Here is a 144,179-nt window from a genome sequence, read left to right as displayed (position 1 = left end):
ACAACCGTTGGAGTATAATTACAGTTGGTACAACGAGACGTCTTTAGAAGCGAAGAGGTAAGCTAACCTCTCTTACTACAATCAGCGAACCACAGAGTGCAGACTATTAGGATTCACTAGCGAACATTATGCAACGGAACCTCCATAATCTTAATTATTTGGTTACGCTGGTCATGTTCCGGCAACTTCTTCAAGGGTTCGTAGAACAGCTGAAACTGAATGATATACAGCATTTTATTTGCCACTAGTGATCCTCGAAACCACGAAAAAGAACAGAAAACGTCGCATCAACCTTTTCGCGTCACACAGAAGTCAAACGATACCGATTATCTGGTGAAGAAAAAACGTCGAATTAATGTCCCATATAAATCTACATGGTTACTCCGCAATTCACACTTTAGTGCCTGGCAGAGGGTTTATCGAACCGTTTTCATACTACTTCTCTACCATTCCACTCTAGAATGGCGCGTGGGAAAAAGAAACAGCTAAATCCTTCCGTTCGAGCTCTGATTTCTCTTATTTTATTATGATGAGCATTTCTCCCTACGTAGGTGGGTGTCAACAAAATATTTTCACATTCGAAAGAGAAAATTGGTGATTGAAATTTCGTAAAGAGGTCTCGCCGCAAAGAAAACCGTCTTTGTTTCAGTGACTGCCACCCCAACTCGCGTATCACCAATATGACACTCTCACCCCTATAAAACGAAACGAGCTGCCCGTTTTTGCACATTTTCGATGTCCTCCGCCAATCCTACCTGGTAAGGTTCCCACACCAAGCAACAGTATTCCAGCAGAGGACGGACAAGTGTAATGCAGGCTGTCTCATTAGTGGGTTTGTCGCATCTTCTAAGTGTTCTGCCAAAAAAGCGCAGTCTTTGTTTCACCTTCCCCACAATATTATCTATGTGGTCTTTCCAATTTAAGTTGCTCGTAATTGTAATTCCTAGGTAATTAGTCGAATTGACAGCCCTTATATTTGTGCTATTTATCGTATACCCAAAATTTATCGGATTTCTTTTAGTACCCATGTGGATGACTGCGCTCTTTTCTTTGTTTAGTGCCAATTGCCACTTTTCGCACCATACAGAAATTCTCTCTAGATAATTTTGTAATTGGAATTTTACTAGACGGTAAATTACAGCATCATCTGCAAACAGTCTAAGGGGGCTGCTCAGATTATCACCTAGATCATTTATGTAAATCAGGAACAGCGGAGGGTCTACGTCATTACCTTGCGGAACGCCAGATATCACTTCTGTTCTACTCGGTAATTTACCGTCTATCACTGCGAACTGAGACTGTATTAGCTTCATTTATCACTAATTTTGAGCCCTAAAGTCAAACAATAACATTAGGGTAGCAATTTTGGTCGACTCAAGAGGCTTTTTGCTGTGTAGTCCGAACAAGACACAGCCAGGGCAAAAAGCACCACAGGCGCAAAGATGCGAGCTGGTGCCGGTGCCACAGAGACTCGCCACTTACGCGAGTTCCACCAGCGCCACGGGCGGCGCTGAGGATGAAGATATCGACTTCAACGCGGCCGGCATCCGCCAGTGACCGTACTACAAGGAACAGAAGCCTACTCGGAAGACAGAAGAGCAGCTCTCGCCCACTTGGTTATAGATCATCGTCCAGGGCTGACTTACACAGGGAACGTCGTCTAGTGAACTCTTAGAATCGAACAGACAGTTGTTCTAAATGTGGAGTTAATCTACGTTCATTTACACTTAGCCATTATGGCCTCTTTGTGTTGCAGACTTGATCATTCAACATGTCAAAAAGATAAGCAAACCTTTTTAACTCGTCTGTGTTACTTAGTTACTAATTTGTTGGAGTGTTATTGAACCTTTGTTCTCTTATCATGCTACCTAACACTGAGGCGTAGCTGTTGTAGGGAAGCAGCCTACTCACGCCATATAAGATTAACATCAGTCTTTCTATTGTGTGCCAGCCAGTCCGCTGTAACTAGCTCTGACGTCATAAATGTTGCGCAATACTTTAAAAATCAAGCAAATAACCTAAAACCTTTCTAGCATGTCAGGTGTAATACTAAATTAATATGTGTTGAATATCAGTTCGATAACTTTAGCCATTTTCGAAATTTGGACGTTTTTCTGTAAAAATCATTGGCGCAACAGAAAAGAGCTAGAGACTTCAAAATTTATATTAAATTCATCTTTCATAATAATTTAATAAAAACAGTACTTTGGATTTCACAAATTAAAATTTTAGTGGAAATTCATGATTTTCTGGTTTTCGTCTCAAAACTTAAGGAAGCAAGATAGATTAAGTAGGCTAATAAATAAGGCTAGGATGTTTAGATTTAAATAGGTTGGAGATCCGCTATAACTATGAAGATGTGAAAAGTTTCATTTGAATACCTATAAAATTGTAGCGATAGCGTATCTCCAAAGGGCCAGTTCAGAGCTCGTCTACTGCGTGCAGTGTAATTAAATTAATTCTCTCGCCCAAAATATTTAACTTAGCCACGTCAAAATTTTATTATCAATACTTACCTGCGTGCTGAATGCACATTTAAATTAAGAGCTTCATCGGCCATCAGCAAAAGAAGCTATGATTTATTAGGTAACTTAAAGTGGTGCATTACTAGCCCAGCGGCTAGTCGGGAGAGCCGATTTGATCAGGCGTTCCCTTAGCCGTCCGCACCGCAGCTTTATATATAAGAACGCTGCGCGAGGAAGCAAGGCCCCAGTTCTCTCCAGACGCTGAATAGCACGCCATATGTGTCGGGAGTCGCGTCGCGTCGGTATCACTGCTACAAACAGCCTCGGATGCCGTATTACGTTACTCGAGATGCGCGTAACCAGGAAATCATTTTCAAGTGAAGTGTTAATTCTGGGATGATTCTCATTATCTAGCTTCAGTTTGCGTATTGTCGTATTTTGACGTGCCGTCGCGGGACAGACATTCTACCAATTATTTAGCGTGGCGTTTGATGAAACTAATCATCAAATTATGGCCAGCGTTCTCGCTTCCCACGCCCGGGTTCCCGGGTTCGATTCCCGGCGGGGTCACGGATTTTCTCTGCCTCGTGATGGCTGGGTGTTGTGTGCTGTCCTTAGGTTAGTTAGGTTTAAGTAGTTCTAAGTTCTAGGGGACTTATGACCACAGCAGTTGAGTCCCATAGTGCTCAGAGCCATTTGAACATTTTTGCATCAGCGCATTAGACTCTGAACTGCTCTGTTAGTTAGGTTGTATGGATACTTGTGTTTTTCATCTGTGACTTTCAGAATATACTCAACTATTTTAGAAAATCGTTTTTGATCATAAATCCCGGACAATCTCCATTTTCCTCAGAGCTATAAGCTGCAGCTATAATTGTATTCTCAGATGAAGTGGGCACTAGGAATTCTAATTACAGGCTTCACATTTTGTTAAATCACTTTCTGGTTACTAAAGTGTAATTAGAGAGCCAGTGTTGAGAACGGCGAAAGACAGCATAAATAACATTCTAAATGCCAGGAACTGATTTTACATTCAAACTTTTATACAGCAACCATATTTTCAATAAACTCGCCGCCCCACACTGTGTAATAGTCGCAGGGAGAAATTGTCTTAGCGGTGTATTACATCAGACGCCGTTTCACCAACTCACAAACTCGACCTCCACAGCAGTAGTGACGAGCCTTTATAAAACTGGCGACGAAGGTTTACAAGACTTTTGGATATTCCAAAAACCGCGTTTTTGAGGTACTGACATGAATGGAAATAAATTTTTCCAGAATTTATTGAAACGTATGCAAAAAAAACCAACATAGATTTAAATGGGGAATATTTTACAAAACAATGGAACAATTTGAACGAAAATTGTTTTCCTGTCATTTTGTTAAAACGTAAGTAGCAGCACACGTTTGGTACAATAACGACTGTGTGATTCCATGGAGTATCACGAACATGCAACCGTTTATGATAGAGTATAACAGCTCATCGACAATGAGGTCATCAGTGGCGGAGCGCAAGCTCGGAACAGCCAAGCACAGGGAAGGAAATATCATGTGTCCCATTTGAAAGAATCTTTCTGGCACGAGAACGTCGGGGAAACTACGGAAAACCGAAATCTGGAAAGTCAGACGGGGATTTGAACACAGCTCCTCTTGACTGCGAGGCCAGCGTACTATAATAAACACTGTGCAACATAGCTCGGTCAGAACAAAACAATGTACATGTCAAGTATATCAGAAAGGATGTTGTGCGCAAATTACATAACCAATAACAGACTTAGTGACGTCGGATGAGGAGAAAACAGTATTGAGCCTTCAGAAATTTCAAACCATTTTAGTCTGGCAGATGCTCCAGCGCCTTAGGCTTAGACAACCCATTTGACATCATTTGGGTGCAGTTTGCCTACCTTCAGGCGCTAGAGCCGCCAGCAGTCTGAACTGATGTTGATGTTTCTGACAAGTACACTGCAATGTGCTCAACAAAGTTGCGTCGGATTCAGACTGAGGAGTGTTAGAGGGATCCTTTGCCGTCACATGTTAACGTTTCACTCCCGTGTGATCACGCCAAAGAATGGCGGAAAACAGGAGGCCTGAAAAAGAGTAAGTGGCCTTTGCTGCATCTGATCACGTTCAAATTTCGTCGAATTGTTTTGAACGTTCACTAGTGGTTCCAAACTCTACACGAGAGCAAAAACCGTGGCCACGCTACACTCAATAGTGGTGCGATCACTTTCAATGGAATGCAGCCCCACAATGTCCTTAGAGAAGGGTTGATATGTCCGAGGACGTCAGCAGCATTAAAGGTCGTCAATAACGTCTTCCTTTTGCTTATCGCATTGCGAACTGTCACTGTCGACTGCGTAATAGCTAGGAATGAACACCCCAGGGAAAGGGGTGGTTTCATTGACGCCCTTTATGCCACAGCCTGAGGGCTATTCGAGTCGATTCTTAGCGACGGTGTGTATTAAATGTTTTCCTCGGGCATCCATAAGAAAACCACGTGGTTTCAACGCTGGGTGTCGTGGTTCAGACATCCGACGCAGAGACGTCGAAAGAAGTGGTCGAATGTGGGTGAGAAAGACTGTGACGACCTTCTCTTAGTGTGACACTTCTATGATAGCGTCGGGAGATTGGTAGTCAAACTTAGTGGCAATACACAGCATTAACCTCCCTTACGGCTCACATGAACTTCCGAGCTGCTGCATTTTTTTTTTTCGCATGTGTCGACACCTTGCCGTTTTGCCGTCTGAAGCATCGCCCAGATCTGCGAGTGAAGTCAGAGGGCACCACGCTTTAGCACCAATACAGAGGACGACTGTAGGCACTTTTCAGCAGAATTTCAAACTTCTACGCTGCAGTGGGAGGCAATTACAGGGTGTCGAGAAAGTGATCCGTTAACTTTGTTGCGCATTGTATATAGCTATGTACGGTGCCACCATGATGGGTGCGCTGTCCCTACTCACTTATGGCTGCGCTCACCCAGATCTTTACTGAACAGGACGCGAAGGTGTTATCAAAAATGGTTCAGATGGCTCTGAGCACTATGGGACTTAACATCTGAGGTGATCAGTCCCCTAGAACTTAGAACTACTTAAACCTAACTAACCTAAGGACATCACACACATCCATGCCCGAGGCAGGATTCGAACCTGCGACCGTAGCAATACTGTTGGACGCAGAGTATCGGAAGCAAAGTATTTCTGGAGCGAATTCTTCTGATTCATCTGAAAGGTATTCCATTGTGGCCAGGTCGGGACTCTAGGCAGAACAGTCCAGTTCAGTAATGTTATTTTCCACAAACAATTGTCTCACAGACGCTTTCTTATGGCAGAGTACATTGACTTGGTTGTACAAGCAATCACAGTATTCATTCCATCGCGTCGTTGGCTGACTGTTACAGATGTCGGTCATTTTTATATAAAAAATAAAACGGTCACGGTTGCGAAGTTGTAGAGCCGCTGCCGGCTAGACCCCTCAGCTGTTCCGCATCCAGGCCAACACGTACAGGTGGCTCTGCACTGTGCTCCACATGCTGCTGTAACAGTTCACAGGTTACCACAGTTTCTTTTAGTTATTCTGACGACCGGATATTCATTCAGACGTGGCTGACGCAGAGCTTTGACAGTTTTCAGAATTTGATGATTGCTAACCATGGCTAACGCGTTACTTTGGATAAAAATAATTCTGCAACCGTCACTGTTTTATTTTTAATATAGCAGTCATTGTCTCTGATCTCTTCCTGTACTGTATGCAGTACACAATACTGTAAAAGTGTGTTCATGTCCTCGCGCATTTTGAGTTTTCTTAAGTGCAAAGATATATATAAAAGTCAAGTAAACAAGGGATCTAAAACGCATACCCCTGATCTTCGAGACTGTGAAACAAATCTCTTTTACTGCAGGTTCTTTGCTTTCCATATTTTGGGGAGTGGTAGTAGGGACTAAAACAAGAAAAAAAGTCCAGTAAACATGTGCCATATGACGCATAACTTAAGAGCTATGGGCACTTGTTCATCTCCGCTATTTTGAAAGACAACTCTTCTAATGAACAAGTGCTCATAATTTTTAAGGTATGCATTTTCGATCACATGTTTACTGGACTTCCCAAAATACGGAAAGCAAAGGGCGTGCAGTAGAAGAAATTTGTTTCACAGTATCGAAGATCAACAAATGGTCATAGCTCTTAAGGTATGTGTTTTAGGCCCCATGTTTACTTGACTTTTTAGTTTCGAATGGTCGTTCCTGTTATATCCCTGAAATACCCTGTATATACAAACTCGTTCCGCATCATGACGATTTATCGCGCATAATGATCCATAGAACATGAAAGCAACTAACTGTCACGCCCTAACTACAAAGATCACTCCCATAGCGTAACACCGGCTCCTCCGTACTTCATTGTTGGTACTACACATAACGGCAAATTAAGAAATGAGACACTTACAGCAGTAGATGAGTTTTGCTATTTGGAGAGCAAAATAACTGATGATGGTCGAAGTAGAGAGGATATAAAATGTAGACTGGCAATGGCAAGGAAAGCGTTTCTGAAGAAGAGAAATTTGTTAACATCGAGTATAGATTTAAGTGTCAGGAAGTCGTTTCTGAAAGTATTTGTATGGAGTGTAGCCATGTATGGAAGTGAAACATGGACGATAAATAGTTTAGACAAGAAGAGAATAGAAGCTTTCGACATGTGGTGCTACAGAAGAATGCTGAAGATTAGATGGGTAGATCACGTAACTAATGAGGAGGTATTGAATAGAATTGGGGAGAAGAGAAATTTGTGGCACAACTTGACAAGAAGAAAGGACCGGTTGGTAGGACATTTTCTGAGGCGTCAAGGGATCACCAGTTTAGTATTGGAGGGCAGCGTGGAGGGTAAAAATCATAGAGAGAGACCAAAAGATGGATAAACTAAGCAGATCCAGAAGGATGTAGGTTGCAGTAGGTACTGGGAAATGAAGAAGCTTGCACAGGATAGGGTAGCATGGAGAGCTTCATCAAACCAGTCTCTGGACTGAAGATCACAACAACGACAACAATCGTCACTTAGCACTGACTAAGGAAATATGTTACTTATTAGCAGCTGCTCCACCATTGTAGCCCATTCTTTTTAACTCCCTACACACAGGCGTTGCTCTAGCTGGACTCCTGGTAGCGCTTTGGAGCTCAGTTTGTGCTGACTTCATGCGAATTTTTCAACCACCATCCCTGTCCATCAGCACATGAGGATGGATTTGTTACTCAGGTGACGCTAGAAGTCATTGAACTCTCCTGAACGACCGTTATTCTGCTTTTACTGCCTCTCTACAGACAACATAATACTCCCCACTTCCCTCCGTTTACACCGGTGGGCTTCGCCTCTCGTGACTACTAGTGGTCAAATCTGTATGGAAAGGGGGTTCAAAATGGTTCAAATCGCTCTAAGCACTATGGGACTTAATATCTGAGGTCATCAGTCCCCTAGACATAGAACTACTGAAACCTAACTAACCTACAGACATCACACACATCCATGCCCGAGGCAGGAGTCGAACCTGTGACCGTAGCAGCCGCGAAGTTCCGGACTGAAGCGCCTAGAACCGCTCGGCCACAGTGGCCGGCAGAAAAGGGGGAAGTGATTGTGGTACACACAGAACTCTTCTCTTTCCGAGTATAGAGGTAGACGTAGACAATGAGAGGGTCGTGCAGCTGACAAAGAACAGGCGTTTCTAGAAAGAGTAGTCATGAAGTTGGTCAGACAAATGTAGTTAAAAGAAACAAAAAATGGTTCAAATGGCTCTTAGCACTATGGGACTTAACATTTGAAGTCATCGGTCCCCTAGAACTTAGACCTACTTAAACTTAACTAACCTAAGGACATCACGCACATCCATGCCCGAGGCAGGATTCGAACCTGCGATCGTAGCGGTCGCGCGGTTCCAGACTGAAGCGCCTAGAACCGCTCGGCCACTCTGGCCGGCAAATGAAACATAGCCCGAAGAGGCTTTGGGAACAGAAGAAATACTTCAACTGATCGAAAAGAGAAGCTAATCAAATCTGTTCAGGAAAAGAAAGAACTGCGGCAATGTAGAACACTTAGAGGTTATATCAGTAGAAAGAGGAAGGCAGCTAAAGCGAAATGGCTGCAGGAAAAATGTGGTAAAATCGTAAAGGAAATAATCGCTGGAATGACGGGATTCTGCTTGTAGAGAGTCGAAATAACTTCCGGAGTATTAAAAATCAAATGATCCATTAAGAGTACGAGTGGAATTCAACTGCGAAACATAGAGGGAAAAGCCGAGAGGTGCAAAGCGTAAATTCAAGGCGATTACGAAAGGAGGAAAATTCTGTCAACGCGGTAAAACGCGACTGCGATCTTGATCTGTACGATATGGGAGATCCAGGGCTAAGGACCAGACTTTTAGAGAGATTTGGTAGGCCTGCAGTCAGATAGGCAGAAGCAAAAGGCAACACTTCTTCGAAATTTTTACAATCATTGGGCAATCAAACGATTACTAAAGGTTGCGCGTAGAATCTATGACACTGGAGACATACCTCTGAAATATCGAGAGGATACCATTCACACAATCCCGAGGATATAAAAGACAGACAAACAGTAGAAATTTCGTACAATCATCTTGAGAGCTGTTGCGACTAATCTGCTCAACCGAATTGTGTATGGCAGAATGGAAAGGAAAATTGCGGATCTGTTAGCTCAAACTATTATATTTAAAATCATTGATCGTATTTAATAAAAATTTTGATCAAGTTTTGTGAATAAAAGAGTTTGAATATTCTCCGGATCACTGTCAATTAATGGCGACAATTCCGACGGTATGCCTGATAGAAGCAGTATGAATTCAGTGAAAAAGAAACTAGGATTTGTTCACCCAGAAAGAGCGCGAGATGGTGTAAAGTGGTGGAACATGTTTAAAACATTCAGAAAAATAAGTATACGCTATTAAGGAAAGACGGGAAATAATACGTGCAAGTTATCATCGACTGGTTTTCATGGTGTAAAAGCAGCCGCGTTCGCAGTTTAAGTAGTGGGAATTCAGATCGGCTTATTATGAAAGCAACTGTTTTCATTACTGCTCAGTCTTGTTTCAATACTGCTGAGCCGTCATCATTGGGTGCTCTTATTCAGGTCTGTAAAATGCATACAGGATTTAACTAATAATTATTGTAACGAAAACTAGCTCTAATAATTTTTTCTTTTGTGACTGTCGACTTATTCTCTGGAGGTCTAGAATTTTATGTTCTGTATGACCGTCTTTTACACTCGTATAGCTTGCCATTTGGAACGAAATGATGTTATTGTGAAGTTGGTCGACCAACTTGCAAGTCAGCCTACGTATAATGGTCATTTCGTTACACCAAATATTTCTCAACGTATAGTTCCGGCACTACATTAATTTTGCTTGTAATTTTCTGGTTCATTTAATATCAGACACGCTACGTACATTTACTCGTGCAGATATCTACGAGTGATCCAGGATACACTTACAGTACCTGGTGTCATACTAACATTTACTGGAAAGCAAGAGTAACCGTAGTTCATACTGAATGTGGTTTATGTAGGAGACTGCTTCATTAAAATGTCCGACCTGATCTGATATGAGCTGATTTACACAGGTAGTACCCCATAATTTTGATTACATCAGTTAGCTAAGTGATTGTGGTATTAAACACGTCGCAACGTGTTCAGCTATCTCGGCACAGGCAATCGAATGAACGTAAAAGCTTGCATTTTAATCATCACTCAGTTAATTAGCAGAGCTATATTAAAACAATCATCTCTCAAACATTAAGCGCCATGAAACACTCGATGAACATTAAGCACCAGAAGATTATGCTGATAGAAACTATGTTTGCACAAAAATGCAAATGAGTTGTACGGGGTAGCGAATTATTTTAATTAATTTTCTTCGATCTGGGGGTAGGGAGATATTTTACATTTAAATTGCCTTCTTGTTGAAAAAAATTATTACCATTGTTGAGTACTGATTTTTGATATGCCAGTCAGACGACCATGCATTAAATAAGGTAATTACGAAACAACCGGCGGAATATCACCTGATTAAGAGCGTCTCTGTGAGTTCATCTTTATACAGAAAGTTTGCGGGACCTCGGCTGTCTAATATAAAATGTCAAATCAAAAACACCTTCAGCTGTCTATATTTCCAATTTTATTTTATTTTTGCCATGTTCAGGACTCCTGACCCACGTGTATGAAGAGTTCCACCTCTTGCACACTCGAATTAGGAGCTAGCATACAGTCATTGGAACTCGTAGACTTCTTTTAACAAGACGACCCCTTGGATCATCAACTGTAGTAAAAACAAAATAAAATTGGAAATATATACGGCTGAAGGTGTTTTTCATTTGATGATGGTGAGAGGATATCCGATTTCATGATATGACTGCTTGAAACAGACAAGCTGAGACAGTATGATGATGATGATGATGATGTTTCGTGTTTCAGGGTACGTGATAGGAGCTTTGTTACTGCTTGAGCCTTGCCTATGTGAAACTTTCAGCTCCACTGAGTGTCGGCCGGCCGCCCTGCCATCCTACGGCAATATGTCACTCGGATGTGTTACTGAAAGTGTGGGATCAGCAAACCGTTATTTTTCGGTCATCAGCTTCCCAGACCTTTGAGCCGCCGCTTCTCATTCAAGTAGCTTCTCAGTTAGCATCACGAGTCTGAGTACAGCCCCGTTCCAACCCTCCCACTCTGGCAGTATCGGGGATTGATCCCGGTTTCACCGTATGGCAATCGGACAAGCTGACCACTCAATTACGGTGAATCTAGAATTGCAAGTATACCTTTACTGAGACTGACTTTGGCAGCTCTGCACATGGCAAGGATATCAAATACTGACCTTAAAGTGCGACGGCAATAAGCACACTTAGCTTTGTAATTGGGTCTCGTTTGTGTGTACATGGTTTAACTCAGTCTTCTCGCTACAGAAATGATGATATCCTTAGGTTCTCCAAGCTGCCCCAAGATCTCTATCGTTTGAAATCTTGAGCACTAATTTGTAAGTAAAAATATTCATATGTTTTCTGAAACTATTTTGCAACTCTGTACAAGGCAGACGTGTTGTTGATTCAACAGACACTGGACTCACACACTTCCACACTTTGTACTGCCCCTGACGGCATGGCCTCCACGGCCAAACATATATTAACAATTAACATGTTTCTTAGTATTTTACATACTTGTTTTTCGACAAATTACAATTATGCTTCTGCTAATTTAATCAATTTAGTGGTGAAATAAACACTGACATAAATCAAAGCTTCCCACATGATAATAATTTTACAAAACCATTGCCATACAATATATAGGTATAAGAATACGAATTATTGGGACATTACGGTGAATTAAAGATTAATAACATGTTTTCAGCAATTTTATATCAAATGCGTTTCACTGAGCTACTGGTGTTCACTAAGAGAGGCATTGAAATCTAGATTCTGTAGTCTTAATTTTCTGACAGTGTTTCACAGTTGGATGCTTTGGTGAATATTTTGGCAGTTTAATTACAATATAATTAAGTACAAGTTCCCGAGAGTTTAAATGTCTTTTCTATAACTAGTACATTGAGGTGACAAAAGTCATGGGACACCTCCTAAAATCGTGTCTGACCTCCTTTGCACGGTGTGGTGCAGCACCTCGACATGGCATAGACTCAAAAAGCCGTTGGAAGTTCCCTCCAGAAATACTGATCCATGCTGCCTCTACAGCCGACCGTAATTGCGAAAGTGTCGCCGGTGCAGGATTTTGTAGAGGAACTAACCTGTCGATTATGTCCTATAAATGTTCGATGGGATTCATATCGATTCAGTTGGATCAGAGGACCCGATCCATTCCATGTAAGCACAGCCCACACCATTATGGAGCCACCACCAGCTTGCACAGTAACTTGATGACAACTCGGTTCCATGGCTTTTGGGGTCTGCGCCACGCTAGAACCCTACCATCAGCTCTTACCAGCTGAAATCGAGACTCATCTGACCAGGCGACGGTTTTCCAGTCGTCTAGGGTCCAACCGATAGGGTCACGAGCCCAGGAGGGGCACTGCAGGCGATGTTGTGCTGTTAGCAAAGGCACTCGATCGTCTGATGCTTAGTCCATTAAAGCCAAATTTCACCGCACTTTCCTGATGGATATATTCGTCATACGTCCCATATTGATCCCTGTGGTTATTTTACGCAGTGTTGCTTGTCTGTTAGTTCTGGGAACTCTACACAAACGCCGTTGCTCTCGGTTGTTAAGTGAAGGCCGTCGGGAACTGGATTGAGAGGTAGCGCCCAAAATCTCGTATTCTCGGCACACTTTTCACACTGTGGATCTCAGAATACTGAATTCCCTAACGATTTCCTAAATGGAATGTCCAATGCGTCCAGCTTCAACTACCATTCCTAGTTCAAAATCTGTTAATTCCCGTCCTGAGGCCATAATCATGTCAGAAACTTTTTCACATTAATTACCTGAGTACAAATAACAGCTCTGCCAATGCACTGCCCTTTTGTACCTTGCGTACGCGATACCACTGCCATCTGCATATTGCTACCAAAAGACTTTTACCTCCGCAGTTTGTGTATATACGTACAGCCGAAAGTTGTTTCTTCTGAATAAATACAATATGTAACATGTGTGCCGGCCGCTGTGGCCGACCGGCTCAAGGCGCTTAAGCCCGGAAGATGCCGCTGTTACGGTCGCAGGTTCGAATCCTGTCTCGGGGATGGATATGTGTGATGTCCTTAGGTTAGTTTAGGTTTAAGTAGTTCTAAGTCTAGCGGACTTAGGTTAGCAGTTACTTAGGTTAGTTAGACCTGAGTTTCTCCTGGCGTATACAACTTTCAAATAACTTCCGGGAATTCAGCCAGGTAACACTTTCAGCAACCGCCGATATTTCGGCGGAAGAACGCCCCGCCATTTTCAAGGCAAACTGCAACGGACAGGCGGCGTACATGCAAATTTAATACCTCGGTTCTCCGACAGAAGCAGGAAAGATAACACACACACACACACTGAACACTAGTGCCACCAAAGATGACCAAAGTCAGAGCTATCGATAGTGAGACTATGAATTCGCAGGTGAGGCAGCGTTGACTCTGTTCCTCTGTTTTTTGACAAGTATACTGGTCACCCCATGTTATATAATAACACCGAGATATTGGCATGCACGTCCAGCTATTGGGACAGTGTCATTAGGGAGGTTCAAATGGTTCAAATGGCTCTGAGCACTATGGGACTCAACTGCTGAGGTCATTAGTCCCCTAGTACTTAGAACTAGTTAAACCTAACTAACCTAAGGACATCACAAACATCCATGCCCGAGGCAGGATTCGAACCTGCGACCGTAGCGGTCTTGCGGTTCCAGACTGCAGCGCCTTTAACCGCACGGCCACTTCGGCCGGCCATTAGGGAGGCAGTTGAGATTAAATTAGCGAGCAACCTCGTTAACAGGGATGGAGGTTTCTGTTTAAACTCTGTTTGGAATCCGGCTCTCTCCCTTGTCAAAAAACAGAGGAACAGAGTCAATGCTGCCTCACCTGCGAATTCATAGTCTCACTATCGATAGCTCTGACTTTGGTCATCTTTGGTGGCACTAGTGTTCAGTGTGTGTGTGTGTGTGAGTTACCTTTCCTGCTTCTGTCGGAGAACTGAGGTATTAAATTTGCATGTACGCCGCCTGTCCGTTGCAGTTTGCCTTGAAAATGGCGGGGTGTTCTCCCGCCGAAATATCGGCGGTTGCTGAAAGTGTTACCTGGCTGAATTCCCGGAAGTTATTTGAAAGTAGGTTAGTTAGGTTCAAGTAGTTCTAAGTCTAGGGAACTGATGACCTCAGATGTTAAGTTCCATAGTGCTCAGAGTTCTTTGAACCATTTTTGTAACGTATGTACTGCCAACTGTGGCTGAAAGAGGTATCGATAGATTCGTTTTGTCCGTCCCCATTCTGCTGTTGTATAGATTCGTGAAATCTCGACACCCGATTCTCAGATGCCCGAACGTTGCCCTGACAGTTATATACGCTTCTGTTATAAGTTTGACTGTCACTTCACTATAACACTCGATTAATCTATAGTGATGGAGTCAGCAATCAGATGGCCGCGGTGGCCGAGCGGTTCTAGGCGCTTCAGTCCGGAACCGCGTGACTGCTACGGTCGCAGGTGCGAGTCCTGCCTCGAGCATGGATGTGTGTGATGTCCTTAGGTTAGTTGGGTTTAAGTAGTTCTAGGTTCCAGGGGACTGATGACCTCCGATGTTAAGTCCCATCCGTTGTGCCACTTATTAGGGCGTCTTGGTATGCTGATGATGTATGGAGTCTGAGAGATAGTTTTTTAAACGCCTTAGTGCGTTGGACTGATTTCTACGTGATCCCTACAAGGGCGATAGATAGGAGGTTGCAGTACATTCCTAGATTCCTCACTTGCAGCTGATTCTTGAAACATTGTAAGTCTGCGTCTTTCTTCAAGCGTCTGTCACTTTATTCTTTTCAGCGTCTTAACAACGTTGTCGCGTAGGCGAAACAAACCATTACCTGTTGAATATCCCGTTAGTACTACATATTTGGGATGAGTCCCGCATATTTGAGCGATGTTGTAGGGTGGGTCGCTTGATTGTTTTGTAAACAATCCCATTAGTAGTCTGACTGCGTTTCTCTAATGTCCTCCCGATGGGCCGCACTTTACCGCCTACCTCGCTTAGGACTGAGCCTATATGATGGTTGTTTTTCTTATCCCTACAGATTGCTCCACCGAGGTATTTTTATGAATATGCTGATCGCAGCTGTGACTCATTGATATTGTAGCCACAGGTTATTCGCTCCTGAACATTTAAACCAAGTTCATGGCATTTGCAACACTTTGAAATATTATTCTGGCTAAATAAGTGTGTAGTTTTTATCAGATATCTTAGTTACAGATAACAGCATCATTAGCGAAAAATCTGTGGCTACTATTAATACTTGACCTGGAGGAAAGGAGGGTATGACACGGGCGGCGAAGAGCGCAAATGAAGCTGCGTGTTGTTGTGGCCAAGCGTCTGCTGTTGGCAAGAGTGGCACCTTTGCTCACTGCGGGTTTCGCGGTGACGAGTGTTGGTTGCAGCCCTGAACATTGCTCGTTATAAGCTACTTCGGGAGGACACACAGCATTCGGCGTGTCCTCTGCTGTTGAAGTTGCAAGCAATTTGTGTCCATAGTGGTGCGGGGTTGGAGTCCGGTCTGACCTTTGCAAGTACTGGACGCGGTGGGGCCTGCTGGATGATACCTGTGGGTTTCCGACTGAGAGTAGTCTTCGTTACATTCTTCTCTAGGCGCTCTGTAGGCAAGCGTTTGTCAATGGTCGCTGGATTTTACGAGAAATCACGGCGAACATCCGATTAGTGTTCACGTCACTTGGTGTCGCGTGGTGGCTATTTCGACTCCGCATCCTGGTTGCCCGTTGTTATACATATAAATGTGTTATTTATGGAGGTTTTCCCTGGTACTGCTTGAGTTCAGTTCTGTCAATGTGTGTGGGCTTGTGGCTATCACTATTCCAAAAAGTGATTCAAATGGCTCTAAGCACTATGGGACTTAACATCTGAGGTCATCAGTCCCCTAGACTTAGAACTACTTAAACCTAACTAACCTAAGGACATCACACACATCCATGCTCGAGGCAGGATTCGAACTTGCGACCGTAGCAGCCGCGTGGTTCCGGGCTGAAGCGCCTACAACCGCTGGGCCACAACGTCCGGTCTGTCACTATTCCAAACTGATTTTAGAATGTAAGGGTACAGAGTGGGTAGGGAGTCGGTGTTGAGCGGAAAGGTATAATAAATTTATTAACGCTTCTAAAAACAAATTTATTTTTAAAAAGAATAACATTAACAAATTGCCTCCAGAACTGAAAAGACTATATTTCAATAACACAACTGATACCAGAAACATCAAAACAGCAACAGTATAAAATCACTTCCTCTTAGTAAAGAATACAAAATGAAGTAAAAATCGCCCGCATCTCGCGGTCGTGCGGTAGCGTTCTCGCTTCCCACGCCCGGGTTCCCGGGTTCGATTCCCGGCGGGGTCAGGGATTTTCTCTGCCTCGTGATGGCTGGGTGTTGTGTGCTGTCCTTAGGTTAGTTAGGTTTAAGTAGTTCTAAGTTCTAGGGGACTGATGACCATAGATGTTAAGTCCCATAGTGCTCAGAGCCATTTGAACCATTTTGAAGTAAAAATCATTTACATTACAAACAGCAAAACATACGCTCAAATGAATATGTCACAAATATCAACCATCGGCTATTGCCAGTAATTATCAAAACGCCATTGCCTTCGAAATATCCAAAATGACTGACAAAGTTGGTTCAAATTTATGATCATAGAAGCGGAGGCAGAGGCAATGCCAGTAGCAACAATTCCTCCTTCTCTACTAACAGATGACGGCGGTTGCCGTTACCGCAGTACTAGAAATCATTACAAATTTCAATCATGGTACGAACGCCTCTTTAACTACACCACAGTTAACAAGAGATACAATCACCCATCCTGTAACACAGAGACAACTCGTTCATTACTTTGTAAAAATTAAACATACTACAAACGAATGTTATGCAGGAAACTTTGACTTGACTACTGAGGCATAAAATTTTTCTTTAGTTTATTTATTTATTTATTGTAGATGCAAACAATTTAGTAACCAGCTCGAGCTCGTGATACCAGCCAACAGGTAACTATAGACATGCCTCAGACATAAGGTAGATAAATTAAAGAATTTTCACAGACTATAAAGTACAATTCGTAATTCAGAACAATTTCATTTGCATTCTATACCCTTACATTCTAAAATTACTTTGGAATAGTGACAGCCACAAGCCCACACACATTGACAGAACTGAACTCAATTAGCACCGCGAGAAACCTCCACACACACACACACACACACACACACACACACACACACACACACACACACACACACACACATATATATATATATATATATATATATATATATATATATATATAACAACGGGCAACCAGGATACGGAGTCAAAATAGCCACCACGTGACACCAAGTGACGTGCACACCAATCGGACGCTCACAGTGATTTCTCGTAAAATCCAGCGCCCATTGACAAACGCTTGCTTAGAGAGCGAAGAGAGAAGGATGTAACGAAGATTACTCGCAGTCGGAAACCCACGGATATCATCCAGCAGACCCCAACGCGTCCAGTACTTACAAAGGTCAGACCAGACTCCAACCCGGCACCACAATGGACACAAACTACTTGCAACTTCAATAGCTGAGTACACGCCGAACACTGTGCGTCCTGCAGAAGTAACTTTTAACGAGGAATGTTCAGGGCTGCAACCAACACTCGGCACCGCGAAACCCTTTGTTTTATGGGTTTACTAATACACAGCGTCACCGGTTCAGATCCGGTCCAACTGTCTCGGTGGACAAGTGAGAGGAGACTGAAAGCAACGGCTGAATAGCAGCCGAGCATAGCACATTGAAGGTGTGGCGGTGGAATTTTAAGTTCCGTGCAACCCTCCGACGGTGGAAGTACAGAGAAGGGGTGCAGTAATCATTTTCTCCAGGTCGCCGCAGCTCTTAACTACCTTCTCCTCCGATCTGCCCTCTACCGGCGACAGTAACGCTCCATGTGCTCTTGCGGCCAAAGGGATTCTAAATCCGCGGGAAGTACGCGAAATTAAACACGAGCACACGACACAATACTCTCTGCAAGGTTCTAATGGGACCGGTTGGTGGGACATGTTCTGAGGCATCAAGGGATCACAAATTTAGAATTGGAGGGCAGCGTGGAGGGTAAAAATCGTAGAGGGAGCCCAAGAGATGAATACACTAAGCAGATTCAGAAGGATGTAGGTTGCAGTAGGTACTGGGAGATGAAGAAGCTTGCACAGGATAGGGTGGCATGGAGAGCTGCATCAAACCAGTCTCAGGACTGAAGACCACAACAACAACAACAACAGGTTATAAATATAAAACTTGAACAACGGATGTCCTAACACTCCTTTCTGCGGTACGCCTTACGTTATTTCTATGTGAGTCAGTGACTCTCGATGCAGGATTACACGCTGCGTCTTGTCTAGCAAAAACTCCTCAATCCAGTCAAAAATTTCACTAGACAGCCCATAGTATCGAATTTCCGATTGAAGCGTACCTGTCACAATCAGCACTGTAACTGAACCTACCAGGTGCTCAGGTGTTGCGTGGCTCTGATGGAGGACTCGCACTGGGATTGAAATTTTCGTTGGATCAAAAAAATTTAGTTTTTTCCGCTATTTCTTTAAACTGTTCTTGGCCAATTCAGGGATAGTGCCTGAGGAACAAACAGTGGCCGTTTTGGCTCCCTATTCTTCAGCAGCTGACCTCATGTAAATAGCGAATTGAAATGTGGAATTCCTGCCATGTTAGGAATGACACTCTCTACATGAACATCTGCGTGGCGGAGCGGACAGCTACTCGTATAGGAAACGCAGAAGGTCAGCAACTAAGCGGCTGCTGCAAACCAGTTCAGCCTCACCTCTAAAAAAAATGAGAACGTCATGATGACTCTGCATCGTCCATTCTGCAGAAGCCTAAAGCAATTCATCATCCCTTCCTACCACTCATATATTGTGCTATGTTAGTTCCATGGTTAACAAATGTTAGACATTGAGCGTATCTTTCCGCTCGGATTCTCTGACCAGTCAGCCACGAGGTGTCACCGTCATACTTCAATACTCTCTTACGGTTGTACATGTCTATACTCTGTGTAACTGTGCTTTTAGATCACCAGGTCTTATGCCTACAATTATAAATATTTTACGTATAAATATTTTTTTCCATTAATTTATTAATATTATTTTTATTATTTTAAGTCAGGCCAATCAAGCTGTGCATCATGACGTTTAAACACAGAAGCTGCAAAATAAAGGGTGTCCCATATAAAACCGGTACGCCTGACGTACTGGTTGCTTGTGAAGTGGCAACACTGCCGCAAAAGGGTACTACACCGCACTCTCAGCCTCTCTTACAAACAGGTAAATATGTGGTTTCTACCGTTACTACACTACTGGCCATTAAAATTGCTACACCAAGAAGAAATGCAGATGATAAACGGGTATTCATTGGACAAATATATTATACTAGAACTGACATGTGATTACATTTTCACGCAATTTGGGTGCACAGAACCTGAGAAATCAATACCCAGAACAACCACCTCTGGCCGTAATAACGGACTTGATACGCCTGGGCATTGAGTCGAAACAGAGCTTAGATGGCGTGTACAGGTACAGCTGCCCATGCAGCTTCAACACGATATCACAGTTCATCAAGAGTAGTGACTGGCGTATTGTGACGAGCCAGTTGCTCGGCCACCATTGACCAGACGTTTTCAATTGGTGCGAGATCTGAAGATTGTGCTGGCCACGGCAGCAGTCGAACATTTTCTGTATCCAGAAAGGCCCCTACAGGACCTGCAACATGCGGTCGTGCATTATCCTGCTGAAATGTAGGGTTTCGCAGGGATCGAATGAAGGATAGAGCCACGGGTCGTAACAGATCTGAAATGTAACGTCCACTGTTCAAAGTGCCCTCAATGCGAACAAGAGGTGACCGAGAAGTGTAACCAATGGCACCCCATACCATCACGCCGGGTGATACGCCAGTATGGCGATCACGAATACACGCTTGCAATGTGCGTTCACTGCGATGTCGCCAAACACGGATACGACCATCATGATGCTGTAAACAGAACTTGATTTCACCCGAAAAAATGACTTTTTACCATTCGTGCACCCAGGTTCGTCGTTGAGTACCCATCGCAGGCGCTCCTGTCTGTGATGCAGCGTCAAGGGTAACCGCAGCCATGGTCTCCGAACTGATAGTCCATGCTGCTACAAACGTCGTCGAACTGTTCGTGCAGATGGTTGTTGTCTTGCAAACGTCCCCATCTGTTGACTCAGGGATCGAGACGTGGCTGCACGATCCGTTACAGCCATGCGGATGCCTGTCATCTCGACTGCTAGTGATACGAGGCCGTTGGGATCCAGCACGGCGTTCCGTATTACCCTCCTGAACCCACCGATTCCATATTCTGCTAACAGTGATTGGATCTCAACCAAGGCGAGCAGCAATGTCGCGATACGATAAATCGCAATCGCGATAGGCTACAATCCGACCTTTATCAAAGTCGGAAACGTGATGGTACGCATTTCTTCTCCTTACACGAGGCAACACAACAACGTTTCACCTGGCAACGCCGGTCAACTGCTGTTTTGTATGAAAGATCGGTTGGAAACTTTCCTCACGTTAGCACGTTGTAGGTGTCGCCACCGGCGCCAACCTCGTGTGAATGCTCTGAAGAGCTAACCATTTGCATATCACAGCATATTCTTCCTGTCGGTTAAATTTCGCGTCTGTAGCACTTTATCTTCGTGGTGTAGCAATTTTAATGGCCAGTAGTGTATTATCTATTCTTTTTCAGTTAGTTCATTGTTACTTGAATTTCTGAGGTGAGGCGTGCCGATTTTATGCGAGGGAGTCACAGCAACCGTGCGAGTGCAGGACGTGGGCACATGGTGACTTTGGGAGGTTTGGGTCTACCTGGAGGGCATGCTCGCGTAGCAGGAGCTGTTGAGACGACCGCTAGCGTAAAGCGCGAAATCCAGGTTCCAGCCCCGTCCAGGCACCAACTTTCATATTCGTTAATAAACTGTACAGCTGAAACCTAACCATACTCGCAATGGCGAATACATTTCTTCTATTTCGTACATATGTAGTCCATAGCAGTGTCAGTTCCTTCAGACACGCATGCCTGTCCGAAGGACATTCCATGGTACACCTTGAAAACATACAAATTGCAAAATAGGAACACAACTACTGTTTTTCAGCATACATTAGGAGAACCGAAGCTTTTTCTGTATTCTCAAATGAGCTAATGTAACTCACCAGCAACATGTCCTTGCACAATGGCACTCGTAAGGACATGCATTAAATCGATCATTTCGTTTGTGATTCGTTAATGTTGTAGTCTGGGCTAATTTAAGGCATTTTCGTATTGGTTCCGATTTCCTGAGAGCCCAGCTCACAAGAGGTGTCGAGAAACGTCGACGAAGATATCGGATAATGATCACGGAAGTAAAAACAGATTTTATGCCTTATACACTGAAATACGAGTATAAATATTTTTTTCTTGACGCAAATCATCTGCAGGTTGTAACGGGAAGCGTGAAGTGAGTTGCTACAGGTCACAGTACCGTGTCTTGCAGATTACTAACTAGTTTAAGATGCAGATGTTCTATCTCCACCACAGTTTCAGTTAAAAAATTCAGTCATGTCCAGATAAACACGGCATAAAAAAGGGCGTTTAAATACAAATACTGGATGTATCAAACAGAATCATCCGATTTGACACTTCTATGTTGCTGAAACTGATAAACATATACAATGAATTTTGGTCTTGAACGGAAAACTCAAAAAGTTTTCTTCGTACCTTTTCATCGGTGTTCAGTATGCCTCCCTTGAGATTCACGGCGTTTGTCAATGCGGTATTCAAATTGTGTCCACATTGCAGCGAGCATGGCTTGAGTTACAGCTTCCACAGCTGCTGTTACGCGATGCCTCAGTTCATTCATTATTGTTGGTAACGGAGGCACATAAACACAGTCTTTTATAAACCCCCACAAGAAATAATTACATACAGTCTGTCCGGTGACCTTGGATACCAGTAATGTAAGGTTGAATCAGTAATCGGCCGGCCGCGGTGGTCTCGCGGTTCTAGGCGCGCAGTCCGGAACCGTGCGACTGCTACGGTCGCAGGTTCGAATCCTGCCTCGGGCATGGCTGTGTGTGATGTCCTTAGGTTAGTTAGGTTTAAGTAGTTCTAAGTTCTAGGGGACTGATGACCACAGCAGTTGAGTCCCATAGTGCTCAGAGCCATTTTTTTTGAATCAGTAATCGTTTGATTTATAAATTCCCGCATTTCCAGATGCCAGTGTGGCAGGGCCGCATCCTGTTGGTAAATGAAGTCGTTCGAATCAGTCTCCAACTGTGGGAAAAGAAAGTTCTAAAGCATATCGAGATATGTGCTTTCTGTAACAGTGTTCTCGGCAAAGAAAAATGGACCATACACCTTTCCCCGTGTGAAACTGCACAAAACACGTTAAATTACGGAGAGTCCCTCTCATGTTGTACAACTTCATGTGGTTGTTCCGCACCGCATCTTCTCACATTACTACGGTTCACCTTTCCATTTCAACGGAATGTTGCCTCGTTACTAAACATAAAGCGTGGAAGAAAACTGTTATCCTCCATCCCGCCAACGAAATAGCGGAACTCCACACGCTGTTGTTTGTTACCTTCACGAAGAGCTTGCAGTAGCACAATTTGTATGGTTTTATGTGTAAATGTCGACGCAACACACGCCAGACGGACGTCGGGCGCATGTTAAGCTGTCGAGCTGCACGGCAGATTTCTGTGGACTCCTTGTGAAACTACGGCGCATGCGTTCGACGTCTGTGTCAGACACTCGGGGACGGCCCGGCGATTTGTCTTTACAAAAACAACCTGTTGCTCGGAGTTCTTTATGCAATCGTCTAATGCTCTGTGCTGTTGGTGGGTCCACACCATACCTAGTACGAAAAGTCACGCTGAACAGTTATTACTGACCCGCACTGCGCAAAACGTGGAACACAAAACGTTTTTGTTGTGCCGACACCATTTTTACTATAACTGAAGTAGGCGCACAGTGCTGCTACCTTACGGGAACCACGTAAAGCTCGGGAGTTTGGCCTACCCAACAGTACGTTGTTACCGCACATATCTCAAATAACGTAATAGTTATGATTCTATTAAATCTGCTGATTTTTTTTTATATAAGCTGTATATTCCACCAAACCCTTCGTGGGAAATAGTGGATTAAAAGGCAAAGCATCAGTACATTCTCCAGCAATGAGCCCTTGCGTAAAAATACCCTCGCTGTTACGAGTAAAGAAATCAAACAACCACGAACGTGTTTAAAAACTTAGATTTTTATATTGAGGTATTGGACAGACCGACAGACAGATTTTTTGTAGTATGCTTAAAGAAAATATGGTGGCAACAGGGAACTAAAAGCTGTACACAATATGCTATAAAATCTGAACATACAGTAAACAATAAACGAAACCAAGGACGAATCAGAAAAAAAGAATTGAAGTTGAGAGAGAAGCTTTATAACTTTAAGGTTTGGCGATGGCATTGTAAATTTGTCAGAAACGGCAAAGATCTTGGAAGATGAGATGAACGGAATTGGCTGTAAAACAGATATAACTGTGGGCATCCACGTTAAATCATGTAATGGTGAGAGAATTGGATAAGGAAATGATACACTGAAAGTAGTAGACCAGTTCTCCTATTTGGGAGCAAAATGACTAACGATAACCGAATAAAGAAGATACAAAATACAGGCTAGAAGTAGCAAGAAAGAGAGAAATTTTGTTACAACCGAATATAAGGAGAATTTTGCCTGTTTGTGTAGAGAGTACCGTTACATGGTTTTCAAACGTGAATGATCAACGGTACATACAAAAAGAAACTTTTTCAAAGTAGTGTGACGGAAGAATTCTGAAGATTGTACGGGAACATCAACTAATGACGAAGATGTACTAAAGTGAACTGTGGCGTATAGATTATTGGAAACATCCCAAACGTATTCTATGGGATTCAGGTCAGGATTCTGTACAGGCCAGTCCATTACAGGGATGCTATTCTCGTGTAACCACTCCGCCACAGTCCCGTGCCTTATGAACAGGTGCTCGATCGTGTTGAAAGATGCAATCGCCATCCCCGAATTGCTCTTCAACAGTGGGAAGCAAGAAGGTGCTTAAAACATCAATATAGGCCTGTGCTGTGATAGTGCCACGCAAAACAACAAGGGGTGCAAGTCCCCTGCCGGCCGAAGTGGCCGTGCGGTTAAAGGCGCTACAGTCTGGAACCGCAAGACCGCTACGGTCGCAGGTTCGAATCCTGCCTCGGGCATGGATGTTTGTGATGTCCTTAGGTTAGTTAGGTTTAACTAGTTCTAAGTTCTAGGGGACTAATGACCTCAGCAGTTGAGTCCCATAGTGCTCAGAGCCATTTTTTTTTGCAAGTCCCCTCCTTGAAAAACACAACCACACCATAACACCATCGCCTCCGAATTTTAGTGTTGGCACTACACAAACTGGCAGATGACGTTCACCGGGCATTCGCCATACCCACACCCTGCCATCGGATCGCCAACTTGTGTATCGTGATTCGTCACTCCACACAATGTGTTTTCACTGTTCAATCGTCCACTGTTTACGCTTCTCTCAACAAGCGAGGCGTCGTTTGGCATTTACCGGCGTGATTTGTGGCTGAGCAGCCGCTCGACTATGAAATCCAAGTTGTCTCACCTCCCGCCTAATTGTCATAGTACTTTCAGTGGATACTGATGCAGTTTGGAATTCCTGTGTGATGGTCTGGATAGATGTGTGCCTATTACACATTACGACCCTCTTCAACCGTCGGCAGTCAACAGACGAGGTCAGCCTGTACGGTTGTGTGCTGTACGTGTCCCTTCACGTTTCCAGTTCACTATCACATCGGAAACAGTGGACCTAGCGACGTTTAGGAGTGTAGAAAACCCGTGTACAGGCGTATGACACAAGCGACACCCAATCACCTGACCACGTTCGAAGTCCGTAAGTCACAATGTCTAATGACTACTGAGGTCGCTGATATGGAGTACCTGGCAGTAGGTGGCAGCACAATGCACCTAATATGAAAAACGTATGTTTTGTGGGTGTCCGGATAGTTTTGATTACATGCTGTATCTTTCACAAGTGCACAGAAGAAGCTACTTCGCATCAATTATCCATTTTATGTCCTATACAACCGCGTATTAGAGAGGGGAATATTGCAGTTTATAAGCCTCCTAAGGGCCCTAATCTCTTTTATCTCATTCAACGCTCAGTCTTCCTCGAATGCAGGCTCCCTAAATTTAGCTGACGGGCTTTCGCGATAGCTACGTCATCATACTTCTGAGGATTCCTCTTTAAGTTCCACGAGCATTTTTCTTATATTTCTGTGTTGTCTGTATCGATCTCATACAATATTAACAACGCATCTCTGATTTCCTTCTATGTCTATTGACATTCCTACTTGTTAGAGTTTCCAAATACATGACCAGCAGATTACCCTCATTACCGTTATGTTTGAAATCTGCTCTTCCATTTGGTTTACCTAATGCTGCGTTTACATAGTCGTTACATTTCGTACCACTTCTTGGTATTACAAAAAGTACTTACTACATACGTGTTCAAGTTTTTCTTTCTTTTTTTATTTTTGTTTTGTTTTGTTTGTGGACGGCCATACAGGGTGCTTACCACTAATCTCCTGACGGGATGATGTCAGGTTATCTCCCTTCTTTACCGGCATTATCTTTGATTTATCCATATTGAGACAGCTGTCATTCTATCCGCCAAGTGGAAAGTGTGTCGAAGTCTTTCTGTATTTCCTTATGATCGCCCAACGATAATACTTTTCCTGCATCAACGACATAGTCAGCGGAGGGTCTGATAACGGTGATAATCCTACCTGAGAAACTGTTTACGTATACTGAGTAAGTTAGAGGTCCTAATACGCTTCACTGAGGTACACAAAATGCTGCTTTCGAGTCTGTAGAACATTATCCATTCACTACAGTTCTATTGAGCAAAGATTCATCGAGGCGATTCCATATAGAAGTGAAGATACTCCGTATGACTTTTTCCTCTTTTTTTGCTAGGGATTAATACAAGTTTATAAACAAAAGAATAAACAGCAGGGATCGCCCGTGCAAACACCATCTCCAGAAGTTCCTAAATGCACAAGGAAAATACTTGGTTTTCTCAAGTCATCGATGTTGCTGGCACTATATCTGTAACTTTCTTACGTGCTGAACTCGGAACTCCGCAACTCGCCCTAAACTGCCCTTATCGCCAGCACGTAAGTTCTGCAACTAGCAGCAGACCTGAGATTTTCTCTTGGCCTCAGTAAGCCATATAGTAGAAGCGTAGCAATATTAAATTAAGCGTACTATTACTTTTATAATACAAAATGAAGAAAAAGGTAAATTGTTTTCATGAATAGCCTAACTGAAACGGAGTGATGAAACAGTGTTTGAAGAAAAGAAACGTAGTAACGAGCCTAAGTTGCAAGTACTTCTGATCCGAAGATGTTCGTAAGCGAACGACAAAATCTGTTGTATCAAACACACTTCAGATAGAGCAGTCTGTGTATTTCAACATTTTTACATGGCACGGTTCTGTTCTGGATGAATACTTCACTTCCTCTTCACGTCAGTTTTTGGTACAGAATCAGAGTCGAGCCACGCAGAGTGGCCGCGCGGTCTTGGGTGTCATGTCACGGATTGCGTGGCTTCTCCCGCCGGAGGTTCGATTCCTCCTTCGGGCATGGGTGTGTGTATTGTGCTTAGCATAAGTTAGTATAAGTAGTGTGAAAGTCTAGGGACCGATGACCTCAGTAGTTTGGTCGCTTAGGACTTCACACACACTTGAACATTTTGAGCCGGCCGTAGTGGCCGAGCGGTTCTAGGCGTTGCCCTCGGGAACCGCGCGACCGCTACGGTCGCAGGTTCGAATCCTGCTTCGGGCATGGATGTGTGTGACGTCCTTAGGTTAGTTAGGTTTAAGTAGTTCTAAGTTCTAGGGGACTGATGACCTCAGCTGTTAAGTCCCATAGTGCTCTGAACCATTTGAACATTTTGAACCGGAGTCGACACAATTTAGCTGAATGTAATGGTCTGTTGGTATTCTTCTCTAGTTACAGAGACATAAATGTTAGCCTATTAAACAAAAAGTTACAAGAAGAATTTGTCGTTCCCCGAAGTGCAGAGGTTCAAGTGGTTCAAATGGCTCTAAGCACTATGGGACTTACCATCTGACGTAACTTAGAACTACTTAAACCTAACTAACCTAAGGACATCACACACATTCATGCCAGAGGCAGGATTCGAACCTGCGACCGTAGCGGTCGCACGGTGCCAGACTGTAGTGCCTAGAACCGCTCGGTCACACACCAATAACTGTTAGTGTACCTTTTCTCGATCTATTATGGAATGCAAAATTCGGGGAGAAGGGTTGTTCGGCCCTTCATCGAACCTTCTTCAACCTTTACCGAATTGCGGAATTCTGACGTGTGTGTGTGTGTGTGTGTGTGTTGGGGGGGTGGAGGGGGAGGGCGGACAGGGGTCGGCGGTAGGGGGTTTGTGGACCCTTCTCCGATCTTTTATGAACTGCAGAATTCGGGTAAGAGGACTGTTGGACCCTTCATCGAACTTTCCTCCACCTTTATTGAACTGGGGAATTTGGGAACAGCTGTTGTTAGACTGTTATTCAACCTTTCCTGAGTTGCGGATCTGTGCCCGTACGCGAAGAGGGAGCATACTGTTGTATACAAACGCGCCGGCCGGTGTGGCCGTGCGGTTCTAGGCGCTACAGTCTGGAACCGCGTGACCGCTATCGTCGCAGGTTCGAATCCTGCCTCGGGCTTGGATGTGTGTGATGTCTTTAGGTTAGTTAGGTTTAAGTGGTTCTAAGTTCTAGGGGACTGATGACCACAGATGTTAAGTCCCATAGTGCTCAGAGCCATTTGAACCATACAAACGCAGTGGAGCTTTCCCGCCATCGGTTTCTGCAGTAAGCGAGTAGCGTTTCCAGAAACCGTGACAGTGTTTCGCGGACAGTAACTGATGTCACGTGTTATGTTTACTGAGGTGCAGACGGCGCAGCTGTAGCGAACGGATCACAACAGTCTGCGGCGGCTAGAGCAAAAAGATGAGGGGGTGGTTGGGGGAGGGGGGAGGATTGGAGGAAAAGGATGCCCGCAGCTGGCTTCGAAGCGCGGCCAACCAGACGGGGCGTAGCGCGAGTTTCCTGGTAAGGCGCCAGCCAATCGCGCGGCCGGAGCAGGTAAATCAGACGATCATCCGGGGGCAGTGCTCCTCGGAACCGGTTCCGCGTCCGACTTAGCCTCGAGGACACTCGCCGCCGCTGTTGTGATGGCGTAACACACTTTCGCCTCGACGCACGATTCTGCACTAGGCTTCCTTTCAGGAGTCCCTCCGCCGCTCGGGTTCTAGAAACTGCACTTGGCGCATACATTCAGACAGTCAAATTTCCACCCACCAATACTCGAATGGGACACAAAATCAATAATATTGGCATGAGTACCCTGTATATAGAGTAGTGCGTAGTATACACCCTAGATTTAGATGTAGGAGAAGCAAATTTCACAAGGAGTGCCGTAACATTTCGGATTCCGTGTTAAACTGTAGGCCTCCTCTCACCGGTTGGATAATTCGGGTAGGTTATGGGCACGCAAGACGCCGAAGTGGCGCCCAAATGAAAGACTTGCACCAGGCCAGTAAGCCACAAACCGCAGCACTATTGGTAATCCACATTCTTACACAGCATGAAATAGCAGTCAACACGCGCCCAGCATTGTACGAGTTTGGTGTCCTGCGTGTTGTCATATTTTACGTACATGTTGGAACGTCCTACAGGTCTTGAACTACATACAGTATTGGTGTTATTCGAGAGTTAGTCGATACAGCATTTTTCACTTTCTACTTTACTTTCATTTCCTCAGACGCAGATCCCAAACGGGGTGTGGGGGCACGTCATGGAGATCATGTTTTCTCCTCCAAAGAACATTTTACTACAGGTGTTTGTATTTTCATACAAGTAAATTTCCAAATCTTTCAGCTAACTGTAAAGTAGCACAGAAACTATGGCACATCAAAACGGCAACAAGTGCAGGAAAATTACAACCTGTGTACATCACCGAATATGGGGCGTTCCAAAACGATCGTTACAACTTTGATCATGTATATCACATGACTAAAATCTTGAGTAACAGAAGAAATACTTCAGCCGATACACGAAAGAAGGAAGAACAAAAATGTTCACGAAAATTCAGGAATACAATTCACTTAGGAGTGAAGTAAACAGGAAGCGCCCGGGAAGTGAAACGGCCGCATGTAAAACGTGAAGAAACATAAAAAGAAATAGTTGTCGGAAGGACTGACTCAGCATACAGAAAAGTCAAAACAACCTCCGGCAACATTAAAAGCAAGGGCAGTAACATAAGGAGGGCAATGGGAAATCCACTGTCAAATGCAGAGGAGAGAGCGGATTGGTGGAAAGTGTACATTGAAGGCCTCTGTGATGGGCAGGACTTGTCGACGTGTAGCAGAAGAAACAGGAATCGACGGGGAAGAAATAGGGGATCCAGAATTGGAATTTAAAAAGGCTTGCGAAAACTTAAGACCAAATAAGGCAGAATGGAAAGACAACATTTCATCGGAGTTTCTAAAATCATTGTGGGAAGTCGCAATAAAACGACTACTAATATTGGTGTGCAGCATCTATCAGACTGGCGAAAACCATCATACTTTCGGAGAAACATAATTCACACAGTTCTGAAGACTTCAAGAGCCGACAAGTGCGAGAATTATCGCACAATCAGCTTCAACAGCTCGTGAATCCAAGTTGCTGGTAAGAATAATATACAGAAGAACGGAAAAGAAAATTGAGGATCTGTTATATTACGATCAGTTTGGCTTGGGAAAGGGATAGGCACTAGAAAAGGAGTTCTGGCGTTGCGGTTGATAATGGAAGCAAGACTGAAGAAAATCAATACATGATCATGGAATTTCTCAACCTTGGAAAAGCTTTTGTCCCTACCGTTCAAAATATACATCGTAGAAGCAATGACAGAAAAAAGGAAGATTCAAGGGTGAGAGTAACATAACAGCGAAAGGGTATCAATGATAAGATTTGCTGATGCCATTACTATCCTGAGTCAAAGTGAAAAAGAATTACATGATCTGTTGAATAGAATGAACAGTCTAATGAATACAGAATATGGACTGAGAGTAAATCGAAAAAAGACGAAAGTAATGAGAAGCAGCAGACACGAGAACAGCGAGAAACTTAACATAAAAATTGGTGATCACGAAGTAGATGAAGTTAAGGAATTCTGCTACCTAGGCGGAAAAACAACCGTGATGGACGGAGCAAGGAGGATATGAAGAACATACTAGCACAGGCAAAAAGGGCATTCCTGACAAAGAAAAGTCTGTTAGTAGCAAACGTGGGCCTTTGTTTGAGGAAGAAATTTCCAAAAACTTACGTTTGGAGCACAGCGTCGTATGGCAGCGAAACATGGACTGTGAGAAAACCGAAACGGAAGAAAGTCGAAGCATTTGAGTGTGGCGCTACAGAATAAAGACGAAAATTAGGTGTAGTGATGAGGTAAGGAATGAGGAGATTCAGTGCAGAATCAGAGAGGAAAGAAATATATGGAAAACACTGATAAAAAGAAGAGACAGCATAATAGGACGTGTGTTGTAACATCATGGAATAACTTCGATGGTACTAGATGAAGCTGTAGAGGGTATAAATTGTAGAGGAAGACAGAGGCTGGGATATATCCAGAAAATAAGAGAGGGCGTAGGTTGCAACTGCAACTCTGAGATGAAAAGGGTGGCACAGGAGAGGAATTCGTGTCGGGCCGCATGAAACAGTCAGAACACTGTTGACCCAGTTCCTGCCATCATCAGATGTCAAAAAGCTTAAAACTTATAAAACAAAACTGTGCTTCAGTACTAAAACCTATGCCTAATATTTACAACCATCGCGGACACATACACCGAATTATTTTCCTTTATTTGCAATTCGATTGCCTAAATTCCGAAAACAAGGATAGGCAGAAAGGTGCAGTTTGCAGCGTAATGTACACACACACACACACACACACACACATACGTACATACTCACATGTATTTTTTCAGTGACGTAAACTACAAACCGCCGTTTTTCGACATGTGTTATTCTAGAATGAGATTTTCACTCTGCAGCGGAGTGTGCGCTGATATGAAACTTCCTGGCAGATTAAAACTGTGTGCCCGACTGAGACTCGAACTCTGGACCTTTGCCTTTCGCGGGCAAGTGCTCTACCATTTTTTTTTTACCTCGATGGGGACAGCTAACATGTGTGCCCCAACCGGGACTCGAACCCGGGGTCTCCTGCTTACATGGCAGACGCTCTATCCATCTTCTTCTTTTTTTTGTTTATGGCAAGTGCTCTACCAATTTTATTGTTTTTTTTTGGGGAGTGAGGGGTTTTTATTTATTTTATATGAAGGAAGGTAGGAGAAACAGAAACCTTTATTATTCACAAAATAAACATAGTACATCCTGACAAATGATAACTGTCCGGGAAGGAACCTCGCTGCCGTCCTACCATGCAGCATGAAATAACAACAAAATCAAAGTGGGGCCACCTCCGGCACCCTAAAGAAAAGTATTTATGGATATGAAAACAAAATTTGAAGTACATCCATTTGCTAACTGTTCAAGCCTGTGTTTTTCGAAGGTCGCATACTCGCATAGTGTTCTTAGTCGTTCATATTACTTGGTCGGTTTCACAACGAAAGCACCGCCGCTCATCTTTGCGCACCCGACACACCCCAAGTATATGGCGGGTCCGCAAAAACCGTTACTAGGAAATTGGCATACCAATCCTTGTACTTTTGTAGCCGTAATAGTTTTGTGTGTCCATCTTGCAAGTATTGCCAGTAATCCAGGACGTTCAGTAAGTTCGTACGTGTGTCTCTATAGATGTAATGGACCGTCATACCTGTGATCCACGCCACTGCGTTCGTCTTATGACGCGGAAAATACGTTTCCTCTGGAAAAAAAGACTATGTCAGAACAGACTGCTGTGTAGATAGTGCGCCGCATGAACGCTATTATCTTTCTTGCGAGAGTCCAGACAGCCAATGCCTCGCCGCAGACCAGTCGATGGTCGTCCGTATCCAGCACGCCGCATTGTTGACACAAGGGCGAATCCGCCAAATTTATTGCGTACTTTTTATCATTTGTAGGGTATTTTCGGTTCACGACAATGTACCATGTGGATCTGACTAATGTAGGTAGGTGGGGGTGGTGGACCGTGCGCCACACCACGTGCCAATTAACAGCTGGATGTTTGCGTTCCACCCTATTCCGGGCGATCTGTCGAAGAAGCAGATGGTACACGTCCTTCGATGTCGACTGTCGGGTCGTCGGTAAACGCTCTCGAACGTAACTGTGTTCCACGATGAACGTGCGCACATACGTTAAAGGAGGCGATATATGGCCGACACTGACTGGAGGAAGATGCGATGTTGGTACGAGTTCTTCGATGATCGTCCCCGTAAGCGAGTGATTCCTGTTGCGCCACCGTTTGAGCATAGTATTAATATACATGGCACGCGCCTTCTCGTGCACGTTCACTAAACCAACGCCCCCCTCTCGCGCTGGGAGGGTAAGCGTGTTGTACTGTACTTTAAAGAGTTGTCCCAGGCACACATAGTACCCACAAGCCGCCTGAATCCTCATAGCCATCGTGCGCGTCAAGGGGAGAAGGTGTGTCAGGTGGCACATCATGGGCGCGAGATAAAGGTTGACGAGTAACACTCGCTGCAGCATATCCATCGACCGTAGGGCGTTTAGTCGTACTCTGAGTAACAGTCTTCGGTAGTTGTCCGCAGCCGTTCTCGCTGTCTCTTTATGAAAGGTGATACCCAAACAGCGGAGGGTTTCCACCGCAGGTAAGGGTCCTTCCGTTCCTGGTTCTAGTCCACGCCCCACATGCATGAATTGTGATTTTCGGTAGTTGACTACACCTCCAGCTGCCATCCCATACGTCTGTAGCCAATCCAGTGCTGTTTGAGTCTCCCTCTCATTCCGTACGAGGAACACAATATCATCCGCGTATGCTTTGCATTTGAATGATAAATGCCGTAGGGAGATCCCGGTAAGACGGCGGCGAAGGCCTGCGAGGCACGGTTCTAAGGCGATCGCATAAAGGAGGATCGACGAGGGGCAACCCTGTCTCACTGATCTTAAGATCTTAAAATACTCAGTTCTCCCTCCGTTGACCACCATCGCTGATCTGGCGCCGTGCAACAGCCGCATCACAGCATTGGTCAATAATGGCGAGACACCCATCCTGTTCATCACCGCCGCGAGGTACACATGATCCACGCGATCAAAAGCATGATCGAAATCTACTGCAACCATCGCCCCCCGGAGGCGGCATGCAGCCGCGAGGGCGACGACGTCACGATAGTCTCCCAAGGCTGTGTGGATATTACTGATGCCGCCAAGACAAGTCTGATCGGCATGTATTCGATTCTCCAGCGACTGTTTGATACGACTTCCCAGGATGCGCATGGAGATCTTGTAGTCACTATTAAGGAGGGTCAAGGGGCGATAATCACAAGGCCGTTTGCCACCACGGGGCTTCGGTATCGGTATCATGAGCCCTTCCGTGAATTGAATGTGAACCGGTACTTCTTGCCGCAGAAGCTCATTAAACATACATAGCCACATCGGTGTCATAATGGTCACAAAGGCACGGTAAAATTCCAACGGGAATCCGTCTGGACCTGGGGACTTGTTGCAAGCACCTCGTGTAATCGCTTCCTCCAGCTCTTCACACGTAATTTCAGATAACCCGTCCGCTTCCCCGTTCACACTCGTCGCGTCTGGGATCTCTTCCAGGACGTTCCCCAGCTCCCTCTGACCCTCCCCGTTGCTCGCATAGAATCTGCTAAAATGATCCGTGAACGCCTGTGCTATGCCCCTTTGTGTTGTAAAACGACGGCCATCGCCGAGATCGATCTCATGTATTAAATTCCTGCGTCTTCTTCGTCTTTCCTTTATCACATAATGGATCGAGGGAGCCTCGTTGGGCAGGAAATCCTGCGACCTCGCGCGTATCAATGTACCTGCCATCCTCTGCGTCGAAAGTTGTACCAGCTTCGCCTTAACTCGGTGGACGGCCGTCTGGCGTTCTGGTGTAGGTGGTTGAGCTAACAGTTCCCGGAGAGCCGTAAAGTAAAACTCAGTGGTCGTGCGCTGCCATTGAGAAACCTCCTTCCCATAACTTATTAACTTCCTCCGTAAAGCTGGCTTCGCGCACTCGATCCACCACTGCAGGACAGAACCGAAAGAATTTCGTCGACGGAGGCAGCCATGCCACGCGTCCTCCACCATGCGTCGGCATTCTGCATCTCGCAGATGGGAGACGTTCATCTTCCAATTACCTCTCCGTCTCCACACCTGCTGTCTATCAAGGTTAACGGTACAAATATATGCCTCGTGGTCTGTAAACGCTGTCGGCCATATATCTGCGTCCACCGTCGACATTGCTAACGTAGATCCGGTCCAAACGGCCCGCGGAGTGGCTAGTAAAAAATGTATATCCTGGTTGGTTGCGATATTTCAGGTCACATGTATCGACTAATTCCATCCCGTTGATCAGCTCCCTAAGTTCTTGGCTAGTTGAATAGTTAGGTTGTTGGTCCTTTCTGTCGAGCACACAATTAAAATCTCCACCGAGTATGCAACCATCGTATCGTCCCTGGAACAACGGTGTAACCTCATGGGCGTAAAAATCTGCTCTGTCCCTTCTCTTATCCGAGCCTGACGGTGCGTATATGTTGATCAAAAGTATTCCACCTATGGTCACGGCCTTACCACGGGCAGAAGGCAAATACTCTACTTCGTCTGCACGTATCCCTTCCTTTAATAGTATAGCTGTGCCAACGCCTCTCTCGTCACACGGGGAACAGTAAATGTCGTAACCGTAAAAGTACGAGGGGGGGAAGTACCCGAACTTCTTGTAATAGTGCTATGTCTAAATCCGCAGCCTTTATCATGTCACTGAGCATCTTGATTTTTACCGGCGTCCCAATGCTATTGTTGTTAACAGACGCTATCCGATAAGCTTGTTGCATGGCGGTCAACGTAGATAGGGTACCGTACGGTCGCTAATTTTGCCGTACATAGGCTGCTGTCGGATTAACGTCCCCCGCCGTCCCCTCATATGCTCTGCCATTATTCCGTGCACTCTGCCGGTCTTACACCGGGAGAGTGCGTGGGGGCAGTTCCTCCGGCATCATCTGTTCCCCACGGGGGTGGCTCTTCTGACCAGTACCCTAGTGTCCCATCGTTATCGTGCGGTGCAGGCGCCGTAGCCTCCTCAGTAGCCTGTTGCCGTCTATCGAGCTCCTTCGCTGTGTCTGGAGCATCGTCAGCGGTAGGTCGTGCCGTCGTCCCGCTGGCCACCGTTGCATCCACGCTAGGCAGTTCTTCTGTATCCATGGTCGTCTGTTCTGTACCCGTAAACTTCTCAGAATTGTCTGCTAGATCAGAGTGGTCGTTCTCCACCGTGAGGCGGCGCTTCTTCCGGCGTTTCGGTGATCGCTGTTTACGTTGCCGGGACTCGGAATCAGAGGTCAGCATGGTCTCCAGTTGTTCGTGGGGGGCGTCGGAATCGTGCGCCATCGTATTATCGACGTCTCCAAGTGCCTTATCGGAAGGGGCCGCAAGCGGAACCGAAGAGAGGGCATCCTGTGACTGCTGCAGGCGGTCCAGCGCAACGTCGTCTTTCTCTGGCTCGCCACGATCCGCCTCTGTCTGTGTGTTCTGGTACGCGTCTGTCTCGCGGCCCACGTCATCGCGTAATGCGGCGACGTAAGTCATGGGGAGCACAGTCGGATGCGGCGTGAGGGGTGGATCATCCCGTGGCAGCTGTAATAACCTTCGTTGAGCACACTCAGAACGTGTGTGTCCCTCCTTCCCACATCCAGAGCACGTCCTTGGTTGTCCGTCGTAAATGACAATCGCCCTACAACCGGCGATGTACAAGTATGACGGGACGTGTTTTCGGAGTTAGATCCGTATTTGTCTGACGCCATTGAGGACAGGATACGTCTTGAAACTCGCCCATTTTTCAGCCACGTGGGATAGGACCGTTCCGTAAGGACGCAGGGCGTCTGTCACCAATTCTTCTGGCATTTCGAATGGAAGCTCAAAGACGCGGATCGTTCGGAGGCCCATGCCGGCGTGTTCAACTGTTACCGCTCCAACATTCCCGTTCGAATGACAGAAACGAAGTCCTTGTCGGTGTCGAAGTAGTAGTTCGTCACAAGCCGCTTCATTGATGAGCAGACCACGCTGCTGACTATAGATAAGTGTATTCCAACTAGAACGTCAGGTTCGATTTTCACCTCGTCCCGTAAATAACGTTCGATCTCGTAAGCCTTCGGTCGAGCATATACGTTAACAAAACTAAATTTCAGTGTCGATTTGCGGAACGACAAGGCCATGATTCGTTCTATGTATAACGCGACACACCGCTACACACTTAACGTAAACACCTTTCGCGCAGACGTGCGGCAGGGACGTAAACGCCGTCCGAACCGCTGCGCCGCCGAAGGCTGACTGAGTCACAGCCTGGGGGATGGCTAAGCCATGTCTCCGCAGTATCCTTTCTTTCAGGAGTGCTAGTTCTGCAAGGTTCGCAGGAGAGCTTCTGTAAAGTTTGGAAGGTAGGAGACGAGATACTGGCAGAAGTAAAGCTGTGAGGACCGGGCGTGAGTCGTGCTTCGGTAGCTCAGATGGCAAGTCGGCATTCAGCCGTGTTACCGTGCGGACGGGCTCGGCGCGCCGGGCAGTGCTCCGCAGGTGTTGTTGTTTACCCGCTAGCTCGCGGTCGCGTCGTTGTATTGCCGTATAGTACCTGTACCGACCCGACATGGCGTTCTCATATCGAAAAGCTACAATCAAACTAACGTTCAAGGCATCGTACACGAGACCGAAGGCCCATGAAATTGGTTTCTACGAGACATCATGCACATCGAACCACAAGAACTGATAGGAATTCATCTATCTATTGTAACCAGCACAGTGTACCTCAAACTGATCGACGAAGCGGCCTGCGACAATTACTCCAACGATCTGCAAACGGCTTTCGCTTCTGTCACGCAGACGGTAACGTGAGCGTGGTAGGAGTTGACCATGCTGGTCTGGGGGTGCGTACCGTGCGCATCTTTGAACTACCGTTCGAAGTTCCTGCCAACCTAGTCGTTGATGCGCTGCGGCCATACGGCACAGTTCTGAGCCACACAGAAATGGAACACATTCGAAACGTACCCTGTCCTTAATTGGGTACGACAAGTGCGCATAGAACTTAAGAAGCACGTTCCATCATATGTTTTCGTTGGTGGCTGCCGCGCAATTGTTATATATGATGGACAACCGAGGACCTGCTCGGGCTGCGGCCAGGAGGGCCATGTTAGAACTGAGTGTCTGCAGCGTCGCCTCGTTCAGGTGCCCCGCTATGACCTCTCTCCCGCTAACATATGTGGAGGAGGCACGACATGATGTGATGGATGATCAAAACCTGCTACCTCCTCAAGCCGCTGCCAGCTCCGTTGGAGAGTCAGCGCCGTCGACGACGCCGCAGCCCAACGGTGCAGAGGTTCCTACAGCCTCTGCCCACCGCAGCGTCGTGGGCACCCAGCCACCGTCACTGTCGGGATCAGACACAGGGGTTCCTAGCGACCGAGACTGTGTCGAGCCGCCCGCATCTCGTGGTCGTGCGGTAGCGTTCTCGCTTCCCACGCCCGGGTTCCCGGGTTCGATTCCCGGCGGGGTCAGGGATTTTCTCTGCCTCGTGATAGCTGGGTGTTGTGTGATGTCCTTAGGTTAGTTAGGTTTAAGTAGTTCTAAGTTCTAGGGGACTGATGACCATAGATGTTAAGTCCCATAGTGCTCAGAGCCATTTTGTGTCGAGCCCCGCCCTGCAGTGGACGTCGAATCTCGGACCCGAAAGCAAAAATCACCCAAGCGACACAAGAATAGGCGATTGTCAGCTGAAGAACAGGACAGGGATGTGAAGCCGGCGGAAGACATCGACTTCGTTGACTCGCCCACAATTGCAACGGACTCCAGTGGCATCATTCACCAGAAGGTGCCTGAAGACAAGGAACACTCTCCTAAATCTGGTGGCCCAGAAAACGAGGCGCACTGCGTCGACTCCCAAAATGTGGGCTCCTGTGAAAGCGACCAGCCCCCAATGACATCACAATCGTCTCTTGGTGATTGGGCAGACGATATGGAGGCAGATGATACACAGCAATCATCGATATCTCCACCAGAGCCCATGGCTGACATTGAGCCCGGAGGGCTCTGCCAGTCAGGGACTCCTACGGCACAGTAATGCACAGCATGCAGATGGATGGCTGTGTTTCTTGTGGTGTGTGAGATCACCGTGGGATTGCACCGGCACACTGCATCCGCCACTTGATATGTCTCAGTCATACCGTGTGGGAACAGTCAATGTAAATGGTGTCCACTCCACTGTCAAGACCCGCATGTTACACGGCATGATCAGAGCGGCAGACTTGGACATTGCCCTTCTCCAGGAGGTCCGTCCCGAGCTGTGTTTAGACCTATATGGCTACACCACGTACAGCCTACCCGTAGGTGATGGCGCAGGAGGAACGGCCATCCTTCTCCGAGATGGCATAGACGCGACGAACGTGACGTACTTGCCGAACGGGCGAGGCATCGCACTCACACTTGGCGCAGTCCGCCTCATTAACGTCTACGCTCCCTCCGGTAATTCGCACCGTGGTGACAGGCATGTCTTCTATTCGGAGGAGGTAGCCCCACTTTTGCAAGGAAATATGGACCATTACATAGTGGGCGGCGATTTTAACAGTGTTCTGCGACCCGAGGACCAGATACCGCATTACGTCCCATGCCCGGCTCTACAAGCATTGATACGTGACCTCGCGCTCCACGACACATGGCTCTTACATCATGGGACCCAGAGTGGATATACGCACTTTACCAGCCATTCTGCCAGTCGTCTGGACCGGATATACGTCTCGCGGGCCCTCCGCACAGCAACCCATGATGCAGAACTCTGGCCGACGGCCTTCACGGACCATCTTGCGTACATCTGCACTGTCACCTTGCCCCGACAACTCACAAGACGCAGCAGGGGCCCGTGGACGCTCGTCTCCCTCCTTCGCGAGGAAGCGTGTCGGCGAGCAGTCACTGACACGTGGCGTCGATGTATCAGGCGCCTGCCTATGTATGCTTCCACGTTGCTGTGGTGGCTGGGATGTGTCAAACCTGCACTCCGAAAGACCTTGATGGCCTACGGCCGTGACAGATCGAACTGGCAAAGGGCAACATCGGAATTTTACTATACAGCGTTACGTGAGCTGACGACGCAACCGCCGTCTCCCGAACGTCAGATGTCCGTACAACGCATCAAAGCTCGTCTACTTCGCATCAGGACAGAGCAGGTAGACGGTGTCCGCATCCGTGCGCGAGTGCAAGACTGTATCCCCAACGAAACAGCGTCAGTGTATCACATTGTGCGCGAGAGGCGCCACCGCAAACGTCAGCTCATTACGGCGGTAAACACGGAGGACGGCGGGCGCGCAGTGACACAAACGGACATCGCGCACACGTTCGCCAGACACTATGGGACCTTGTACATGGAAGATCCGCGAAATGTACGAGCTGTTGCACGATTTTCCCGCCCCTCGGGACGTGGCACCCGATGATAGTCTGCTGTTGCCCATTACACCCGACGAGCTGACATCGGCCTTGGCACGTGGAGCACCGAACAAGTCGCCTGGACCGGACGGTTTACCCCTGGAATTCTACCGCACTTTTTACCACCTTATGGGTGACAAGTGGCTCCAAATGTTTCAAGACCTGATCCGCCCTGATTTCACTGTCCCCACAGAATTCACAGAAGGCATTTTGATACCAGTTCCGAAACCGAATGGTGGTTGTAGGTGGCAGGATTTTCGCCCACTCACACTCCTCAACAACGACTGCAAGATCTTCGCCCGTATCCTCCGCGCGCGTCTCCACACCGCTATCGGGAAAGCCATCCACACCGACCAGACATGTTTAGGGGGTGTCAGCAACATTCATACGGCGTTAGGAGCATACCGCGACGTAATTGCTTTGACGGCGGCCTGCAAAATACGAGGCGCCCTTGTCGCCGTAGATTTTGACCACGCATTCGACCGCGTCGACCAAGGCTTCTTACGCGCAGTTTTGCAACACATGGGCCTCTCTCCGGAGTCTGCACAGGTGGTCCTTCGACTGGTCCACGGAGCGCGCTCCCGCATGATGGTCAACGGTTATCAGTCTGGTCACATTGTTGTTGGACGGTCAGTGCGACAAGGGTGCCCCCTGTCGGGCATATTATTTGCTGCAGCGCTTGAACCAGCTTTACATGGTCTACGGCAGCGATTAACTGGTATCTCCTTGCGGGACGTGACGTTTTGTTGTGGTGCATTCGCCGATGACGTGGGACTTATGACCACAGCAGTTGAGTCCCGTAGTGCTCAGAGCCGATGACGTGGTGTTCCTGGCCAGATCAGAGGATGAAATGCATATGGCGCTACAGTGGCTACGCCAGTACGGGGCGGTCGCTGGGAGCGTCATCAACGTGAAGAAGACAAAATACATGGATGTCGGAGGGGGGATTTCCCACACAACGGCGGTGCCCTTTGACAAGGTGCCCGTACTCAAGTGTTTAGGAGTGCAATTCTATAGCAATGTCCGCCGCACGGCGGCGGCTACGTACCGCCGGCTCCTACACCAGACACGTGCTCTGCTGCAGGACAACAAACTGCGTCGCTTGGATATGCTCCTGAGAACACGTTATATAAACACCTATCTTGTCTCAAAACTGAACTATTTTGCGCATATCCTTCCCTTGACAGCTACGATGGCCGACAGATTTCAAGCAGCATATGGACATTTCGTAAGCACCGGTCTGGTTTTTAAAGTCCGATACGCCACCCTGACACTGCCGCAGCGAGCGGGCGGTATCGGTTTAATTCACGTATATAACCGTGCGCGATCGCTTTATCTCAACACTATGCGTCGCACGTGGACCTCTGCCCACGCCACTCTGACGGGCACCCTGATAGCGGAAGTGGCACCACACTCTCTGCATCCCCCGGTTTCTGTGGGACACATTTCACCGGCACTCACCCACATCAGAGAGTTCTTGATTGACTTCAGCTACTTACGGTCAGAACTTCCGACGACACGGAAGCCCAGCACAAAAGACTATTATCGCCTCTATCAACAGCGGCAACCTGTAAATACGGTCACCCACAGACATCCTGAAGTTACCTGGAACACGGTGTGGCGAGAGGTACACACGCCTTTTCTACCTACGACGGTGCGTTCATTGTGGTACGTGGTTGTGAATGGGAAGTTCGCTACTCGTCAGAGGCTACATTCCATACATCTGACGGACGACCCCTTGTGTTCGACATGCTCAGTCGTTGACTCGGATGCACACCGTCTGACTTGTGCCGCGACCAGCGAGTGCTGGCTACTGACGCAGCGCATGCTGGCGTTACTCTTGCGGCGATTACCGGAGTCTATCTCCCCTGATGACGTATTGCGCCCCGACGGCGTATACTTTCCATCAACCAGAACGAACGCCGTTAACTGGCTAAAAGGCATGGCCGTTTACTACATATATTCCGATGCTCCCAAAGGCACACTCGACTTCTGGTCCCTACTGATGACGACACATGCAGCTTTCAGCCGCCACCCGAAGTACAGAACTCGTTTCGCAAATTATTTAGGTTCATTATTTGCGGATCCTCCTGCTCACTGGGGCGTTCTGGGTATGAGACGCTGAAAATGAAGAAGAATCCTGGAGCATATTGATCCTCTACGGACGGAATAGGGGGGAACCCCTCCCAACAGACGAGAAGACGACTCGGACGCTCGGCTACGGCAGTTGTAGGATCTTTCTTTGTAATGAAACAAAAATAAATCTATAATACAAAAAAATGTTATAAAAATTAAAGAAAAAAAAAGATGGTAGAGCACTTGCCCGCGAAAGGCAAAGGTCCCGAGTTCGCGTCTCGGTCGGGCACACAGTTTTAATCTGCCAGGAAGTTTCATGTGTTATTCTTCTTGCCAGACTGCGATGTGTAAACAGGATGACGCAGCTCCCAGGCGTTTTCGAGAAAATCGAATTTGAAATTTTTAGGCGTACTTTACAATTAATGGTCATTAGCATTCAACGTGTCCGCAGGTTATTTTCATAAACGCAAGGTCTGTGGATAGAATCTACTTGTTGGTACATCTTTATTTCCTTCCCACGTTATTCTAACAACAGATTTATTATGACTGTGTAAATAATTAGTATCTAGCGAATCATTTTTCTTATTTTCATAGTCTCTATCCTAAAAAAGAGACTTTTTTTCGTAGGAAACTTGGAAATAAAAATAGGATACACACGACCATTGAATGAAATCAGTACAGCTATTTTATTTATATTAATCTATGTTCATTTGTGACAAGTATAGCGTGTAACTAATGGAGCACCACACGAATCAGAATGATTCGGATCGTAGAAAATGGAAAACAACAATTACTGCAGCACACAGTACATGTAATGAACTCCAAATTTTTGCATGTGCATGGTTTTTTCAATGTTTCTGTTCCGAAACAAACTTGGTTTATTCATAAACACTACAATTTTGCGCCTTACCACGCATATCCAAGCACATCACCCAATATCTACTGACGGTGGACAATTAATTGAATGTTTTTGAAATCTTATCTACAAACTCTTTCCCTACTCTGATGATGTATGCGCCATTCTGAAGTTTTTTTGTTACGTTCTTCGCATGCCTGTAAAAATAAACATGGCAGAGCTGCACCGGCAGGGTACATTTTGGAGGAATTATTTCAGTACTGCATGTTGGCAGACCACCTCCATCCCCAAACTTTTGTGTGGGAATGGAAAACGCAAGCAATTCTGGCAGCGAGATTCGACGCATAGACCTCGCACTTATGGAACCAAGCGCTCTGCCGCGCGGGATTAGCCGAGCGGTTTGAGGCGCTGCAATCATGGACTGTGCGGCTGGTCCCGGCGGAGGTTCGAGTTCTCCCTTGTGCATGGGTGTGTGTGTTAAGATTTCACACACATTTGAACATTTTTTTGAACTAAGCGCTCAATCTCTTGGCAGTGATCCCCCTGAGTACTAGCGGGCATATATCTCGAAAACGGTTGAGCGTTGCGTCTTCCTGTTTACATGTCGCACCCCAGCAAGAACAATGACACAGCTCAAAAATGCTATATTTTATACATATTTCTTCCCACATAATTTTAACAACATATTTTTTTATAATTGAGCCAATAATTAATATCTAGCCAATAATTTATTATTTTCATAGTCTCTAACCTGAAAATATATATATCCTGAAGACAGACGTTGACTGTGAATATTGTATCACAGACACAGTCCCTTTGACTGTTCAGAGATATCACTAAACCCGCCCAAAGATGTAAGGAACCCTACATGAGCAGCGCCTATTAGACGGAAAGGGTCCGAGAGCCGATCAGTTTCAGTCATTCCGCCACGAAGGAGGTACACGGCTCGTGTTGTCTGTAGTTCAACCACGCCTAGACGGTCAATATCGCGGTTCGAGCGCGTTCGCGTTGTTACTTTGTGCCAGGAAGGGCTCTCATCAAGGGAAGTGTCCAGGCTTATCTGAGTGAACCAAAGCGATGTTGTTCGGATATCGAGGAGCTACAGAGAGACAGGAACTGTCGATGACATGCCTCGCTCAGGCCGCCCAATGGCTACTACTGCAGTGGATGACCACCACCTACGGATTATGGCTCGGAGGATCTCTGACAGCAACGCCACCATGTTGAATAATGATTTTCGTGCAGCCACAGGACGTCGCGTTAAGACTCAAACTGTGAGCAATAGGCTGCACGATGCGCAACTTCACTCTCAACGTAGATGGCGAGGTCCATCTTTGCAACCACGACACCATGCAGCGCGGTACAGATGTTCCCAACAACTTGCCGAAAAGACTCCTCAGGATTGGCATCACGTTCTCTTCACCGATGAGCGTCTCATATGCCTTCAATCTGACAATCGTCGGAGACTTGTTTGGAGACAACCTGGTCAGGCTGAACGCCTTAGACACACCGTCTAGCAAGTGCAGCTAGCTGTAGGTTCCCTGCTGTTTTGGGGTGGCATTATGTGGAAGCGACGTACGTCGCTGGTGGTCATGGAAGGCGCCGTAACGGCTGTACCATACGTGAATGCCAGCCTCCGACCGATAGTGCAACCATATCGGCAACATATTGGTGAGGCATACGTCTTCATAGACGACAATTCGCGCTCCCGTCGTGCACACCTTGTGGAAGACTTCCTTCAGAATAACTACATCTCTCGGCTTGAGTGGCTAGCATGTTCTACAGGCATGAACCCTATCGAAAATGCATGGGATAGATTGAAAAGCGCTGTTTATGGACGACGTAACCCACCAACCACTCAGAGGGATCTACGCCGAATCGCCGTTGAGGAGTGGGACAATCTGGACCAACAGTGCCTTGATGAACTTGTGGTACTGGGTATTAGAGGTACGAGTATGTACAGAAATGTGGACCACCACCTCTGAAGGTCTCGCTGTATGGTGTTACAATATGCAGTCCGCCCCCGGTAGCTGAGTGGTCAGCGCGACAGACTGTCAATCCAAAGGGCCCGGGTTCGATTCCCGGCTGGGTCGGAGATTTTCTCCGCTCAGGGACTGGGTGTTGTGTTGTCCTAATCATCATCATTTCATCCCCATCGACGCGCAAGTCGCCGAAGTGGCGTCAAATCGAAAGACTTGCACCAGGCGAAAGGTCTACCCGACGGGAGGCCCTCGTCACACGACATTTCACATTTCATACAATATGCAATGTGTGGTTTTCATAAGCAATAAAAAGGGCGGAAATGATGTTTATGACTACTAAGACATCCCCACAGTCGAGTCAGCTTACGGAAATCCGTGACAGCGTTTTTGACAGATTTCAACTGTGAAGCGCCGGCCGCTGTGGTTGAGCGGTTTTTTGATGTTTATGTTGATCTCTATTCCAATTTACTGTAAAGGTTCCGGAACTCTCGCACCGAGGTGATGCAAAACTTTTTTCATGTGTGTATATTGTTTTTACAAGTTAGTTAATATCAACAACTGCCACATCCCAACAGATAGCAGAGTGTGTCTAATGATTGATAGAGACCGAATTCCACAACCAGGTGCAGCGGAATTTCCGGACAAGTTACAGAAGCGGACCACCATCACGTCCAATCTTCAAACTGGAACACGATGCTCAGGGAACCCCGAAGTAGCAAGGAGAGGACGAGTTTTGGGCGTGCAAAACACGCTAGGCCCAACATGGCAGAAACTGGATCATCGCTTATAAGGGTATGTACGAACTTCCTCTCACTGATTTGATTCATGCTGATAAGGGCCCGAGTAGGACTTCAACACATCGCACCCCGGCAAGAAAAATGGCACGAGTCAAAAAACGGCATTTTTTTTCGTTGATTTCACTGAAAAGTACGTGTGAAGTGCCTTGACGTGCACGAAAAACCTCACAGCTCTACCTTGCAGTTTGTCCACCTGATAGCAGTGGTGTCACTGCTGTTGAAGGCCATTTCATGATCTGCCACGGCGAGAACAGTGGCACTTCTCCGTTGCTATTGGCAGGTGTGCATGGACCATTCAGGTAGAACGGCATATTCTGAGCTATGACAAGCTGAATGTAATTTTTAATAACATTGATTATTACAACGTCGGTATTTATACAGTTTTTTATATCTTAAATTACAATGTCCACCAGTGATGCATGCATTTTTGAAAGGACAGAGACTGTTACGAAATTTCGTCCGTTGCAGTATACTGGAAAGCAATAGAAATTTCTACTATAAAGGAAGTTCGTATAGAACCCTTCTTCTCGATGAATAGTATTCCTACATTATATACGCTGACTTATGAGTTGATTAAATTTCATGAATTACTATTTTGAAATTTGTATTTTTCTAATACAAAAATTTCAACTTGCCATTCATTTTTTTATTTTAACCTAAGTCATAATTTTGCCTGATGGAAATTCGAAAGCAGTATCATATTACACTAAGTAAAAGAATAAATAGCCAACGGCCTTGTCGCAGTGGTAACACCGGTTTCCCTCGGATCACCGAAGTTAAGCGCTGTCTGCCTGAGCTAGCACTTGAATGTGTAACCATCCGGTCTGCCGAGCGCTGTTGTCAAGCGGGGTGCACTCAGACCTTGTGAGGCAAACTAAGGAGCTACTTGATTTAGAAGTAGCGGCCCCGGTCTCCGAAACTGACATACGGCCGGGAGAGCGGTGTGCTGACCACATGCTCCTCAATATCCGCATCCAGTGACGCCTGTGGGCTGAGGAAGACACGGCGGCCGGTCAATACTGTTGGGCCTTCCAAGGCCTGTGCGGTCGAAGTTTAAAAGAATAAATAATGGAAAAGTGGCAACAATATTAGATGAGGGGTCATAACAAAAACAATTTTTTAAAATAAGAATTAATTAATAACTAATTAATTATTAATTGCTTGATAACACCTCACATTCGATGAGAACAGAACTGAATGTCCGTATTAATGTTGAATGGACTACAATGGATATTTACTGCCAAGAGTAAACATTTGACATTCAAATGAAGCTTATACTATTGCAATATCTACATCTCTACATCTACATCCATACTCCGCAAGCCACCTGACGGTGTGTGGCGGAGGGTACTTTGAGTACCTCTATCGGTTCTCCCTTCTATTCCAGTCTCGTATTGTTCGTAGAAAGAAAGATTGTCGGTATGCCTCTGTGTGGGCTCTAATCGCTCTCATTTTATCCTGATGGTCTCTTCGAGAGATATACGTAGGAGGGAGCAATATACTGCTGGACTCCTCGGTGAAGATATGTTCTCGAAACTTCAACAAAAGCCCGTACCTAGCTACTGAGCGTCTCTCCTGCAGAGTCTTCCACTGGAGTTTATCTGTCATCTCCGTAACGCTTTCGCGATTACTAAATGATTCTGTAACGAAGCGCGCTGCTCTCCGTTGGATCTTCCCTCTCTTCTATCAAACCTATCTGGTACGGATCCCACACTGGTGAGCAATATTCAAGCAGTGGGCGAACAAATGTGCTGTAACCTACTTCCTTTGTTTTCGGATTGCATTTCCTTAGGATTCTTCCAATGAATCTCAGTCTGGCATCTGCTTTACCGACGATTAATTTTATGTGGTCATTCCGTTTCAAATCACTCCTAATGCCTACTCCCAGATAATTTATAGAATTAACTGCTTCCAGTTGCTGACCTGCTATATTGTAGCTAAATGATAAAGGACCTTTCTTTCTATGTATTCGCAGCACATTACACTTGTCTACATCGAGATTCAATTGCCATTCCCTGCACCATGCGTCTATTCGTTGTAGATCCTCCTGCATTTCGGTACAATTTTCCATTGTTACAACCTCTCGATATACCACAGCATCATCCACAAAAAGCCTCAATGAACTTCCGATGTTATCCACAAGGTCATTTATGTATATTGTGAATAGCAACAGTCCTACGACACTCCCCTGCGGCACACCTGAAATCACTCTTACTTCGGAAGACTTCTCTCCATTGAGAATGACATGCTGCGTTCTGTTATCTAGGAGCTCTTCAATCCAATCACACAATTGGTCTGATATTCCGTATGTTCTTACTTTGTTCAAATGGCTCAAATGGCTCTGAGCACTATGGGACTCAACTGCTGTGGTCATAAGTCCCCTAGAACTTAGAACTACGTAAACCTAACTAACCTAAGGACAGCACACAACACCCAGCCATCACGAGGCAGAGAAAATCCCTGACCCCGCCGGGAATCGAACCCGGGAACCCGGGCGTGGGAAGCGAGAACGCTACCGCACGACCACGAGATGCGGGCTCTTACTTTGTTCATTAAACGACTGTGGGGAACCGTATCGAACGCCTTGCGGAAGTCAAGAAGCACGGAGTCCACCTGGGAACCCGTGTCTATGGCCCTCTGAGTATCGTAGACGAATAGCGCGAGCTGTGTTTCACACGATCGTCTTTTTCGAAACTCATGCTGATTCCTACAGAGTAGATTTCTAGTTTCCAGAAAAGTCATTATACTCGAACATAATACGTGTTGGTTCAAATGGCTCTGAGCACTATGGGACTCAACTGCTGTGGTCATCAGTCCCCTAGAACTTAGAACTACTTAAACCTAACTAACCTAAGGACATCACACACACCCATGCCCGAGGCAGGATTCGAACCTGCGACCGTAGCAGCAGCGCGGCTCCGGACTGTAGCGCCTAGAACCGCAAAGCCACCGCGGCCGGCATATAATACGTGTTCCAAAATTCTACAACTGATCGACGTTAGAGATATAGGTCTATAGTTCTGCACATCTGTTCGACGTCCCTTCTTGAAAACGGTGATTATCAGTGCCCTTTTTCAATCCTTTGGAACGCTACGCTCTTCTAGAGACCTACGGTACACCGCTGCAAGAAGGGGGGCAAGTTCCTTCGCGTACTCTGTTGAATAGAATGCTTTTTGGCTTCAGCTGTCAGAGACTGTGGTATGTGTGCGTGAGTTGCGTTCACGTCCGCGCTGTGGCTAAGCATCTCCGCTATGTAGTGAGTAGGTACTATCCTTTTCATAACATTGTATCTCAAGTATAGCATTTTTGAGCTGTGTCACTGTTCTTGCTAGGATACGTAAACAGGAAGACGCAACTCTCAACCGTTTTCGAGAATATCGAGTTTGGAAGTTTTAGGCGTGCTTATATAGTTTGTATGGTCGCTAGCACTCTAGGGGATCACAGCCGAAGGATTAAGCTCTTGGTTCCACAAGCCCGAGGTCTCTGCGTCGAATCTCGCTGCCAGTATTGTTTTCGTTTTCCATTTCCAAGTAAATTTTTGGGGATGAAGGTGGTCTCCCAACATGGAGTATAAAAGTAATTCCTCCAAAATGTACGCTGCTGGTGCAGCCCTGCACGTTTATTTTTTAAAATGTTCAAATGTGTGTGTATTCCTAAGAGACCAAACTATTGAGGTCATCGGTCCGTAGACTTACACACTACTTAAACTAACTTAACGCTAAGTACAACACTCACACCCATGCCCAAGGGAGGACTCGAACCTCCGGCGGGAGGGGCGTTTATTTTTAAAGGCAGGAGAAGAACCTTATAAATAATGTAAAATTTTGCATACATCATCAGAAAGAATAGGGAAATAGTTTCTAGATTAGACTGCACTAAAATTCAATCAACTGGCCACCATCAGAGGACATTGGGTGATAGCTCGATTGGTTCAAATGACTCTGAGCACTATGGGACTTAACATCTGAGGTCATCAGTCCCCTAGAACATAGAACTACTTAAACCTACCTAACCTAAGGACATCACACACATCAATGACCGTACAGGATACGAACCTGTGACCGTAACGGCCGCGCGGTTCCAGACTGAAGCGCCCTGAACCGCTCGGCCACACCTGCCGGCTGATAGCTCGTATATGCGTAGTATGCCGCGAAAGTGTTTATGAAACATTTAAACAACCACGCACATGAAAAAATTCGGCATTCGTTGTCTGTGCTGTATGTAGCAGTAATTTTCGTTTTCCGTGTTTCTACGATCAGTATCATCGTGATTCATGTGGTGCTCTATGGGTTACACATTATACTTGTCACAAATGCAGATAGATTAATATAGATAAAATAACTGTGCTCATTTATTGGATGTTCTTGTGTATCCTATTTTTACTTCGAAGCTTTCTACGAAAAAAATTCTCTTTTCTCATGATAGAGACTATGAAAATAATAAATGATTCACTAGATGTTAATTATTTGCACAGTCATAATAAATCTGTTGCTAGAATAAAGTGGGAATGAAAAAAAGATGTTGCAGCATGGAGATTATATCCATAGCCCTCGCGTTTATGAAACTAGACGCGTATTCGCCCGACTGCGGAATTCTTGAATACTGACGACCATGAAGTGTATATAAATAAGCCTACAGTTTTCAGATTCGATTATCTCGGCAATGGCTGGGAGTTGCATCATGCTGTTTACACATTGCACTCGGGCAAGAAAAAAAACAGAAGTCGAAAATGGGGAATTTTTAGTTAATGTCACAGAATAAATACGGGCGAAGACCCCAACGTGTACGATAAACGTCACATCACTATCTCGCAATTTGTCCACTTGACGATAGTTGTGTCATTTTGTTGTAGGCTACTTCACGATTCTTCGCGGCAAGGATAGTGTCACTGGAACGTTTCTTCTGCCACGTGTGCGTCGGTCGTTCAAGGAGAACGGCACATTCAGAGTTGTTACGCGTTTCATATTTAAATAAGTTGAATGTAATGTAATTGAATGTAATATCATTGATTATTACAATGTGCTCATACAGTGTCTGTATCTTACATTACAATTTCCCTCAGATATGCATTCGTGTCTGTAGGTAACCTAAAAACACAGAAGTTGCAGTGCGAGATGGAGCAGTAGTTAGCGCACTGGACTCGCATTCGAGAGGACGGCGGTTCAATCCCGCGTCCGACCATCCTGATTCAGGTTTTCCGTGATTTCCCTAAATCGCTCCAGGAAAATGCCGGGATGTTTCCTTTGAAAGGGCACGGTCGCCTTCCTTCCCCGACCTTCCCTAATCCGATGAGACCGATGACCTCACCGTTTTGTCTCTTCCCCCAAACAACCCAACCCAACACAGACGTTGTAATAATCAATGATACTGATGCCTCAATGGTCTAAAACGGCGACAGTAATAAAACGTTTGTCCCTAGTAGAGCCGTGTAGCGCGCTGCATTTACCATCCCTGTTCTACCTGCGGCCGACCGCTGCATTCCGCTACCCGGACCGCGGGCAGCCGAGCTCAGCTGTACCGGGAACAGGGGCGCGAGCCGCGAAGCGCCGTCGAGGCCCGCGACTCGTTAGGGTATCCCGGGTGTCAACAGGGCTCGGAGCAACCGGGAAACAGGCAGTGCTGGGATGGCGGCAATGACGGGTCACACGCCAGCGGAATAGCTGTCTGGATCGTTTGAACACCTCTGATAATCGTGGAGGTTTGATGTGCTATGAATAGGCTGTTCTTGAACCACTGTAAAGAAAAAAAAATTCTTAATGTGCACTGAAGAGCCAAGGAAACTGGCACACCTGCCTAATATCAAGTAGGGACCCGCGAGCACGCAGAAGTGCCGCCTGGCATGGACTCGATCATGTCTGAACTAGTGCTGGAGGGAACTGTACCATGAATTCTGCACGGCTGTCCGTAAGTCCGTAACAGTACGAGGGGGTGGAGATCTCTTCTGAACAGCACGTTGCAAGACATCCCAGGTTTGCTCAATAATGTTCATGTCTGGGGAGTTTGGTGGCCAACGTAACTATTCAAAGACAGGAGAGTGTTCCTGGAGCCACTCTGTAGCAATTCTGGACGTGTGGGCTGTCGCATTGTCCTGCTGGAATTGCCCAAGTCCATCGGAATGCACAATAGGCATGAATGGATGCAAGTGATCAGACAGGGTGCTTGCGTAGGTGTTACCTGTCAGAGTCGTATCCTGAAGTACCAGGGGTTCTATGTCACTCCAACTGCACACGCCCCATACCATTAAAGAATCTCCAGAATGAGATTTTCTCTCTGCAGCGGAGTGTGTGCTGATATGAAACTTCCTGGCAGATTAAAACTGTGTGCCGGACCGAGACTCGAACTCGGGACCTTTGCCTTTCGCGGGCAAGTGCTCTACCGTCTGAGGTACCCAAGTACTTGCCCGCGAAAGGAAAAGGTCCCGAGTTCGAGTATCTGTCCGGCACACAGTTTTAATCTGCCAGGAAGTTTCATTAAAGAGTCTCCACTCGCTTGAACAGTCCCCTGCTGAGATGCAGCGTCCATGTATTCATGAGGTTGTCTCCATAACCGTACACGTTCATCCGCTCGGCACAATTTGAAACGAGACTCGTGCGAGCAGGCATAATGTTTTCAGTCATCAACAGCCCAGTGTCAGTGTTGACAGGCCAGGTGAGGCTTAAAGCTTTGTGTCGTGGTCATCAAGGGTACACGAGTGGGCCTTAGGCTCCGAAAGCCAATATCGATGATTTTTCGTTGCATGGTTCGCACGCTGACAGTTGTTGGGCCCAGCATTGAAATTTTCAGCACTTTGCGGAAGGGTTGCACTTCTGTCACGTTGTACGATTCTATTTAGTGTTCGTTGGTCCCCTTTCTTTCAGGATCTTTTCCCAGCAGCAGCGATGTCGGAGATCTGATGTTTTATCGGATTTCTGATATTCACGGTACATTCGTGAAGTGATCGTACGGGAAAATCCCCACTTCATCGCCACCTCGGAGACGCTGTGTTCCATCCCTCTTGCGCCGACCATGACAGCATGTCCAAACCCACTTCAATCGTGATAACCTGCCATTGTAGCAGCAGTAACCGATTAGACAACTACGCCAGATAGCGCCGTATTCTGCCTGTTTACAGATGTCTGTATTTGAATACCCATGCTTATACTATCTTCTTTGGCGCTTCAGTGTAAAATAATGAATGCAACACAGTAATGCGTAATACAACAACAAATATAGTACATGTGGTGTCACCGCCAGACACCACACTTGCTAGGTGGTAGCCTTTAAATCGGCCGCGGTCCGTTAGTATACGTCGGACCCGCGTGTCGCCACTATCAGTGATCGCAGACCGAGCGCCGCCACACGGCAGGTCTAGAGAGACTCCCTAGCAGTCGGCCCAGTTGTACAGCTGACTTTGCTAGCGATGGTTCACTGACAAATTACGCTCTCATTTGCCGAGACGATAGTTAGCATAGCCTTCAGCTACGTTATTTGCTACGACCTAGCAAGGCGCCATTACCAGTCACTATTGATTAGATTAGATTAGATTAGATTTACTTTCATTCCAATTGATCCGTAGTGAGGAGGTCCTCCAGGATGTGGAACATGTCAGAAAAACAACAATACATGACAAATATTTACAATTAAAACAAATAAGCTAATGTACCATTCCACAGGTCCCAAGTGGAATGATCGTCATTTTTTAATGAACACTAAGAGTAATTTTACAAATACTAATGCACTGAATTTAAAATAAAAAAGTTTTTTATTTATTTATAAGGTAATACAACTACTGTAATACTTATTTACAATGAACACATTACTGCACTGAAATGGTGCAGAAGTTAGATTATACTAACACACACACACACACACACACACACACACACACACACATTTTCAATGAACACATTACTGCACTGAAATTGTGCAGAAGTTATGTTGTACTTATATACAAATCAGTTGGTTTTACTAAGAAATTCATCAATGGAGTAGAAGGAGTTGGCCACCAATAAATCCTTTAGGCTTCTCTTAAACTGAATTTCATTGGTTGTTAAGATTTTTATGGCTGCTGGCAAGTTATTGAAAATGTGTGTTCCTGAATAATGCACACCTTTTTGTACAAGACTAAGTGACTTTAAATCCTTGTGAAGATTATTCTTATTTCTAGTATTGATTCCATGAATTGAGCTGTTGGTTTGAAAAAGTGATATATTTTTAATGACAAATTTCATTAAGGAATAAATATATTGGGAAGCAGTAGTTAGTATCCCTAGTTCCTAGTTCCTAGATGCTGTAAGACATGTACCGTCAAGAGCGATGTTCACCAATTATGGATTAAAGTTAAGTATTCCAGAAGCTACGTACCTTTTTTGCTAGTATAATTACTTTACCTGTTCCAGACCTCACGCCAGCCTGCGTGAGCTCAAACGCGTGCTATTCCGCTACCTCCTAGTGGCTTGGCTGTCTTGCCAAGTCACAACAGTACAAGTAACGTTTTATTGGTTTATACAATTCATCCTTTCTTTTACCGCTGCGTTACAAAGCCACTACCTTTCTGTGCTCTTTTATGAAACTCGATGTCAGATTTCGCATTTAAGTTTTTACTACACTTCGGTCCACAGTTTTATATGGTCTAGAAATGTTTCAAGGATGTCTTCGTACACCCTACTCTTTATATTTTTCTTCTTCATGTAACATTTTTGGGTGATTTTCCACAAACGATTACTTTTGCGGTACAATTTTATTTGTTTCATATGCGGTCAATGGTCTTTACCTTCGCTATACTGAAAGCAACTGGAACTTGCTGTCACGAACAGGAAAGCTCGTGTACCCCGTTGCGACACTTGAATGACTCCAAAGCTTCTGCTACCTTTCGTCGTCAGCAAAGTGTATTGTCCTGGAGAAGTCTATAACAATGCGCACAAAAGATCTATGGCCATTCATCAAATGGACAGGAGAAGGCTTTCTGTATCTTGCACAGACACTGTCAGTAATAGAAGCACAGTACCAAACGCATATAGAAGATGGTGAGTGCGCATGTACAACTGGCACGTGGACAGACGCACATACTAAAAGGCATTGGTTCAAATGGATCTGAGCACTATGGGACTTAACATCGGAGATGTAGAACCTAGAACTACTTAAACCTAAGTAAACTAACGACATTACACACATCCATGCCCGGGGAAGGTATCGAACCTCCGACCGTAGTAGCCGCGTGATTCCAGATTGAAGCGCCTAGAACCGCTTGGCCATAGCGGCCGGCAATAAAAGGAATTATTTTGCTCTTATTACGCCTTTAATGTTTTCAGAGTTCCAGTGCGTCAATCGGGTCCTGTTTGTTGGAGAAAAGTGTTAAAAATGTACGGGACGAAACTCTAACTAACATTAGCACGTCATGTAGATTTACAAGCCATCTCTAGAAGGTTACGTTCGTTACCGCTGAGGGGGCAAATGTGGAAAAGTCCCCAGAGAACTGTTGTCGCCTTCCATACAACAACCACTCCTTCAGCACTGTTCTGTGCTATACCCTTGAGGAAAAATGGTTTCAGTGATATTGTCGTAATGTTCACCAAATGTTGTAATCAACGAAACATGCCGTAACTTATTTAAAAAAGGAGTGAAAGATTCACGGTTGTAGTTTATCGTGAAGCAGCACTTTGAGACTCGCTGGAATACTTTGAGTGTCATGCTAATATCAGTGTTTATGCAGCATGAAAAAATTGCAGAAGATTTACGTGAGCTTGGAAAAAAATACACTTGTTTGGGGTCTGGGATTACCAGATAGGTAAAAAATTAATTTGTTTTATCGAAGTATTTCATGGGGCATACCAAGCTTGTAGAAGCTGCCAGAGATTCGACGCTGCAGTTGTTGTGCAAGCCGGCTGGGGTGGCCGTGCGGTTCTAGGCGCTTCAGTCTGGAAACGCGAGACCGCTACCGTCGCAGGTTCGAATCCCGCCTCGGGCATGAATGTGTGTGCTGCCCTTTGGTTAGTTAGGTTTAAGTAGTTCTAAGTTCTAGGGGACTGATGACCTCAGATGTTGAATCCCACAGTGCTCAGACCCATTTTTTGCTTGTGCAATGAGTGTACCAACTACACAAATACTGTGCTGAGAATGCGGCGGACAGTAAGGAAAACACTCCCACATGTGTAAAATGACGCATTTATAAATGAAATTTATATTTTGGTGAAATATTTTAAACAACCGTAACTGATTGATGGTGATGAAGTCCCATACTCCTTGACGGAGTGTAGGGGAACGATGCGGAAGACCCGCACCGCCGTACTATTCAATGTCCCAGTGGAGGTGGTTGTCTTCCTCCGACAGTAATGGGGATGAATGATGATGATGACAGAACAACACCGTTATCTCGAGGCAGGTGAAAATCCCTAAGTCTGCCGGGAATCGAACCCGGGACCCCGTCCTCGGGAAGAGGGAACGCTACCGCGAGACCACGAGCTTCGGACCATTACTGATTAAGAGATCATAATTTAAGAAGGCGGTGTGCCTCAATATTGTCAAACATTTGCGGAAAGCAGCGTACTGAAGGCAAGCGTTCGAAAACTCTTAAGCTAAAAAATGGAAATAAGGTTAATACATTTGCTTGCATTATTTCTAGTACCACAGGTGCATCAGCTAAATGATCTCTCGATAACTGAGGAAGTTTAAGCCGCAGTACGTTACATATGGGCGGCATTACGAGGTAAATACGATATTAATTTCACTACTGACCATTAAAATTGCCACACCAAGAAGAAATGCAGACGATAAACGGGTATTCATTGGACAAATATATTATACTAGAACTGACATGTGATTACATTTTCTGCTACGGTCGCAGGTTCGAATCCTGCCTCGGGCATGGGTGTGTGTGATGTCCTTAGGTTAGTTAGGTTTAAGTAGTTCTAAGTTCTAGGGGACTTATGACCTAAGATGTTGAGTCCCATAGTGCTCAGAGCCATTTGAACCATTTGATTACATTTTCACGCAATTTGGGTGCATAGATCCTGAGAAATCAGTTCCCAGAACAACCACCTCTGGCCATAATAACGGCCTTGATACGCCTGGGCATTGAGTCAAACAGAGATCGGATGAAGGGTAGAGCCACAAATCGTAACACATCTCATATGTAACGTCCACTGTTCAAAGTGCCGTCAATGCGAACAAGAGGTGACCGAGACGTGTAACCAATGGCACCCAATACCATGACGCTGGGTGGTACGACAGTATGGCGATGACGAATACACGCTTCCAATGTGCGTTCACCGCGATGTCGCCAAACACGGATGCGACCATCATGATGCTGTAAACAGAACCTGCATTCATCCGGAAAAAATGACGTTTTGCCATTCGTGCACCCAGGTTCGTCGTTGAGTACACCATCGCAGGCGCTCCTGCCTGTAATGCAGCGTCAAGGGTAACCGCAGCCATGGTTTCCGAGCTGACAGTCCATGCTGCTGCAAACGTCGTCGAACTGTTCGTGCAGATGGTTATTGTCTTGCAAACGTCCCCATCTGTTGACTCAGGGATCGAGACGTGGCTGCACGATCCGTTATAGCCATGTGGATAAGATGCCTGTCATCTCGACTGCTACTGATACGAGGCCGTTGGGATGCAGCACGGCGTTCCGTATTACCCTCCTGAACCCACCTCTGCTAACAGTCATTGGATCTCGACCAACGCGAGCAGCAATGTCGCGATACGATAAACCGCAATCGCGATAGGCTTCAATCCGACCTTTATCAAAGTCGGATACGTGATGGTACGCATTTCTCCTCCTTACACGAGGCATCACAACAACGTTTCACCAGGCAACGCCGGTAAATTGCTGTTTGTGTATGAGAAATCGGTTGGAAGCGTTCCTCATTTCAGCACGTTGTAGGTGTCGCCACCGGCGCCAACCTTGTGTGAATGCTCTGGAAAGCTAATCATTTGCGTATCACAGCATCTTCTTCCAGTCGGTTAAATTTCGCGTCTGTAGCACGTCATCTTCGTGGTGTAACAATTTTAATGGCCAGTAGTGTAGCTATGCTAAGTAAATACTTTAACAGAACTGATGTCCTCAATGTTTGATCATATAATACTGAAAAGACGTAAATTTATGTGAGCAGGACACCAAATTTATTAATAGCTACGCGATATAACACAACTGTCCTCAACGCTGGCGTGTGGCATTATTTTGCAAAGTGTCATACAGAGAGTGAAGCCTCGGCATCGACTTCTTCAAAACGTGGAAAGAGTGTGCCATGTGAGAACTGTTCTGCCCCTATATAATCTTCTGACTTCAGTGTGTGTGAACAAAAACATTTAAATACTTGCCATTTCCTCATACACTGCCACAAAATTTCGGTAAAAGTGATATGGAGAACGTGACATAACAGTACTCAAAGTGCGAGACAGTGACGCAGGCGTTCTTTTCGTGAAAATCAGATACGAGCAAAAACAATAAGCACAGATGATCGTCAAGAATACCAGGAGGTAAGAGCTGAACATCTATACAATGCAGTGCGTTGCTACGTACAAGATAAAAAGAAAAAAAATGGAATTACGTTCCTTAAACCGTACCTTATTGATGTTCTTGTTAAATTGTATTAATTTCCACAAATTATAATTCTGAATTTTGTATTGCTGTAATAAATAAGTTTCAACTAGTTTTTAATTTTTTATTCTAACTTGAGATTAATGTTGTCCGTAGCAGGCAACAGCATGTCGTAAAATATAACAGTAAGTAAAAAACAAAAAAAAATTAAAAAATAAAATAAAAAATATATTAAAAAATTGGGTAAAAATCATAACAAAAACAATTAGAAAGCAAGAAAAGTAACACAACTCAAAACAACTAATTAATAATTACCTGGTAATACCTCATATTTAATGAGAACTACAAGTCCATTTATGTCAATTTTACTGTTGTGTTGAGTATAATGTAATTTACTGCCAAAAACACTCACTAGAAATGTAACGACGAGGCTATGTGTGTTCTTGTTGTACACGGTGTGACACTGGGCTGTGCCCGTCTGACTTTGGAATGCGCTAGGGGTTATTTGAAATGAGGGACTGGGGTTATGTGTGTGTTAGTTTGTGCTTGGTGTTTTATGTATGTGTTATAGGTCTATAAAAAGGCGTGTGTTAATTTTGGACGTTTATGAGAAGCTTCTGGTGGTTCGTTTCCTAAATTTTGTATGAGAAAATGGGGCGGGGGAGTTTGTGTTGTTTCATTAAATTTTGTGGATTTTTCCTGAATGAACGTGTTGATGGTGGGTTGGCCTAGGAGGTCTCTAGTGCGTGTGTTAGGGTCGTATCTGCCAGCGCCAGACATGACGCGGAAAACTTGACGTTGCAGTCGGGAAAGTGCGGTATCCTACGCCGTAGACCACACCTCCGAGCCATATAGGATGATCGGGAATATGAGCTGGCGCCAGAGAAGGAGTTTGCATTGGATGGTGATACCATCAGCTTTCAGAAGCGGATATAGCTTACAGAAGAGGGCGCAGCCCTTATTTGCAGCAGTAGTGAGGTGCCTGTTCCATGTTAAGCGGCGATCTATTTCGACCCCCAGGTAAATGATTGAGTTCCTCCACGATAACTCTCGGCCGTCAGTTGTGAGTTGGCGATCCAGGAGTTTGATCTTAGGGTTGAAATAGATCGATTGGCACTTATCAGGATTGATTTTAATCTTAGAGCGGTTGCACCACTGGGTAATTTTCTCAAGATGTTGCTGGAGGAGGCGGTGTATGAGGAGGAGGCTGCGACTGCTTCTGTATATTGCAGTATCGTCCGCATACAGAGCAATTTCTCCACCCAACTGCCTAGGGATGTCATTCGTGTGTATGGTATAAGGACAGGACCCCAAACCGAGCCCTGCGGGACTCCTGCGGCAATCCGCCGTGTCTGGCTGGACATGTCTCCGCTCCTTACGAAGAACTGACGCCTTATAAGGAAGGAGTCAATGATCCAGGTTATATGAGCTGGGCACCCTATTTGATCAAGTTTGTAGATTAGGCCATCGTGCCAGACGCGGTCAGTTGCTTTTTGTATGTCTAGGAACACTGCTCCTGTTGCTTCTCTCCTTTCCCTGGCCAGTCAAATGTGTTCTACCAAGCGAACGGATTATTGGACAGTGGAGTGCTCAGCGCGGAAACCAAACTTTTCGGGCGTAAAGATGTTATTTTCAGTCAGGAACTGACGGAGGGGTGAAAGGATTATTAGTTCTAGGATTTTACTCAGCTTATACTACTCGTATTTCAGTATAAGTTATATAGAATTCTCTAAGTCGATTTTTCTCATGTATCGCATTCTTGAGTTGGGTCACTGTTCTTGCCGGGGTGTGATATATTAAATTCCTAGTCCTGCCCTACACAACCTGTCAATACGAATAAAATAGTGACTTGAAGTTCATAAGGTCCTCTTGTTAGATATCCCGCGGGCTACAGATAGTGCACGCATTGAACTTCAATTGTGTGCAAACAGTACGCCGCAAACCGTACCTTTCTAAGCTATCCCCATTTCTGCTTGTGTTGGGACTAGCCCACGTGGATGGCCCACATTCCTGCGATGTGGAGGCGTTCATTCACAGGTGACCTTACCTGCTGCCAACACGGTTCATGAGTCTGCAGGTAGAACCGGCAAACCACAGAAAGGTGGGTAAAAGAATGCATAAAGGGAAATACCCTTCACTAAGAAGAACATAACGTTCCCGAATGTTCGTGGAAATGACTGAAACTTCCTATGTACATTCACACACAGCCATAATATGCAGTGGTTACAGTGGTAGCGATAAGTGAAATATCGATTATGGTGAGTGCAAGCTTCGATTTTACATCATGTTGTCGAAGTTGTTCGAATTACTGGCTATTATTACTACTAAACTAACTGCATGACAAAGAAATTTCTCAAATTAATTTCTTCTGTGTGGGCACAACAGCCTTGACAAAATGGAAGAAAAACATCGTTACACCAGTCTGTATTTTAAAACTGTGGTAGTTCCAAATTCAGATCATTGTCAGGTGCACCTTAAAAAAAAATCAAATTAATTGATAGTGGCAATATAAAAAAATCTATATATTAAGAAACAGATTCCCATTCTGTGACTATTCATTGACGTCACGTGTTTGCGAAGCATTAAAATTTTTTGCCACACCGGCATTTGAAGCCGGATTTCAGGCTTATAGCGAGCAGTCTCCTTAACAACGTAGGCTACCTCAGCACGCCTCGAGGACCGATCCAAAATTTCATGTGTCACGTAGTCAAAACCCTTACGCTTGCACAATTCGTGATTCCTGCACAGTAAGACAAATATTATATCGTCATTTTAGCCCGTCGATGCCATTGTTGAGGATTACAGTGTTCGTGTTCACACAGTATCTGGATCTTCAATCAGCTACAACGATAAATTGTGCGTCACAAAGTTCACTATTAAGAAAATGCCTATTCATAAACATGGAAGAAAAACTGATTCGAAAGCTACTTGTTGGAATTAAATGGAAAGCAAATTTAGGAACGGCAATAACAGTGACGGCGGGCGACAACAAAGTGCAGTCAACAGTAATGATTTAACTTTAGCAAAACCATGAAGTGTTTCCGCTCAGAACTGAATGCGCCGGACTGCGTCGACTGGTTTGAGGACAATATTATTTCTGAAAAGAACTGTCCTGCCCAGAATCCCGGCCTGAAGCCAGTGCAACACCTTTGGCATTAGAACTTCAATCTTCGCTCCAGGTCGAAGCGTCCATCATTCGTACTTTCTCTGGTTTTGGCTCCTGAGAAATTATGGGCTGCCATTCCTCCGCAGACATTAACACACCTAGCTGAAACTGTCGCACAGTGTTCACAGCGACAGGTAAAGTGCCGAAGGAAACTCACTGGTTTCATTTCAAACACTCTTGAGTTGTTAAGCGTGTCACTGATGTTAATGCATCAAACGGTCTCCCCAAAAACATGTCATGAACTTCGCGACCTGATATAGCGGCATGGCTGTACCTGGGCAGCGAAGTGAATGACGCCTCTCACAAGGGAACCTCCCGATCGCACCCCCCTCAGATTCAGTTATAAGTTGGCACAGTGGATAGGCCTTGATAAACTGAACACAGATCAATCGAGAAAACAGGAAGAAATTGTGTGGAACTATGAAAAAATAAGCAAAATATACAAACTAAGCAGTCCATACGAAACATAAGCAACATCATGGAGGGTGTGAGCGAAAGAGCGCTGTGGTCCCGTGATTAGCGTCAGTAGTTGCGGAACGAGAGGTCCTTGGTTCAAGTCTACTCTTGGGTGAGAATTTTTTATTTTCAGACAATTATCAGAGTTCAGGCACTCACACATAATCAACTTCGCTGTGCAAAATTCCAGGACATGTTCAAATTTGCTTGGACATATGCAGGATTTGACGGTCTACACACGGAAAAATTTGAAAACCTTAAAAACATATGTTTTGACAGAGCACAGAGAAAACTGTGCGACTGTGAAACCGTTGCATTCATTTGTTGAAGTTTATGTGACACACTCTTATGTCTTCATCAATTTTTTGGAAGTGATTATCACATCCACAAGAAAACCTAAATCGGGCAAGGTAGTAGAATGTTTTTACCCATTCGCCAAGTGTGCAAGTTAGGTGGGTCGACAACATATTCCTGTCATGTGACGCACATGCCGTCACCGGTGTCGTGTAGAATATATCAGACGAGTTTTCCTGTGGAGGAATCGGTTGACCTATGACCTTGCGATCAAATGTTTTCGGTTCCCATTGGAGTGGCACGTCCTTTCGTCTACTAATCGCACGGTTTTGCGGTGCGGTCGCAAAACACAGAGACACTAAACTTATTAGAGTGAACAGAGACGTCAATGAACGAACGGACAGATCATAACTTTGCGAAAGTAAAATTTTCAGTCGAGGGAAGAGTTGAACCAAGGACCTCTCGCTCCGCAGCTGTTCACGCTAACCACGGGACCACGGCGCGCCTGTGCCATAGCATCCTTGATGTTGCCTGTCTTGCCTATGGACTACTCAGTTAGTATATTTTGCTTATTTTTTCATAGTTCCACATAACTTCTTCCTGTTTTCTCGATTGATCTGTGTTCAGTTTTTCAAGGCCTATCCACTGTGCCAAATTATAACTAAATCTGAGGGGGGTGCGATGGGGAGGATCCCTTGTCAGTATAGACATTCCGTTTTGCGTGCATGCATCTATACAGCAATACCTCACCTGCTGCCCAGGAGGAAATAGACATTAATCGCTTGCTTGTGAAATTTCAAACACAGCGTCAACTCGCAAGGAGTTCGCCTTCGATTTCATGATGCGAATCTATGTGATCACTATGGCGCGCCGTTTTTCTTTTGGTGTTCATGATGCAAGTTAATAGTTTGTTTTGTATATTTTTTAAATGACGACGACATACATTTTGCGAAGATAATACTTACATGCCGTGGGTTGATCTCTGCACCTCCCGGACACTCATTTCCTATCGCGCTGCCGATGCAAATGGCGTGTCATTAGTAGCTAATATTTTGCGTGGCGTAACTGTTAGCACAACATTATCGAACGAGCCTTACTAAAGACTGAACTTGCTTCCTTGCATTCAAGGGGTTCCTCGTTAGTAGCCTGCCAATCGTGAGCATCACATGAATACTTCTCTTTTACCGCGAGCAGTAGTTTACACGTCTGGTTGACCGTTTCCAACTGCTGACTACTCAGAGGAAATGCCGGCGTGTCGTGTGTCTGCTGAGTCGCGACGTCCAACGTTCTCAGGATGACCAAGAGTGGAGAGTTCACTATTCAGGTCGCGGCCACGCGGCTGCCTGCTTTTCCACGAAGGGCTCTTAATCAGTTGTGGGAAGCCGGTGCGACCGATGCATGTTAACGCCATCGGGGTGAAGGACTTTTTAAGAGAGCTGCTGTGAAACATTCCCCGTCTGAAAAATCATTTACCAATTTCAGGTTCAGTACAATCATCAAAAGATATTTTAATACATAACACATTACTGGAAGGAAAATGAACCACATAAGAGATTGTCATCAAGCAAAAGGTAGTGGTTTTAATGCTGGAAATTGCTTAGCCTGCATCTCGTGGTCGTGCGGTAGCGTTCTCGCTTCCCACGCCCGGGTTCCCGGGTTCGATTCCCGGCGGGGTCAGGGATTTTCTCTGCCTCGTGATGGCTGGGTGTTGTGTGCTGTCCTTAGGTTAGTTAGGTTTAAGTAGTTCTAAGTTCTAGGGGACTTATGACCACAGCAGTTGAGTCCCATAGTGCTCAGAGCCATTTGAACCATTTTTGAAATTGCTTATTATGGCATTTGCTATATTTCTGTACGAATTGTCAGACTACTAGAATTATACACGACGTAAAGAAATTCCCTTACAGACTTTGAGAACAGGTTCCTTACACTAAAACAAGGAAGCCGGCCGCAGTGGCCGAGCGGTTCTAGGCGCTTCAGTCGGGAACCGCGCGACCACTACGGTCGCAGGTTCGAATCCTGCCTCGGGCATGGATGTGTGTGATGTCCTTAGGTTAGGTTGGTTGAAGTAGTTGTAAGTTCTAGGGGACTGATGACCTCAGATGTTAAGTCCCATAGTGCTCAGAGCCATTTGAACTGAAACAAGGAATCAATGTTGAGCAAACATGGGCTCTAAAATGCAAACCATACGTGCTGTGACTCTTGTTCACCTTCGATACTGTGAAACACATCTCTTCCACTGAATGCTCTTCACTTTCGATATTTAGGGAGTAAGTAGCATGCACCAAAACAAGAAAAAAATGTCCTATAAACATGGGCTCTAAAATGCATATGTGCGGAGCTACGAGCACTTGTTCGATAGAAGAGCTGCCTTTCACAGTGTAAGTAGACTGTTTAGGTTTTTATGTTGGTAACACCACGTAGCTCTCTGTATGAGAAAATCACTGACTGTGCTGTGTGCATGGATGTGAACAGCGCGTAGCGTTGCGCAGTTGGAGGTGAGCCGCCAGCAGTGGTGGATGTGGGGAGAGAGATGGAAGAGTTTTGAGAGCGGAAGATCTGGACGTGTGTCCGTCAGAAAAAGGAAATTTGTAACACTGGATCTCATGAACTGATATATATATATATATATATATATATATATATATATATATATATATATATATATATATATATATATATATATATGACTTTTGAACACTATTAAGGTAAATACATTGTTTGTTCGCCATCAAAATCTTTCATTTCCTAGATAGTGCCTTTTTTATTTAGCTGGCAGTATTTGCACACGCTGTGTTGCAGTAGTTTGAGTAATGAAGATTTTTGTGAAGGTAAGTGATTCATGAAAGGTATAGATTATTGTTAGTCAGGGACTTTCTTTTGTAGGGATTATTGAAAGTCAGATTGCATTGCACTAAAAATATTGTGTGTCAGTTTAGAGATGATCAGAGTAAGTAAAGAGAAAACTGAGTGCGTTGAGTTTTGCTCACCTGTTTGAAAATCTAATGACGTAAGAGTGTTTCCAGCACTGTCATTCTTTACATTCAAAAGGGAAGTTTCAACAGTAGCGAAGGTGAGCAAGTGCTCATAGCTCTTAAGCTCTGCATTTGATAGCCTTTGTTTGCCTGACTTTTTTTCTTAATTTGACGTAATGAGCTTGTTCTCGAAGTCTGCAATACACTCCGTGTATCTACCTGTTATGAACATTCTTAATACATTTCCTTCATTTACTTATACCCACAGACTTCAAGAAGAATACAATAATTCCAATCCCAAAGAAAGCAGGTGTTGACAGATGTGAAAATTACCGAACTATCAGTTTAATAAGTCACAGCTGCAAAATACTAACGCGAATTCTTTACAGACGAATGGAAAAACTGGTAGAAGCGGACTTCGGGGAAGATCAGTTTGGATTCCGTAGAAATGTTGGAACACGTGAGGCAATACTAACCTTACGACTTATCTTAGAAGAAAGATTAAGAAAAGGCAAACCTACGTTTCTAGCATTTGTAGACTTAGAGAAAGCTTTTGACAATGTTAACTGGAATACTCTCCTTCAAATTCTGAAGGTGGCAGGGGTAAAATACAGGGAGCGAAAGGCTATTTACAATTTGTACAGGAACCAGATGGCAGTTATAAGAGTCGAGGGGCATGAAAGGGAAGCAGTGGTTGGGAAAGGAGTGAGACAGGATTGTAGCCTCTCCCCGATGTTATTCAATCTGTATATTGAGCAAGCAGTAAAGGAAACAAAAGAAAAATTCGGAGTAGGTATTAAAATTCATGGAGAAGAAGTAAAAACTTTGAGGTTCGCCGATGACATTGTAATTCTGTCAGAGACAGCAAAGGACTTGGAAGAGCAGTTGAACGGAACGGACAGTGTCTTGAAAGGAGGATATAAGATGAACATCAACAAAAGCAAAACGAGGATAATGAAATGTAGTCAAATTAAATCGGGTGATGCTGAGGGGATTAGATTAGGAAATGAGACACTTAAAATAGTAAAGGAGTTTTGCTATTTAGGGAGTAAAATAACTGATGATGGTCGAAGTAGAGAGGATATAAAATGTAGACTGGCAATAGCAAGGAAATCGTTTCTGAAGAAGAGTAATTTGTTAACATCTAGTACAGATTTAAGTGTCAGGAAGTCGTTTCTGAAAGTATTTGTATGGAGTATAGCCATGTATGGAAGTGAAACATGGACGATAACCAGTTTGGACAAGAAGAGAATAGAAGCTTTGGAAATGTGGTGCTACAGAAGAATGCTGAAGATAAGGTGGGTAGATCACGTAACTAATGAGGAGGTATTGGATTGGGGAGCACAACTTGACCAGAAGAAGAGATCGGTTGGTAGGACATGTTTTGAGGCATCAAGGGATCACAAATTTAGCATTGGAGGACAGCGTGGAGGGTAAAAATCGTAGTGGGAGACCAAGAGATGAATACACTAAGCAGATTCAGAAGGATGTAGGTTGCAGTAGGTACTGGGAGATGAAGAAGCTTGCACAGGATGGAGTAGCATGGAGAGCTGCATCAAACCAGTCTCAGGACTGAAGACCACAACAGCAACATGTTGGGTGGTTGAACGAAGTCACACAAAATTCAACAAAACAAAACAAAAAAAAAAAAAAAACGGAGATTCCAGGGACACGAGGATGCCCCACGTATCCATACACCACTGCAGCGCAGAGCAGGAACCTGGAGCTAGTCTGCAATGGTCAGTACAGCTTTTACGGCTCGAGTCAGATAGCATTGTTGACTTACAAGGAATGTTGCCGGCGTGCAACAACCACGATTGACAAGGGATACGTTCGCGTAACGATCACCACTTGTCATGATCACATGAATGCTTTCGGGTGAGGCATTCTGCCAGTTCCAGTGGGTCACGACAGGCCGAAATCTGTTCAAGCGTGGCCATCTGAAAGTCATGACTAGTCTCGACTGGTCACAGAAAATTCTTCTGGCGATTGCAAAGCGTTTAACACTGAAATTGCCATATCAGTGACATCAAGTTGTTTTCATTGTTGGAAAGAATGCCGTGCCAGTAATACAACATGTTCGAATGTGTGTGAATTCCTAAGGAACCAAACTGCTGAGGTCATCGGTTCTTAGACTTACATACTAATTAAGCTAACTTATGCTAATAACAACACATACACCCATGTCCGTGGGAGGCCTCGAACCTCCGGCGGGAGGGGCCGCGCGTCTCCAGTAATGCAATGGAGAGCCAAAGAGACTGGTACACCTGTCTAATGTCGTGTACACCCCCCCCTCCCCCCCTCCCCCCCCCTCCCCAAGAGCACGCTGAAGTTGTACGGACTCGACTAATGTCTGAAGTAGTGCTAGAGGGAACTGACACCATGAATCCTGCAGGGCTGTCCATAAATCCGTAAGACATCTCTTCCGAACAGCACGTTGCAAGGCACTCCAGACATGCTAAATAATGTTCATATCTGGGGAGTTTGCCACCCAGCGCAAGTGTTTAAATGCTCCTGGAGCCACTCTGTAGCAGTTCTGGACGCGTGCGGTGTCGCATTGTCCTGCTGGAATTGCCCAAGTCCGTTGGAAACCACAATGAATAAGAAAGGATGCAGGTGATCAGATAGGATGCTTACGTACGTGTCGGCAGTCAGAATCGTATCTAGACGTATCAGGGGTCCCATATCAGTTCCACTGCACACGCCCCACACCATTAAAGAGTTTCCATTAGCTTGAACAGTCCCCTGCTGACATGCAGCGTCCATGGATTCATAAGGTTGTGTCCGTACCCGTACACGTCCATTCGCTTGATACAATTAGAAACGAGACTCATCCGACCAGGTAACGTGTTTCCAGTCATCGACGGTAAAATCTAGTTGTTGACGGGCCCCGACGAAGCGTAAAGCCTTGTGTCGTGCAATCATCAAGGTTCCACGAGTGGGCCTTCAGCTCCGAAAGCCCACATCAATGATGTTTCGTTGCATGGTTCGCACGCTGACACTTGTTGATGGCCCAGTGTTGAAATCTGCGACAATTAGCGTATGGGTTGCACTTCTGTCACGTTGAAGGATTCTGTTTAGTCGCCGTTAGTCCCGTTCTTGCAGGATCTTTTTCCGGCTGCAGCGGTGTCATAGGTTTGATATTTTACCAAATTTCTGATACGTTACACTCGTGAAAAGGTCGTACCCGAAAATCTCCACTTCATCGCTACATCGGAGGTGCTGTATCCTATTCCTCGTGCGCCGACTATAACACCACGTTCAAACTCACTTAATTCTTGATAACCTGCCACTGTTGCAACAGTAACCGACCTAAAATGAGCGGCAGACACTTGTTGGCTTATACAGGCGCTGCCGACCGCAGCGCTGTACTTTGCCTGCTTACATATCTCTGTATCTGAATACGCTTCTGTATACCAGTTTCTTCGGCGCTTCAGTGTATTAGGGGCACAGCCCCGTGGCGAGGAACGTAATATTACGGGCAGCGCTCCCATTCAAGTGTTAGCTCTCGTAAGTAATATTAGTCGTCCAAGAGATAACAGAAGTCACTTCTAGTGAACATTTTAGCTAATTTTATTCACACCAATGCAGTCTGATAATCGACACAATCAATCTCTCAAGGGTAAAGCACCAATACTAGGAAATTGTGTACTCGAAGTAATACTTCCAAGAGTAGTCCACTCACTGACCCAAAGATTCGTCGCAGTCTCTAAGAATCTTAAGATACGTTAGCAAACGTTTTCAAGCTGATGACACGGAAGAAGATTATACCTAACATTTATCTGACTCATGTGAAAAAGTTTCTGTAATTTTTTATTTGTTCACATTGAAATATGTCAATAGAAAATCAAACTGAAAATGTTAAGACAAATGTTTTGTAAAATTTATGTAGGTTCGTTTCATATCGATGGTGACAGTGAAGTATCCGCACCAAGCTCTTTGTTGGCGGGAGAGCCCGCGCATTGATACATAGGGAGCGCGGCGAGAAACGCGCAGCATTGTCGATAGAACACTCTTGAGTCAACCTTTGTGCAGTGAAGTTGTGTGTGGAGACAGAACGGTGTGCCTGTTCGCCACCAGCTATATATTACTTGAAGAATAATTATATAATTCGTAATTATTTATGAATTATTAAAAATCGACGCCATGAAGACATCAAAGGTATTTAAGCGCTAACTGCATATCGTAAGTTCGTTGTTACTTTTTTAATCTGTTTTACGTAAACGATCCCCAAACTACAGTTTTATAAATTGAATCACTATAAAGAACTACAAATTTACATTTAATCATTTTCAGAATAGATCAGTTTATCTCAGTCAGTATCGTATTATTTTTCATTGAACCCAGTAACCACAAGATGTAACTTTTGCTGAGTTTTCCCACTTTTTTATTTTATAATGGCATTGAATTTTTCACCAGTAACTTCAATCAAAAAAGTAAATGAATAATAATTATAGTTTTAGCTCACATATTTGCAATCCCAGTAAATGAATACCAACCCAAATAATTATCAACATTAGATCAGAGTGAGTATGTTCAGACATGCAGTCAGATGACGTTATCCAGAGGCGACCCAGTAAAATAAAAGGCAAGGAAAATATATATGTAGGTTTTCAGGTTCACTGCATAGACAAACAGTACTAAGGGCCACGGCGCAAGCTTATGTGTTCACATCGAAATAATGTTCTTTCCATCAGCCACATTAATATTGTAACCAATAAAGGCACAAGGCGTACAAAATTGTGTACGCTAAAGACAATCAGATCAGACACGTTGTCAAAAGCAAGTCCAGACAGGGAAGCTGCAAGGCAAAAAAAGTTCAATTCTCTATCTTTCTTTCATTAGACGGAACCTAAGTTAAATTATTTTATTCTAGACGAGAAGGTTATCGTCTATGTGGTGTCACCGCCAGACACCACACTTGCTAGGTGGCAGCCTTTAAATCGGCCGCGGTCCGTTAGTATACGTCGGACCCGCGTGTCGCCACTGTCAGTGATTGCAGACCGAGTGCCGCCACACGGCAGGTCTAGAGAGACTTCCTAGCACTCGCCCCAGTTGTACAGCCGACTTTGCCAGAGATGGATCACTGACAAATACGCTCTCATTTGCCGAGACGATAGTTAGCATAGCCTTCAGCTACGTCATTTGCTACGGCCTAGCAAGGCGCCATTACCAGTTTATATTGAGATTTTAATTAATGTATCAACAAGAGCGATGTTCTCCAGTTATGGATTAAAGTTAAGTATTCAAGCAACTCCGTACTTTATTGAGTAGACTCAACTCCTGTAACTGTTCCAGACCTCACGCCAGTCTGCGTGAGCTTAAACGCGTGCATTTCGGCCTCCTCTAGCAACACGGTGTTGGCTCTTCTGCCAACACATCAGTCTAAACGCATTAAGTTAAATTATTTAAATTATTTTATTCGACGGGAAGGTTTCAACGTGTTTTTTTAAATTTAAAGAAGAATGTAATAATTCCAATTACAAAGAAAGCAGTGGCTGACAGGTGCGAATATAATCGAGCTATCAGTTTAGTAAGGCATGGTTCAAAGTATTACCACGAATTTCTCGCAGAACAATGGAGAAATTGGCAGAAGCCGACCATGGAGAATATCAGCTTGGATTTTGAAAAACACGCGATGCAATACTGACCATAGACTTCTCTTAGAATATAGGTAAAGGAAAGGCAAACAAATGTTTATAGTATTTTTATAAACTTAGAGAAAGCTTTTAACAAAGTTGACTTGAATACTCCCTTCAAAATTCTGTAGGTAGCAGGGGTAAAATACAGGGAGTGAAAGGCTAGTTACAACTTTTAACCAGAGTCGAGTCGAGGGCCATGAAAGGGAAAAAAGGGTTGAGAAAGGAGTGAGACAGGGTTGTAGCTATCTCCGATGTTATTAAATGTGTAGGCTGAGCAAGCAGTAAAGGAAACGAAAGAAAAATTTGGATTAGGAATAAAGTTCAGGGAGAAGGAAACAAAAAGTCTGAGGTTTGCGGATGACATTGTAATTCTGTCAGAGACCGCAAAGGATTTAGAAGAGGAGTTAAATGGAATGGACAGAGTCTTGAAAGGAGGTTTTTTTCCATTTTTCGAGTCGTCAGTCTTCTGATTAGTTTGATGCGTACCGCCATGAATTCCTTTTGCATATCAGAGAGCAACTGAACCCCATGTCCTTTATTATTTGCTAGAATTATTCCAAACTCTCTCTTCCACTACAATTTCTATCCTCTACAGCTCCCTCTAGTACCATGAGAGGGATTCTATGATGCATCCCAACAACAGATGTCCTCTCATCGTGTCCCTGCTTCTTGTCAGTGTTTTCCATAGTTCCTTTTCTCACCCTGTTCTGCGGACAGCCTCCTCATTCCTTACCTCACCAATCCATCTAATTTTCAACATTCTTTTGTAGCACCACATATCAAAAGCTTCGATTCTTTTCTGCTTCGATTTTCCCGCAGTCCATGTCTCACTACCATACAATGCTGTGCTTGAAACGTACATTATCAGAAATTTCTTCGTCAAATTAAGGTCTACGTTTGATGCTTGTACACTTCTCTTGGCCAGGAACGCCCTTTTTATCAGTGCTAATCTGCTTTTTATTCCTCGTTGTTTGATACCTGTAGAATTCTTTTGGCCAGGAATGGCCTTTTTGTCAGTGCTAATATGTCTTTAATGATTTTCTTGCTCTGTCCATCATTTGTTATTTTGTTCCCCAAGTAGCAGAATTGCTTAACTTTGACTACTTCGTAATCCCAAATTCTGATGTTAACTTTCTCACCGTTCTCATTTCTGCTGCTTCTCATTATTTTCGTCTTTCTTCGATTTATTCTCTATCCATATTCTGCCTTCTGCATTAGACTGTTCATTTCTTTCAATATATCCTTCGTCGCTTTCATTGAGGGCATCAATGTTATCAGCGGATCTTACGATTGATATCCTTTCACCCTAAATTTTAATCAAAATGGTTCAAATGGCTCTGAGCACTATGGGACTTAACATCTGAGGTCATCAGTCCCCTAGAACATAGAACCGCTCGCCCACAGCGGCCGGCTTGTAATCCCACGCTTGATCCTTTCTTTTATATATGTCACTGCTACTTCGATGTATAGACTGAACAATAGGGGTGAAAGACTACACTCCTGCCTTGCACCCTTTGTAATCCGAACACTTTGTTCTTGGTCTTCCAGTCTTACTGTTGGTTCTTGTACATATTGCATATTCCCCGTCTTTCCCTATAGCTTACCCCTATTTCTCTAAGAATTTCAAACATCATGCTTCATTTGACATTGTCTAACGCTTTTTCCAAGTCGTTAAATCATATGAACGTGTCTTGATTTGCCTTCAGTCTTGCTTCCAATACCAACCGCAACGTCAGATCTGCCTCTTGGGTGCATTTACCTTTCCTAAAGTAAAGTTTCTCCTACTGTCACGTCATCAGACAAGTCCTCTTCCTCGAGAGGCCTTCAGTGTACTCTTTCCTCCCATCCGATCTCTCCTCTTCATTTAAGAGTGGAATTCCTATTACGCTCTTTTTCGATTTCTTCACATTTTTCATGTAGCCATTTTGCCTTTGCTTCCCTACACTAACTGTTTATTTCGTTCCTCACTTTTGTATCTATATTGCTGAATTTCCCTGAACATTTTTGTATTTCCTTCTTTCATCGATCAACTGAAGCATTTCTTCTGTTACCTATGGTTTTTTCGCAGTTACCTTCTTTGTACCGATGTCTTCCTTTCCGGCTTCTGTGATTGTCCTTTTTAGAAAAGTCCTTCCCTGTTCAAATAATCTGCCTACTGAGCTGTCTATATCCTCAGAGAACTTCAGGCGTACCTCTTCATCCCTTAGTACTTCTGTGTCCCACTCTTTGCGCACTGATTCTTCTTGACTACTCTCCTAAATTTCAGCCTACTCTTCATGACATCTAAATTACGATCTGAGCTTGTATGTGCTTCTGGGTACGCCGCCTTACAATCCAGTATCTGATTTCGTAATCTCTGCTTGACTATGGTAAAAAAATGTCGTGTGACTAGGGCTTCCAGTCGGGTAGACTCTTCGCTGAGTGCAAGTCTTTCGATTTGACGCCACTTCGGCGACTTGCGCATCGATGGGGTGAAATGATGATGATTAGGACAACACAACACTCAGCCCCTGAGCGGAGAAAATCTCCGACCCACGCTGGAATCGAACCGGGCCCTTAGGATTGACATCATGTCGCACTGACCACTCTTTTTTTTATCTCATTTTTTTTCTATAATGTTCGTTGAATTTGTTAGTGGCGGACGTCCGATGACACTCGTTCAAGTTGTTCATTGACCTGTGTACTCAGTTTTTTTTTATTACAGAGGTTGGCTAAACCCTCCGACAGAACACGCTGAGCTACCGTGCTGGCATGATAATTAATTGAAACCCTCAGCTGCCGACAGGTGTTGTTGATATACCTCGATGATGGGGACAGCTGAAAATGTGTGCCCGACCGGGACTCGGAGACGGAATCTCCTGCTTACATGATTCAGGTACCGGGGGCGGGCCTTGACCATGGTGTAATCTAACTGAAATCGGTGTTCATCAAGTATACCTCTTCCTCTTGACATTCTCGAACAGAGTATCAGGTATTACTAATTAACATTTATTGCAGAACTCATTCTTCCTCCTCTCTCGTTCCTAATGTCAACTCCATATTCTTCTTAACCTTTTCGTCTCCTTCTTTGCCTGTAACCGCATTGCAATTCCAGATGAGTAGTATATTTCATCTCCTTTTACGTACTGAATCACCCGTTCAGTATCTTCACATACTTTCTTTATCCCTTCATTTTCTCATTAGGAAGTTGGCATCTATACCTGAACTATCGTCGTCGATTCTGACGAGAACAATTCTCCTCTGTTGATCCACTGAGGACGCGGAACAGCGGCTGGTCAAATATTTAACACGAAAAAGCTCTAAACAGCCGTGCAATTTGAGAAATTATTTTATTTTATTTTCACTACCATTTTCGGCAGTTCAACATGCTAGCTTCAGGCTCCATATGCCCCTCATGTACAGACATTCAAACGTATCGATATTGGCATACCGGTGCCATCATCTTATGGACGTCTTGAATTCGTACTTCAAGTGCTATCTTCGAAGACTCGACTTGTTGTCAGGTCTTCGAAGGGAACCCTTGAAACAGATATTGGGAAATGAAGAGGCTTGCACGGGATAGAATAGCGTGGAGAGCTACATCAAACCAGTCTTCGGACTGCAGAACATCATCGCCACAACAACCATCATAACAACAAGAAGAAGTTATCTGATGAAACAGCGTAATACGATGTTGTTTTTCGACATTTCTTTACTGTTATGTTACACAGGCGCTCATGTGCAGTTACAATTAATGTATTATTATAGAATCAAGTGTGAGAGTGAAATTTGGTGCCAGCTGCTGCTGGGCCCTCAGAAACTACGAGACATTTGCAAGCAGCAAACGGCAGAAGATGAAAACGGGCTAAAGCAGGTGAGTGTACATTTTAGACTGGTGCTAATGGGACGATACAATTTGAAGAGGGGCAGTGGTCTGGCAGATTTTCATTACGAGTAGAGTGTGCTCAAAAGGAGGAAGGAAAGAAGGAGCAGCTAAAAGGAAAGGTAGGTCGTTTCATTATGGTGTACGCAAGATGGGGTTTTGTGTGCCACCGTATTTCCAGCTCTACCACAACAAGAAGAATTATTTGAAACATTAAGTCTTTCTCGTAACATGTTCTTGCTTTCGACTGTATGTAGAGATTTCATATCACACTTTTTACTCGCAAACTGTAAAAGAAGTGCTAAAATAAACTTTCTTTGCACATGAGAAAGTAAATCTTTTTACGACCTGTGATGATGAAAGTTTAGCACGTGAACATATCATTCGCATTTATTTAAAAAGCAATTAGTAAACTTCATTTTTATTTTTTGTTCAAAGAAATAAAAACGGTTTTGCTTTGTTTCATGAATTTGTACCAGAGAGTCAAATTACATGGAAAATTCCCGGCACTTGGTGAAGGAGAAGGAGACAACAGGCCGGCACTGGAGTAAGTCGATTTACGTAAGTGACTGGTACTCAGAGCGTTTAATAACCTTGCTCCAGGAGAAAAGCCCTTTCATGGGCATAGCTTTTTGTGTTCAGTCTGGTTGGCTTCTCCTTGAAGAAAAGAACTATTAAGTTCCTGGTAGCCTTTTTTGATTAAAAGGACGGTACATCCAATCTAGTGAAACTTTAACACATCCTAATGTAATTTCAGCCGAAATTTATTCCGTATATGAATCCCGGTGTTTGGAAAACAAAAGTATGCCACTCTCCTTTGTTAATTTAACTTTCAAAAGGAATAATTTTTCTCTTTTTCATACAATCTGCAGATCACAAGATTCGAGAGTTGTGGGCCAGATGCTATACTTATTGCTAAAATGGCATTGACACATTAACTTGGCTCACTTTAGAGGCGAGGTGGCAAAGGTAGAAATTCGGATGCATTGCTGTTACAGATACAGGGTGTTTCACAGTTCATGTTATACATTTCTAGTGGACGTTGCAGAGAGGACTTAGCAGATCACGTTTTACTTAGGAACCCACTTCCCCTTTAAAATTGTGTACATACAGGCTGATTCCGTGAGGAGGTTACTTTCTTTCAAGGATGACAGAGAAGGTTAAAGGTATCAATTTGAGGTGAAGGTCTCTGGTGCGGAAACGAGCGAGTCGAAAGTTACAAGCGAAACCCTTGTGATACCTCTGCCAGCTGAATACGTTGCTGGTATTGTTGTTGCTAAGATAGTACATTGGGAAACTTTCAGACGCGATAGTTCGTATCAAAACAAGAAAATATGTCCAAACAAGGGCTCTAAAATGCGTACCTTAAGAGCTATGAGCATTTGTTCAATAGAAGAGATGTGTTTCACAGTAGCGAAATGAACGAGTGCTCATAGCTTCTCAGGTAAGAATTTTAATGGGCATTTTTTCCTTGTTCTGATCCATCCTACCATCTCTGAAAGTTGCCTACCATACAATCTTAGCATCAACAGTACAGCTACAGGTATTCCCCAGTCAGAGGCATTAGAACGGTTTTCGCTCATACCTTTCGACTCGTTCGTTTCTGGCACAGGGACCCCACGCCTCGAAGTGATACATGTATCTTTCTCTATTACCCTAACAAGTTTGTACCACATAACGGAATCACCCTGTATATACAAACAATTACAAGCGACGGCGCTCTGTAGCGTCGTTGGATGGCGTTTTAGGCATGGGTCCCTATATAATACTTGATATACTAGGTCCCCTCTACAACCTCTAGAAGTGTGTAACAGGATTGTCAAAGCACCATATGCTTAAAATGGTTGGGTGTGTCCATGTGAGCATTTAATTACCATTTCATAGTATCAGAAGTGCACACAAAACTGAAATATTTGCTGGATGTTTTGCTCAGAATTATAATTACACTGTCATTGGTTTATCTGGTATGAAAGGCGTGCCTGTGCAATGACAAAATTTTTAAGGAGATTTAGGTGACTTCACACTTTTCAAAGCAAACTGAGGTATGGTCCTCACCATTTAAACTGATGTTACATTAACTGTTTGTGGCTCTCTACATACAAACAGCCTTTCTGTATTAAATAAATTCACTGTCACTAACCTGGAACACTTATGTTTGTTAATATACTCAATGCTAACGGCATTAGCCACGTGGTTCTAGACTGCAACCACTCCCTACCAGTTTAACCACTGATAATTTTTGCGCCAAATTAGACGATTTCCAGCATTTGTAACGTTTTAGCTTTTACTATATTGCAGCTTGTCAATATTGACAATACATAGCACATCATTCGTACCTGTCACCAACAAAATTTTATGTTACAAAATCAATGACACAGTTTATCTAGTTTGTCAGAATAGGTGTGTAATCAAAATATGTAAAAAAAGGAAAAAATGATATTAATGAGAAAACTGGTAAGCGAAAGGAAAAGTTTAAAACTTCACCTAACTTTTTGTATCGCTGCTGCTCATGGTGTTGGATGAGCGTTCCAAGAAGTGTCGACCAAGACTGTGTGGAGACCACCAGCATAACAAATTCACGGCGACGCTGCAGGCGGTACTAACAAGGGAACCTCCCCATCGCACCCCCCTCAGATTTAGTTATAAGTTGCACAGTGGATAGGCCTTGAAAAACGGAACACAAATCAATAGAGAAAACAGGAAGAAGTTGTGTGGAACTATGAAAATATAAGCAAAATATACAAACTGAGTAGTCCATGCGCAAGATAGGCAACATTAAGGAACATATAAGCTCAGGAGAGCCGTGGCCCCGCGGTTAGCGTGAGCAGCTGTGGAACCAGAGGTCATTGGTTCACGTCTGCCCTCTACTGAAAAATTTTAATTTTTTATTTTCAGACAATTATTATCTGTCCGTCCGTTATGTTTTCATCACTTTTTTCGGAGTGATTATCACATCCACAAGAAATCCTAAATCGGACAAGGTAGAAGAATCTTTTTACCCATTCGCCATTCGACAACATATTCCTGTCATGTGACGCACATGCCGTCACCAGTGTCGTATAGAATATATCAGACGTGTTTTCCTGTGGAGGAATCGGTTGACCTATGACCTTGCGATCAAATGTTTTCGGTTCCCATTGAAGAGGCACGTCCTTTCGTCTACTAATCGCACGGTTTTGCTGTGCGGTCGCAAAATACAGACACTAAACTTATTACAGTGAACAGAGACGTCAATGAACGAACGGACAGATCATAACTTTGCGAAAATAAATAAAGTTGTCGCTCGAGGAAAGGCATGAACCAAGGCTCTCTTGTTCCGCAGCTGCTCACGCTAACCACGGGACCACGGCGTTCCTGGGCTCAGACTATCCTTAATGTTGCATATGTTGCGCATGGACTACTCAGTTTGTATATTTTGCTTATTTTTTTCATAGTTCCACACAACTTCTTCCTGTTTTCTCGATTGATGTGTGTTCCGTTTTTCACTGTGCTAACTTATAACTAAATCTGAGGTGGGTGCGATGGGGATGTTCCCTTGTAAGCTACTCTACTGAAATTACGAACAACAAAGAATAAAAACAAAGAAATACAGTTGATATCTGGTGCCTTTTCGATGGCGATAACACTCAACCGTTTCACTTAGCCGCAGCCTATTGAATAGGGACTCACACTAACCTTGTACTTCAAAAAGCAGACAGTCAACTTAGCGAGTAGTTCCCTAAACTTTCATGTTTAGTCACAATAACAATTTACTGTAGCTGAATTAAGTAATAACTCTATTTTTACTATTACTGCAGTGTTTTACATTTTTATTGTTAGTCTTCTGAACGGTTTTGTTGAACAAAGCTTTAGTAACTTCATTTCTCGCTGAGCAGTGTATGTGAGTGAACTAGTGACGAGGAGGGAAGGAGCAAAGTTGGAGAAGACAGGAAAATTATGGAGCAGAGAGAAACACTTCCATTGCCAGCACACGATTTACACAACATACGCAGAAACAGGTACGAGACAAACTTTGTCATTGAGAATTAATTATTCCGGGTTTTGTTATGATCCTTGAGGAAAAGTACAGAAAGCGTAAACCGAGGTGCCGAGTTCAGAAGGATTTACTCCGAGTTGTGAGGCTGGGTGACGAAGAGGAAGTAAATTGTATGCATTCTCCGGACAGCAGTCAATGCTCCGGGATGGTGAAGTCTTTTTGCATCAAGCCGTTGTACCAATGTTGGATACTTACAACAGAGGCTTTCTCATTTCGATTCAGTTTTTTTTCCTTTTTCTCCAGAGAAGTGGTGCGCTTCCTAATTCATTGGATTAATATCTGGATGCACCGCATTTCAGGATGCTGTCCCGATAAAGGCTTCCCAGGCTGCTACAAGTATTCGTAGGGGATGAAACATCTGCTTTACATTATAATTTACTTTTTCCTAATGGTAACCAGGAGTAGAAAAAATGATACGAAAGAAATGGTTGGAAGTCTGTTTTGTTTATTTATGGTAACTTGCATCCATCCTTCGCAAGTGACTGAATACAGCGGCTTTCTAGCAATGTATCCTTATCACTATTCTTATGATCTTTGACTAAAATGTTGCCGTTGGAGCGCAGCGCCCTCTGGTGTGGCGGCTCCGGGCAGTCTGGGGGGGAATATGAACTGAGGAACGAGGCTGTAACGACCTTTCCGTGGGGTCTCTTCGCCGTGACGTTAGTTGTTGGCGGGCGACCAACATTTCGGTCATGTTACTCCGTGTAAGTTATCGAGTACCGTCGTGGGTTGTGCTGTGATGTATCAGAAGGGCGCCGAGCTGTCAGGGCAGTGGTCACTGACTTTTTTTTTGTCTTTCCTCCAGTTTGTTGGGTATGGACGCCCGTATCTCCATGGTATTTAAAGGTCAATGTCATTGCAAGATCTGGTAGACATTTTAGACTGATTCACTGGCTGATATAACATTACAATTTATCTTATGTGTTAACCTTACATGCCGGCCGGGTTGGCCGAGCGGTTCTAGGCGCTACAGTCTGGAACCGCGCGACTGCTACGGTCGCAGGTTCGAATCCTGCCTCGGGCATGGATGTGTGTGATGTCCTTAGGTTAGTTAGGTTTAAGTAGTTCTAAGTTCTAGGGGACTGATGACCTCAGTAGTTAAGTCCCATAGTTCTCAGAGCCATTTAACCTTACGTATCCGTGATGCTTATGAACCTTTAGCCAGTATAAAGCACCGCGTTCCATAAGTAAGCTTATTATGAAGGTTGGCGGTGTGCATTAGTATTATGTGTTACCTGTTCTTGTCCACCTCCCCTTATTCCTTCTGATTTTTAAAGTAAATGACTGGTCATGTAATTTTCAATTGGAGGCGCAATGCAATGTTTCATATTGCCAGTTGCCAAGGATGATTAATTGTTCATGTCAGAATGTGTGTCTGTTTTGCTATTTTATTGGCCTATTGATAATTGCTTTGTTGTTCTAGTTTCTTTGAAGCTAAGGCTAAAGGTCTATGAAGTCTAAGAAATTATACATGGTGTAAATTTTAAGTTGACAAATCAGAATAACTCAAAAAACTTCAGACGAAAAAATGTGTAAAATCCAAAGTTGATTATTTTCGAGGGGGACATCTGCTGGTGCTAAAATGAGCCCAGCCCCCTGGGGGTGGGGCGGGAGGAAGCTTTAAAATTTCAAATGAGACCCCCCATTTCTATTGCAGAGTCAGATTCTACATAAAAAACTACGTACATTCTGTCTTAAACATTTGTTTTGATTCTTAGTTGTTCAAACGGTTCAAATGGCTCTGAGCACTAAGGGACTTAACTTCTGAGGTTATCAGTCCCATAGAACTTAGAACTACTTGAACCTAACTAACCTAAGGATATCGCAGACATCCATGCCCGAGGCAGGATTCGAACCTGCGACCGTAGCGGTCGCACGGTTCCAGACTGTAGCCCTTAGAACCGCTCGGCGGCACCGGCCGGCTCTTAGTAGTTGGCGCTGTAATTCAACAAAATCCATGTTCTCATTTTTGCGTGGAAAATGGTTACGGATAAATAAAAAATACTTATTTACTTCGTAAATTTTGATTCGCTAAAACTAAAACTCTCCCTCTCTCCCCATAGGATGGGGTTTGAGAGAGAGGAATTAAAGTTTTACAAATGTTGACCCAAATGTTGAAACAAACAAAACTTATCGGAATCTGCAGAAAAAAATAATATTGAGGTCAACAGTTGTAAAACTGTAATTCCTCTCTCTCAAACCCCACCCTATGGAGAGAGAGGGAGAGTTTTAGTTTTAGCGAATCAAAATTTACGAAGTAAGTATAATTTTTTTTTCCGTAACCATTTCGCGCAGAAATGAGAACATGGATTTTCTTGAATTACAGCGCCAACTACCAAGAATCAAAACAAATCTTTAAGACAGAATGTAATTAGTTTTTATGTAGAATCTGACTCTGCAATAAAAAATGGGGGGTCTCATTTGAAATTTGCCTCCCATCCCACGCCTAGCACCAGCATATGTCCCCCTCGAAAATAATTAACTTCCGATTCTACACATTTTTTCGTGTGAAGCTTATTTTATTTTTCGAGTTATTCTGGTTTGTCAACTTAAAATTTACACCATGTATAATGTGTCTGTCCTATTTAAGCGGCTAAGATAAATTTTAGTCTGTTCCAGGACGCATTTGAGTTCCTCCAAACCGCTATGGGCTAATGTCATGTGAGCTATGAATGCCACTCAAGTGCCCTTGTGGCTCTTTTAATGGTTTGCTAGAAAGCAAAAATTTTCTCATATTACTATTTATTACTGAAATTATTTTTTAAATATTTGTAGCTGGTTTCTTAAATCCTTTCGTTAACTTATTAAACAGCAATGAAGTTGTCTTTGGTATGAGTTGAGATTAATTAATTCTGCCCTAAGAGTTATCTGCCGCGTGGTTATAATTAAACTTTCCTCTTTAACACGGTAGCTAATGAGCGGGGGCGTTTCTGGCGCCAGTTTCGATCGATTGTCATTTTGATAGTTGAGTCGACTTCGATGCTTATTTGTCTTCTACACATCTTTGGCGGCGGGATTTAACGGCAGCGCGTGCGCTATGCCAGAGGGAGGTGCGGGTATCCGCGGTGTGATATGGTGTGGCGTCAGACTGTGTATGTTTGTAGCCCGCCGAGAGGCCGAGTCAGCATCACGAAGGAGCGTGGGCAGCCGCTACGACGTGTTTAATCGTGCAAGGCAAATCCATTGCCCATGGTGATGGGGTTTTCCTAGAGGTTGGAAGGACAAGTTCCTTAGAGTCTGTTACAAGCTACACAGGCCGAATGAACCGGAGTCGTCGAGTTGCTTCGTTGGGTCGTGTGTATCTTAACTGAATATTCCAGTGTATTAAAACCATTTAGGACTGTTCTAGTTGTTTATCACTCAATTCGGTGTCGTGACTTTATACCTAGACGGCAGTTACGGAAGTGTAGCTACGCCCAACAAACAGACACGAAGTATGGCTAAATATGTAGCTAGAAGTGCAACAAGTAGTGCGTAAGTCGGTGTCTGGCGTTCCAAATCACGCGGGGATATTTCTCACATTCTACTCTATAGTTCATTATTGTAGTCTGGCTTTTAAATGTGCGCCGAGATAACAGCAATTGGTTCATTAAATTTTAAGGGCCGTGACTGGCCAAGAAACTCACGGAAGTTAATTGTGCTTGCATTTAGTTGTGACATATATCATTGAAATTTATCTGAGTTAGTTCACATAGTCACAGTCAGTTTTTCAGGTTTTATGGGCATTGTTCTAATTAAAGAAACTTGTTTATGTCATTTGTTAAAGTTACGTGGCTTTATAAGGCAATCGCCTTTGTATTATTGTTATTATTGGGATTTGATAAAAGCTTTATGATTGTAATAAAGAAATATGTGGCAACTACAACGGATTACTCCTGTGATTTCGGTGTGTTCTTGAGATCCGCACCCCAACTAATTACCGTACAAGTACCAAACTTGATAGTATTAATGTTCAGAGTATGGGGTGCCTGCTTTGCATGCATCACAGCGCTATCGTCCAGTTCCAACAATGGCCATCTTGTGTCATGGTCAGTTATCGTGATTCCTAGCCTGACCAGTCGCAGTGCACTTGTTGACGTGTCAACATGAGCTTGGACAAAAGGAGCAGCGCGTTATTGGTGAAGCTCTACTATCAAAACAACAGTAATGCTGCAGCTGCACTAAGAGAGTATCGCCGGCTGAAAGTACTACGGAAGGTTGATTCAATTGGCTCTGAAGACTATGGGACCTAACATCTGAGGTCATCAGTCCCCTAGAACTTAGAACTACTTAAACCTAACTAACCTAAGGACATCACACACATCCATGCCCGAGGCATTGTCGCGCGGTTCCAGACTGAGGCGCCTAAAATGGCTCTGAGCACTACGGGACTCAACTGCTGAGGTCATTAGTCCCCTAGAACTTAGAACTAGTTAAACCTAACTAACCTAAGGACATCACACACATCCATGCCCGAGGCAGGATTCGAACCTGCGACCGTAGCGGTCTCGCGGTTCCAGACTGCAGCGCCAGAACCGCGCGGCCACTTCGGCCGGCCTGAAGCGCCTATAACCGCTCGGCCACACCGGCTGGCATTACGGTAGGAAGGGTCCTCTTTCACCATCTGGTGTCCGCAGCATGATGAAGTTTGAATCACCTAGAGAACTGTGTGCCGCTCCGACAAGAGGCCATCGACCGGTTGCAACACAGGTGGTTGATGAAAGCGCTGTTATTATGGCAGACAATGCTGAGCGCAATTCCCGACCGTCAGGCAGTGCGCGTGCTGTGCCACGATAGCTGAACATACTGTGGTCCACTGTACGGAAGGTTCTTCGTACCATTCTCAAATGGTATCTGTACAAGATCCGTATCGTGCAGCAGCTTGCACCACATGACCACAACGATGTGTTGACTTCGCTCTGCACTTTCTCGTAAGGATTTACGAGGTGCATTCAAGCTCTAAGGCCTCCGATTTTTTTTCTCCGGACTGGAAAGAGATAGAAAGATGCGCATTGTTTTAAAATGAGGCCGCGTTCATTGTCAATACGTCCCAGAGATGGCAGCACCGTACGGCAGATGGAATTTTACCGCCAGCGGCGAGAATGAGAACTGTTTTAAATACTTAAAATGGATGGCGACGTTTTCCTTACTTAAACAGTGTGCAATGATTCGTTTTCTGAATTTGCGTGGTGTGAAACCAATTTAAATTCATCGACAGTTGAAGGAGACATGTGGTGATGGAGTTATGGATGTGTCGAAAGTGCGTTCGTGGGTGCGACAGTTTAATGAAGGCAGAACATCATGTGACAACAAACCGAAACAACCTCGGGCTCGCACAAGCCGGTCTGACGACATGATCGAGAAAGTGGAGAGAATTGTTTTGGGGGATCGCCGAATTACTGTTGAACAGATCGCCTCCAGAGTTGGCATTTCTGTGGGTTCTGTGCACACAATCCTGCATGACGACCTGAAAATGCGAAAAGTGTCATCCAGGTGGGCGCCACGAATGCTGACAGACGACCACATGGCTGCCCGTGTGGCATGTTGCCAAGCAATGATGACGCGCAACGACAGCATGAATGGGACTTTCTTTTCGTCGGTTGTGACAATGGATGAGACGTGGATGCCATTTTTCAATCCAGAAACAAAGCGCCAGTCAGCTCAATGGAAGCACACAGATTCACCGCCACCAAAAAAATTTCGGGTAACCGCCAGTGCTGAAAAAATGATGGTGTCCATGTGCTGGGACAGCGAGGGCGTAATGCTTACCCATTGCTTTCCAAAGGTCACTACGGTAACAGGTGCATCCTACGAAAATGTTTTGAAGAACAAATTCCTTGCTGCACTGCAACAAAAACGTCTGAGAAGGGCTGCGTGTGTGCTTTTTCACCATGACAACGCACCCGCACATCGAGCTAACGTTACGCAACAGTTTCTTCGTGATAACAATTTTGAAGTGATTCCTCATGCTCCCTACTCACCTGACCTGGCTCATAGTGACTTTTGGCTTTTCCCAACAATGAAAGACACTCTCCCTGGCCGCACATTCACCAGCCGTGCTGCTATTGCCTCAGCGATTTTCCAGTGGTCAAAACAGACTCCTAAAGAAGCCTTCGCCGCTGCCATGGAATCATGGCGTCAGCGTTGTGAAAAATGTGTACGTCTGCAGGGCGATTACGTCGAGAAGTAACGCCATTTTCATCGATTTCGGGTGAGTAGTTAATTAGAAAAAAAATCGGAGGCCTTAGAACTTGAATGCACCTCGTAATTTAACGAGGACTAACCATGGACCAGCCTATGGACAGACGGTCATTTTTGTCTGACGGGTGAGGTAAACACACAGAAATACCGAGTGTAAGGATCTTCACATCGCCACTATGCATGAAGTTCCTCTGTATGGTGAACATGACACCATGTGGTGTGGCCTGACAGTTACGTTCATCATTGGCCCATTGTTTTTTGAAGAGGTTGGCACTCAAGGACAAAAGACGTGCACTGTGACTGACCAGCGTTACTGCGATATGCTTCGCCAGCATGTCGTGCAGCCTTACTCAGAGAGATGCATTGAACTCAACAGTTTTCATGCAAAACGGGGCTCCATCGCACAGCGCTCGTGAAGTTCACCTGCTTCTCAGAAACACCTTTGAAAACGATCGAATTATCAAGGACCACAGACGTGCACTGTGAGTGACCAGCGTTACTCCGATATGCTTCGCCACTTTTTTAATACCTTGTACATGTGTAAGGTTGCAAAGGGTCACAGGAGAAGTACTGAATAATAAATTCTCGGCTTCCTGCCACGTCAAGTGATTAAAATTACAGGAGCTATCAGACAAGCACTCCTTGGCCTTATCAAGTGTTATGACTATCAGGGCGCTGCTGGTACGCCCATATGCAGGGTTCTCAAACACTTTGGGTCAACAGAAGCAGGTGATATTGGGTCCACAACCGATTATACTGAGATAGAGGAGAGGTAGCGAGCATACAGGAGAGGTAGCGAGCATACCAACGGACACGCTGCGTTCTGCTGTGCAGAATGCAATTCTGAAATTTCAGACTCTTTTGGGTACTGATGGCCGCCGTATTGAGTCCCTTTTATAGCAGTAATGGTACCAGTATTTAATGATATGACGTACCGTAGTAGCATAGTAAAAGTTCTTCAGTTGAATTGATTATGCACAATTTCTCTTCCCCATGTCCTTGACATTAATGCTACCAAGTTTGATACTCGTATGGTAATTAGCCAGTCAGCTGCATGTAGGATCAAATATTTATGGAGGAAATTCGCTGTGTTAGTTACTAAATCCTTGCAATACTTACGCTACAGATAAAAATTCGTGTCATTTTTTACAATCTCCAGCTTGCGCTGCCCATTGTCACCAGTTTTCTGTATGGTAAAGTGCCTGTACTATCACTTGGATTATTTGCTGGGATTGTTCCACGCATGTTTACATAGCAGTATGTAACGGTGATAATTATGGCCTGTTAATTCAGCCAGGATAGGCTGAAGCAGTGGGGCTTTTTACACAGTTCATTCACTGGAAGAACAAATTTGTTTTACACAGTTTCAGTCACATAGCAGACAATTAAGCTTTTATTTGTTTTTAAATTAACAAAACCCCAAGCAACAAGGTTCTCATTTAAAATTCAATGGCAGTTTAAATAATTTACAGAAAATTCAAAGTTAACTTTAACCCAAGATGACTAACACTCTTTAAGGGGGGTAGGACGTCAAACGGGCCGACTTGGAGCAGGAGAGGCATCTCAGGACATTTTAATTTCCAGTGTCTATACTTTTACAAATAAATTCATCTAACTTTGGCAGCATCACCAGGAAGGATTCAGGATTCACACTCATTGCAGTGGAAGTCCGAAAACATAAAATAATTTTTTTACTTGTGAAATTTCATCATTTTTTCACTTACTAATGGCTGCATTTGTTGTTATAGGTACACTTTTCTTCATAAGTTAGAGAGATTCTTTGAAGAATTTTGCACAGCATACATGCCATAGTTACAGGTGTATGAAACTCTAGACTTTATATAATTTATGAAAAAAAGAATGATCTGTTGTATTTTAAACTTCATTTTTAGAAAAAACACAAATTTTGTAGTTAATTACCTCAATTTTTACCACAGTTTTTAATAGATTTGGAAAATTCTAGAGTTTCATACACCTGTAAGTATGGTTTGTATGCTGTGGTAAATTCATCGAACCATCTCTCTTACTTATGAAGAAAAGTGTACCTATAGCAACAAATGCTGCCATTAGTAAGTGAAAAAAATGATGAAATTTCACATGTAAAAAAAAAATTACTTCGTTATGTTTTCGAACTTCCACTGCTATGAATGTGAGTTCTGAATCCTTCCTGGTCATGCTGACAAAGTTTTATGAATTTATTTGTAAAAGTATAGACAGTGGAAATTAAATGTCCTGTGGTGCCTCTCCTGCTCCAAGTCGGCCCGTTTGACGTCCTACCCCCCCCTTAAGCCAAGACACTCCCTATATAAGAGACAGAATGTAATAAGGGTAAAGCCGCAATAACGGCAGACGTAAACCTAAACAGTACCAGAACCGATCAGCACGGCCTTAATCACCAAATGGTGAGAATAAAATATGATTTAAATTTGACTGATTAAAAAAAAAAAAACGAAAACCATACTAAAAACAATGAAAAACAGTTTAACGCCAATATCTAGGAAAGATAATTTTAAACGCAGAAATACACATCAACTGAAGATTTAACACATTTTCCAGTAACACAAGGATGATTAAGTTACAACAGAGTAATATGTTTAAGGTGAAGGCCACATGCTAACGGATAAAAATTCAGCCTTAGTAGTGCGGCTGCGTTGGAGGAAACAGCGCGAAAGACAGCGGCGACATCTGCCGAGTGTACGCACTCCAAATGACGTAAACAGTCGGTTAAGCAAGCTGACGGGGCGTGAGTAATGGCACCCGATCCTGCGTAACACATGCCAGCAGTGGAGTACAAGACATGAATAACGACAGTTTCCTGCAGCACAAATACTTTTAATTATACAGAATAGCAACACACCGCCATGCGTCAAATACCAAGTGGTTATAATTAAACTTTCCTTATTTAACACGTTAGAACGCGGAAACTAATTACCATACGAGTACCAAACTTGGTAGCATTAATGTCAAGGACATGGTGCGAACTCGAAACTGCGAGAACTCCCCCCACTGAATAAATAGTACGGGGTGACGTGTTGGCGAACACTGTCAGAAATAAATTCAGTAATTGCTTTGTTTCTGAAGCTGTAACCGGCAATCGCCAAGTTATTTATTTCAGTTTTCAAATGTTCGATTGATCAAGAAAAAGTAACCAGGTACATCTTCAATGTCAAATCAGAGTAATTTTGTTTACATCTTTTAAAAGTGTAAATACCGTATGAAAATTGAAAGTGTTTTACAAATACTCTATCAATTTTAAGCAAACACAAAAAAATCGTTTACAAACAATGTTTGTAGACTACTCTCTTGGTAAAAGAATAAAGGAATTTGTGAGTTACTGTGTCGTATGGCGACCAATGTGTAGTAAGGAAAACATGGCGGTCTCAAACAACTGAGAAAAACTATACCATACACGAGGGTTGGTATTCACAACCGATACAAAAAGAGTTACTTGTTTGCACTTGTTACTGTCCTTCAAAGTGGTCACCAGCGTTGTGTAGAACCCGTTGCCAGCGATGTGGAAGGGGTAGTATACCGTTAGCAAACTCTGTCGTGTTGATGGTGCGAATGGTAGGATCTTCTACCTGTCGAATCTCTGGAACAGTTCTGAAGCAAATGCCACGAATTGGTTCCTTCATCTTCGGAATCAAATCAGAGTCACAATGATTTAAGTCCGGGGAGTAAGGTGGATTGTACAGTGCTTCACAGTTCCATCGACCGAACAGAGCAGCCACAGCTTGCGCTGTATGCGCCCACGCATTGTCCTGCAAAATTATGGGTGGGTTGCGCTTTCGAAAAGCATTATGGGTCGCTGCGAAGTCGAAGTGCGTCAGAGCCCCACTATGGTGAAAGTTATGGTGATTCTCGTCTACGACTGTGATCGTGTTATCCTAACGCATTACGTCCTCCACGGCAGACCGTCAGTGCACAGTATTACTGTTCGTTTTTTGAGCATCTCCTGCGACCAGCTTTGCGAAAGAAGCGGTGACACTTTCCGCCTAATCCACCCATAATTTTGCACGACAATGCGCGGGCGCATAAAGCGCAAGCTGTGGCTGCTCTGTTCGGTCGATGGAACTGGGAAGCACTGTACATTCCACCTTACTCCCCGGACTTAAATCATTGTGACTCTGATTTGATTCCGAAGATGAAGGAACCACTTCGTGGCATTCGCTTCAGAACTGTTCCAGAGATTCGACAGGGAATAGACCGCACCATTCGCACCATCAACAGAACGGGCTCTGCTAACGGTATACTACGCCTTCCACATCGTTGGCAACAGGTTGTACAAAACGCTGGTGACTACTTTAAATGACAGTAACAGGTGCAAACATGTATCTCTTTTGTATGGGTTGTGAATAAATAGTTGCCACTATTTAAGTTCCAACCCTCGTATATATGTATGTTTTAGGAGTACTAGTGCAGCTATTTCTATTGCTGACTGAAGGCAGTAGCAGTTATGATTAATATGTTATTAGGTTGGTTAGGATCTCCGAGTACATGTGGCACTAGCGAGCCAATAATGTGTATTTTCTCCTGGCTAGCAGGTCAGGTACTGAATTGTGGACTCGTGGACGCAAAACAGGTCGTCTTAGTCACAGAAGCAGTCCACTTCGTGGCATAGTTATTACTGTGCTGGAAACACCAAGGTACTAAAATATATTATGTGTTTATGGGAAGAGTGGTTGATGCAGAGAAAAAAACAACTAACACGTTACAAATAAATAAAAACACCTACAGCCGTCCTTATGATTTTATTTTGGATGGTTGGAGTTGATGGTTGGAGTGCTGACACAATATCTGCGTATCCAATAATGCTGGCAACTGATATGTCATGCACGGGAATCATATCAACCTGTATCGCATCAAAAACAACCTGAAGATGACGCACTGAAGCGTTGAAACTGGTAGCGACAAAATAAAATAAAATCATAAGGATGGCTGCAGGTGTTTTTATTTATTTGTCACGATAGTAAACTGCCGTCGTCCCAGAGACCTCCTACTAAAAGTATGGACATACAAAAACTAACACGTGACGTGGGTACATACTGTATTAAGTTGCCAATTACCAGAATGGCTACACCTATACCTCTAATAATATATATTGGCGATCATTGGTACCTTAATACGTACCCACTTCAGTGTGTTAGTTATTTTCTCTCTGTCTTTGTGCCGACTTGGATCGGACGTGCTGAAACAATATTGTGGCCCTCAAGATCACCTGATTTAACCCCAATGGACTTCTGTGTATGGAGTTAGACTAGAGACATCGCGTTTGTTCACCCGCTTCCGGGAAACGTCGACGAGTTGTGACAACGGATAACACAAAGACTTGCCACCTTGCAGTAAGATATGCTTCTTAGGATTTGACAGGAAACTGATTACAAATGGGGCATTTTGTGTGATGAAAATGGTTGCTACTCTGAACGTTTTTAAATAAAACCTGAACACATAATGCAATCAGTGCTGTATGAAACATTTCTGTAAGTTATTTACTTTTTTCAAAATTAAAGGTTACTTTTGTATAATTTGAGAACACCCTGTACATTAGAACGTCTGTGAAGTTAAGCTGCGAGGGAGCATCGTAAACCGCCTGGCCTGTAGAGCGCAGTCGGCGAGTACACTGCCCTTGAAAGGCGGGGTCCCGGGTCCGAATCCAGTTTTAACCTGCCAGGAAGTTTCGCGCTGTACATCTGTCACGCTTCCTACAGAGACACCCGGTGCTACTGTCTCTCCTCGCGGTACCTTCCGTTGCCAAAGGTGCACCGAAGTAGCGGTGACAAAAAATAACTTAACTGATAAAAACAAGCGGTTACTGAGAAGTAGCAGTTAACGTAATATCCGCTCATCTGTTACTGGCAATTATTTTAGTAACTGCCAATAGTGTATGGCGCCACCTGTTTACTGAAGTGTGTGTTACGCTTCCGCGTCATCTGAGATATGACCACATGCAAATGAACAGAGCAGAGGGCCGGACCACTTGGAAGGTAATAGCGTATAGTTCACGGAAATAAGTGTGAGACTGCACGCCATCTGTTTATCGAAGTGTGTACAACGCTTTCGTGCTATATAACTACGTAGAGTGATCGAAAGGAATTCGTGTGTCTATGGAATTCCGTCAGAGGATAAGTACTTTCCTGTAGCAGTTATACTATTCGCTCGCAGTTCTTGCTTTCTGGGAGTTATGGGCTATCGCTACTGGTAATCGAGGAGTTGGTAATGTTCCCAAGTCCAGCGGGTCGTAGCAGAAGAGAGATTTCTTGGCAAGATAGATGTTCGAGTGAAACAGGTATTTTCGTTATACATGCCGACGTCGCAGGCAGAGAATGAAGAGATTGTAAAAGTATATGACGATGTGCTTTTGAGACTTTCCTGACGTAGTAACTGCGTCATTGGTTCACTGGTGCCCGGTACTGGGCCAATAACTACTGAGTAACAAGAGGCCAGTTCTTTGTAAACTCTGGGGAACTTATATTTTTCTTCTGACAGGTTTGATGTGGTCCGCCACGAATTTCTCTCCTCTGTCAACCCATTCATCTCAGAGTAGCAATTGCAATCTACATCCACAGTTATTTTCTGCATGTATTACACTCTCTGTCTTCACCTATAGTTTTTACCCTCTACAGCTCCCTGTAGTGCCCTCAAGTCTTAACTGATGTTCTGTCATCCTGTCCTTTGTTCCTGTCAGTGTTTTCCATATATTCCTTTTCTCGCCGATTCTGCAGAGTATCTCCTCATGCTTTACATTAACAGTCCACCTAATGCAGCCTCTTAAACTTGAGCCTACTCTTCATCGTTGCTAAATCGTGATCTGAGCCTATATCTGCTCTTAGGTAAGCCTTACAAATTTCCACGTATACCACCTCCTCTTGTGATTCCTGAACAGAGTATTCCGTATTACTAACTGATGTTTACTGCAGAACTCAATTAGTCCCTCTCCTCCCTCTTTCTTACTCCCATAACCCTTTCTTCTACTCCTTCCCCTATAACTGCATTCCAATTCCCTGTGACTACTATTATTTATCTCCTTTTACATAATGAATTACCCGTTCAATATCCTCATATACTGCTTCATTCGTTCACGGGCGTCGCGTCGGATAATGTTGCGGAAACTGCACAATATTTCAGTGAGAGAGCTGCGCGTCATCTTCAGATGTTTACTGACGTGTTGCTGCAATGGCTCGCCAAAATGTGAGCTGGCTCACCAGAAAAGCGCAGGCGCCAAAGGGTGGGGCTATAATGTCATCGTAGACTAATCATAGAGCACGGCGACATCCAGTATTCCCTGCCGAAGAAACGGGCCACGGTCTTCGTCAACGCGACGTGGAAAAAGCGCGGTCTCAAATAGTAGGCCAGCGCATGGGCCGAGTGTTGGCACCCAGTTTGAGTGTACAGACTCTGATTCTTCGTCTGTGTTGCCTCAGATTCGTTCGCTTGTTGCCGACGATGGCTTAGTACGACCAATGCTGGTTCCCAAGCCTTGCTGAGTTGGAATCCCGTGTCTCTATTGATAGGTCGGTACTTATACGTATTTCGACTGCTTCTTTAATGACGGAGTCCCAGTATGTGGAAGCGGACGAAATGATCGTTATGTCTCCGTAGTTCATGCTGTGTCCCGTGCCAATGACATTGTTCAGCCACAGCAAACTTTTCTGTCTGATCGTGTCTGGTGTGACGTCTATGTTCAGCACGTCTATACTCAACTGTGCGACACGTCTCGCCAATGTATGATTTCCCACACAGGGATTTAACACATATATCAAAAAAGTTTTGCATTACCCCGGTTCCCAGAACTACTGAAGACAGACGTTGACTGTGGGTATTGTATCACAGACATAGACCCTTTGACTGTTCACTAAACCCGCCAAAAGATGTAAAGAACCATGCATGAGCAGCGCCTATTAAACGGAGGGGGTCCGCCAGCCGATCAGTTCCAGTCATTCCACCAGGAAGGAGGTACACAGTTCGTATTGTCTGTAGTTCAACTATGCCTAGACGGTCAACACCGCCTATCGATCGCGTCCGCATTGTTACTTTGTGCCAGGAAGGGCTCTCAACAAGGGAAGTGTCCCGGCATCTGGGAGTGAACCAAAGCAATGTTGTTCGGACATGGAGCAGATACAGAGGAACTGTCGATGGCAAGCCTCGCTCAGGCTCCCCAAGGGCTACTAAGGCTGTGGATGACCGGTACATACGGATTATAGCTAGTATAGCTCGGAGGAACCGTGACAGCAACACCACCGTGTTGAATAATGCTTTTCGTGCAACCGCAGGACGTCGCGTTACGACTCAAACTGCGCGCAATAGGCAACATGATGCGCAACTTCACTCCCGACGTCCATGGCGAGGTCCATCTTTGTAACTACGACACCATGCAGCGCGATACAGATGGGCCCAACAACATGCCGAATGGACCGCTCAGGGTTGGCATCACGTCCTCTTCATCGATGAGTGTCGCATATGCCTTCAACCAGACAATCGTCGGAGACGTGTTTGGAGGCAATCCAGTCAGGCTGAACGCCTTAGACACGCTGTCCAGCGAGTGCAGCAAGCTGGAGGGATGTTCTGTTGTGGATTGGCAAGACAGCCAATCCACTAGGAGGAAGCCGAAAGGCACGCGTTTAAGCTCACGCAGGCTGGCGTGAGGTCTGGAACAGGACACGGAAATGAGAATAGCCAAAAACGTTCGTATCTGCTGGAATACTTAACTTTAATCCATAATTGGTGAACATCGCTCTTGACGGTACATGTCTTACAGCATCAATAGTGACTGGTAATGGCGCCTTGCTAGGTCGTAGCAAATGACGTAGCTGAAGGCTATGCTAACTATCGTCTCGGCAAATGAGAGCGTAATTTGTCAGTGAACCATCGCTAGCAAAGTCGGCTGTACAACTGGGGCGAGTGCTAGGAAGTCTCTCTAGACCTGCCGTGTGGCGGCGCTCGGTCTGCAATCACTGATAGTGGCGACACGCGAGTCCGACGTATACTAACGGACCGCGGCCGATTTAAAGGCCTAGCAAGGGCGGTGACACCACATGTTCCATGCTGTTTTGGGCTGGCATTATGTGGGGCCGACGTACGCCGCTGGTGGTCATGGAAGGCGTTGTAAGGGCTGTACGATATGTGAATGCCATCCCCCGACCGCAACCATATCGGGAGCATATTGGCGAGGCATTCGTCTTCATAGACGACAATTCGCGTCCACATCGTGCACGTCTTGTGAATGACTTCCTTCAGGGTAACGACATCGATCGACTAGAGTGACCAGCATGTTCTCCAGACATGAACCCTATCGAAAATGCCTGGGATAGATTGAAAAGGGCTGTTTATGGACGACGTGACCCACCAACCACTCTGAGGGATCTACGCCGAATCGCCGTTGGCGAGTGGGACAATCTGGACCAACAGTGCCTTGATGAATACAGGAATGGATCAGTGCAAGAGGACGTGCTACTGGGTATTGGAGATACCGGTGTGTACAGCAATCTTGACCACCACCTCGCTGTTTGGTGGTGCAGCATGCAATGTGTGATTTTCATGAGCAATAAAAAGAGCGGAAATGATGTTTCTGTTGATCTCTAACCCAATTTTTTGTACTAGTTCCAGAACTCTCGGAACCGAGGCGATGCAAAAACTTTTTTTGATGTGTGTATATTCCTGGTCTGCTTAGACTTAGGTTATGTTTAACAGAACCCAGCATAGTTTGCACTAGCTCTAGAGGGCGGAAAACAAATTGTATTTGATGTTTCTTGAACAGCCTGCCAATCTTATGGGATACACCACCAACATAGGTAGAAAAACAATCCTCTTGGAGTTCTCAGTTTCTTCTATCTGTTCTTGAGTTTTAGTAAGTGGAAGTTTAAATGCATTACGGATTTCTTTATCTGAGCACCTGCTTTGTACACTCCTGGAAATTGAAATAAGAACACCGTGAATTCATTGTCCCAGGAAGGGGAAACTTTATTGACACATTCCTGGGGTCAGATACATCACCTGATCACACTGACAGAACCACAGGCACATAGACACAGGCAACAGAGCATGCACAATGTCGGCACTAGTACAGTGTATATCCACCTTTCGCAGCAATGCAGGCTGCTATTCTCCCATGGAGACGATCGTAGAGATGCTGGATGTAGTCCTGTGGAACGGCTTGCCATGCCATTTCCACCTGGCGCCTCAGTTGGACCAGCGTTCGTGCTGGACGTGCAGACCGCGTGAGACGACGCTTCATCCAGTCCCAAACATGCTCAATGGGGGACAGATCCGGAGATCTTGCTGGCCAGGGTAGTTGACTTACACCTTCTAGAGCACGTTGGGTGGCACGGGATACATGCGGACGTGCATTGTCCTGTTGGAACAGCAAGTTCCCTTGCCGGTCTAGGAATGGTAGAACGATGGGTTCGATGACGGTTTGGATGTACCGTGCACTATTCAGTGTCCCCTCGACGATCACCAGTGGTGTACGGCCAGTGTAGGAGATCGCTCCCCACACCATGATGCCGGGTGTTGGCCCTGTGTGCCTCGGTCGTATGCAGTCCTGATTGTGGCGCTCACCTGCACGGCGCCAAACACGCATACGACCATCATTGGCACCAAGGCAGAAGCGACTCTCATCGGTGAAGACGACACGTCTCCATTCGTCCCTCCATTCACGCCTGTCGCGACACCACTGGAGGCGGGCTGCACGATGTTGGGGCGTGAGCGGAAGACGGCCTAACGGTGTGCGGGACCGTAGCCCAGCTTCATGGAGACGGTTGCGAATGGTCCTCGCCGATACCCCAGGAGCAACAGTGTCCCTAATTTGCTGGGAAGTGGCGGTGCGGTCCCCTACGGCACTGCGTAGGATCCTACGGTCTTGGCGTGCATCCGTGCGTCGCTGCGGTCCGGTCCCAGGTCGACGGGCACGTGCACCTTCCGCCGACCACTGGCGACAACATCGATGTACTGTGGAGACCTCACGCCCCACGTGTTGAGCAATTCGGCGGTACGTCCACCCGGCCTCCCGCATGCCCACTATACGCCCTCGCTCAAAGTCCGTCAACTGCACATACGGTTCACGTCCACGCTGTCGCGGCATGCTACCAGTGTTAAAGACTGCGATGGAGCTCCGTATGCCACGGCAAACTGGCTGACACTGACGGCGGCGGTGCACAAATGCTGCGCAGCTAGCGCCATTCGACGGCCAACACCGCGGTTCCTGGTGTGTCCGCTGTGCCGTGCGTGTGATCATTGCTTGTACAGCCCTCTCGCAGTGTCCGGAGCAAGTATGGTGGGTCTGACACACCGGTGTCAATGTGTTGTTTTTTCCATTTCCAGGAGTGTACAAACAAAGAGCGAAGATGGCTAAGTTCTGCTGATAAGCTCCCTGCATCTGAAATAATTGTAGCCATATGAATGAGAGTGCATAACACCCTGGTTTCGCCACATGCTGAAGACACTCACCACAGCATTGCTTGAATACCTGACAAGTAGTGCAGTTTCCAAAATGCTAGTGCCGGGCCTCCGGGCCATCAGAATGTGCTTTCGGTGAAACTCAGAAAGATCGCGCGTCTTCCGCATTCTACACATGGACAGCACGCTCACTGATACTAAATGCACCATGTGTGTTTCTGACTGTCATTCCTCGTCAAGTGACGGTGCTGTCGCCTGGGTGGGTTTACATCGATAGTAGGCCGGTAGTCACAGTGTTCTGGCTGAGCAGTGTATACAAATCAGTTGAAATTCAAAACTTGTATTTATAGTCATAGTTCCTAATCCCACTGAGTAAACTGCAAATAGGAACGATTTATTTCAGTGAGCACAAAGAGTCATGTGGACTTGCGTACTAGAAATTATGGTCAGTATGTTCTCCATAGCTTTTTGGCTGATCGCAAAAATAGTTTTTCAGGCTCTTGTAAACGGCGAAGGTAGATGTAAAGCACGCGCAGACAATTTAAGCGTCGTTATGAAAAGAACATACGAAAGTATCGACCACTGGCGTGCAACGACACGCTGCCAGCTCGCTCCCTTAAGAGTCTGGGATTTAACTGTTCCTAAAGATCGAGCGACAAAAGATAACTTAAGTAAAATATCTAAACATTCATAATTATTCTAATAATTTATTTTACTCATACTTCTTTAATGTTTTAAATTTGTATTTTACGTTTTACGTTCACTTTTTCTTGTTTTTTGATTCTTTGTTTCACATATGTGTATTTTGTTAACTGAAAATAATAAATTACTTATTGCGGTGATACAAAATCTTTCAAAAATGATAATGTGTCAAGAAACGCTAAGAATATAACGTTTTTTTACACCATAATGTAAACGACGGAGAACACAACATAAAACTAAATTCAGCAGGATTTCAAATGGTCATGAGTGATCCTCTAAGCATCCTGATATGTATCAGGCAAATTTCAGTGCATTCGTACGCCTTGGAGAAGTGATTATGTACTAGTGGCTGTAGCTTGATTGTATTGCTTCTCAATTACAGAGTGACATCACAATCATTCATCAGAACAAAATGTGGAAATCTTCTCACAAAGTTCTTCCTGTATCGAAAGCCGTGTACTTCCCACGGCTATAACGGTACCGTTGATAAATGATTTTGTATCATCATAATGACTTACTTATTTTATTCAATTATCAGAACACACATATGTGAAACAGTTAACTAAAAAACAAAAAAAGAAACAACAAACATGAATATTACACATAAAAAACAATTGTATGTTAATAAAAATATAAGTAAAATAAATAATTAGCATATTAATCAATGTTTAGATTTTTTAATTAGGTACGTTGAACACAATGTGCTGTATGAGTATTTTCAACGTACTCATACAGCACATTGTGTACAACTTATTTTCTAAAAATGGTATTTTAGAAACCAGCATTATCACACGTGGATGTGGGTGGCTTGCAAATTTCTTTAATTTATGTTGTAATAAAGGTTTTAGTTTTTCAAAATTATTTATTGGTGATGAAGTATTTTGCAAAATTGAAATTATTACAACCGTTGATTACAGAGTTTACAATAACGTTAATTATTTATTAACTTTCATATTAAAATCACTTTTTATATATCATCGTTTCTAAGATATTCCCTCAAAACCTGATACGCCAATTACCTTTCGGCTTGTGATTTATCCTTTAAAAGTGAAACTGGGCAAAACCAAAAAGAAAAAAAATGCGTATTGCATTACTTTTCCTCCTCTAGACACCCACCAAGTTTCATTAAGAGCCTTGATTTACCCTTGGGAATGTTTCCTTTTACGTCCGAGTTAGTGCGTACACCAGCTGAGGCGCTCAGAGACAACTATACCCCGGTGTAGAAAATTCGGTCGTAAAAGCAGTTGATAGTTATAAATAACTGTTACAAGTAACTGGTATGAAAAAACAGTGATATCCGCGACAACTGATACTCGGACGTAGCGTTTGGCTCACCTCTGCGCCAAAGCTGTTTGCTACGAGTAGAAACGTGCACTGGTTGGACAGGCTTTAGACTCAGGCGAAGGACGTGCCGGTAACTGTGAGGGGACCTCACGTGATGGAGCGGCTGCCACTCCTAGACTAGCTTCTGTCACGTGCTGTGACGCTGTGTTTGCCTTCGCTGAGGCCGTGTCAGTTGTAACGAAACCATCACAGTTTCCCGCGCCGTTCACAGGAAACCACTTCCTGCAGCCTCGTTTTACTCCCATTTCTCTCCCTGTTGTGTGGCTCACCTCGTTGTGTATCGGCTACCGGTGACGATCAGTTTGTATTTCGGCAAGGTAAAGGCACCTGAGAGGCAGCGGTGACACTGCGCTTACTAATGGAAGCGGGATTTTTTTAAAAAAAGAAAAAAAAGATACGTTCATAAGATTTCTCATCCTAGCGAAGCGTTCGATGGTGTAATATTACATAAATTCTGAGAAAAATATGAATAAGATAGGGGGAAAGACGAGTTATGTACAGTATGTACAAGAACAAAAAGGGGACAATAAGAATGGGAGATCAAGTAAGAAGTACTCGTATCAGAAAGGATATACGACTGGGATGCAGTCTTTCGCCTCTTCTGTTCAATCTATGTATCGAAGAAGGAATGATGAAAATAAAAGAAAGTTTTAAAAGCGGAACTAAAATTCAGAACGAGAGGATGACAATTAACAAGATTCGCTGAAAGTCAGGAAGAACCGCAGGACCTCTTGGATGAAATGAACTGTCCACTGGGTAAGGAATATGGACTGAGTAAAGCGAAGAAAGACGACAGTAATGAGCAGTAGCAAAAATGAAATTAGCAATAAACGTAACATTAGTGCCCTTGAAGTAGATGAAGTTAAGGACTTCTGCTAGTGTAGAATATGCAAAGTGGACTTTCCTTGTGAAAAGAAGTATTCCAGGGTCATCATCACCATTAAGTTGACAATCAATTTTGAGAATGTACGACTACAGAGCACTTACACCGTACTGAATCATGGACTGTAGAAAAACCGAAAAAGAAGAGAAGCGAATCATCGAAGAAGTGGTGTTTTAAAAGGATATCGAAATCTGGGTGAACAGATAATGAATCTCTGAAAAGTCGGTGAAGAAAGGAACATATGGAAAACATTGACGAAAAGAAGGGACAGGGTGGTAGAATATGCGTTAGGACATCGGGGAATGACGTAATGGTACTAGAGGGAAGTGTAGAGGGTTAAAGTGTAGGACAAGACAGAGATTGGAATCTGTCGCACAAATAATTGAGCACATAAATGCTGCTCCGAGGTGAAGGAAATGGCCCAAGAAAAGAATTCGTGGTGGACGCCATCAAACCAGCCAGGAGACTGATTATTAAAAACACTCCTTATCAGAAATTTTGTGACAGAAATAACATAATAAGGGAATTTGCAGGAACATTTAGGCACCGGTATACCGTCCCTGCTAGAGTCAACTGTGTACTACTCGTATTTTGCACTGGTATATTTTGCGGAAACAAGCACACCAATAAAACAGATGGCCCTCTAAATGAGAAATTGTGCTTTATAACTTCACTCTTTATATGCGCTACAGAATGTTGCGATCTTCTGCGTCGTCTTCAAAAAAATGGTTCAAATGGCTCTGAGCACTATGGGACTTAACATCTTAGGTCAGCAGTCCCCTAGAACTTAGAACTACTTAAACTTAACTAACCTAAAGACATCACACACATCCATGCCCGAGGCAGGATTCGAACCTGCGACCGCAGCAGTCCCGCGGTTCCGGACTGCAGCGCCTAGAACCGCACGGCCACCGCTGCCGGCTCTGCGTCGTCTTGAAATCAAATTATGACCCCGCACGGACTGAAGTTTCACCGCAAATGAGGCAAGTACCTCAAACAACCTCTTCTTAGCTTAAAACCGTCGTAACTTGTAACTTCCGCAGGAGGATGATGTCCTCTTTCTATGTCGATCTGTTTTCCCTAATGCGGGATGGAAACCCAAATGTAGTAAGATCTCCATCGTATCTCTTCATATCAGCTCCAGAATTCGAACTGCTCCATACCAGCTCCAGGTTCTGAACTAACCGGGAAGATTTGGTTCTGCCTGAACAGGTTCCGTCGGGCCACTTCGGAACTAGGGCGTCCCTACACGGATGGCGCATTGTCGACATCGCTGAATGTAACTGCGGAGCAGCAGAGCAGATCGTGGAGATCATTATTCAACAGGGCTCCAGGAAAAGACCTTTTAGAAAGTGGAGCGATGTCGTTGAATCTACAGCTGAAGCTGTTAAATGGATATCTGACAAAAGTGGAACAATATGCCAAAGCAATTTTTTTCGCAACCTTCATTACTTGTATTAATGTTTTGTTGAATTTGTGTTTTATAAATACTCTGTCATATTTCTGATTTGTAATTTTCTTTCTTATTTTATAATTTGGAACTTGTGGACCTTAGTTTGCTACGTGTCAAACAGTGATAATAGTAAAGAAATTTTTGAGAAGAAAAGAACCAATATCAGACACAATGAGGAAGAGAAGAGTTGTATTCTATGGACACCTAAAACAACTCGATGAAAAGAGGAAAAAAAAAAGAATTTTTAGCTTTTTTTGACAGAAACACAAAAATATCAATGACATGAATCAACGAAGTGAAAGCAGACCCGAGAGAAATGGAAAAAAAACGTAGGAAGAAAAAGGAGGAAGAGAAAAATTCACAGCAAAAGTAAACCTCTTCCAGGTCAAAGCAAAGAAAAAGACTGGTGCAGCATGGACAGAAGAAAAAAGAGCAAAACATAGGGAAAGGATGAAAAATTGCTGAAAGAAAGAATAAAGGAGAAAAGAAAGAAGACATAAGCTATTTCATGTGGTCCTTAGTAGGCCAAACTGATATAACAACATTAATAATAATAATTGCATTACATTTTCATAACATTAGCAATATTCTGTAGATACGTGAGAGAGGCGTCGCAAGGCTACAGAAAAAAACAGAAGATGCATATATTACGTAAGTAAATACAAACAAATCACTTAACATTACGAAATATTGCAATGGTAACGATAATTACAAAATAGTCTAAAACGATATGCCCCGAAAGATGTGTACCGAAACAACTGCGCTCGCCCCAGCGTCGTACTCTGTCGTGAGATGAGCCACAGGTTGCCGCCTTCCTGCTTTAGGGAAACGGCAAGCCTCCGACCTTCACGTCTAATATGTTGTCGCCTGCTCCTGGTTCCACCGTCCTTCGACACTTGGTGCTCACGAGAGCAGCACGTGGTCAGCAGACCACCTTCACCATTTCCGAGATGCTCGTTCCCAGGCGCCGGGCCATAACAATCCACACCTGCATCTACAAACATACTCCGCAAACCCACGTACGGTTCGCGGCGTAGAGTATCTGTAGCATTATTAGCATTTCCATTCCTGTTCCACTCGTAAGATGAGCGAAGGGAAAACGACTGTCTGTATACCTCCGTACAAGCCCTAATCTCCTGCCTTATCTTTGTGGTCCTTACTGGAAACGCACGTTGGCGGCCGTAGAATCGTTCTGCAGTCACCTTCAAATACAGGTTCTCCAGATTTTCTTATTAGTGGTCCTCGAAAAGAACGCCGCCTTCCCTCTGGGTTGGAGTTCCCAAAGAAATCAGTAATACTTGCGTGTTGTTCGAATATCTAGCATCCCCCCTCTGAATTGCTTCCATGGCTTCCTGTAATTAGACCTGTTGCGAATCCCAAATATTCGAGCAGTACTCGAGAATGAGTCGCACTAGTGTCGTATACATGGTCTTCTATACAGATGAACCACACTTTCCTAAAATTCGCCCAATAAACCGGACTATTCAACGTCCCTACTATTGTCATTATGTGCTCGTTCCATTTCATATCGCTTTGCAGCATTGTGCCTGGATATTTAATCGATGTTACTGTATCATTACTAACGCTGTATTCGAACGTCATGGGTTTGTTTTTCCTACTTATAAGTATTAATTTACATTTTGCTTCATTTAGAGCTAGCTACCATTCATTACACTAAATACAAATTTTATGTAACTCACATTGTATCCTCATTCGGTCATACAACGGCAACACCTTCCATAACACCACAGCATCATCAGCAAACAATCGCAGATTTCTGCTCACCCAGACCGTTTATGTATTGAAAGGTCCCCTTTGAACAATTGTACAGGACTGAGCTTAAACTGACACACAATATTTTTAGCGCAACGCAATCTGACTTTCAATAGTTCCTCCAAAAGAATGGCCCCGACTAACATTAAACTATACCTTTCACAAATCACGCCCGCATCTCGTGGTCGTGCGGTAGCGTTCTCGCTTCCCACGCCCGGGTTCCCGGGTTCGATTCCCGGCGGGGTCAGGGATTTTCTCTGCCTCGTGATGGCTGGGTGTTGTGTGATGTCCTTAGGTTAGTTAGGTTTAAGTAGTTCTAAGTTCTAGGGGACTGATGACCATAGATGTTAAGTCCCATAGTGCTCAGAGCCATTTTTTCACAAATCACTTACCTCACAAAAATCTTCGTTACTCAAGCTACTGCAATACAGCGAGCGCCACTACTGCCAGCTAAATAAAACATTCAAACTACGGAAGGCACTAACTACTGATGGGCATAGTTAGCAAATGAAAGATTTTGATAGAGAACAAACAATGTATTTACCTCAATAGTGTTCAAAAGTCATAATGTATATAGCAGTTCATGACATCCAGTCCTACAAATTTCAAAACTTCGCCATCTCTCTCCCCACGTCCACCACTGCTGGCGGCTCACCTCCAACTGCGCAACGCTACGCGCTGTTAACATCCAGCTGCCCAACACTACAATGGCAGACAACAATGCAAACCAGCCACACACTGCACACAGCACAGCCAGTGATTTTCATACAGAGCGCTACGTGGCGTTACCAATGAAGAAAACCTAAACAACCTACTTACAGTATGTACACTCATGCTCATAAATTAAGGATAATTGCAGAATGTGGTGCCACACGACGTGGCACTACAAAAACTTGCACTAACAGCGTAGGCACATAGGGAACACACACGACACAGATCTGTAAGTCCACGGTGTTGGTGATAAGTTGAGAAAACCGTCTCGAAACACATGTGCTACAAAAGCCACTGTTTCCTGCTCATGTACCCTGACATCAATATGGGATACAATCACAATGCACACGTACACAGGCCGCACAACGGGGTGTCATACTTCGAATCTGGTGTTCGAGAAGCTGCTGGGGTATAGCTTCCCATTCTTGCACCAGTGCCTGTCGGAGCTCCTGAAGTGTCGTAGGGGTTTGCACACGTGCAGCGATACGTCGACCGAGATCATCACGGACGTGATCGATGGCGTTTAGGTCTTTAGAACAGGCACGACACTCCATTCGCCTGATATCTTCTGTTTCAAGGTACTCCTCCACGATGGCAGCTCGGTGGAGCCGAGCGTTATCATCCAGCAGGAGGAAGGTGGGACCCACGGCACCCCTGAAAAGGCGGACATACTGGTGCAAAATGAATTCCCGGTACACCTGACCTGTTACAGTTCCTCTGTCAAAGATATGCATGGGTGTACGTGCACCAGTCATAATCCTACTCCACACCATCAAACCACGCCTTCCATACAGGTCCCGTTCAAGGACATTAAGCGGTTGGTATCTGGTTCCTGGTTCACGCCAGATGAAAACCTGGCGAGAATCACTGTTCAGACTATATCTGGACTCGTCCGTGAACATAATCTGGGACCACTGTTCCAATGACCACGAACTGTGTTCTTGACACCAGGCTTTACGGGCTCTCCTGTGATCAAGGATCAGTGGAATGCACCTTGCAAGTCTCCGGGCGAATAAATAATGAATGTTCAGTCGTCTGTAGACTGTATGTCTGGAGACAACTGTTCCAGCGGCTGAGGTAAGGTTCCGAACAAGGCTACCTGCAGTACTCCGTGGCCATCTGCGCGCACTGATCGTGAAATATCGGTCTTCTTGTGGTGTTGTCAATGTGAACGTCCCGTACTCTAGCGCCTGGACACGTTTCTTGTCTGCTGGAATCGTTGCCATAATCTTGAGATCACACTTTGTGGTACACGGAGGCCCCGTGCTACCAATTGCTGTGTTTGACCAGGCTCCAGTCACCCTAATATTCTACCCCTCAAAACGTCATCAATATGGCTCTGAGCACTATGGAACTTCTGGGGTCATCAGTCCTCTAGACTTAGAACTACTTAAACCTAACTAACCTAAGGACATCACACACATCCAAGCCCGAGGCAGGGTTCAAACCTGCGACCGTAGCGGTCGCGCGGTTCCAGACTGTAGCGCCAGAACCGCTCGGCCACCTCGGCCGGCACGTCATCAATATGTGTTCTTTGAACCATTTTCAACACACAGTCACTATTAGCACGTATGAAAACGTCTGCACACTTACTCGCTACACCGTACTCTGACTTGCACCAACACACCTCCGCGTATGTGGACTGCTGCCAGCGCCACCGTGTGACGGCCGCAGGCCAAATGCACCGCATGGTCATACCCCGAGATGATTTAAACCCGCAAACCGAACCGCCACCAGAGTGTTGTTTCACCATGTATCAGCATTATCCTTAATTTATGAGCATGAGTGTATACAGAAGGCAAGAGCGGGCCTGTCGTACATCACTGCGTCACTTCTGATGATACGCTTGTCTCTGATGAACACTTGCCGTCGAGCACAGCGTACTGGATTCTGTTGCTTAAGAAGTCTTCGAGCTACTCACATGTCTGGGAACCTACTACGTATGCTCGTACCTTCTCAGGTATATGAGTGGTGCAAAGACTTCTTAAGTAATAGAGCCCAGTTTGTTGTCCTCATTGGCGTCTCTTTATCAGAGACAAGAGTACCATCAGGAGTGACGCAGGGATGTATGAAGGGCTCGCCCGTGTCCTGTAAGTACATAAATGATCTGGCGGTCAGGGTGAGCAGCGATCTGCGGCTGTTTGCTGATGATGCTGTGGTATACGAGCAGGTGTCGCCGTTGTGTGGCTAATGTAGAATACAATATGACTTACACAAAATTTCTAGTGTGATGAATGCTAGCTAGCTCTAAATGAAGAAAAATGTAAATTAATGCATATGGGTAGGAAAAACCAACCATTAATTTTCGGATACAGCGTGAGTAATGTGATGCTTCACACACTCGCCTCTATTAAACATCCAGGCATAACGTTGCAAAGCGATATGACACGGAATTAGCATGCAATGTCGGTAGTAGGGAAGTCGAATGATCGACTTCCATTTATTGGGAAAATTTTAGGTAAATGGGGTTCATTTGTAAAGGAGACCGCATATTGGACACTAGTGGGACCCCACTTGAGTACTGGTTGAATGTCTGGGATCTGCAACAAGTCAGATTAAAGAAAGACATCTGACCAATTCTGAGGTGGGCTACGAGATTTGTTACCGATATGTTCGGACAATACGCAAGTACTATGGAGAACTGAAATAGGAATGAAAGCGACATTCTTTTCTAGTAACGCTATTGAAAAAATTTAGAGAACCGGAATTTGAAGCTGAGTGCAGCTGTCAACGTGCATTTCACGTAAGGACTATGATAATAAGAGATTAAGTCTCGTACGGAGGCAAATAGATAGTCGATTTTCCCTCGCTCTGTTTGCGAGTGGAACAAGAAGGGAAATGACTAGTACTGGTACAGGGTACCCTCTGCCACGCACCGTACATTGGCTTGCAGAGTATGTATGTGTAGACGTACTCGACAATACAGACTGGCATCTGTCTGCTAAAAAACGGTTGATTCAGTCTGATTTCTGATAAGGGTTTTTTGGTGAGCAACGTTTTGCCTCCGAGAGGTCACTGAAATTTCTCGTAAGTCTTTAAGACACAAGTTTTGATGAAATTAAAGTTTTTGTGGCAGCATTGTGGCAGCGGTCTAAGATTAAACGCTTTAAGGTCTGTTTTCCCGCGTTCATTTCTGCAAATATCACGTTTTATCATCGCCCCTTGAAGAATTCCGTCGGTTCAAACGAAAGAGGTGACTCACACCCTTGTTGTGGCTGCGTTATGACCTATGCTCGTGTCTTTCGAGATTTCTGGGAACGCATTGGAACGTCGGTCAACACAAAAAGCTGGCCAACAGCGAAAACAAGAGTAAACAGAAAAACGATCCCAGTTCGTCGCAGTTACTTAATGCCTAAGTAACTTGCAGTGCATGAGTTATAGATCATCTTAATAGCATCAATTGGCGTTATTGATAATCAGGCTTGCGACAGACTAAAAAAAAATTGTAATGTCGTAAATTTTGTTTAAAATGCGAAAAATTATGTTGTGGCACTAATAGTTTTGCTTGTAGCTGTTTTATGTATACCGTGAGAAAATAACTGTAGCATCACTAATGAACACCATTGTCATTGTACGCACTCGTTAACCCTGCACAACCTTCTTTCCAACCAGATCATTCTCATTTGTCAATATTCTTAGCTGGAGTATTCGCCATAAATAACCTTTCCCCAGAACTCGCTATATCAGAAAACTCTTACTTCGTACACCTATAAATTTCTTGTACACCTGCCACTATCTTCATTGTTATTGTTGTCATTATTATTACTATTATTATTATTACTATTACTATAATTGCTATTAGTGGCAGCAGCTTTAGTAGTACGAGTACTGCCAGTATTAACTTTATTAGTTCATAGTCAGTATTATTTACTCACACGGCCCCTACAAACACTCAGATCATTTTAATACAATTTTTCATATCAAAATTGTTATTTTTTAGCTAACTATGATGTGAAAAAGGTATTGTATGTCTGAGACACTGGTCCGATGTACGAGAGATGGCTCTAATCTGTCAGCTTAAAAAAATAAAGAAAACATTATGACAAAAAACTGGAATGATCTAAATAAAACACAGAAAGTAACAAATCACTTCTTGATGTAGTAACGTGAGCACACTGCCATCAAACGATTCAAAAACATCTTGTCTCCGCTGAGGCTGTGATATTTGAGTAAGACATTTTACTCTTCAGTATTGGGCAATTTACGACTTAGATCACATGATCATTCTCAAATAGCCATATAAAAGTAACAACGGACATAAATTAGAACAAGGAGATACGTACATACACAGCGATAACAGCCTATACAAAAAGAAATAAAAGAAAATACCATAATAATCAATACTTTATGTTTACACATAATATACGAGCATATCTATATATTAATAGCAAATCCTGTATCTGTGAAAGCCTTGGCATTTCGTTTTTATTTACGACTGCGTATTCGATCTGCTATAAAGATACAGCATATAAAGTAACAAACAAACCGCCTTCAGTCACAAATCGTGATTTTTTCTTCAATAAACGATGCATTTCTAAACCTGGGAGCTCATTTTCAGATGCCTCATCAGTCTACATCACTGTTAAATTTAGATTACTACTGTTAAGAGTACATAGGTAGGAGAACTCTGGACAGAATGGGTTACTTCATGTTTTTATAAAATAAGAGAACGCAAGAAAACATTTCTTAGCAGTATAAAAAATCATCTTGTAGTATAACCAAACGCACTTTACTAGGAAATTACTCAAGACTGTATGTTACACAACATTGTTGATAAGGTTCTGAGATGGATGGGGCTAGCAATTTGGTTACGATAATTCATTATCATTGTCATTAAATCATGTTGTTGTATAAAGGGTATGCAGTGACTGCGAGGCATGAGGATGGCACCAGCTTAAGTCAAACATATTACTGGAACAGAGTGACTGACAGAGGGTTTGCTGCTTCCGTATAAATTAACAAGTTATTGTCCCTATCCGTCCCAATAATGATGTTGCTGCAGCGTGTTCTTCCCGTAAGGAGCGATGTTCGGAAGTGACCGGTAGACGCGTAGCTCAAGATGCCCTCGATCCCTGTTATTTGGATGTGCACTTTTCTGAGTCCATCTGCCTCCTAATCTCGTTCCCGAATCACCATTCTGAATGTCTGAGACCAAATCTGCATACTCCAGTATCCAAGTCTGAATGTTTGTAGCTCTTGGCTGCCCCCAAATACGCACTCAAGCACTCCTCGAGGCCTGGCAACTATTCAGCGCGCGCCTAAAATTTCGTCAGTTACAAGACTTTCCGCCAACGTCAGGCAATTTTGTGATTTTATCTTTTTGATCCTCCCGCCAGTGGCTCTGTAAAACTGTCTTTCCTATTAACGTCTTTGCCGGCCCTCTCAGTCTAAAAAGTGGTACTCAAGGCCGTAACAGCTTGTCTACCAGCGTCAGACCGTGCCATTCCCACCGGCGCGTTTCCGCCTTTGTGGGAATCCAAAAAGGAGAAAGAAACGTTCTACTCTGTTGGGGTTATCTTGGTTGCCCAACAGCTGCGCAATAACATATCAGTCACTGGTCTTTTGGGACGCTTTCTAAAAATGTAATATGCGGCTGGATCCTACGTTTTTGCTCACCCAGAGAATCCAATAGCGTTTCTCTGAAGCCCCTCACTCTACCAGGCAAGTCTTTGTCATTAACTTGAGGGCGAGGTATGCCGTCCGCCTGTTAGACTTCGAGTAACAGTCGGGGCTGCGTCAGTAGACCCTAACTGCGTCACTAAGGGTTGCCCTCGGCTCTGGTGGTCTGCTGCCTAGTCTGGCGACTGCGCTGCCGTCCACACAAATCCCCGTTGTCCTGCTTTCCCTCACCTGCAGGTTCACCGCCCAGCCTGTAAAGGACACCGCCTCCTACATCCCGAGGGTTTGACCCCTGTAGCGGCCCTCACTCTCCCCAGTGCTCGCTCGCTCCTGACGGCACCTTGCCCACCTCTATATTTGGCATGCAAGAAATTGCACCAGAACAAGGAAGCACAGAGAGTTAGCACTGCCATAGCAATCACTGTCATTTCCCTCACTAAAGTTCTAAATGCAGTTTGTTTGCTTGATTATTAACGCACTAATCCATCCCATTACTGCTTGCATGGATGAGATATATCCAGTCAGAATAGTTAGTCATCTCTCCATGTTTTTAAGCATCGTATTATTAGACAGATTTACGTACATACCGTATTCACAATTTTCGTCTCGCACCACATTTGTAAACAAAATTCAGACACGCCAAGGAATAACCAAATGTAAGATGTTACATTTCTAGATGTATGTACAAAGGTCTTGCTGTTTCTAAGATGATACAAAAATATTAAATTATTATTTATACATATATGTTATTTATAAAACAATTATTTTGCAGATTTCAGTTGTGACCTAATGAAACTTGTTTCCTTAGGAGAAAATAAATTTTTGAAAGTGTGATTTTTCTTTGATATGTCTGAATTTCGTTTACATATGTGCTGTGAGACGAAAAGTGTGTACATGTATATAAATATGTCTCCTCATACCATAACCACTGCTGGAAACAGCGAATAACTTTTTCGTTTTGGTTTGAATTTGTAAAAACTAAGTAGAATGTTCAAATTATTGAGATATTTTACTTGGTTTCTTTTTATACACACTTGAATCTATATACCTAGTATGTACATATTTCTCTTTGTACATGCCCTCATATATTATGTTATAGTGTTTATTGGGTCACTGCATAATCATCATTTGGTCGGAATTGGCCAGGAACGAAGAGTAAAGTATTTTACTCGAGCGACAGGCAGCCTCAATGAAACAATGACGTTTTTTAATTAGTAGCAGACAGAACTGGGTCCACACCTGTCCCTAACCTACATAAATGATCTTCCAGTGGCCCTTAAAAGGTGGTTAGAAAATTAATGATTGTTTATACACAAGTATGCTAATCAAGGGTCCAAAAAATGTAACTCATATTGTGCAGTTTCAAACCAGCGATAATTACCTGATAACAACAGAAGTAGACATTAATGATCATAAATGAAAATTATAATGTTCGAAGTTCCTTGTAGTCGAGTTGTATAACAAGTTAAAATGGATTCAACATGGCCGGCCGAAGTGGCCGAGCGGTTCTAGGCGCTACAGTCTGGAACCACGCGACCGCTACGGTCGCAGGTTCGAATCCTGCCTCGGGCATGGATGTGTGTGATGTCCTTAGGTTAGTTAGGTTTAAGTAGTTCTAAGTTCTAGCGGACTGATGACCTCAGAAGTTAAGTCACATAGTGCTCAGAGCCATTTGAACCATTTGATTCAACATGTGTGGCACTTCGATGACTTGTGTATCCTTAAAATCAATGGTACCCAGTATTCCCTGAACGGTCACCCGTCCAAGTTCTACCCAGGCCCAATGCTGCTTATGCTCGGAGATCGGTAACTGGTGTCACTAACGTAGCAAGACCGTTGGCTGTAAATAAAACAATCAAGAAACTCAGTTCACTGCGTTGTGCCCTTAGGAGCATCTCTCATCGTCCTGACCTAAAGACAAGGCTGTTGACTATGCATATCTTCATTCTCTGTTGCCTTATGGAATTATCTTCTGGGGCATTACATCTGAAGCAAGTGAATTATTTATTCAGAAGAAGCTTGCAGTAACAATAATGTCGAAACAGACAAGTCCCTAAGGATGTTGGAGTTCTTACATTCGGTTTCCAACACATTTATTCATTAATGGTTTTCGTTACTGACAGTAAAAGTCCGTTTCAGATGACCTGTGATATAAATGCTTACAATACAAGACACAAAAATAATGTTCATGTAGATTGCGCCACGTTATGCAGAATTATGAGTGGGCTCATGCACTCTGATAGGATAATATTCATAAGCTCCCATGTAACATAAACCAAGAAATTGTGAATCCCTACCTAATAGAAAAGAAAATTAAAAACAAATCTCACTAGCCACTCTTTCTACAAATTATCTGAATATCTAAATGATAATAAACAGCAGCTCTAGAGTATACCGAGGCGGCAGCACCGTTTTTCAAAGTAGAAACTTTCTTGCTATTGTACTTGATTAACTTTAGATATCATAAACGCAAATAGCATTAAGTAGTACAGTGACAGTTATTTTTACTACGATATACAGGTTAAATTTCGATGATTTTCTTGTCTTTTTAATGTATCCCTTTACTCGTTTGACGTCTCTGAAGGGTCTCATTGTTGGCATATATGGAACATGGTGAAAAAATCAATTAATCAACGAGTAAGAGCACTTCAACGTAGGAAAATATAGTGGGATATGTTGAAGATGGCAGGGGTAAAATACAGGGAGCGAAAGGCTATTTACAATTTGTACGGAAACCAGATGGCAGTTATAAGAGTCGAGGGACATGAAAGGGAAGCAGTGGTTGCGAAGGGAGTGAGACAGGGTTGTAGCCTATCCTCGATGTTATTCACTCTGTATATTGAGCACGCAGTAAGGAAAACAAAAGAAAAACTCGGAGTAGGAATTAAAATACACGGAGAAGAAATTAAAACTTTGACGTTCGCCGATGATATTGTAATTCTGTCAGAGATAGCAAAGGACCTGGAAGAGCAGCTGAACGGAATGGACAGTGTCTTGAAAGGAGGATATAAGATTAACATCTACAAAAGCAAAATGAGGAGAATGGAGTGTAGTCAAATTAAATTGGGCGATGCTGCGGGAATTAGATTAGGAAATAAGACGCTTAAAGTAGTAAATGAGTTTTGCTATTTGGGGAGCAAAATAACTGATGACGGTCGAAGTAGAGAGGATATAAAATGTAGACTGGCAATGGCAAGGAAAGCGTTTCTGAATAAGACAAATTTGTTAACATCGAGCATAGATTTAAGCGTCAGGAAGTCGCTTCTGAAAGTATTTGTATGGAGTGTAGCCATGTATGGAAGTGAAACGTGGACGATAAATAGTTTAGACAAGAAGAGAATAGAAGCTTTCGAAATGTGGTGCCAGAAGAATGCTGAAGGTTAGATGGGTGGATCACATAACTAATGAGGAGGTATTGAATAGAATTGGAGATAATATAAATTTATGGCACAACTTGACTAGAAGAAGGAATCGGTTGGTCGGGGATATTCTGAGGCATTAAGGGATCACCAATTTAGTATTGGAAGGCAGCGTGGAGTGTAAAAATCGTAGAGGGAGACCAAGAGATGAAAACACTAATCAGATTCAGAAGGATGGAGGTTGCAGTAGGTACTGGGAGATGAAGAAGCTTGCACAGGATAGAGTAGCATGGAGAGCTGCATCAAACCAGTCTCAGGACTGAAGACCACAACAACAAACAACATGTATAAACCAGCCATTATCACATATCAGTAGCTTTGTTATGATAAGTGATGGCAAGTAAGACAACAATTTGTAAACGTTTGGGTATATAGTGGTGTAAATATGTATATGTGCATGAATAAATTAATGCAATGCTACTATATAGGAATATAATGAATGTGTTCCTTTTATATTCGCTATCTGTCGAGTCATGATTTAAAAAATCTCAAAAACTAAAAAAATTCTTCCTTATCAATTATTTATCGAACGATCTTGACATAGTGCTATAAACAGTGTTTTCGGTCTTGCCTTTTATTGCAAGGACGTAAAGATATTTTGAATCGTATACGCATGAGCATGCCACATAGAGCTGTCCACGACAAAAACACGATTTTTCTAAACGCACACCGGCAACTTTGATGTTTGCCTTTGGTATATGTTTATGGTCATTCCAGAAGAAATTTTTAGTGGGAATTTCAGCCTTTCAAAATGGCAATCCGTTGGTAGAATTGGAATTCGTGGAATCAAAACACTTTCTCCTTTAGTTGTGTTACTAATTATAATATCCCCAGCAATATTTCGACCCAGATACGTAATTTGTAAGCGTTTACTACTGCAGAGTCTGCTCACATCAAGATTTCTCATTGAGAGGACCGGATCATCAACTTTCAACGTCAGTTGATGAGAAGGTATTCCTGACAATTCCAAGTAGATGAGGTACTCTATAGGATATGGATGTCCGTAATATTATCAACAGGCAGATAGTGTGATATTGTCAAAACTAAATTAAACACAAAATTTTAAAGTTCAAAATAACTGTTGTCTACTACAAAACTGACATTTGTTTTAAGGAATCAAGTTTAGCACTAAAATAAAATGTCCACTTCCTAAAATTATGAAAGAAGACCAAATTGACAATGAAATAAAGTAAATAATTTGTAGTTTGATGAAATGACCATTTTTTAAAATATTTGTATCTGCAATAACGTTAGTTGCCCTCGTGAGTCTGCTTGTTTGGGTGTGCATAGCTCGTGATGGGGGCGCCGCTAACCCCCACCCCCATTCCAGTTGGCACAAAGTAAGGGTTGCAGTACGTGCAGTGTCACTGCCAAAAGGTGTATTTGGAAGTGTGTGTGTGTGTGTGTGTGTGGGAGGGTGTGTGTGTGTGTGTGTGTGTGTGTGTGTGTGGATAAGGACGTGCATCTATGCATGGCACTATTCAAGTAGCAACAAATTTAGTAATGTTTAACGTGAGTTGTAAGCAAAGAAGGAAAAGCAGAAAGGTGGAAGGAGTATATAGGGGGTCTATACAAGGGCGATGTACTTGAGGACAATATTATGGAAATGGAGGAGGATGTAGATGAAGTTGAAATGGGAGATGTGATACTGCGTTTGAAGGGTTTGACAGAGCGCTGAAAGACCTAAGTCGAAACAAGACCCCAGGAGTAGACAACATTCCATTAGAACTATTGACAGCCTTGGGGGAGCCAGTCCTGACAAAACTCTACCATCTGGTGAGCAAGATGTATGCGACACGCGAAATACCCTCGGATTTCAAGAAGAATATACTAATTCCAATCCCAAAGAAAGCAGTTGTTGACAGATGTGAAAATTACCGAACTATCACTTTGATAAGTCGCGGCTGCAAAACACTAACGTGAATTCTTTACAGACGAATGGAAAAACTGGTAGAAGCCGATCTCGGGGAAGATCAGTTTGGATTCCGTAGAAATGTTGGAACACGTGAGGCAATACTGACCCTACGACTTATCTTATAAGCTAGATTAAGGAAAGGCAAACCTCCATTTCTAGCATTTGTAGACTTAGAGAAAGCTTTTGACAATGTTGACTGGAATACTCTCTTTCAAATTCTGAAGGTGGCAGGGGTAAAATACAGGGAGCTAAAGGCTATTTACAATTTGTACAGAAACCAGATGCCAGTTATAAGAGTCGAGGGGTATGAAAGGGAATCAGTCGTTGGGAAGGGAGTGAGACAGGGTTGTAGCCTCTCCCCGATATTCTTCAATCTGTATATTGAGCAAGCAGTAAAGGAAACAAAAGAAAAATTCGGAGTAGGTATTGAAATCCATCTACATCTGCATCTACGTGGGTACTCTGCAAATCACATTTAAGTGTCTGGCAGAGGGTTTATCGAACCACTATTATTGCAATCTCGTATAGCGCGCAGAAAGAATGAACACCTACATCTTTTCGTACGAGCTCTGATTTCCCTTATTTTATCGTGGTGATCGTTCCGCCCTATGTAGGTCGGTGTCAACAACATATTTTCGCATTCGGAGGAGAAAGTTGGTGATAGGAGTTTCGTGAGAAGATCCCGACGCAACGAAAAATGCCTTTCTTTTAACGATTTCCAGCCCAAATCCTGTATCATTTCTGTGACACTCTCTCCCATATTTCGCGGTAATAAAAAACGTGCTCCCTTTCTTTGAACGTTTTTGATGTACTCCGTCAGTCCTACCTGGTAAGGATCCCACACCGCGCAGCAGTATTCTAAAAGAGGACGGACAAGCGTAGTGTAGGCAGTCTCCTTTGTACGTCTGTTCATTTCATTTCCTAAGTGTCCTGCCAATAAAACGCTGCGTTTGGTTAGCCTTCCTCAGAACATTTTCTATGTGTTCTTTCCAATTTAAGTTGTTCGTAACTGTAATACCTAGGTATTTTGTTGAATTTACGGCTTTTAGATTAGACTGATTTATCGTTTAACCGAAGTTTAACGAGTTCCTGTTAGTACTCATGTGGATGATCTCACACTTTTCGTTATTTAGGGTCAACTGCCACTCTTCGCACCATTCAGATATTTTTTTCTACATCGTTTTGCAGTTTGTTTCCATCTTCTGATGACTTTATTAGTCGATAAACGATAGCGTCATCTGCGAAGAGCCGAAGACGGCTGCTCAGATTGTCTCCCAAATCGTTTGTATAGATAAGGAACAGCAAAGGGCCTATAACACTGCCTTGGGGAACACCCGAAATCACTTATGTTTTTTTCTCGATGACTTTCCGTCAATTACTACGAACTGTGACCTCTCTGACAGGAAATCGCAAATACAGTCACATAACTGAGACGATGTTCCATAAGCACGCAATTTTACTACGAGCCGCTTGTGTGGTACAGTGTCAAAAGCCTTCCGGAAATCCAGGAATACGGAATCGATCTGAAATCCCTTGTCAATAGCACCCAGCACTTCATGTTAATAAAGAGCCAGTTGTCTTTCACAGGAACGATGTTTCCTAAACCCATGTTGACTGTGTGTCAATAGACCGTTTCCTTCGAGGTAATTCATAATGTTCGAACACACTATATGTTATAAATCCTGCTGCATATCGACGTTAACGATATGGGCCTGTAATTTAGTGGATTACTCCTACTATCTTTCTTGAATATTTGTGTGACCTGTGCAACTTTCCAGTCTTTGGGTACGGATCTTTCGTCGAGTGAACGATTGTATAAGATTGCTAAGTATGGAGCTAATGCATCAGCATACTCCGAAAGGAACCCAATTGGTATACAGTCTGGACCAGAACACTTGCTTTTATTAATTGATTTGAGTTGCTTCACTACTCCGAGGATGTTTACGTCTAGGTTACTCATGGAGAAGAAATAAAAACTTCGAGGTTCGCCGATGACATTATAATTCTGTCAGAGACAGCAGAGGACTTGGCAGCGCAGTTGAAGGGAATGCGCAGTGTCTTGAAAGGAGGATATAAGATGAACATCAACAAAAGCAAAACGAGGACAATGAAATGTAGTTGAATTAAGTCGGGTGATGATGAGGGAATTAGATTAGGAAATGAGACACTGAAAGTAGTAAAGGAGTTTTGCTATTTGGGGAGTAAAATAACTGATGATGGTCGAAGGAGGGAGGATACAAAATGTAGACTGGCAATGGCAAGGAAATCGTTTCTGAAGAAGAGAAATTTTTTAACATCGAGCATAGATTTAAGTGTCAGGAAGTCGTCTCTGAAAGTATTTGTATGGAGTGTAGCCATGTATAGAAGTGAAACATGGACGATAAATAGTTTGGACAAGAAGAGAATAGAAGATTTCGAAATTTCGTGCTACAGAAGAATTCTGAAGATTAGATGGATAGATCACACAACTAATAAGGAGGTATTGAATAGAATCGGGGAGGAATTTATGGCAAAACTTGAATAGAAGAAGGGATCGGTTGGTAGGACAAGTTCTGAGGCATCAAGGGATCGCCAACTTAGTATTGGAGGGCAGAGTGGAGGGTAAAAATCGTAGAGGGAGACCAAGAGATGAATACACTATGCAGATTCAGAAGGATGTAGGTTGCAGTAGGTACTGGGAGATGAAGAAGCTTGCACAGGATAGAGTAGTATGGAGAACTGCATCAAACCAGTCTCAGGACTGAAGACCACAACAACAACAACGTGATTTAGGGTGAATAATGAAAAAATGATTTTTCATTCCATATCTCATCCTCTTAGGGGTCGATTTTTTTCCTTTTTTTTCTTTTTTGTTTGCTTTGTAAAATTGCCTATGTTCTTCTTCGGGGTTTAAGCTAACTTCTTACCAAATTTCTTCAAAATCGGTTCAGCAATTTAGTAGTGAAAACTTGACAGATGGAGATACTTGTGCATTTATAATATTAATTTGGATATTTATTTTGTGAACAGCTTCCGAATCAGCTACACTGATACGTTACAGATGGTATCAGTTTTTTTTGTGTGTATCATTAATTCTAGAGAGAGGCCTACTTAGATCAAACTCTGAAGTGCTCTTGTCTGTATCATAAAGTTTTCAAGGAATGAAAGTGGCAAAGATGAACTTTCTTATCCCTTACGTTTTATTGCTGAACCAATCGGCTCACCGTCAGATTAATCTCATGTTGAAATATTATGAATGCTTTTAGTTCAGAATGTATGTTATTTAGTGTTGCTGTCGTGTTCCTTTCCTTGTTGGCGCAACAATGCTGCCGGCATACGGACAACGATTCATTGGTGTTTAGTCAAATCTTCAGCCCTAGAGAAAAAGCTTCCAAATTTCGAACTATAGGCTGCGTCTTTCTTTGTAGCAAGTACTCCATTTTGAAGCAACATAAGAGAGAGTAAACATTTTTCATTTCTCTACATAAAAAGGATACAATGATTTATTTTTTGAAATGATGTTACCTCTGTCTTTACTTCTGAATGAATCCCTGAAAACTAGAATCTCCAGTTTCAAGAATTTTTCCTCAAAGTCACACTCTCGTTTCTTCTCCTAACTTTTGTCATCTCTTAATTTTTATTTAATTTCTAGATCGCACAGTTTTTTGAATAGAATTGCCAGTTTCGAATGTGCAATAGCCGGCTGGTGTGGCCGAGCGGTTCTAGACGCTTCAGTCTGGAACTGCGCGACCACTACGGTCGCAGGTTCGAATCCTGCCTCGGGCATGGATGTGTGTGATGTCCTTAGGTTAGTAAGGTTTAAGTAGTTCTAAGTTCTGGGGGACTGATGACCTCTTGTTTTAAGTCCCATAGTGCTCAGAGCTGTGCAGTAGCCACCTTCAGACTCTACAACAGAAGTAAAAGAAAGTAAATTACTAGCTACTGTATTAGGAGATTAAAAACAAATGATAGAACGTATTAACAAAAACACAATATACTCTCATTCTGCTGCACTGCAACAAGTCATAACATGTACAATTAACACGACCCAGAACTGTCATGCATGATTCAACCGTCGTAAATCGCAAACAAAACGACCCTGGAGGTCGTTGATGCTTACATTACGTACAAACAAATAGCCAAAGTAATTACAATAAAAACCATTTAAAAGGGAAGTCCTTGAAATGACTCTCGATAGTATATAACAAAGCAAGAATTTTTTTTTAAAAACGATTATCCACATCAAAAATTTATTCGTCTTCTGACACTTTAAATTGGTCAACATTTTTAAAAAATGTCCAGAAACAAAAGCTGATCACTGATATCATTCTAAGTTGAATACATCGGGACCGCTCTAAAAACAGCCTTGGAAGAAGGCGGAATGAACTTCGAGAACATGCATATTGTTCTCGTTCTCATATTCCAGTTTATATTTAGATAAGGATAGTAAATAATGAAAATGAAAATGGAACGTGAAGTAACAAAAAGAAGTAAGTTACGAAAGTCTACCAATAAAATAAAACCTAGCGTAATCTGTGGTGAAGTGCAGCTGCCGTCGCTATGTTACTCGTGGTTGCGTATTACTTCCTCTTGGCCACAGTTCTTGTTGTGGCATTCAAGGTAGCGAACGTTCCTGTCAGGACCGGCTAAGATCTGTAGATGTTGGCGGCACCGTTGATCTCTGCAAGTCATCGACGATGCACGATAACACTTCTAACTAGGAAATCGTATGTCAGGAAGTGAGTTCTTAAAAGATTTCGAAATAAAAGTTTTGGTTGAAGACATTTCTGTTGTTAAGAACGCGATCAGGACGCTGTTTGCTGCTACCAATGCCGGCCGGTGTGGCCTTGCGGTTCTAGGCGCTACAGTCTGGAACCGCGAGACCGCTACGGTCGCAGGTTCGAATCCTGCCTCGGGCATGGATGTGTGTGATGTCCTTAGGTTAGTTAGGTATAAGTAGTTTTAAGTTCTAGGGGACTGATGACCTCAGAAATTGAGTCCCATATTGCTCAGAGCAATTTGAACCATTTTTTTTTAACCTGCTACCAACGATTTTTTATTTCCTCCAAAAAGCATCTACTTTGGGAAGTGATTTGGAAAAATCATCAAAGTATCTGATATGCCCTTTATTCTGTGTTTCTGATTTTTGTAAATGATCACCAAAAGCGTTTTGTTACGGGACAGTGTGTATTCTTTTAAACTTTGTTTCAAAATTATGACCCTACTTTCCAATATAAAAGCAACATTTCAAATTTATACAAAAGCAACTGCATTTGTCACATGTAATTTTGTAAACGCCTGACGGTGAAAATTTACTGTGATTCTGGCCGATCTTATCGTGAAGAGGTATTTGCAGAGTGTAATTAATTTGGAAACCTAACTTGACACTGGATCTGCGAAAACAATTTTCAGTTTTTTGAGAAGCCTTTTCTGATATTCCATGGCAACATATTTCGTTTCCTTGCTGTCGTTGATCCGATGTCTGTTTCCAAGCGCTTTCATTCGCTTTTTGGTCTTGTAATAAATATTCCTTACGTCTCTACTTTTATAGCCATTTTCATAGGCTATTTGTTTCAGGATGTTGTGTTCTTTACCTGTTTCTTCTTTCTTATATTCAGCTGAGAATACTTTAAAGAACTATAATTTTAAATGAACTTCTTATATTTATTTGTACGTTATACATGCATCAAAGACCTATAGAACAGCTTTGCATCCTTTATATGACTGGTTGAAGCATGCATGGCAGCTTTGACTCGTGCTATTTTTACATGTTATGACTCGTTGCCTTGCATCATAATTACAGGTGTACTGTGTTTTTGCTTATCACTTGTGTCATTTATTCTTAATCTCTCGATGTGATAGCTAGTAATATACTTTCTTTTATGTCTATTGTGCAGTCTGAAGATGGCTATTGCATAACTGAAACCGCTAATTCTATTGAAAAATTGTGCCAGCAAGACAATTCAGTAAATATTATGTACATCATGATAGCTTTCCAAATGGCCATTTTGCGCCAAATTCTCTTTCTGCGTTTTTTTAGTTTTCTGTTTTTCTTAATTCACCGTTTTCATTTTGAAGTAAAATTATTATAATACAGAATATGAAACATAGTAGCAATACTGTACACTTTAAATATTCTCATATCTTTCTGTTACTTTGTTCGTAAAACAGTATTGGAACTGCCCAGCAAAAAGTAACGAGTCACTTCTACGTAGCGGAGGGTCGAAATATCGAAAATGTCCAGAGTAAAGAAGCTAACAACTAAATAAAATACATCGCTGTTGTGTAATATTTCTCATAAGAAAAAAATAGATACGAGGCAACATGTGCAAAAATGGTTCAAATGGCTCTGAGCACTATGGGACTCAACTGCTAAGGTCATTAGTCCCCTAGAACTTAGAACTAGTTAAACCTAACTAACCTAAGGACATCACAAACATCCATGCCCGAGGCAGGATTCGAACCTGCGACCGTAGCGGTCTTGCGGTTCCAGACTGCAGCGCCTTTAACCGCACGGCCACTTCGGCCGGCAACATGTGCAAAATCCATAAAAGCATAGTAACATTTCTCGTGATTTTATCAATGCAAAGCTTTACGACTGAAATGCTGGCGCTTTAGGATTCCAAACATAAAACGTAAACAGGAACTAGTATATTAGTGCATACCTTGTTGAGGTTGCTTGTGGTGCAGTCTTCTCGATAAATGAAATCGTACTCACCTGAAACAAAAGAGAGATACAGAGTTGTAGAATACGAGAAAAACATGAGGTTCTGAGGCCTCATCCAGAATTATCTTTCATTTAAAATCTAGAGAACTAAACGCTGATGTCCACAACGTTCCCAAATGTTATACGTAGAAAGTACCAAAAATTCAGTCACACCTCTATACGCAGTTCTTCTAACGTACCATCGCTATCACTACTGTGGTTAAAAACCGTCATCTGAAAGCGTTTCATTAGTAATTATCATATACGGCTTCACGAACAAAATATTTTTAAAATTTTCAAAAGTGGAGCACCTGTGCTCAAATGGATATTGGACCATTCTCTCACAAAAATTTGCCCCGATTTCAACCACTGTTCTTTGGAAAGAAAAATACATTCTGGGATTTTGCCATAGACTTTCGGCAACGTACCATCTTGTCTTGAATACGATACTGTGCTTCTCTTCCGAATAAGTTCTGTTCCACTGTTAACCATAATCTTGCGGTTGATAAATCAAGATTTATAGCGACCGGAAACAAGTGAATCTTCAGTCACAGTTCTTCAATAGTGTTAACCTAATTACCTTACAATAAATGATATTTCACAGAAGAGATAGCTTCAATTTCGTTTTTCATTATAACATTATACAAATTGAATCACAAAAATAGTGCAGAGGGGCAATGAATCAGCGAAACATTTTCAATCGCTATTAAAATAACAAGACACAGACCAGCCATCTATGATACCTGTTTTTACATCGGTCTTCTGATTAATTTGTAGCACATACACACAGTGTCCTCCTCCGTTATGTGGTGGATATATTCCAGTATCTGTATTCCCATACAGTTTTTACTCTTTGCACGGTAGTTATTCCCTGATGTATCATCCGATGTCTTATTATCCCGTCCATTCTTCAAGTCAGTGTTGTTTACATATTTCTTTCTCCACCGAATCTGTGAAGAACCTCCCACTTAATATTCAACATCCTTCTACAGTACCACATTTATATGCTTATATTCTCTTCTTTTCCTGTATGATAAATTGCAGTTTATTGCAGATACACACTTTCTGTACAAAAGTACTTTCTATTCTATGCAATTCTGCGTATTTGATAATGCTTGCCACTCGGTTTTTTTCTCATTTCTTTTTATAACGATATTTTCGGTTCCTCATATTTCTTTTGTGAAATTCAATTGCTAGCTTAGCAGACTTCGAAACCATTCAGGTGACTAGCCTCGAAAATATACATAAGTTACGAAATTCGTTGCCACAAAATGGAAACAGCCTTCAGAATTACAGAAGATATTTATAGTACCATATATTAGGGACGATCAAAAAGTTTATGTTTGAAGGCGCTGCTGCAGCGTACAGACGTGTTCAAATTATTAGACTAAACGATTATTTTTGATACTCTTAACTTACCTTGTGTAAGCATATGAGAGAAAAGTGTAATAACTGATTTGTTTTAGTGGTTTGATTGATGCCACAAAATTTCCCTTCCAAGCAACTCACAGATCACTGAATTTTTCACAGTTGGTAACATTTGTCATTTTCTCTCAAAATCGCTTTGGTGTTAGTTTTCTGTGTACATGCTTTGAAACTATGTTTACAGTAATGTTTTATGTTTCTGTGGTGTACTTCAGCTTGTTATTTATTCTTTTTGATACATTAACAAGATTTTATATAGCTTGCGAACTTGCATAAATCGTGGAGTTTCCAAAGAAACTGAGCTCATGAGGAAGATAAAAGATGTTTCGCCTCGGAAAGTTTCGGCTGTGGTAGCACTTCTTGCTGAAAATCATTATACACAGCAAGAAATTGCTGACGGAATGAGAATATCACAGAAAACTGTCAGCAGAATCAAACTTTCAGTGCAGAAAGGTGGTGAATACGAGCCAAACAGGAAAGGAAAATGTGGACGTAAAAGAAAATGAGAAGACTTACAACCATGGCAACAATGAACCGTAAACTTACTTCTACAGACATGAGCCATCAGTTGAACGGTTTGGGTGTTGAAGTTTCAAATGGTGCAAATGGCTCTAAGTACTATGGGACTTAACATCTGAGGTCATCAGTCCCCTAGACTTCGAACTACTTAAACCTAACTAACCTAAGGGCATCACACACATCCATGCCCGAGGCAGGATTCGAACCTGCGATCGTAGGAGCCGCGTGGTTCGGGACTGAAGCGCCTAGAACCGCTTGGCCACCGCGGCCAGCGTCGAAGCTTCACCTGTGGCAGTGAGGTGGAGGCTGTTTGGTTTACAGGCATGCCGACCAAGGAAAAAACAGAAAATCACACCTGCCATAAAAAGTAAAATATTGCAGTGGGCTATACAACTTCAGGAGTGGACAAGCGAGGACTGGGCTAAGGTATGTGCAATGATATGGTAAATTAAGTGGGTCTGATCTCTAAAGTTAGGAGTTTTGGCTTGAAATTGTGATGTTTTATTGATACTGAAGAAATGCACATTTGACTTTTGGGACTGTTGAGGTGTCCTATGCTGCTATTCCTAACTTTTCTAACTTGCAATTTTGTACAAATGCTTTAGGTATGCTTCAGTGATGAATCTATATACACTGTGATGGAAGAAAGAAGCCAGTATGTTCGTTGCAGACCTGGAGAACAGTTCAAAGCTGAGTATGTTCAGCAATGTGTGAAGAATCCAACTTCCGTTATGGTCTGGAGTGTGATGTCCATGAAAGGTCCTGGCAGACTGCACATTGTTGAAGCGACAATGAGACAAGAACAATATAAAGAAAATCTTGAAAAGGAACTTTTCCCCCAAATAACTGAGTGGTTTCCTAATAAAGATGTCACTTTTATGCATGAAGTGCATCTTGCCACAAAGCCAAAAGTGTTTCCAAGTACTTGGAAGAAAAGCAAATGAAAGTGTTTCCCTGGCCAGGGAATAGCCTTGATATGAACCCAACTGAAAATTTATCAGCTATTGCGAAACAGAGGAAAAGGTTGTTTGCACTAAGCACCAAAAGGAAATCTGCTACCATGACAATGATATCAAAATGTCTTGTGAAAAGTTAATTATAATTATGCCAAACAGGATAAAAATGTTCATTAGGAACAAAGGCATGCATACCAAGTATTGAATGCATAAATATAATCTGTATGAGGATGTAAATGTGTAAAAAATGTAAAATTTTGGAAAAAATGTCTTAGTGCAATAATTTGAACACGTCTGCATACGGAACGTAGCGCGACTCCGATGCGGGTATATAAGCACCGACATGTAGGCAAGGGATTACTGTAACATTCGTGCGTGCAGTAAGTGCTGAAACTAAACTATGGCAACATTGTTACCAAATGCGTCCAAACAGGACCTACTGTTATTCTTCTGTTGCTGAAGGACAGACACCGGAAGACATCCAACGCAGAATGAATGAAGAACGTGTATGGGGCAGCACATCTGTCGAAAACCACCGTTGGTGAATGGTGCACCAAGTTCCGTGCTGGTCGCGAATCAACACAAGACTCCGGTTGAACTGGGAAGCCAGCTTCACCCTCATCCTTACTCAAATGGGCGACACTAACACCCGCCCTATAGTCGCGATTCTCTCCATGCAATTATTACGCCTTCGGTCTCTTAAAAAAGGTCTTGAAGGGTCGACGATTCCTTTAGGACGACGATGCTGTTTCGGATTTTGTCAAGTAGCAGGACATAGTGCTTTACCAGATGGGTATATTCAAGCTTGCGTATCGGCTGGATGATTGCCTCAACGCTGATGGCAATTTTGCCTGATTGGCGTACCGATTCTGGGCTGTGAGGTCTTTAAATGGAAAGCTTTTATCGCCCCGTATACTACAAAACGACCATTCAGACACATGTCGCATTACACACACAATCACTTTCCGCAAAGGCTTTGGTGTCCCCCTTTTAACTATACAGAAATACCTCGAAACTGTTCAGACAACCATGAATTCCAACGGAATACGAGCGCGAATCGCTATTTAGTAAAAAAAAAAAAAAAAGAAAAACAAAAAAAAAAACTGCTTGGATCCCAGCATTATTAACAACTAACTGATAAGACAAAGGACTTGGTGATTACTAGACACCACGTGGTACGCGGAATATTGAAATTACAAAGAATTTTCTCTTTAGAATGTTACAAGCGTATCATTAATTTTAACGTAACAAACTACTTAGTTGTTGTTGTTGTTGATGTGGCCTTCAGTCCTGAGACTGGTTTGATGCAGCTCTCCATGCTACTCTATCCTGTACAAGCTTCTTCATCTCCCAGTACCTACTGTAACCTACATCCTTCTGAATCTGTTTAGTGTATTCATCTCTTGGTCTCCCTCTACGATTTTTACCCTCCACGCTGCCCTCCAATACTAAATTGGTGATCCCTTGATGCCTGAGAACAGGTCATACCAACAGATCCCGTCTTCTAGTCAAGTTGTGCCACAAACTCTTCTTCTCCCCAATTCTATTCAATACCTCCTCATTAGTTATGTGATCTACGCATCTAATCTTCAGAATTCTTCTGTAGCACCACATTTCGAAAGCTTCTATTCTCCTCTTGTCCAGACTATTTATCGTACATGTTTCACTTCCATATATGGCTACACTCCATACAAATACTTTCAGAAACGACTTCCTGACGCTTAAATCTATACTCGATGTTAACAAATTTCTCTTCTTCAGAAACGCTTTCCTTGCCATTGCTAGTCTACATTTTATATCCTCTCTAATTCGACCATCATCAGTTATTTTGTTCCCCAAATAGCAAAACTCCTTTACTACTTTAAGTGTCTCATTTCCTAATCTAATTCCCTCAGCATCACCCGACTTCATTCGACTACATTCCATTATCCTCGTTTTGCTCTTGTTGATGTTCATCTTATATCCTCCTTTCAAGACACTGTCCATTCCGTTCAACTGCTCTTCAAAGTCCTTTGCTGTCTCTGACAGAATTATAATGTCAACGGCGAATCTCAAAGTTTTTATTTCTTCTCCATTGCTTTTAATACTTGCTGCGAATTTTTCTTTTGTTTCCTTCACTGCTTGCTCAATATACAGATTGAATAACATTGGGGAGAGGCTACTTAGTAGTTACGAGATATGTGGCCGAGAAGCGACCGCAGCAGTATCGTGTAAATTCACACAAAGGTACTTGGCAAGAAACATCAATCAACATCTTTGTACGCTAATTCGTGAAACATGGAACATATGGAAACAATGCAAAGCAAAGCATTTGTATAACGAATGAGCACGGTAATAGAGTGACTAAGTGGCTGAGGGCCACGTGGGCTTGGAAGAAAACCCATTCAAGAAATCGTTTTAATAATCAGTTTACAAAATGTGCCGCAAATTGTTAACTGAAAGATTTCTAACGACAAAATAAATAACTCTGGCCCTGCCGAACAAGCTCAGCACAATACAGCGACGTATCATCCAGGGACTCCTACAGCAGCAGCAGAGAAGTCCGTCACAGTCACCGCCTCATTCAGAAATGTGTGCGCCACCAGCTCTTTATTCTCAGTTTCCGCTTTCCTGCGTCCTCTAGCTGAGAGCCGAAGATACACTGCAGAGAGATTGGAATTTAATCCAGGTCATTGGCGCAAGGATCGGTAATCAGAAGCTATATGTAACCTCCCATCCTCACCGGCCAAATACTGACATTGAAAATTTCATCCACAACCATGATTCAAATCGGTTTAACTACAAGTAGATCGCCAGCGCTCAAGCGAGCATCAGCGACCTCCGCTAGGGAGGTAGGTTATTAAAATTGGTGGAAGAGGCCGTGCTGAGATCAGAATACCTCCTCGATCATGGTAATAAAAACTCAATGAATGAAGTTGTCGCTCTAGAGGAGCGCCGACCTCTTCGGAAAAAATATTGAGAGAACAATGTAATCAACTTTTGTGAAATAAAATTAAATACAGTTTCAGGTCCTTGAGAGTTCAAATAGAATTACACAGTCAACCTGCAGAGGGTCATTTATAGATATCACGACAGAAAAATATCCTAACACCTGTTAGTGGATATTAACATGGGTTATATCCACCGGTCGCCTTTAGGACGGGTGTAATTGTACTAGGGAAACTTTCGAGGCATTTGAATGTCTGTGGAGGAATGGCTGCTCATTCTTCCTGAACAGCCGAAACCGAGTGATGTTGGACGTCGGGACGTAGAATGAGGTCTACGTTGTAAATCATCCCAAATTCTAATCACTTATCCCAAGGCGTTCCATTGGACTGAGGTCAACACTCTAGGCAGGTCAGACCATTTCGTGAATATTATTGTCCACGACCCATTTCGGTAAAAGGTGGGTCGGGGGGGAAGCATCGTAAGAAGTCTTTGTAAGAGATATAGTCGGTGGCTAGTGTTCAAGCGGTGAACATCTTGAAAGCTAAACGGGGCAAGGATAACAACAAGGTTGGAGTCATTATGTCTATTGGCTATTAGATCATGCAATTTATTGGTTTGCTATGAATCTTAAAATTTCGGCGGCAAGAAGATAATTTGCATAACTGTTTTACATAAAGAGCCATGATCACGTATGACGACTTCACACTAACGCTACAGAAAATCATCGAAGCCACTACCTTCATTGAAAGTAAAGTTTAATATTGTATTTACCCATAAATACATAGGCCAGTAAGTTGCTTAACGTGCAAATAATAAATAATTCCTTTTCAACGTTGTGTTAAGAATACTGATTTATTTCTCAGTCACTTACCAGGACAGGTTCCCATTCCTAGTGCTGAAATAATCCCGAGCGTCTAATGGTCTAAAGAATCATTACTGTTGCAAGAGTGTTATCTTTTTTCGTGGTGCTACCATTCTCCCAGCTGTTAATTAATCTTTGTATGAAATGCTCCACACATTCAGTAAACGTATTGCAAAAGAAAAATTGCTAAGGAAATGGCCAATTTACATTATTCAATTTTCATTCTAATTAAAAGCTTTGGCTCAGTACTGACGTAATAGACAGGAGAGGTGATTATTAGAAATATGTATACGTCATTACACTTTAAAAATCAACACAACTATTCCGTACTTTGTAGGTTTGTAATAGTGCTTTCATTCTAATATCTCCATTTACATACGCGTATGCATTTTTACTATGCCTGGTCAGAAGTGTTTGTGCTTGAATCACTTAATAGACAGTACAGTTTCTGTTTTTCCCCACTTAATGTTGAGCCAGCAGTTTAGTAATCCTTACAGTGAAAGTGCTTCATGAAGTGCTATAATCAGTTAGATACATTTGTGTCCTTATAAATCTAACTGGCCACCAATTAGTAAGATCATAATAGATTCAGGCTCCTCGGGCTTCACTTAGGGGCCGGCCGAAGTGGCCGTGCGGTTAAAGGCGCTGCAGTCTGGAACCGCAAGACCGCTACGGTCGCAGGTTCGAATCCTGCCTCGGGCATGGATGTTTGTGATGTCCTTAGGTTAGTTAGGTTTAACTAGTTCTAAGTTCTAGGGGACTAATGACCTCAGCAGTTGAGTCCCATAGTGCTCAGAGCCATTTTTTAGCTTCACTTAGTGCAAAGACATTCCACTTGAAAGTACTTAGAAAGCATACTGGCTAGTATAACAGTTTGATGATCATTTCTCTATTACTGCCTCGCAGTTGTAAAGTGCTAGAGCCGCCTCATGCTGTACCCACTTATTAAGTAGTACAGTGTGAGGAAGACTTTTCTTATTTCTTTGAAACAGGCAGTATATGTTGGTAAGAATGAGTTTATTGCCAACACGTTTCAAGATTTTATCTGTGTTGCTCTTGAATAACTACTTCACAAACACATGCTAGGCTGTGCTATCGTTTCTCATCCAGTTTGCAAAACAGGCTCCAGTGAAAGTGAATACATATGCAGCAGTCAGTGTTCTTAATTAACAGTATATTTACTTGGGATCACTTTGCCTAGTTAGGCTTGCAACCGTTTTTACTTCAGCTGATTACAATTTTACTTTACAACTTGGGTAATATTGATCAAACAGCCATTGACCTAACTGCTACTCTTTGCAATAAGTCAAATTTCTGGTGACGAAATATAGTCCGATTCCTTCTCCCTGGTACACTTTCACGATCAACCTTAAATTCATTTCATAGGAGTAGCTATATCGGGGATTTATTCACTCGGTAATAATCCGTATTGTTACATCATCAAAAGTCGACTTGGGCAGCTTCAGAAGGGATGAAATGTCCCTGATGGATTTAAAGCTAAGGTGACATCCAATAATTAGTCCACGTCCGATATCACTAACAAGGAAACACTCCCAAGTGTCAATAAATGATCTTCATGAAAACTGGTGGGTGCTTAGAGGGGGGAAATGGTGCAATACGTGTTTTTTTGTGACGCCCAGTTTCACGTTTAGAAGGTAAAAAGCATCCCGAAAGGTAATTTGGCATTTTAGGTTTTGTTTTATATAGTCTTTTCCGTCGTGTATATTGCGAGGAAAAGTTCCGTCCATTTTACATGCTTGGTGTAACAAACGTTATGTTTTAACATGGTTCAAATGGCTCTGAGCACTATGGGACTTAACATCTGAGGTCATCAGTCCCCTAGAAAATAGAACTACTTAAACCTAACTAACCTAAGGACATCACAGACATCCATGTTCGAGGCAGGATTCGAACCTGCGACTGTAGCGGTCGCGCGGTTCCGGACTGTAGTGCCTAGAACCGCTCCGCCACTCCGGCCAGCGTTATGTTTTAAGCATATCTTTACAGACTACTATTACTGTAATTATTTTCTATCACAATAATGAGTTACATGCTATTTTCAGTTAACAGAATACTCGTATGTGGAACGCTGAAGTAAAATACAAGGAAAACCATGAATTTAAAACGTAAAATAACAATTCAAAACAAAAAACAAATATAAGTAAACCAAATAATTAGGATAGTAATGAAATTTTAGATATTTTATTAAGTACATTGAAAATATTCCAACAGCATATTATGTGCAGCTTATATTCTCAGAATGGTATTTCAGAAACCAGCTTTCTTACAAAGGGATACATTTGTCTTGATAGCTTGTTTAATTTATGTTGTATCAAAATTTTTTATTTTTCTGTATTAATTAATGGCGGTAGGTTATTTTGCAAAATTCAAATTATAAGAAAAGTTGATTACAAAGTTATCAAGAAAATTAATTACGTATCAACTTATTACGTGAAAAACATTTTTGTATATCATCGTTTCGAAGTTATTCCCTGTACACCTAAAATGTAAAATTACCTTTTGGGATGTGTTTTACCCTTTAAAAGTGAAACTGGGCAAAAACAAAAACGTACGAATTCAACCATTTTTCCCTCTCTTGCTTGGGGTACCCTGTACCACACAAGCGGCTCGTTGTAAAATTGCGTGCTTATTGAATATCGTCTCATTTATGTGACTGGATTTGCAATTTCCTGTCAGAGAGGTCATTGTTCTTATTAATTGACGGAAAGTCATCGAGTAAACAAGAAATGACTTCAGGCGTTCCCCAAGGTAGTGTTATAGGACCTTTGCTGTTCCTTATCTACATAAACGATATGGGAGACAGTCTGAGCAGCCGTCTTCGGTTGTTTGCAGATGACGCTATCGTTTATCGTCTAATAAAGTCACCAGAAGATCAAAACAAACTGCAAAACGATTTAGAAAAAATATTTGAATGGTGCGAAAAGTGGCAGTTGACCCTAAATAACGAAAAATGTGAGGTCATCCACATGAGTGCTAAAAGGAAATCGTTAAACTTCAGTTACACGATAAATCAGTCTAATCTAAAAGCCGTAAATTCAACTAAATACCTAGGTATTACAATTACGAACAACTTAAATTTGAAAGAACACATAGAAAATCTTGTCGGGAATGCTAAACAAAGGCTGCGTTTTATTGGCAGGACACTTAGAAAATGTAACAGACCTACTAAGGAGACTGCCTACACTACGCGTGTCCGTCCTCTTTTAGAATACTGCTGCGCCGTGAGGGATCCCTACCAGGTAGTACTGACGGAGTACATCGAAAAAGTTCAAAGAAAGGCAGCACGATTTGTATTATCGCGAAATATGGGAGAGAGTGTCACAGAAATGATACAGGACTTGGGCTGGAAATTATTAAAATAAAGGCGTTTTTCGTTGCGACGGAATCTTCTCACGAAATTCCAATCACCAACTTTCTGCTCCGAATGCGAAAATATTTTGTTGAAACCGACCTACATAGGGCGGAACGATCACCACGATAAAATAAGGGAAATCAGAGCTCGTACGGAAAGATATAGGTGTTCATTCTTTCCGCACGCTATACGGGATTGGAATAATAGAGAATTGTGAAGGTGGTTCGGTGAACTCTCTGCCAGGCACTTAAATGTGATTTGCATAGTAACCATGTAGCTGTAGGTGTGCACACCCACCAAGTTTAATCTAGATCGCTTACTGACATTTGGGAATGTTCCATTGTCGGTTCTCCTAACACGCTTTCTGATGTGACTACTTCTGTACTGACAACACATTAGTCCCTGCTTTTATGTTGGAGGCTCCGCGTCTCGTGAAATCTAGTTGAGAATTATTCAGTACAGAGGGGATGATCAGACAGTGTATCGCAGACAGTAAATTATGTAGAAATCTTTTGTTTAAACATGTTGTAGTGCGAAAGTGGCACAATCAATTGTAGATGAAGAGTGATTGCCTAGAAGCCGCATACGTCACAGATCCAGGTAAACGGATACATAAACCGAGCCTCACGAGATCACAGAAAGAAAGAAAGAAGAACGAGAAAATACGGTTGAAAACACTACGTCATCTAAACTCATTTAGGGATAGTAATCTCAGGCCGGTTGGGAAGAGGGCCATCGAAAAGCTTCTGTTGGACCGTTATCATCATCATAAACTAAAGGCTATGCCTTGTCGTTTTAGCCACGTCCCTCTTTCCATTGTCATCCTCTTCAATTCTTCATACGATTTTATTCCCATGTCGCCTTTGATGTTATTAAAATACGTTGCTCTTGGCCTGCCTCTTGGTTTTTTCCCTGGAACTTTTCCTTCAAATACATTCTTTAGGAACTGGTTGTGTCTCATCATGTGCCCTATCATTTTTGATTTTCTTTTTCCTATGTAATTTAGCAGCGTTCTGTTCTCATTCACTTCTCTTAAGACCTGTTCATTACTTTTTCTATCTACCCAACTTGCTTTCGTCATTCTTCTCATATCCATATTTCCATTGCTTCCAGTCTCTTTTTCTGTGCCTTTCCGAGAGTCCACGCTTCACATCCGTATGATAAGACATTCCAGACAAAAGTTTTGGCAAACTTTTTCCTACTTTCTAGGCTTATATGATTGTCTGTTAGTAAATTCCTTTTATTTTGGAAAGCTTGCTTTGCCAAGGCTATTCTTCTCTTTATATCTGTGATACATTTATTGTCGTCAGTGACTGTGCTCCCCAAATAACAGAACTTCTCAACCTGCTCTAGAACATCATCTTCTAGTCTAATATTAACTTTACCATTTTCTTTTGACCATTACCTGGAGTCTCCAAATTCTTGGTCCATTTTAGAATAAGCGTGAACCTAGACACGAATTGCATGAAACGGAAAGACAGACGAGTTGGAACCAACGAAATATTTCCTGTACATATTGTTTGACGACGGTGTAGCGAATGTCTGCGAAAATACGGCTGTACGTCTTTCACGAACGGTGAGTATGGTATGAAATAAATACAAATGGTCAAATATTCCAAGGGCAGATAGCCTTACACATGATGAAATAGCAATGTACACTCCTGGAAATTGAAATAAGAACACCGTGAATTCATTGTCCCAGGAAGGGGAAACTTTATTGACACATTCCTGGGGTGAGATACATCACATGATCACACTGACAGAACCACAGGCACATAGACACAGGCAACAGAGCATGCACAATGTCGGCACTAGTACAGTGTATATCCACCTTTCGCAGCAATGCAGGCTGCTATTCTCCCATGGAGACGATCGTAGAGATGCTGGATGTAGTCCTGTGGAACGGCTTGCCATGCCATTTCCACCTGGCGCCTCAGTTGGACCAGCGTTCGTGCTGGACGTGCAGACCGCGTGAGACGACGCTTCATCCAGTCCCAAACATGCTCAATGGGGGACAGATCCGGAGATCTTGCTGGCCAGGGTAGTTGACTTACACCTTCTAGAGCACGTTGGGTGGCACGGGATACATGCGGACGTGCATTGTCCTGTTGGAACAGCAAGTTCCCTTGCCGGTCTAGGAATGGTAGAACGATGGGTTCGGTGACGGTTAGGATGTACCGTGCACTATTCAGTGTCCCCTCGACGATCACCAGTGGTGTACGGCCAGTGTAGGAGATCGCTCCCCACACCATGATGCCGGGTGTTGGCCCTGTGTGCCTCGGTCGTATACAGTCCTTATTGTGGCGCTCACCTGTACGGCGCCAAACACGCATACGACCATCATTGGCACCAAGGCAGAAGCGACTCTCATCGCTGAAGACGACACGTCTCCATTCGTCCCTCCATTCACGCCTGTCGCGACACCACTGGAGGCTGGCTGCACGATGTTGGGGCGTGAGCGGAAGACGGCCTAACGGTGTGCGGGACCGTAGCCCAGCTTCATGGAGACGGTTGCGAATGGTCCTCGCCGATACCCCAGGAGCAACAGTGTCCCTAATTTGCTGGGAAGTGGCGGTGCGGTCCCCTACGGCACTGCGTACGATCCTACGGTCTTGGCGTGCATCCGTGCGTCGCTGCGGTCCGGTCCCAGGTCGACGGGCACGTGCACCTTCCGCCGACCACTGGCGACAACATCGATGTACTGTGGAGACCTCCCGCCCCACGTGTTGAGCAATTCGGCGGTACGTCCACCCGGCCTCCCGCATGCCCACTATACGTCCTCGCTCAAAGTCCGTCAACTTCACATACGGTTCACGTCCACGCTGTCGCGGCATGCTACCAGTGTTAAAGACTGCGATGGAGCTTCGTATGCCACGGCAAACTGGCTGACACTGACGGCGGCGGTGCACAAATGCTGCGCAGCTAGCGCCATTCGACGGCCAACACCGCGGTTCCTGGTGTGTCCGCTGTGCCGTGCGTGTGATCATTGCTTGTACAGCCCTCTCGCAGTGTCCGGAGCAAGTATGGTGGGTCTGACACACCGGTGTCAATGCGTTCTTTTTTCCATTTCCAGGAGTGTAAAATACAGGTTTACTCTTCGCGAATAACTCCAATTGTATCAGCTACACCTACATCATTGCGTCTCTTGTGGGTCAACAAAGTTCATAACCATCACTCTATAAGGCACAGGAGACAAATCTGGGATTTAATTCGTAATACTGGCTCACTATCTGGTATAGTGAACCAGCGGCTGCCAGTCTATTTCAGAGTAGCACTGACGCTCTACATCCTCAATTATTTGCTGGATGTAGTCAGATTTTTGCTTTCCCTACAGTTTTACCCGCTACAGTTCCTTGGAGGTTATTGCCTGATGCCTTTACACATATCCTGTCATCTTGCCCCTTCTTCACGTCATTGTTTTCCCTACATTCCTTTCCTCGCCGATTCTGCGGAGAATCTCCTCATTCCTTACCTTATCAGTCAATCTGAATTTCAACCTTATTCTGTAAATCATATCTCAATGCTTCGATTGTCTTTTGTTCCGGATTTCCCACTGTCCGTGATTCACTACCATACCACGCTGCGCCTCCGACGTACATTCTTCGAAATTTCTCCCTGACATTAAAGCCACTGTTTGATACCAGCAGACTTCTCTTGGTCATGAAATCCCTCTTTTCCCCGTACTAGTCTGCTTTTTATGTCCTCCTTGCTTCGCCCGTCATGGGAAATTTTGTTTCCAAGGCAGCAGAATTCCTAAACTTCATCTGCTTCGTGATCCCCAATTTTCATGTTTCTCTCTATTTTCATTTCTACTACATCTCATTACCTTTGTCTTTTTCCGGTATATCCTCAATCCATATTCTTCACTAATTAGATTGTTCATTCCATCCAACAGAACCTGAAATTCTTCATCACATTGACTGAGGACCGCAATTTCAACAGCAAATCTTGTCATTGATATTCTTTCACCCTGAGTTTCAATTCCAGTCATGAACTTTTCATTCATTTCCATCATTACTTCTTCGATGTACAGATGGAACAGTGGAGGCGAAAGCCTACATCCCTGTCTTACATCCTTTTTAATGCGAGCACTGCGTTCTCTAGCTTACAGTCTTAATGTTCCCTCTTGGTTTTTGCGCATATTCTATATCATTCGTCTTTTTCCAGTAGCTTATTCCTGTTTTTCTCACAATTTCGAACATCATTCGTCTTTTTCCAATAGCTTATTCCTGTTTTTCTCACAATTTCGATCATCTTGCACTACGTGACACTGTCGAATGCTTTTTCCAGAGTGACAAATCCTATGAACTTGTCTTGATTTTTCATCATTCTTGCTTCAACGCAACGTCAGAACGGTCTCTCTGGTGCCTTTTCTGTTCTTCTGGGTATTATTCTTGTCAGCAGCTTGGATGCATGAGCTGTTAAGCTGACCGTAAGATAGCAAGAGCAGATAAGTGTTAAACTATCTTCGGAAGTGTGTGGATGATATTTTTCCGAAAGCCTGATGCCACGTTGCCAGTCTCATAGTTTCTGCACACCAACTTGAATAGTTAGAATTATATATTAATACCTTCAGATGCAGACTGGCGTTGATATATAGCAACGGAGACAGGTGAAAATGTGTGCCCCGACCGGGACTCGAACCGGGATCTCCTGCTTACATGGCAGACGCTCTATCCATATGAGCCACTGCGGACACAGAGAATAGTGCGACTGCAGGAACTATCTCGCGCACGCCTCCCGCCAGACCCACCTTCTCACCTTATATGTCCACACAGTACATTCGTAGTGTCTTACCAAGTCCCGTAAGAGTTCGGTAATATGTGTGCATCTCCACAGAAGAGGAAGGTCATGGCCAGTATTGCCAGAATTATATAGTAGTTTGATTCCCCCTCCCCCCCTCCCCTTCCAAAATGACTTTAGGAATACGTTGGGATGTTGGCTATCCCTTCTGCCTTATTTGATTTCAAGTCTTTCAGATCTCTTTTAAAATCTAAGTCTCTTATAAAAATAAAAATAAAAATTATTCTGCCATCACTGGTCAAACCAGCACATCCGTGCCCACCGCTATTTATTGAGTTGGCCTGAGGCGTGAGTTCCTTGATGATTACGGTCGGTCCACGCTCCTTTCCAACTGTCGACAACGGTAATATCTTACAGAGAGTTACAGTAATGGTCAAAAGAAGCCGCCATTTTAATAATTTCACAATGAATGAAGGCTACGCGATTCGTAAGCAGGAGAGGCCATTTGATTCTAGCTTCCACGCTAGGCACTTTAATTCTTCCGGGCGAAATTAATTTCGTTGATATAGTACAGGTAATTGAATGTACCGTTTATGCAGCACAAGCTCGCAGGCAGATAAGCGAGCGAGATTTGCATTTGAAAAGGCGAGCCACAAACCGATCATTAACGGTCGTTCCACCGGCATTACAGTTCTGTCAGAGGTAGCAATGGGCCTAGAAGAGCAGTTCAAAACAATGGATAGTCGCTTCAGAACAGATTACAAGGCGAATATGAACATAATTAACACGAGGGTAAATGAATGTGGTCGAATTAAATCTGGAGATGCCGAGGGAATTGTATGATAAAATGAGACACTACTAATAGTAGACGAGTTTTTTTGTTTGCGCAGCATAATAACCGACGATGAGCGAAGCAATGAGGATATAAAATGCAGACTGACATTAGCAAGAAAAGCGTTTTTGTAGAAGGAAAATTTACTAACCTAAAATATAATTTGATGCGTTAGGTATTCTGTTCTGAAGTGAATTATGTGGAGTATGATATTGTACGGAAGTTAAAAGCAAGAAGGCAATGGAAGCTTTTGAAAAGAGACGTTACAGACGATTGATAGATTAGCTAACTGAGGAGCTAGTGAACCTAAATGTGGAGAAATGAAATTTATTGCACAAGCTGACTAAGAGAGAGGATCGGTTGATAGGAGATACTGGAGTGATATGTGGAAGGGGTGGGGTGGGGGTAGATAAAATCTTTTGACAGAGGCCAACGTTTGTCACGTTACTCAGGTTCTAAAGGATGTAGACTGCTGTAGTTATGCGGAGATGAAGAGGCTTTCACAGGACTGACTATCGTGGATAATTACACTGAACCAAACTTCGGATTGAAGGCCACAGCAATAACATGCACTGGGAAACATCGAACATGAAGCTAATGTACCTTTTTTTATATTGCTCTTAATCAATCGTAGAGCATTAGACGCCATACTCAGTCGTATTTTATACAGTTTTGTTAAATCGAACATCTCAGCATTGAAACGCCTGGTTAAATCCGCAGGACAGAACAGGTAGTTGGAATTGTGGAAAGGGGCCAAAAATGAGCGGCTGTCAGCTACACTCGAACACATATAACTTTATTTAGTTGCCCAAACATTACAGCGTAAATTTCCGAGCTTAACTATCGACTGAATATGTCACACAATCTTATGGCTTAATGGCACAGCCTCTTTAATTTTAGAAACGGCTGAAGGCCCATAATTTCAAACACAAGTACAATAAATTTTCAAAAGGCAGAAAGCGCAAGGTTTTATCCTTACATAATATTTCCAATGAGACTGAAGGCCCAAACGATCTAAGACTTGACAAGTAAGGAATTTTATTTTTAAAACGGCTGAAGGCCTATGATTTAAAAACACAACTACAATAAATTTTCAAAGGCAGAAGGCCCAAAGCTTTATGCTTGAATAATTTTAAAAAAAGGAGGCTGAAGGCATAAACAATCAAAGATTTAACAAGTAAGGAATTTAAATTTTAAGATGGCTGAAGGCCCATGATTGAAAAACACAACTACAATAAATTTTCAAATGGCAGAAGGCCCAAAGCTTTATCCAAAAATATTTTAAATGAGGCTGACGGCCCTGACAATCTAAGACTTAACAAGTAAGGAATTTTAATTTTAAGACAGCTGAAAGCCGATAGTTGAAGAACACAACTACAATGAATTTTCAAAAGGCAGAAGGCCCAATGCTTTATCAAAAAAAAAAAAAATTAGATTTGGCTGAAGGCCCAAACAATGCAACACGTGACAAGTATTCAATTTTAAACCGGCTGAAGGCCCATTATTTAAAACCCAACTAAAAGCTTACAAATTCAAATCATCGACTATGAGCCATTAAAATACACAATCAAACATCAGTAAGAAAAGGCAGTACAGCCAGCGGCACTCAGAAGTTTCCGGGGGTCGGTCTGCACTTAAAATATTAACGTTCGCTTTGGGGAGAGATAGTCGGCCCAACTATATCCCATCCACCAGCAACCCACTCGAGAGACAGTCAACGGACCCACCGACAAGACGACTTGCTTTCCACTCGATCAGTACACTAGGAACTCCAAAACCAAATATGCATAAGCTGTCAAAACTACACACACATGTTGGACAGTGACAACACGGTGAAGAAAGGACACTGCCTGAATTTTACGTCAGCGCGATTGAATAGATAACACAAAATTGTATACTTCTTTCTCTGTAAAAACTTTGATGTCATTATTTGATTCTATGCAATGTAGTGTATCTATCATTTAAATTCTTTGTCCCAATTGGAGGGAGACAAAACTTACTGTATATATTTGGAATTTGTTTAAACAATTTTTTTAGAAATGTCAATATGTGCTAAGGTTCTGTTTTATTTAAAATGTTTATTTGCTGTTATGTAAACTGATGACTTTCACTTAGGATTTGTAGTTAATTTGTATGAAAAAGGTGTAGTGGTTCCCCTCGGGAACGGAACTGTGTAGCGCGCGCAAATTGTGGTTGGCACAGGTAGAAAAGGTGGAACAAAGAGTCAGTCGGGGACGAGCTACCAAACTGTGCACTGCCCATTTAAAGTTGTATATTGTGCTGCTTCCGAGAGAGACTTCTCCTGCCGCTTTCCAATGCCTCGGATGGATGGATAAATAGCTGGAACTATTCTGGAATTGGTATCTATCATCACCACCAAGAAATGACAGAGTCCAGCAATTCTACATGCAATTCCACCTACCAACATGCAATCGCCACCACATTGCGCAATCACTATAACGGAGCTCTATAGTAATGTACAGTGAAGGATCAGCTCATTGGATGTTTTAGTGTGCACAAATATAAGGTAACTTATAACTGAATTCATGTACCTACCTTGATTTTTTCCCTATCACAACCTCTCAGGTTCCTCTCCATTTGAACTATGATTACCGAGTGTCCTAGTTTGCGGAAAAAATGAAAGCCTCAAAGCCAAACAGTTAATTAAATAATGTTGTTTGATCTTTGGTAAGAAGGGAGTATTCAGATTTTTTTTATTTTTTATTTTGGTTTTAGGGCGCAAAACTGCTATGGTCATTAGCGCCCGGTCCGTGACTGAGGAAAGAATAAAAACTGAAAATTGAAAACAGCAAAAATGGGAACGAAACTCAAAAAATTGGACACTAAAAGCAGAAACAAGGCTTAAAATTCCACTACAGAGAGGGGTTGATGGTCCCCGATAAAACTTCAAATGACTGACGTCATTTCACTGTCACTAATAAACTGGAGAACGCGGTCGGCTGAGCGCGTGTCATCTGCTAAAATCGACGATAGATCAGGCGATAGCTGTAGACGGGAGCGTAACGGATTAAAATAGGGGCATTCAATTAAAAGGTGTCGTACCGTCCACAGCTGAGAGCAGTGGGGACAGACTGGGGGAGGATCGCCGCTTAAAAGATGTCGATGGCTAAAAAGTGCCCTATCCGGAGTCTAGCTAAAATGACCTCCTCCCGACGACGCGTTCGGGAGGAAGAGGTCCAAGCGCAAGGAAGGGCTTTCACTTCCCGCAATTTATTGCGGGGAAGTGTTGACCAATGCGCATGCCATAAATGAGCAACTTTGCGACATAAACCGCTCCGTAGATCGGTGAAGGGAAGCGACTGAATAGCTGGCCGAGGAAGAGAAACTGCAGCCTTGGCTGCTATATCAGCCGCCTCATTCCCACAGATACCAGCGTGTCCCGGGAGCCAGAGGAACGCCACCGAGACGCCCCCCAGGTGGAGCAAGCGCAGACAGTCCTGAATCCGGTGGACCAGAGGGTGCACAGGGTAAAGAGCTTGGAGACTGAGGAGAGAGCTGAGAGAATCTGAACAGATTACGTACTGTATCCGCTGATGGCGGCGGATGTAGTGGACAGCCTGGAGAACAGCGAAAAGCTCCGCAGTATAAACCGAACACTGGTCGGGAAGCCGAAAGTGATTTGGGGCGTCGCCAACAATATAGGCACTCCCTACACCCAACGATGTTTTCGAGCCGTCGGTGTAAATAAATGTGGCGTCTGTCATTTGTGCACATAGAGCAGCAAATGCCCGACGATAAACAAGTGAAGGTGTACCATCCTTGGGAAATTGACAAAGATCACGGAGCAGACAGATCCGGGGACGCAGCCAAGGCGGTGCTGTACCCCAAGTTGTCAAGAAGGTTTTAGGAAAGCGGAAGGAAAGAGAATGGAGCAGTTGAAGGAAGCGGACTCCCGGGGGTAGTAGGGAGGAGGAGCGGCCTGCATACCCTACATCAAAGGAGGCGTCGAAAAAAGGGTCATGGGCTGGATTAGCAGGCATGGAAGACAGATGGCTAGCATAACGGCTCAGAAGGACCGCTCGCCGATTGGACAGCGGAGGTTCAGCAGTCTCAGCATAAAGGCTTTCCACAGGGCTAGTGTGAAAAGCTCCAGACGCTAAACGTAATCCACGGTGGTGGATAGAGTCGAGACGCCGAAGAATAGACGGCCGAGCAGAGGAGTAGACTATGCTTCCATAGTCGAGTTTCGAGCGCACTAAGGCGCGATAGAGGCGGAGAAGGACCACTCGGTCCGCTCCCCAGGAGGTACCATTCAGGACACGGAGGGTGTTGAGTGTTCGCAGACAGCGAGCCGAAAGATAGGAAACGTGGGAGGACCAGCACAGTTTTCTGTCAAACATAAGACCCAAGAATTTAGTGACGTCTGAAAACGGAAGGTTGACAGGACCTAGATGTAAGGAGGGCGGAAGAAACTCCTTACGTCGCCAAAAATTAATACAAACGGTCTTACTGGGAGAAAAACGGAAGCCGGTTTCGAGGCTCCAAGAGTGGAGGCGATCGAGACATCCTTGAAGACGTCGTTCAACAAGGCTGGTCCGTTGAGAGCTGTAGTAGATCGCAAAATCGTCCACAAAGAGGGAGCCCGAGACGTCAGGAAGGAGACAATCCATAATTGGATTTATAGCGATGGCAAACAGTACAACACTCAGCACAGAGCCCTGGGGTACCCCGTTTTCTTGAGAGAAAGTACGGGAGAGAGTAGTGTTCACCCGCACCCTAAATGTTCGCTCTGCCATAAATTCGCGAAGAAAAAGGGGCAGCCGGCCTCGAAAGCCCCAAGAGAACAGTGTGCGGAGGATGCCTGTCCTCCAACAGGTATCGTATGCTCTCTCCAGATCAAAAAATATTGCTACCGTTTGGCGTTTCCGGAGAAAATTGTTCATGATATAAGTGGAGAGAGCAACAAGATGGTCAACTGCAGAGTGATGCTTTCGGAATCCGCATTGGGCAGGTGTTAAAAGACTGCGTGATTCCAGCCACCAAGCTAAACGGTAATTCACCATACGCTCCAAAATCTTACAGACACTACTCGTGAGAGAAATGGGGCGATAGCTAGAGGGGAGATGTTTGTCCTTTCCAGGTTTCGGAATGGGAACGACGATAGCTTCCCGCCATCGTCTGGGAAAGGTACTGTCGGTCCAAATGCGATTATAAAGGCGAAGGAGGTAACGCAGACTATGGGTTGATAAATGCAGCAACATTTGGACATGGATACCATCCGATCCAGGGGCGGAGGAGCGAGAAGAAGAGAGGGCATGTTGGAGTTCCCGCATGGAGAAAACAGTATTGTAGCTTTCGCGATTTTGAGAGGAGAAAGCAAGAGGTCGCACTTCCGCTGCACGTTTCTTCGGGAGAAACGCTGGCGGGTAATTTGAAGAGCTCGAAATCTCAGCAAAGTGCTGACCCAATGAGTTAGAAATTGCGACAGGGTCCACTGAGGTATCATGCGCGACAGTGAGCCCAGAGACCGGGGAGAAACTAGGCGCGCCTGAGAACCGTCGAAGCCGACTCCAAACTTCCGAGGAGGGAGTGAAGGTGTTAAATGAGCTAATAAAGAATTGCCAGCTTGCCTTCTTGCTATCGCGGATGACGCGACGGCATCGCGCACGGAGTTGCTTATAGCGGATACAGTTTGCCAAAGTAGGATGGTGACGGAAAATGCGAAGAGCACGTCGCCGCTCACGGATTGCGTCACGGCATGCCTCGTTCCACCAAGGAACTGGGGGGCGCCGGGGCAATTCGGAGGTGCGTGGTATTGAACTTTCCGCAGCTGTAAGAATAACGTCGGTAATATGTGTGACCTCATCGTCGACGCTGGGAAAGCGACGGTCATCGAATGTCGCTAGAGACGAAAAAAGTGTCCAATCGGCTTGGGCAAACTTCCAGCGTCGCGGGCGCATATATGGCAGTTGAGGCTGCAGCCTAAGGACACATGGAAAGTGGTCACTCGAGTGTGTATCATCAAGTGCGAACCATTCGAAGCGCCGAGCTAGCGGAACAGTACCGATCGCAAGGTACAAATGAGAGAAATTTGTCGTGGAGGCAGACAAAAACGTGGGGACCCCAGTGTTGAGGCAAACTAGATCCGCTTGGTGGAAGACGTCTAGCAATAGGGAGCCACGTGGACAAGGATGTGGAGATCCCCAAAGCGGGTGGTGGGCATTGAAGTCCCCAACCAGCAAATAGGGGGGTGGAAGCTGACCAAGAAGATGAAGGAGATCAGCTCGTGCCATTGGTGTGGACGATGGAATGTATACAGTACAAAGAGAGAACGTGTATCCAGAAAGGGAAAGACGGACGGCGACAGCTTGGAAGGAACTGTCTAAGGGGATTGGATCATAATGGAGAGTATCATGGAGAAGAATCATGAGTCCTCCATGGGCTGGAGTGCCTTCCACAGAGGGGAGGTCATATCGGACGGACTGAAAATGAGGGAGAACAAAGCGGTCATTAGGACGCAGCTTTGTTTCCTGAAGACAGAAGATGACCGGCGAGTAGGAGCGTAAGAGGATCGACAATTCATCCCGATTGGCTCGAATGCCGCGGATATTCCAGTGGATAATGGACATAGGGTGAACAGAAAATGGAGGAATGTGACCAAGGGTGCTGTCAACTCAACGACTGCTCAGAGCTTGCGACCGATAGCATGGAATGGCATTCAGCCGAAGGCAGAAGATCCTGATCCATAGGTTGGGCAGGAGCAGCTCCTGCCACCAGCGATCGGCCGGTTGACCGGCCACCAGCAGTGCGCCTCGGCGACACAGAAGACGGCCGAGGGCGATTTCCGCCAGGTGGCGCTGTGGATGGGACACGCCTTGGCGGAGAAGGAGAGGAACTGGGTTTCTTTGTAGCCTTCTTGGAAGTATGAGGTTTAGAGGAAGGAGGAACCGATGGTGGTGAAGTTGCCGTACGTAAAAACTCTTCGCGAGTATGCTCTTTCTTCGAAGACTTGGTGTCGGACTTTTGGGCTCGAGATTTAGCAGAACCCGACGAAGAGTGAGCCATAGAGTGGGCAGGCGAAAGTGGTGAAGTTGAATGGGCGATCTTTGCGCTGGCCGATCGGACGACCGTGGCACTAAAGGTGAGGTCGCAAGTTTGCGTGGCCGCCTCCTTTGTTGGCCGAGGAGAAGCAAGGACAGTGCTGTATTTGCCTGTCTGAGGCACGGTGGGCTGTCGACTGGCGAACAACTTTCGAGCAGCAAAGGTCGACACCTTTTCCTTCACTCGTATTTCCTGGATGAGCTTTTCGTCCTTAAAAACTTGGCAATCTCTAGAGGATGCAGCGTGGTCACCCATACAGTTGATGCAGCGAGGGGATGGAGGTGGACAAGCACCCTCATGGGCATCCCTGCCACACGTAACACATTTGGCCGGATTAGAACAGGACTGGCTGGTGTGATTGAAGCGCTGGCACCGATAGCAACGCGTAGGGTTTGGGACGTAAGGACGAACGGAAATTATCTCATAGCCTGCTTTGATTTTCGATGGGAGTTGCACTTTGTCAAATGTCAAAAACACAGTGCGGGTTGGAATGATCTTCGTGTCAACCCTTTTCATAACCCTATGAACAGCCGTTACGCCCTGGTCTGACAGGTAGTGCTGAATTTCTTCGTCAGACAGTCCATCGAGGGAGCGTGTATAAACGACACCACGCGAGGAATTTAAGGTACGGTGCGGTTCCACCCGGACAGGGAAAGTGTGTAGTAGTGAGGTACGCAGCAATTTTTGTGCCTGGAGGGCACTGTGTGTTTCTAGCAACAGGGTGCCATTCCGTAATCTGGAACAAGACTTTACAGGACCTGCAATTGCGTCGACACCTTTCTGAATAATGAAAGGGTTGACCGTGG

Source organism: Schistocerca nitens, chromosome 7, assembly GCF_023898315.1.
Source record: "Schistocerca nitens isolate TAMUIC-IGC-003100 chromosome 7, iqSchNite1.1, whole genome shotgun sequence".
Classification (NCBI taxonomy): domain Eukaryota; kingdom Metazoa; phylum Arthropoda; class Insecta; order Orthoptera; family Acrididae; genus Schistocerca; species Schistocerca nitens.
Note: the sequence above shows the minus strand (reverse complement) of the source record.